This window comes from Diospyros lotus, chromosome 13 (assembly GCF_014633365.1).
Source record: "Diospyros lotus cultivar Yz01 chromosome 13, ASM1463336v1, whole genome shotgun sequence".
NCBI classification, from domain to species: domain Eukaryota; kingdom Viridiplantae; phylum Streptophyta; class Magnoliopsida; order Ericales; family Ebenaceae; genus Diospyros; species Diospyros lotus.
Window position 1 is genome coordinate 6,830,772 of NC_068350.1, and position 144,179 is coordinate 6,974,950.

At 37.3% G+C, this 144,179-nt stretch overlaps 11 protein-coding genes across 29 annotated transcripts in view; 5 read left to right on the forward strand and 6 right to left on the reverse strand.

Annotated features, from left to right (window-relative positions):
- The first annotated feature begins 1,610 nt into the window (after positions 1–1,610).
- On the forward strand, positions 1,611–4,265 carry LOC127789240 (L-type lectin-domain containing receptor kinase VIII.1-like). The gene has a single exon (XM_052318075.1). The coding sequence runs from the start codon at positions 1,781–1,783 to the stop codon at positions 3,905–3,907; it is 2,127 nt and encodes a 708-aa protein (XP_052174035.1). The 5' UTR covers positions 1,611–1,780; the 3' UTR covers positions 3,908–4,265.
- Positions 4,266–12,006: 7,741 nt separating this feature from the next.
- LOC127789355 (L10-interacting MYB domain-containing protein-like) lies at positions 12,007–23,252 on the forward strand. 4 transcript variants are annotated; one of them, XM_052318328.1, is made up of 5 exons: positions 12,007–12,285; positions 12,381–12,436; positions 13,479–13,542; positions 20,608–20,958; positions 21,052–23,252. In XM_052318328.1, the coding sequence occupies exons 4-5, from the start codon at positions 20,608–20,610 to the stop codon at positions 21,661–21,663; spliced, it is 963 nt and encodes a 320-aa protein (XP_052174288.1). In that variant the 5' UTR covers positions 12,007–12,285; positions 12,381–12,436; positions 13,479–13,542; the 3' UTR covers positions 21,664–23,252. The 4 variants fall into 4 exon arrangements, with proteins under 4 accessions (XP_052174288.1, XP_052174290.1, XP_052174291.1 ...); XM_052318330.1 differs by having other exon boundaries at positions 12,009–12,285; positions 13,479–13,537; XM_052318331.1 differs by lacking the exons at positions 12,007–12,285; positions 12,381–12,436 and adding an exon at positions 19,589–20,133 and having other exon boundaries at positions 13,477–13,542.
- Positions 19,469–44,525, forward strand: LOC127789354 (DNA-binding protein S1FA). 3 transcript variants are annotated; one of them, XM_052318327.1, is made up of 3 exons: positions 19,469–19,487; positions 23,805–23,932; positions 44,017–44,525. In XM_052318327.1, the coding sequence occupies exons 2-3, from the start codon at positions 23,879–23,881 to the stop codon at positions 44,233–44,235; spliced, it is 273 nt and encodes a 90-aa protein (XP_052174287.1). In that variant the 5' UTR covers positions 19,469–19,487; positions 23,805–23,878; the 3' UTR covers positions 44,236–44,525. The 3 variants fall into 3 exon arrangements, with proteins under 3 accessions (XP_052174287.1, XP_052174285.1, XP_052174286.1); XM_052318325.1 differs by lacking the exons at positions 19,469–19,487; positions 44,017–44,525 and adding an exon at positions 29,549–36,023 and having other exon boundaries at positions 23,799–23,932; XM_052318326.1 differs by lacking the exons at positions 19,469–19,487; positions 44,017–44,525 and adding an exon at positions 29,543–36,023 and having other exon boundaries at positions 23,802–23,932.
- LOC127788807 (uncharacterized) lies at positions 21,900–23,214 on the forward strand. The gene is made up of 2 exons (XM_052317436.1): positions 21,900–22,418; positions 22,507–23,214. The coding sequence occupies exons 1-2, from the start codon at positions 21,900–21,902 to the stop codon at positions 23,212–23,214; spliced, it is 1,227 nt and encodes a 408-aa protein (XP_052173396.1).
- Positions 44,526–45,180: 655 nt separating the features above from the next.
- LOC127789356 (cell number regulator 8) lies at positions 45,181–55,038 on the reverse strand. The gene is made up of 3 exons (XM_052318333.1): positions 54,598–55,038; positions 48,642–48,838; positions 45,181–45,642 (listed from the first exon to the last, which is right to left on the reverse strand). Exons 1-3 carry the CDS (start codon positions 54,887–54,889, stop codon positions 45,394–45,396), a joined length of 738 nt encoding a protein of 245 aa, XP_052174293.1. The 5' UTR covers positions 54,890–55,038; the 3' UTR covers positions 45,181–45,393.
- Positions 55,039–66,514: 11,476 nt separating this feature from the next.
- LOC127788898 (uncharacterized) lies at positions 66,515–67,725 on the reverse strand. The gene has a single exon (XM_052317571.1). It carries the CDS (start codon positions 67,613–67,615, stop codon positions 66,563–66,565), a length of 1,053 nt encoding a protein of 350 aa, XP_052173531.1. The 5' UTR covers positions 67,616–67,725; the 3' UTR covers positions 66,515–66,562.
- Positions 67,726–71,265: 3,540 nt separating this feature from the next.
- On the reverse strand, positions 71,266–77,546 carry LOC127788846 (protein POLAR-like 1). The gene is made up of 4 exons (XM_052317489.1): positions 76,433–77,546; positions 73,630–74,078; positions 72,246–72,501; positions 71,266–71,957 (listed from the first exon to the last, which is right to left on the reverse strand). The coding sequence occupies exons 1-4, from the start codon at positions 76,851–76,853 to the stop codon at positions 71,818–71,820; spliced, it is 1,266 nt and encodes a 421-aa protein (XP_052173449.1). The 5' UTR covers positions 76,854–77,546; the 3' UTR covers positions 71,266–71,817.
- A 1,145-nt stretch (positions 77,547–78,691) lies between these two features.
- Positions 78,692–88,606, reverse strand: LOC127789316 (lipid phosphate phosphatase gamma). The gene is made up of 2 exons (XM_052318204.1): positions 87,806–88,606; positions 78,692–79,071 (listed from the first exon to the last, which is right to left on the reverse strand). Exon 1 carries the CDS (start codon positions 88,496–88,498, stop codon positions 87,821–87,823), a length of 678 nt encoding a protein of 225 aa, XP_052174164.1. The 5' UTR covers positions 88,499–88,606; the 3' UTR covers positions 78,692–79,071; positions 87,806–87,820.
- A 19,128-nt stretch (positions 88,607–107,734) lies between these two features.
- LOC127789033 (DEAD-box ATP-dependent RNA helicase 57) lies at positions 107,735–128,494 on the forward strand. Of its 2 annotated transcripts, none has more exons than XM_052317781.1 (13): positions 107,735–107,966; positions 108,287–108,407; positions 108,504–108,622; positions 109,023–109,114; positions 109,381–109,498; positions 109,673–109,753; positions 109,831–110,063; positions 110,919–111,113; positions 111,302–111,392; positions 125,186–125,308; positions 126,747–126,897; positions 127,427–128,178; positions 128,323–128,494. In XM_052317781.1, exons 1-12 carry the CDS (start codon positions 107,886–107,888, stop codon positions 127,633–127,635), a joined length of 1,614 nt encoding a protein of 537 aa, XP_052173741.1. In that variant the 5' UTR covers positions 107,735–107,885; the 3' UTR covers positions 127,636–128,178; positions 128,323–128,494. The 2 variants fall into 2 exon arrangements, with proteins under 2 accessions (XP_052173741.1, XP_052173742.1); XM_052317782.1 differs by having other exon boundaries at positions 109,402–109,498; positions 128,323–128,482.
- Positions 128,495–134,841: 6,347 nt separating this feature from the next.
- LOC127789190 (metal tolerance protein 1-like) lies at positions 134,842–140,580 on the reverse strand. Of its 3 annotated transcripts, none has more exons than XM_052318004.1 (2): positions 140,184–140,580; positions 134,842–136,389 (listed from the first exon to the last, which is right to left on the reverse strand). In XM_052318004.1, exons 1-2 carry the CDS (start codon positions 140,205–140,207, stop codon positions 135,151–135,153), a joined length of 1,263 nt encoding a protein of 420 aa, XP_052173964.1. In that variant the 5' UTR covers positions 140,208–140,580; the 3' UTR covers positions 134,842–135,150. The 3 variants fall into 3 exon arrangements, with proteins under 3 accessions (XP_052173964.1, XP_052173966.1, XP_052173965.1); XM_052318006.1 differs by having other exon boundaries at positions 140,370–140,578; XM_052318005.1 differs by having other exon boundaries at positions 140,285–140,577.
- Positions 140,581–142,336: 1,756 nt separating this feature from the next.
- LOC127788458 (pentatricopeptide repeat-containing protein At3g53360, mitochondrial) overlaps positions 142,337–144,179 on the reverse strand; it is a 5,844-nt gene continuing 4,001 nt past the window's right edge. For 5 of the 11 annotated variants that reach the window (XM_052316731.1, XM_052316742.1, XM_052316737.1 and 2 more), the window contains 2 exons: positions 143,222–144,179; positions 142,340–143,107 (listed from right to left, as the gene is read on the reverse strand). The exon at positions 143,222–144,179 is cut by the window's right edge. In XM_052316731.1, the coding sequence (XP_052172691.1) occupies positions 143,350–144,179 (830 nt within the window). In that variant the 3' untranslated portion in view covers positions 142,340–143,107; positions 143,222–143,349. Of the gene's footprint in view, positions 143,108–143,199 lie in introns of all 11 variants that reach the window. The other 6 variants (XM_052316741.1, XM_052316740.1, XM_052316739.1 and 3 more) reach the window with 6 other exon arrangements.

Below are 144,179 nucleotides of genomic sequence, written 5' to 3' on the forward strand. Positions count from 1 at the left end.
ATTTTTAAGTTAATAAATATTTTTATTAATACAATAAAAAGAAATTATCTTTAGTTTTTTATTACTTTTGGAAAAAAATTTCACAAGATTATGTAATACAATTTCTTAGATTCAATAATAATATACTAAATTACTTTTTAAAAATGACAAAAAATCTATATTTACTCACATCCTTATAATTTACAATATATAATATACCAAACTAAATAATGAAGACTGATAAGTTATATGGCGTCTTCTTATTAGAAGAAATTAAGGAAATCATGTACTGCCTAACACATCTTTCAATGAGAATGCAATACATGATTATAATTCTTAGAATTACTCTTAAATAATATATTAAAACAAACAATGTGTTTGCTAAATTAATAAATTATTCCCTTAATGTATTTATTTATAATCATGAGTTTCAAAAAAATTAGGTTGTGTTCTCTTTGATTTTTAATTTTCAGTTTTGAGTTTTCAATTCATTTTCAATTTTTTATTTTGATAGTCTATTTTTAGAAAATTAAAAACGCGTTCTCTTTAAAATTTTGAAAATAATTTTTTAATAATATTTTATTTAATAAATTTGATTATTCAATAAATTAGAAATATTTAATGTTAATATATTATTAAATATATATATATATATTTTAAAGTTAATAAATTTTGTAATATTTTTTCTATTACAATAATAAAATATAAATAAATGTATTTTGAGTTTAGAGTTTGTTTTACATGAAAATATTCAAAGTAATTTTTTGTTGTTTTGAATTTTTTTTTTTAAATATATTTTTAAAAACAGTAAAGAGAATGTATTTTTATTATTTTAAAAATTAAAAATTAAAAATAACTTGAAAATAGTAAAAAAGAATATAACCTTATATTTTTTTTAGACCTGGCCCGTAGATGATGTTAGGTGAGAGTTTGTGAGGAAGAGGGGGGTGGAACCGCAAAATATAGAAATTGATCCAACTTGACTTAGCGAAGGCCATTAACCGCATTAATTATTAAAGTAAGTTAGAAATCTCCAGCTTCCTTTACATTTAAGTTGAACGATACAAAGTTCTCTCTTTCTCCTACCACCTTCCTCTGTGCTTGCTTTTACGCCAAAGAGGAGGAGAAGGGAAAGTGCCAAAGAAAAGCTAATTTTAAAATTTAATAAGCACTATTTAAATTTGACTCGGTCAATGTATTTTTTCTTATTTGCTGTCAACTCACTCATTACGTGTCATCGAAACACTATTCATAAACACAGTTATAAAATGAGCTGATAGAATTAAAGAAATTTGTTATAAATGAGATGAAAGATAAAAATATGGGACAGATAGTTGAGAATATTTAAAATTTAGTACATTAATAGGCGAATAGGTACTTCAATTATTTCATCGAAGTCTTGTCCATTAGAGCAAGATCAAGAGAGCCCACGAGGAGATAACGCAGCGCAGACGTAGGATGGAAGGAAAAATAAAATAAAATAAAAAACACAAAGGAAAAATGAAAGGGCTCTTTATCACCGAAATTTTACCGTTGGGGTACACGTGGCTGCTCCTCTAGCCACCTGTCTGCCTCAATGTCCTTGGATTCTCTCGCCCATTGTATTCCTTGTTTGTTTCCTCTGGTTATTGCATTTGCATTTTTAAGGCAAGGAATACAAACCACTCTTATCTCTCTCCCCCCCCCCCCTCTCTCCCTCTCTCTCTCTAAATTCCCGTGATTGATTTTGCTCTGTTGAGGCTGAGGCAAAGGATCGATCCGTCCATCGCTGCTCTGTAATGGGTCTTTGCCCGAACTAGCAATGTCGTCAATTTCAGGCGGGTTTTTCGCCCTTTTAGTTTGGTTACTTTATTTTTCCGGCGAAGTAGAAAGCACGGAATTCGACTTCGGAACGTTAACGTTGAGCAGTTTGAAGCTCCTTGGCGACGCGCACCTCAACAACGGCAGCGTGAGGCTCACAACGGAGCTCTCCGTCCCCAACTCCGGTTCCGGCAGAGCTCTCTACTCCAAGCCCGTCAGATTCCTCAGGCCGGAGAGCCGCAACCCGGCGAGTTTCTCCACATTCTTCTCGTTCTCCGTCACGAATCTGAATCCCTCCTCGATCGGCGGCGGGCTAGCCTTCGTCATCTCGCCGGACGACACCGGCGTCGGGGATTCCGGCGGGTACCTCGGCCTGATGGACCCGAAGTCCGGCCCGAACGGTGTCGTTGCGGTCGAATTCGACACTCTGATGGACGTTGAGTTCAAAGACATTAACGGAAACCACGTGGGTCTGGATCTGAACTCGATGGTGTCGACTCAGGTCGCTGATTTGGATACCGCCGGAGTGGATCTCAAAAGCGGCGACCTGGTCAACTCGTGGATCGAGTACTCCGGGTCGACTCGGAGGCTCAACATCTCGGTGTCCTACTCGAATCTCAAGCCTAAAAACCCAATCTTATCCATCACTCTCGATCTGGATCAATACGTCAGTGAGTTCATGTTCGTCGGGTTCTCCGGGTCGACTCAGGGCAGCACCGAGATTCACAGCATTGACTGGTGGAGTTTCAGCTCATCTTTCGAACCCAATTCGAAGTCCGAGTCATCAGCGCCGTTTTCTCAGCCGCCGCCGCCAACGGCTAATTTGATGAACCCAACGGATAATTCCGTCAACCCCCCGCCGCCGCCTTCGGATTCAAACACCACCATTTCCCACACCTCCGAGAAGGACAGTAAGTGCCGCAACCAGCTTTGCAAAGAAGGCCCCGGCGCCGTCGTCGGCGTCGTAACCGCCGGCGCTTTCTTTCTGGCCTTATTCGCCGTCGTTCTCATCTGGGTATACTCCAAAAAGTTCAAGCACGTGAAAAAGTCCGATTCTCTAGCGTCTGAAATCATCAAAATGCCGAAAGAATTCAGCTACAGGGATCTCAAATTGGCCACCAAATGCTTCAATTCAGCCCGAGTCATCGGCAACGGCGCCTTTGGCACAGTCTATAAAGGCATATTGCAGGAAACCGGCGACATTGTTGCCGTAAAAAGGTGCAGCCATACCGGCCAAGGCCGAGCCGAATTCCTATCGGAATTATCCATAATCGGAAATCTAAGGCACAGAAATCTCGTCCGGCTTCAAGGCTGGTGTCATGAAAAAGGTGAAATTCTATTAGTTTACGATTTCATGCCCAATGGGAGTCTCGATAAAGCCTTATTCGAGTCAAGAATGCCATTGCCCTGGTCTCATAGGAGAAAAATTTTGGCCGGCGTGGCCTCGGCATTGGCGTATTTACATCAAGAATGTGAAAATCAAGTGATCCACAGAGATGTGAAAACCAGTAACATAATGCTGGACGAAGGGTTCAACGCCAAGCTGGGCGATTTCGGGTTGGCCCGGCAAATTGAGCACGACAAGTCGCCGGACGCCACGGTGGCCGCCGGCACAATGGGGTACCTGGCACCGGAGTACCTGCTGACCGGACGGGCCACCGAGAAAACCGACGTGTTCAGCTTCGGCGCGGTGGTCCTGGAGGTGGCAAGCGGGCGGCGGCCCATCGAGAAGCAAGCCAGTGGGGTTGGGAAAGTCGGCGTGGGGACCAATTTGGTGGAGTGGGTGTGGAGCCTCCACCGTGAGGAGCGGCTGCTGGCCGCGGCGGACCCGAAGCTCGGCGGCGAGTTTGATGAGGCGGAGATGATGAAGGTTTTGCTGGTCGGCTTGGCTTGTTCCCACCCTGACCAGCTGGCTCGGCCCGCCATGAGAGCCGTGGTCCAGATGCTAGTAGGAGATTCCGAGGTCCCAATGGTGCCCCGAGCCAAGCCTTCCACGAGTTTTAGTACTTCCGATCTAATTCTCAGCTTGCAGGACAGCGTCTCTGATCTGAACGACATGGTCAACGTCTCCACCTCGTCGTCCGAAGAGGGGTTCAATGGCGGCGGCGGCGGCATAGAACTCGTCTGATCCTGACCAACAAAAAAACTAAAGAAAGAGGGGACTTGTCCACTTTGTCACTTCTAGACAATTACAATTACTGACCAAAAGAGAATCTCGTGGCCTCTTGACCTGTGACAATGCGACGTGATATAGGAGATGGGGACGAAGTTTCACATTCATCTTTATTAATTTGGCGAGAAGGGTTAAGTAGATATATATATATATAGCTCAAACTTGTTCCATGTAAAGGTTTTTCATGTTTTTGGATCGCAGTGGCCTCCAAAAGAAACAGTAATGGCCATGCTCCGGCTGGATCGTGGATCCAGAAGAGATCATAATCTTCTTTCATTATTAACTTATATATCTATATATATATATTGCATTTTTTTGTTGCTACTAATATAATAAATATTGGATTTTGGCTGATTGGAATCATCCATCATTGGTTGTGGGTTGTGGGTGTGATTGTTTTCATGGAAAATGGTGGGAAGTCATTTTCGTGGGGAGAAGGAATTGCTTTTTTAGTTATGGGCGAGTGGTGTGGTGGAGGTCGTCGAGCAAACCCCATTAGCCAAAAAGCAGCCACGTAAGAGCTTGAGTAGAGGTTTGGTAAAGTATAGGACACAAAGAGTGCTCCTTTTTTCATTCATTAAAAGTAATGGATAATCTTTCTTTTCTTTAATATAAGATTGCTGTTTTAGTCACTGCACGCATCAATGCAAAATAAACTTATCAGAATGTCGTTTATTAACAAATTTATGGGCACATCTTATCAATATACGAGGGTACTCATAATCCATCTTGAAAATCTCTCTTTAATATGGCCACATGCCCCCCCCTGCAAACATATATGCATGACATTACTCTTACGAAGTATGCACAACCCCACAAAGGCTGGCTTCATTTTTGCTGGTCCCCCAACATATTGGGACCTTCCAGTCTTATTTGTAATAATACTGGGCGTTTTGCCAACTTGCCATATCTACATCTTTCAAAAAGAGGAATCACACTCTACTTACACGATTTTCATTCACATAGCGTTTATTAAAAGGGAAATATTATTGGTGTATCATTGGGTACACCTGGGTACACCTTAGACTACACAATAATATATTAATATCTAAAATATTTTTACCCAAACCGCTAAGATGTAGTGAAGAGCAATAAAACGAGGGATATGTATGTCATTTATGTGCCTTATATAGCTTACGGTGTACATAAATGATGTACAAATAGCATGACTCTTATTAAAATGAATAAGGTAAAGTCATTTATATTAAGATAGTATTTATTAAAATGAGTAAAATGAAATTATATCAAAATAAGATTTAAATATTTTGTAAATTAAGATATGAAATAATCAAGATAAGTCTGAAAAACATTCTAAAATTTTTATCAAACTATTTGTTAAATTTTTTAAAATGCATTGAAAAACACGTGTCATTTTTTTATCTATAAGTATCGAGATAAATTTATCTAAAGGAGAAAGAGATAGATTTATCCAAAAAACCCAAATAAGAAATCACATGATTTTTTTTTTCAAGAATCGTTAAATAAATTTAACAAATACAATAGAAAATACTTTTATCTTAAATATTTTTTATATCTTATTTTTTTCGGTCTATATCTTGATTAACAAATACTATCTAAGAAAATTATGTAAGACTAAATCCAGTGGTGAAATTTTTATAGTTACGAATTATTTTAATTATTTTTATTTCGACATTTGAATTTAATAAATTGTACCGTTTAGATTGAAAAATCCTACAAAATTTGTGTGTAAATTGCTACGTTAACGTGTAGTTGTTTTCCCCCTAACCCCAAAGGAATCCTTGCGTGTTTGCTTTGCTCCAAAAGGTGTCATTTTTTCTTCCGATAAAAGGGAGGCAAGAATGGCACAACCTTAATTGTTATTGTTGGGTTGGGTATCATTTTAGTGCCTTTACGGATGAGGCTTTCCTTTGATGGCTGGCCGAACTCTCAAAGAAGTCGGCTATGAAAAGACTCAGATACTGTGCCCATCGGACTTATTAAATGAGTTCATTGACTTTAAATCGTGCGCTTATATTGAATTGTCAAAACAAATCACATGAGATGAAAGTCCCATTTAAGCTGTGACGACCCTCAATATTAACTATAATCTGCCGTAATTATCCATTAATTCCCCTAAATACTCCCAAATTGCTCTCATAAATTCTCTATCTAAGTTTTACCTAGTGATAACGCAAGCTTTATCTTTAATCCATAACAACTCTATTTAAGTTTTATCTTAGAATATTCCTATGTAAAAAAATTATGAGACCGAGTGACACGACCCAAGAGAGGGCATCCCAAGTTTTATCTTTGGATAATTTCATTATGCTAACAAAATCAAATTTTTTTCTTGTTCATAAACAAGATAAATAAGAGAAAATACATTTGGTGGGTGGGTACACTATGAAATTGAAAATTTATTCTTAAAATCCCACTTTTAAGAAACAAAAGGACATTTTTGAACATCTTTGCCGTACAAAATAAATATTTTATATTATTATAATTATTACCTAAAATTCAAATTTATCTAAAATTAAAATTTCTAATTTCACCGTGATTATGATTTTAAATTGATTATGATTTTAAATTTGATTGTTGATGAGGAAATATTTACAGGAGGCAATTTTATTATACTATCCTTGAAAAGTTACCATTAACTTGGAGCCATGTGTGTCAGTAAAGGCCAATATGCAATCGTCACATGTCAAGTTCTAAGAGCTCCACGTGTCTTTATAATCTCTATTATGATTTTGAATTGGAAAGAGACAGAGAAGAAGATTCAGTCAACTAATAATATCTCAACATTCCAAGAATTATCTCTATTAGGGAATATTATATTTTCTCCCCGTGGAAAGGGGATCGACCTCTATTTTTGAAAGATATCTTATCTCTTAAAGAAAAAGCCAAGGGACATCTATAAATAGAGGACAACCTCTACATAGGAATCTGATTCCTAAGGGACTCTTTTATTATTTTTTCTATTACTATCTCCAATTTATAACTCTATGAACTAACTTAAGCGTCGAAGGAATCACGGGGAGCAAGTCCCCACTCTTTTTGCAGGTACTTGGTCCGAGACAGAAGAACATGATCGGCTCTGCATCATCAATTGTGATTAAAACATCAAATTTGATTGTGATTGAGATTTATCTCATTTTAAGAAATATTCTCTTATCTCATATTCTGATCAGAATATAATTTTTTTATCTATATTTATAGATGAGTTTAGATCTATAAGTAGATGTTCAATACTATAAAATTAATGTAATTATATCACTATCAAAGTACTAATATCATTATAGTAATATTTTATTCTTCCTATTTGTAATTTTTTTTATTTAAAATTTTTACATTAAATTATGTGTTCATTTATTTAGTTGATAATTTAATTGTGATTTATTTTCTATTCAAAATCATAACTTATATCAAAATAAAAATGTTGCCAAGTTATTCTTAATTTCACAAACGGCCACCCAAAAAAATCAAATTTCATAATCTAAGCTGTTTTAAAAAATTTAGGAGTGGGTAAGCGGGGGGGGGGGGGGGGGGGGGGGGCCCTGGGCAGAAAAGTCAGACCTTCTATGCTTTTGCCACTTCCAACTGTCTCAAGCTCAAAATGCACACATTTTCAGCTTCTTTGCCTGTACGTTTCTGTACTAAGAAAAACAAAATTCCCAAAATTGGATTAATTACATTAATAATAAATTAACTTTAGATTATGTTATTATTTAGTCACTAAATTTTAAAATATTATATATTAATCACTGATATTTTAAATTTATTACTACTTAATCACTGAATTTTAAAATATTATATGTTACTTATTAATATTTCAAAACCGTTTCTCATCCGTCACTCGTGAACTTAAAGTTTAGTGACTATCGAGTGACGAATAAGAAACGATTTTGAAATATTAATGACTAACAAGTAATATTTTAAAGTTTAATAACTAAATAATAACAATTTTAAAATATTAATGATTAACATGTAATATTTTAAAGTTCAGTGATCAAATAGTAATATAATGTAAAGTTGAGTGATTATTGATGTAATTAACCCTCAAAAAACTACTTGTATTGACGAGTCTCACTTAATTATATTTTTAGATAATGTATATTTTTTATATTTTTATTTTTAAATAATTTATTCATTAATTAAATAGTTTAAAACAAGAGACATTTATTATTAACTAATATAATTATTTAAAATTAGAAATAATATGTAACCATTGCCTAGCGTTACCTTTTGAAATAAATAATTTATATTTAGTTATTTATAATATTTAAATTAGTAATTATATTATAACATCATAAACTCAATGTGCTTGTCATATAATTAAGTAAATGAAAATATCATTTATTACACAAAAATGGTAATTTATAATCATTTTTTTTTTCAAAATACAAGTCTGCATAAAGTCGAATTAAATAAATATAATATATATTTAAAACCAAAAGATTAAAATTGTCTGTTCCTTTATAAGTTATATATATTGAGCTTTTAATTCAATGGAGAGGCCTCTTATTTTTTATTTAAAACAATTGAACCTATTTTTTAAAGCAAAGTTATTCTTCTCATACAATATATAATAAATAATTTGATGGAACATGAACAAGCAGAGGTGATCTGTTGCACTCGGGCATGCGCGAGGAAGGGGTTCCACGTGCTCTTCTGAGTTTGTTTGTGTCGAGCAAATGTTATCTATTCGATATTTAATAATATGAGATTTTAGCATGAATAAGTAGATGATTGAACTAATAGTCCTCACGAGTATGGTATAGTGATAAAATACTTAAAATTTTATATGAAGTATCGGAATTTAAATTAGTGCGACGAGCTAGAAGACAAATCTATTGTTAAAAGATAACAGTAATGCTAAAAAGTAAATTCTACATAAATGATACCGAATGTCCAATTCTGAGTGTGTATAAATTGTGTTCGTATTTGAATTTATTTAATTGAGGTATTAGGAAAAATATCACATATTTTTTAAAATTATTCGAGTAAAATTTGGATACTTTATTATTAAAAATAAAATAAAATAAAGCACATTGGAATAATGGAAATGAACATGTGGCGCATTGGAATGCGGAAATAATGAACAACGTGAGATGGAAGACTTGCACCTGGCAGCTGCTGCATTTCCCCAGTCCAAGTCTTTCTTTCGAAGTTGGTGAAAGGTTCATCGCACCAGCCACCAGCCACCACCTCCCCATCATGTCAATCCAATCCCCTGCACCTGCACGCAAGTCCCCACAAAACAATACTGTGTAATTTGATATTATTATGACAAAACAGCGATTACTTAGGGAAGAAAACAAGTTTAATCACCTTCCTTCATGGGTCTCCCATGACCTACGTACCAGCCATTTTGGACTCTCCCAAAGCTAGTTATTAGGCTAATTATAGAAATGAATAGCTTTAGGCAATATTTGCTATATAAAAAGTTTAAATTCATGTTTTCAAATGACCATTTCGTGTAGAATAAGTTCACTCATTTTGTTAGCTATTCGATCCTAGCTAGTTTGCCCTAATTACTTACGCTGTATATATATGCATGAAAGTCAATCCCTACTATTGTAATACAGTCATTAATTTTTTTTAGTTTTAAGTCTTATTTAAGTATGATAAGTGATTACATAATAAATTCACATGAGACATCATTCTCAAGTTCACTGTTCACACTTGCAATTTTCGTTAAATTTGACTTTGGTCGAAGCAATGCTTTAAAAGCAAAAATATCATTTTATCTTTTTTCAAGTGTCATTTTCATTTCTTACATTAATGGAGGGTGGGATGGGGCACTTGCGGGCATTCCATGTTTCATTCACAACGACAATGACTTTTGTTGGGCATCCATTTGGTACACCTTCCAGCACTATATATGTGTGTGTGTGTAGATTGGGTTTTGCAAACACAAATTAAGCTTGCCTTTGGCTGGCACGCCATTTGGAGGCTTGCTATTTGTTTAATTGTGTCCATACATATCCTCGGCTTGAAGGAATATTGCATGATGATATTGGTTTGCGAGATTTCATGGGAATGGGACCATCGACCATCGTGTCCACATGCACGCTGTACTACTATTAATGTCACGTGAATGGGCATATATCCACTAAAATGGGTCCGATGAAGTTATATTGACATCCATTTTGCTACAGAGTCATGTTGTTCGGATTAAAGAATGTAGAGATAACTTATTAATAGTTGATAAATAAAGTGTTTGCAAAACAAATAGATTGAAATATCAAGGTGTATGTGGACGATATGGTGGCAAAGATGTTGGAAGGCAAAGACCACTACTCAAATCTGGAAGAGGTCTTCGAACAACTCCGATGACACAATATGAGACTCAACTAGAAGAAGTGTGCATTTGGAGTGTAGGCCGAAAAATACATTGGCTTCCTATTAACAAGCCAGGGCATCGAAACAAATCCCGACAAATGCAAGTCCATCCTTGATATGCACATCCCATGCAACATGAAAGAGATTCAGCGGTTAACCAAATGAATAATATATAGCCTTATCCCGGTTCTTATCGAAGTCAGCAAATCGAGCCCATCCCTTTTTCCAATGTTTGAATTACCCTCTTCTGCCCAAAGTTTGAATAGTAATCCTTGGGTCTTGTTTGTGGATGAAGCCTTCAATATCAAGGGAAGTGGAATAGGCATCATATTGAAGGGGCCGGATGGACTGTTGATTGAGCAATCCCTCCGTTTCAACTTCAAAGTGAGTAACAATCATGCCGAGTACGAAGCCTTTATAGCTAGCCTAAACTCGGCGTCGGAAATAGGAGCCACACGGTTGATTGCAAGAAGTGACTCCCAACTGGTGACAAATCAGGTAAGAGGCAAGTTCCAAACAAAGGATCCCCAGCTCGACTGATATCTCAGCAAAGTCAAAACCCTGGCTAAGGCATTCGAATCCTTCGATATCAAGTACATTCCAAGGGAGCAGAACTCAAAAGCATGTCTACTTTCCAAGCTCACCAGCACCAAGGGCCCAAGAAATAATCAATATGTCATACAAGAAATTAACCCTAGACTCAACCACCATCGACTTGGTCAACAAGCAAGTCATAGAGATAGGTCTTGAGTTTTAGGGAATCCCTATCATCTAGTTTATGAAAGAGGGAATATTACCCAATGACGCTAAAGAGACCAGGAGACTGAGATGGTCATTCAGCTTCTATGTCGTGATCGGGAATCAACTGTATAGAAGAAGTTTTGCGATGCCACTCCTCAAGTGTGTAGATACCGATCAGTCTACCTACATCATGTCAGAAGTGCACGAAGGAGTTTGTGAAAATCATTTAGGAGGTCAGTCCTTGGCAGTAAAAATCTTGTTGGCTAACTATTATTGGCCGACCATGAGGAATGATTGCCTAGGCTAAGTAAAGAAATGCAAAAAGTGCCAGAAATTTGCGAACGCACACAACTTTCCATCAAAAGAGTTACACAACCTCAGCACCTCATGATCTTTCTACAAATGGGGGATAGACTTGTTCAGGCCCTTTTCAATTGCCCCCGGACAGCTCAAGTTCATTAGTGTGGCCATTGACTACTTTACTAAATGGATCGAAGCCAAACCTCTGACCATTATCACAGTCGAAAAGGTAAGAAAATTTGTTTGGAAGAATGTCATTTGCAAGTATGGCCTCCCCGAAACACTTATCTCGAATAACAACTGTAACGCCCCGTAAATGCCAATTTAATTTAATTTTGGGGTAAATTAAATTAAAAGAAATATTAAAATAATTTGTTGTGATTTAATAAAATTTACTTATGTGATTTTAAGGAAATAAGAAATTAAAATAATTAATTAATTTGTGTTAGGAATTTCTGGAATTAGAGAAAAATTAAAATAAATCAAGTTGTGGGATTTTTAGAAGTTTCGGGCATTTCTGTAATTAATATAGGGGGCGAGAGTGTAATTAATGGAAGTTGTGGGGTGCTGGCGTGAATCGCGGAAGAGGGAAAAAGTCACCTTAAATATAAGTTAAAACATATATAGGTTGAATGAGGCGTGTGGCGCGGGTGGTCGCGGGCGCGCGTGCGAGGCAGGCGGTCGCGGGATCGAAACGCGGGGGCGGCAGCTGTGCGCGAGGGCTGATTTTTAATCAGCCAAGCACCCCAAAACGACGTCGTTTCGGGGTGAAGGCGGTGGCCGCCCCAGCGCTGCCACGTGGCCGCGCGCTGGCCACTCATTTTGGCCAATTTAAGGCCGAATTTTGCCCGATTTCGGGCGTGAATTTGAACAGCAAGCAGTAAGGAAAATTGCAGAAAAGTAGCAGCAGCTCGCGGGAGAAATTGAGAATTTTGAGCTTCAAAAATTGGATTAAACTCCGTTTAATCCCTGATTTAATTATCCAGGTATGTAGAGCAGCTAGTAATTAATATTCTGTACGGTCAGAATTTTGTTTTGCGTCCAATTTTATTAATTTTGGCAAATAATTGGGATATTGCAGTTTGTATAATTTTTACTGCTTTTGGACCCAACGAGCCTAAGGATATCTCTGATAAGGCAAGTTCTTCTTATCTATCTCGTCGTTTCTGTCGTTGGCGATTTATTGGGCCTCCCTTCGTTTGTTTCGGCCATTAATTAATTATGAAGTTTTTAAACGGTTAGTTTAAGATTTAATTTATTAAATGGATCTCGTGGGTTTTATTCGTTGGTTGCCTATGGGGGTTTGTGCCACCCCCCTGCCTGTTGGGAATGATGCCGTACTCACCCAGGACTAGGTTCTTAGCGGTTCGGGTATTAATTGGATTTTTTGGTTATTTTCTGGCTGGAGCGGTTGTGCAGTGGGGGCTAGGATCGATGGTTCGGTGACGGAGTGACTGTCGTACGGACTACCTTAGGCCGCCGGCGAGTCTCTCCTACCCACTAACCGTTGACCGGTGCCAAGCACTGCTAACTTGCTTAGCCGTTATGTGATTATAGCATGCCTGCTTATATTTTATTCTCGTTGCATGGCTTGATGTGCACATGGGTACGGGCTGCATGTTGGGATTAACATGATTTGGTTATGCTTGGTCACGGGCATTTTAGCTTGATTATGATGCATCCAGCACGGGCATATGCATCGTGTGTGGCTTACTATATGGGCGGAGCATGGCCTGATGCTTGGATGTATGGGCGCCTGGTATCACGTTGATGCTCACTACGCCATTGCATTTTATGTGCATTGCATGGCTACTGATAGTATTTAGTTCTCGGACGGGAGTACCGTTCCGAGGGAGCCTATGGCTCGGTTGTCGGGAGTACCGACGTGGATACGGGTGACGGGAGTACCGCCCCGGGACAGTGCGCACAGGTTTGTTGAGGATATTGTTGCCTTCCAGGGCAGCGGCAGGTTGGTATGGGACTTGGGTGCCAAGTGTCTTGTGTGGGCCCCAAGGACCGGTATGTGCTTTCACTATACTGCACTGTTGTGTTGTAGCGTCTCATGACTTGTGTGTACTTGTGGGGCTGTGTTTGGGATGGTCTCTTCTTTTATTTATAGCCTTTCATTTCTTATAAACTTGCTGAGTCTTGCGACTCACCTTGCTTTCCATCATTCCAGGTAAGGGTAAAGCAAAGGCCGAGGGCGAGGATCGTTCCATTTAGCAGCCGGCCGTGTTGGTAAGGTGTATAGTTAGCTGCCCCCGTCATCTCTGATGTTTTGCTAGAGTCGCTGTCTTTTATTTTTGACTGTGCCAGGTTGTCATTTGTACCTCCTATTGTTGGCACAGGGTCTGTATGTATTTTTATATACTTCATGACCGCGGTATCAGCGGGGTGCTTGTGGGCATGCATGTTTACCGTTTTGCTTCCGCTGTTAAATTTCTTATTTATGCATGCCAGGGCATTTCTGTCTTTTGTCTATTCCTCTTCCCTTCTGTGAGCGCACTCGTTCGGATAGACCGGGTGGTTGGGATATCCGGGCGGGGGTGCTTACAACAACACTCAATTTACTAACAAGAAACTCCAAGAATTCTGTAAAGAACTCATCATCTGTCAGGTCTTCACCTCAGTTGAACATCCCTACACAAATGGGTAAGCTGAAACCACTAACAAGATCACCTTGTCGGGCTCAAAAGGTGGCCTGACCAAGCTAAAAGAGCATGGGCAGAGGAGCTCCCAATGGTATTATGGTCATATCACACCACGACACAGTTCTCGACGATGGAAACCCCTTTTAGGCTTACCTATGGATCCGAAACTATGATTCAAATGGAGGTTGGAGAATCGAGCCCATGAATACAACATTTCCAAGAGAGCACTAACGAGGCCGACTGAAGAGCCGACTTTGACCTTATCCAAGAGGTGCGTGACATGGCACACATCCGTGAACAAGCGACTAAATAGAGAGCAGCTCGAAAATACAACACGACGGTCACACCCTGAAGCTTTCAAGAGGGAGACTTGGTCCTAAGGATGGTCGGAATAGCAAGACAACAACCCATAGAAAGGAAGCTCAATGCTAACTGGAAGGGCCCTTACCGAGTCGCCCACAACCTCAACAATGGAGCCTACCAGCTAGCCGTACTCTCAAGGCAACCCCTACCAATAGCATGGAACGCAACTAGCCTAAGGAAATACTTCAGCTAAGTGATAATTGCCTCATATTCGTTTGATGTATTGCTTTATGACTATTTCATTTATTCCATTCTAGTCTTTGTTATGTCTACATTTGCGTCGTCATGGGCTTAAGCTTGAATGCACAGTTTTCATTACTTTCGTATTTATGCTGCCATGGGATTTATTGCCCAATGTATCATTCGGTTATACGCCAATGTATTACATAGTCTGTGAATAAAATAAGAGGAAATTCAGGAAACTTGCTCGTCTTTTCTTATTCCAATATGCTAATGAATATCCTGAGTTCGTCCTAGTCTTTTTAGCCGACGCATTGAACCAGAAAAGCTCGGTCAGTCCACATTCTAAGCTCGATTCATCAATCTTGGCGTGTGGACCAAGAGTCATCCAGATCTCCTAAGCCACATGTTGGATTAGACAAGCTCAATCAATCCACACTCTAAGCCCAGTTCAATCCCGATGTATGGACCTCGGGTCATCCCAATTTCCTAAGTCGTGCCCTAAATCAGACAGGCTCAGTCAGTCCACACTCTGAACCAAGGTCAATCCCGACATATGGATCTCAAGTCATCTCGATCTCTTTAGTCGTGCCCTAGATCAGATAGACTCGGTTAGTCCACACTCTAAGCCTGGGTCAATCCTGACGTGTGAATCTCGGGTCATCCCAATCTCCTAAGCCGTGCCCTAGATCAGATAGGCTCAATCAGTCCATACTCTAAGCCCAAGTCAATCTTGACGTGTGAACCTCGAGTATACGCAATATAAAGATAAACTCAACAATATATTGCGGAAGCAAATGTGCACGCCCGACTTCGTGTTGGAAATAAAACATAGTAAAGTTGGAAACAAAACGAGCTATGCACAACAAAATCGACAAAAACCAAACACTGAACATTACAGGTAAACAAAATTCCTCATTATATTTGAAGTTGAAGTTTGTATTACAAAGGAAAAATGAAAGAAAGGGTACAATAAGACTAAGGCCCAAAAGGTCCGGGGACACACCTAGTCATAGCCTCAATAACTGTCACTGAGACGAGGTCGACAAGAACAAGGTCCATCGTCTGATTGGCAACCCCCTCAGCCTGATTCTCCATAACCTTTGCCATCTCCGCCGGAGCCTCGATTTGGCCAACTTGGTCAACAGCAGCTGGATCCACAAGATGACCATCCATTATATCCTTGAATGGGTTAAAAGCAGAGAAGTCGACCCTAGGGAAAAGCAATCAAGCATAGGATAAGGCCTTATCGTATCCTGCCACGAATTGGTTGGCAGCCTCGTCTAGTAAGCTCTCGACCTTAGACTGTGTCTTGACAGCCTCGTCCTTCATTTGGACGGCCTCGAGCTTCGCCTGATCGGACTCTAAAAGAGAATTCACCAGCTCGATTTTTAGCTTTCCCCCTCCTTATTTAGCTTCAGTTGGTCCCACTCCCGCTCCTCAATTTCCTTTTGGCCCATAAACTACTCACAAAGTCGATTCAGCTTTAAGTTCGCTGACTCTTCTTTGTCGACCTGCTTATGCAACTGTGCATTTTTCGCGGCCAGTTCCACCTATATTTAGTCAACAACCTCCTCTTTGTGGGCTCGCTCGACACTTTGTTGTTGGGCTTGGGACTCCACTTCCATTGATTGACAAGTACTCAAAAGGCGGAGGGCTTACAACTCTACTCAACGATAAAGCCCTATCTGCCCCATATCCAGCATCTTTTGGCAATCGATAAGCTCGGACATGTGTTCTTCGATAAACACCTCAGGACAGAACTGTTTGTTCCATAGACTCCCCAGGTGTTGTCCATTAGCTGAACCCGAAGCGTCGGACGACCTTGGCTCTCCCCTCCTGAGCAACTCTTTTCCTCTTTCGTACCAGTTTACCCACCTAGGCATTAGCTGACTCTTTAGCCTAAGAGGGGGTAAGAGCCTTGGGTTTGGCGACTTTGGGGGCAACTTGAGAAATCGACATAGAACCCTTGGTCAAGCCTAAGACCACCTTAGCAGGGGCCTTCTCGGTGGCCCTAGAGACGGAGGTCTCATTGGCAGTCCTATTAGCCAAGGTCGAGCTAATGTTTGCTGTCTCGGCTTTCTTTTTCTCCAGGCGTCTCCTAACCTCCTCAGCTGACATTTTTGGAGCCATAAAGCTTAAAATAGGAAGTAGCTAGTATGAATAACAGTAGACAGTAGCCAGGAAAGAAAAAGACAGAGCATGAGCCTATGCATATACTCGGCCAAGCCCTCTTAGTCATCACCAAGCTTGATGAGAGCCGATATCTTCAGCACCGGATAAGACTCTAGCAAGTCCACCATCACCTAGTTATCTGGGCTTAAGCTCTGGTACTCTAGCCCCATGATGAAAATTGACTTATTTCTCCAGTACAAGGAATCTTTTTCTTCCCCACCCTCATATAGAAAGAAGGCAAGCTCATCTTCCCAAGAAGCCATCTTAAAAGAGTTGGCCTTGAAGCCTTTATAACAATTGTCAAGGGGCTTTAGCAACCACCTCCTCAGAAGGAAGCAAGGGAAACTCAGCTACCTTTGTTGACCCCCTTCAACTGGAAAATGTAGAAGAACACCTTCGAACTTGCCTTCTGGCCTAGGAAGTTGGAGAGCACTTCAAAGGCCCGAATAAAAGCCCAACTATTTGGATGCAATTGGGTTGGAGCGATGTTTAGCATCGCCAACACCGAGCTTTAGAAGTCGATGAATGGGAGTCCCAACTGAAGACGGGTGAAAAATGTCTCGTACATATAGATCAACCTCGAATTTGCGTCTGAGGCTAGGTCCATATATACTTGCTCTTCTTCCCTACATAGGCAATATACAAACAAACTTTCATCCCCAGTAGCCGACAAGAACATTCGCATTCTCAACTTGGCGATCCCTTCGATAAAGTCATATACAGAGGTAATCTTGGCCACGTCCTCGCTCAGCTAGTCATATTTGCCACTCACCCAAAAGGAAAACTCAAAGACGAGCCCACTTGGTCAACCCTAGCCTCCTCGCCACCATTCACGTTAGCCGTAATAGCCCTTCTAGCCATGTAAGTAGTATTTGCAATGTTCTCAAAGGACCAGGGCAAATAGAACTGTCAGAAGTCGGCACCTCACGCTTATTCCGAATTACGCTCTAAGTACCTCGATCTAATACTTTGAATCACCTTCCTAAGCCCAACTAGCGAGGCCCGACGGCTAGTCCCCTACAAAGGGGTCAGATTCCTCGCCGGGAGATCTCCTATGACAATCATGGAATCGTTCCCTTCCTCAGATTTGTATCCCAATCTCGCTATAACGCTCGGTAACCAACAAATAACAACAATAAAGGAAGTACAAAAGAAGAATAAAATAGAACATATATGGGAGATTACCTAAGAAATCGAGAAAAGTCCTGAGATGGAAATCGAGGAACGATGGGAAATGAAAACAGTACAGGAGCAAAAGGTTCTTAGGGAAGTAAAAATCCATAGATGGCCTACAAATGCTATGAGTGAGATTGAGAAGTGGAAAAATAAACCTCCATACTAATATCGCTCAACGATTGTGATTTAGGCCCATCCCTAAAGATGAATAAACACCGCACGATGTATCCAACGAACAGTGATCAAGCATTGTCAATCACCCGCAGAGATCATGCCACCTGTCACACCGCTTAACATGCATTTAATATTCTAAGTAGAAGTGGTGGGACACCTCCCCACCTGCTCATGACGTCCCATCTTCCAAAGCAAACCCTTCGAATTGTGGGATCACGTGCGCTACTCATCAGGACATCGAAAATAACTCTTAGAATTGTCAAGCTCGACCTGAGCTCAAAACACGCCAAAACATAAACACCACCTCGGTCGTGCATCCTGAGCTCGAATGTTCACCCTTGTGAACATATGATCTGAAGGGTTGTGGACTGTACTAATCTCGTTAGGCTCGGCCCAAACAGTAGGCCCATAGCTCGGAACTGGATCCAATCCTTAGGCTCGATCTTGGCCCAACGCTAGCTCTGCAGCACTCGCATCTTATCAGCGCCTTCCGAGATCCTTGTGATTGTAACAAACCTCATCAACTCCGAATATCTCGACCCCTAATCCCCATCAGCACCGAAAGTCTTAGCTTTCTATCCTCCCAAGATGGGCGACGACATGCAAGGGGCTCTCATCTTTTCTCCTATATAAGCTAGTTGGCCACCGATCATGGTATGTTCTTTTTAACCTTACAAAAACTCTACCATCTTGAGCTCTTATTTACTTGAGCGTCAAAATGCTTACATGTGCCACCCTCGCCGTGTAGATCGTTGTTGCCTCACACTATTTGTCCAATCATCATTCTGAGCCAAAAAGAATAATATATATATATATATATCAAAAGTAATGGTGGAATTAACGCTCGTTCCCCCTATAAGAAAAGAATCATGGTACTTGTACAAAATTTTTGTATATCTTGGGTTACACAAAGGGATATTATGACCAAAATATCCCTTGTCTTCATGCACCTCACGCGTCTCTATGCGTCTCATGATGGACTTTTTGATCACTGATATACTTTTATATAGTTCAAAGTGTACACAAAGGTATACCAATAACATTTTACATAAAAAAATGAGGGGGTGTTGAGCCATCAGATCAGATGCCCTGCTTGCATGCCTGCACAGGCTTTTCGCAGCTGACTTGCAAATTTGCCGCAAAACCATGGGTACAGAAAACCAGTTCCTTTTTGGGCCTATGGGCTGGGTGGGTGGGCTGGCATATAAATATAAATATTAAATAATAAATAATATAAAAAATATTAACATTTTTATCGCCCATTTCGGCCAAGCTTTTGATTTATTTCTGTAAGAAGTAATTATAAATAATTAAAATATATAATTAATTTTATTATTATTGATAAAAAAAAGTATTATGATAGTGCAAAGTATGAACGGTTTGAAAAATGGACAATTTTTTTTAGGTAACAACGAAACATCGAGGACTTAAATTGAACGTTTTACGAGTGTTTCGGGCGGCGACGCCATTTGGAGCTAGTTTGGCAATGCGGTTTGACCGCTTATAAGCTTTTCATTTAGCGTATAAGCTATTTAGCTTATTTTCTTATATGTTTGGATGTTATTAACAGCTTAAACGCTATGAAGCTTAAACGCTAAATTATAGCGTTTTTGGAAAGCCATCACCCACCCGCTTTTGCAAAGAAGCTGTCTGGAGCTTTTTGAGTTGACCAGTTCAATGACCATTTCACCCTCCAACAATATCAACATTTACAACCCACAATCCTTATACCTTCCCGAGCCTCATTACTGTCAGCTTCTCCTTCACTTCACTGTGCTCATCTTCCCTAGCAGAGCGCCGCCATCGCCAGCGCCGCAAGCCTCCATCTCCGCCCAACGCTACCATCGCCGCAAGCCGCCCATCACCGCCCAACGCCGCAGCTGCAAATAGCCGCAAGCCGCCATCGCTACCCAACGCTGCCATCGCGCAAGCCGCCCAGTGCTGCCCTGCTAGCAGATCGTCGCCATCGCTGTTGCCTTCTTCGCCCAGCTTCGATCTTCGCCCAGCGCTGCAAGCCTCCAATCGCCATCGCCTGGGTCTTCGTCGCGCCTCCAGATCCTTCAGCCAGATCTGCCTTCCCCCTTGACGTTGTTGTCGCCTTCTCATTGCTGATAGGTATATGTCTCTCCATATATATTTACAATTATTTGCATGATTACTAACACTATTATTTTCTGTAATATTATTTGTAATTTTAGATTTTGTGATTAGTTGCTGATTGTGTATTTTGTGAATGTGTGATTAATTTGTGAAACTCATTTTTGTGTAATTTTACTATTTTCAGAATAATAGTATATTCTATTTTCTACATGTCTCCCACATTGTTGATTGGTTAGGGATAGAAATAATATGTTAGAATGTTTTTGTTGATTGGTTAGGGATAGAAATAATATGTTAGAATGTTTTTGTTGATTGGTTAGGGATAGAAATAATATGTTAGAATGTTTTTGTTGATTGGTTAGGGATATAGAAACTATATTGAAATATTTCTTAAAATGTTTATGTATGTTTTTTAGTTTTATGCATTTTCTGTATATGTTTTCTAATACCTTTAGATTTCTTATGTCTCCCAAATTTGTTGCGATATAGATGGATAAAGGAAAGAAACGTATGAACTATGCTTTCAATACGGGACGATCCTCTGCTAAGTGGGATGACCACACACATCTACAATTCATAGAGCTAATAGAACAAGAGATTCATAAAGGAAATAGGCCAGGATCATTTATAAATAAGGATGGATGGAAAAATTTGGTCAAGACTTTTAATGAAATAACATGGAGGTGTTATGACAACAAACAATTGAAAAACCACTGGGATTCTATGAAAAAAGAATGGACACTTTTTAAGCAAATGATTCGAGGTGAGTCAGGTTTGGGGTGGGACGAAACAAAGAAGACTGTTATGGCAGACAATGCTTGGTGGGAGCAAAAAATTAAGGTATTTTGATGTGTTATCCATATGACAAATTTTGATATCTTATAAGCTAATTGATACAATATATGACAATTTGTTGCATTTGTGGGTTTACAGGAAAATGAAAATTATCGAAAATTCAGGAACAAAAAATTATCCATCATATGGTTTCGCTACGATGCCTTGTTCTCTGATATTGCAGTAACTGGGGAAAGAGCACGAGCTCCAAGTCAATATGAACCTCCAACTCAACTATCGAGTACTGATAAAGATGATGATGAAATTGAAAACACCGAGGATATAAATAATCTCGGAGACCCATTCGCTACGGATGAAGGCCCCAATGATGCCGTAACTGGTGACGATTTGTTTGTAGAACCAACCTGGCAACAAGAGCGACCATCGACCACTAAAAAGGCTAGGAAGGAAAAGATGTCGAGTGCTGCCATGTTGAGGACAAATATTGAAGATTTAATGCAATTATACTCCAAGAGCACAAATACTTCGAACTCTGTTGTAGGACCAGATGCGGAGAGCATTCAAAAATGCTTGGAGGTATTGCAACGTCTCCCCATTCAGGTTGGGTGTAGGTTGTGGAATTATGCTTGCACCCTTTTTACCAAGCCCCCGAATCGAACTGTCTTTATAAATCAACCATCCGACGAGGCAAGATTTGCTTGGTTAGACTACCTACATCAGTTGTTTGAGGACCATCGACCTCCACCATGAACATTTTCTTTAATATGTTATAACTAATTTAATTTATGTTTGAATATTGTTGAGACTATTGTTGAGTGTGTTTTATGTTGAACGTTGTTTATTATTGAGCATGTTGGATTATTTTCTTTAACTTCTTGTTCATGGGATTTTATGTTTGAATGCAGTTTGATTTGTTAATATTTTAGATTTAACTTGTTAAGATCAGCTTGTATTGATATTAATAAAGCTCCATGCTTCACAGAGTAATGGAGTATTGGGAAAATGACAATGATGAAGCAAATGAGGAACAGGTTAATGCAGAATCAATGTTTTTATTCAGGCAAGCTGCAGGGGCAATTCTAATTTATTACAGCAAGTACATGCTTAAGGAGCCATGTCATACATCTCAACGAACAGGTCGTATACTTATTCATGAAATACTTAATGGTAATGAAAGTCGATGTTACCAAGATTTTCGCATGACGAAAACAATTTTTTTGGATTTCTGTCGTGATTTAACTGAAAGATATGGTCTCACTCCCACACGAGGAATGTCTGTTCCTGAATCAGTAGGAATATTTTTGATGATTTGTGGGTATGGGGCTGCGAATCGATTGATACAAGAAATGTTCAATCATTCTGGTGAGACAATTAGCCGACAATTTCACAGAGTTTTGGTTGCTGTTAATAGGTTAGGTAGTGACATTATTAAACCACATCCTAACTACAATGACGGGGAAGGATACCACAATCTGAATAACCCTAAGTATTTGCCATTCTTTAAGGTACTTATTAATGAATTTTATTAACTTGTGATTATTCTTAAGTTAAACGTTGGAACATAATTCAAAAAGTCTTACATTTTGATTGCAGGATTGTATTGGTGCTATTGATGGTACTCATGTAAAGGCTCGATTGCCACGAGGTGAAGAGGTACCCTATATAGGACGCAAAGGATATCCGACCCAAAATATCCTTGCAATTGTGGATTTTAACATGTGTTTTACATTTGCATGGGCTGGTTGGGAGGGATCAGCTCATGATGCCAGGATATTTAATGAAGCAATTCGTAGGCCCGACTTGAATTTTCCCCATCCAACAAGAGGGAAATATTATTTAGTAGATGCAGGGTACTCTCATAAGATTGGATACATGAGGCCATACAAGGGTGAGCATATAAGATATCACTTGCAAGATTTTCGGCGTACGAGAACAACACGATTGCGTGCACCAAGAGGGTATAAAGAGTCCTTCAATTACCTACATTCTTCGTGCAGAATGATTGTTGAGCGCACTTTTGGAGTGTGGAAGAAGAGATTTAAGGTTTTGGAAGATATGCCTGCATACAATTTTGATACCCAACGAGACATTGTTCTAGGTACAATGGCCATCCATAACTATATTAGGAAGAAAGGGGTACAAGATGTTGCATTCACTGCAGCCGAAAATGAAAATTATATTCCTAATGCACAATTAGTGACACCATCTGATAGTCAAATTAATGATGAAGTGGACCAGAGTGATAATTATTGGATGGCAGTGCGGGATGCTATAGCCCTAGATATTGGACAACCACAATAATTGTATTTAAGTTTGTATTTTTGTTCTAGTAACGCATTTGCGTGTATGTATGGGATTATTGAACTTCCATTTAAATATTGTGTCTTATCTAATTTTGAATTTTGTAATTATTAAGTTTATTTAATTATTAATTATTGTGTCATGTATAATCTTCTAATCTTATAATATATATCAAATTTCTAGCAGTTTGAAACAAATATAAATTTAAGTATTAATATTTATTTAAATAGGAAATAGTTGATAAATCTATATACATAAAGTATAAAAATTATATATTTTTTAAATTTTTTATAATTTATTAACATGTAATTATAAGTATTTTAGCAATTGGACATTTTTTTAATTTTTTTTTAAAAAAATGTATTTTTTTAAATTTTATTTATATTTTTCAGTGTTATGTCCATTTTAGTCTTTTTACCAAGTTCTAACAGCTTATCAGCTTTTACAAACCAAACACATAACTTTACACTTAAAAATATATTTATCCAAACACTTATCAGCTTAAACGCTAACTAACTTAAACGTTATTACACAACTTAAACACTACACAGCTTTTCAGCTATTTAAAAGAAGCACAGCCAAACTAAGCCTTGATCTATTCACCACTCAATTTCGAAGCTCAGCGCACTCGCAAATCGATCGGTCGATTGATCGATCGCCAGCCATGGACTACGAAGACGAGTTTGTCGGTCATGCTCCTCCATCGTTCGATCGCGCGGTACGCTCTCTCGAATTTGAGATTCTCTCTCTCAATTTTTGGTAGTAGATTTTTGTGAGATCTGTTCGTTTGTTCTGGACTCTGAAGTCTCCCTTGCCATGATCTAGGGTTTCCGAAGTATGCAATTCTACGATAGCGAGGATCTGTTGTGTTTTTACTTTTGCTGTTGTTGTTACTGCCTGATTGGAAACGAATTTATTGTTCGTTTTTAGTTTGAAGTGTAATTTGAGCTTGAATTGGTTGCTAGTTGTCACTGATGGTGGGCGACTTGGAACCTCTTTCGGTGGGCTGTAGAGGCTGTAGAATTGTGTTCAGTTCTTGAAACTGAGAAACAAGTTCGATTAACTTCTTAATTAAGTTCCTAGCAGAAAAAAAAAAAAAAAAAGGTAAGAGACCAAGGATTTGGACTAAATCCATGAGATTCTTTTACAAAATCCAGTGGTTTTAGAACTTATTTTGGAGACTGAGGTGAACTTCAGATTGTTCTCATTGCCAAGTGGGATGATATTTGAAGGCCTAGGGCCGTTTGACAACGTTGTTAGTTTTTTATATAATCGTGTTTGACTTTTAGTTTTCATTTTTTTGTACTCTTAGGCATGGCATTCTGTATGATACTATATGGTCATAGATAAGAACCATTGTGTGAGATAGAAAGCTAAGAATCCATGTAACTGACCACATCTTGTGGGATTACAGCTTTGTGTGTTGTTGCATTTAGTTTTTGTTTTTGCTAGAATAATAAAAATCGAACATGAACTTGTCATAATGCATTCTATCTTGAAAATACAAAATTATGAAAATATGTTTGATGACACCCATCATGTTTGTTATATAATATGATTCATTAAGCATACTTGTAATTTATGCAATGTTTTTTGTGAAAGAATAATCAAGTATAATAAATTATTTTAAATAAGATAGGGTTATCAATAAATTTTTGTTATTAGTTTATTTATTAATTTTTATTAGTATATTGAAAGAAAAAATAAGACAATATTAATGCAGACTCATCTTATATGTTGGTTAAATCCACATAATATATTTTCAATATTACATATGTGAAGTACCTTTATTTACAATGTTAAAGCATTTGTTCTAGATTAGGGCTTGTAATGTTAGGGATATTTTTCATGTAATATTTCTGCTGTAATGTTTTTAGAAAGAGTTTTATTTTTTCTAGGGCTAACTGAGGTTGTTGTAACTGCTCTTGCGCAGTCGGTCAGGTAGTGATCTCCCGCCTTTTGTTTGCTTATATATAGAGGCCGAGGGGAAGTCTTTTATGTATGCTTTCTTTGTGGGTTAGCAAGCTGTCTTGGGGTGAGATTGTGCAGAGAGGAAAGAGTGAATATCTTTCTTGTAACAATTCTATATAGCTTTCAAGTTTATGGGCTAGGTGAGAGTTGAGTTTGAGTGCACTTGTAATCTTGCATTAATATTCAAGATAGTGGAGAAAGTAGGGGCGAAAGCCAAGCTGGATGTAAGTCTTTCATTGAGACCGAACCAGGGTAAATTCTTGTGTGTTGTGCAATTCTTGATTGGTTCTTGATTGTTTTCTGATTGTTGTTCATTTGCGAATTAGAGAGAGATTTCGTTTGGTATCAGAGCTGGTCATCTCTGGATTGGATCAATGTTTCAAGAATCTCAAGTTGTAGAAGGCGATCTCAGGAAAATCAAGAAATGGCGTCGATTGCTTCGACCTATGGAGGATCAAGATGGAGGCACTGCTCTGCAGTCTCGGTCTGGAAGAGGCGCTGGAACAAGAAGAAACAAAAAAGGGAGAATCAATCGGGAAAGAACTTCAAGCCCTAACCGCAGAACAGAGTGAGGCGTGGGTGCAGATCAAGAAGAAGGCCTATAGCCTTCTTATTCTGAGCCTTGGAGATAAAGTGCTCAGGGAAGTATCTAGGCTGAAGTCTGCAGCAGAAGTTTGGAAGAAATTGGAGGATCTATACCTCAAGAAGACCCTCTTCAACCGATTATTTCTCAAAGCCATGTTTTTTAATTTCAAGATGCATGAAAACCAGAAACTTCAGGATCATTTAGATGATTTTAACAAGTTATGTTTAGACCTAGAGAACATAGATGTTAAGTATGAAGAAGAAGACAAAGCCTTAGTTCTCCTATATTCTTTACCCAAGTCTTACGAGAATTTTGTATATATTCTTCAGCATGGTAGGGATAAACTATCTTTAGAAGATGTTATAGGGGTTTTAAACTCTAAAGATTTGAGAATAAAGATGGATAGTAAATCATCTCCAGCAGATGCATTAACTGCAAGGACTGGAAATCCTAAGAAAGACTCTAAGAACAAAGGTAAATCAAGATCTAAATCTAAGAATGGAAAAGAGCCGATTAAGTGTTATTATTGTCAACAAGAGGGTCACATCAAGAGGCATTGTCCTAAGAGGAAAAAGGACTACGTCGAGAAGGAAAAATCTGATGGTGGGGTAAATGTATGTGACACCAGTTATGATAGTGCTGATGCACTAACTGTTAGTGACAATTATGACAGCCAAGATTGGGTCTTGGACTCGGGCTGCTCTTTCCACATGACTCCTAGGAAGCAATGGATCCAAAATTTCAAGGAAATTAATGGGGGAAATGTTCTGTTAGGAAATGATTTTGAATGTAAAGTCCAAGGGATAGGAGATGTGAAATTAAAGATGCATGATGGGACACATAGAACCCTCACTGCAGTAAGATATGTACTAGAACTTAAGAGAAACTTGGTTTCTCTTGGGGAATTGGACAGATGCAGATATAAATACAAGGGTGAGGGCGGAGTAATTAAAATACATAAAGGCTCCCTAGTATGCATGAAGGCTGCTTTAAGAAATGGAATTTATTTCCTACAAGCAACCACTTTAAGTGGTGAAACTGCCAATGTAAGTTTTAATTCCCATAATAAGGCAAAGTTGTGGCATCTAAGGATGTCACACATTAGTGAGCAAGGGCTCAAGGAACTTGCCAAACAAGGGATATTGGAGATAGGTCAGTCCCTAGACCTAGGTAAATGCGAATCCTGCATTTATGGGAAGGCAGCCAAGATTAAATTCGACAAAACAGCCATCCATTCATCAAAAGCTCCCCTAGATTACATTCATTCAGATCTATGGGGCCCAGCTCAAACCATGACTTATGGGGGCTCCCGATACTTCCTATCCATAATAAATGATTACTCAAGAATGCTTTGGGTATATGTTCTAAAGTCTAAAGATAATACCTTTGAATCCTTTAAGACTCGGAGGAAAATGGTAAAAAATCAAGTTGGCAGAAAAGTAAAGGTTATTAGGACTGATAATGGGCTGGCTAGAATTTTGCAATAGGGATTTTGATCAAATGTGCAAGGAGAGAGGCATAGTTAGACACTTAACTGCCCCCGGAAACCCTAAGCAAAACGGGTTGGCTGAGAGAATGAACCGCACCTTGCTAGAGAGAGTAAGATGCATGCTCTTTCATGCAAATTTGCCAAAATCATTTTGGGGTGAAGCTGTGTCTACAGCAGCCCATATCATTAATAGATCACCCTCTGTAGCCATTAACTTCCAAACTCCATATGAAAGGTGGACAGGACACAAACCGAGCTTATCACACCTTAAAATCTTTGGATGTTTAGCATATGCCCATGTGAAACAAGGAAAACTAGAGCCTAGAGCCAAGAAATGCCTATTTATAAGCTATCCCTCAGGTGTTAAGGGTTATAAGCTTTGGAATCTAGAATTAGATGGTCCTAGGACTATAGTCACAAGAGATGTGGCATTTGATGAGTCTTCTACCATTAAGGTTAGCAACCTTCAAACCCAGCATAGTCTAGGAGAGGAAAAAGAAGCTGTCCAAGTTGAAATTTCTGGATTTGACCCAGCAGATACCCCAGACCAATCTAAAACTACATATGAGTTTTAGGAAAGTAACCTTGAAAATGATCAGGCTATTGATTAAGCCCAAGAGTCTTCCCATCATGATGAAGATGAGGAAGACAGTGATGTAGATTCCAGCTTAGATGATAAACCAAATTTGGACAAATATAGTGTTGCTAGGGATAGGCAACCTAGGGTCCGGAAACCTTCCAAGAGATTCGGTCATTCTGATCTGGTAGCTTATGCATTTACCAGTGCAACCGAAATAGGAGGGGAAGAACCTCTCACTTATGAAGAGGCAATGTCTTCTAAGGATGCTGGAAAATGGCAAGAAGCCATGAAGTCTGAAATAAATTCTTTAAATAAGAATCAGACTTGGGAATTGGTTGAAAAACCAAAGGGGCAACGCATAGTAGGCTGCAAGTGGCTGTTTAAAATCAAGGAAGGGGTAGGAATTAACCCTAAGCCTAGGTATGAGGCTAGGCTAGTTGCAAGGGGGTTTACCCAAGTTCAAGGCATTGATTTTAATGAAGTATTCTCTCCTATTGTGAGACATACATCTATAAGGGTTCTTTTAGCCATAACAACCCACTTAAATCTAAAATTAGAGCAGATGGATGTTACCACTACTTTCCTCCATGGGCACTTAGAAGAGAAGATTCTAATGGATCAACCTAAGGGTTTTGAAGCCAAAGGAGAGGTGGAGAAGGTATGTTTGCTTAAGAAGTCCTTATATGGACTTAAGCAGTCCCCAAGGCAATGGTACCGTAAATTTGATACGGTTATGATTAGCCAAGGGTATTTGAGAAGTTCCTATGATAGTTGTGTGTACTATAAGCATATTACCCCTAACATTTCAGTGTATTTACTCCTATATGTGGATGACATGCTCATTGCAAGTCAATCCCATCAAGAAATCCAGCTTCTAAAACAAAGATTAAAAGCTGAATTTGAAATGAAAGAGTTAGGTGAAGCTAGGAAAATTCTAGGAATAGAAATTTCTAGAGACACTCAACATAGGAAGATATACCTATCTCAAAAGTCCTATTTAGCTAAGGTTTTATCCAAGTTTAAAATGTTAAATACAAAGGCAGTTGGTGTGCTTTTTGCACCTCATTTTAAGTTGTCTTCAGATCAGTCCCCTAAAAGTGTGGAAGATAAAAAGGAAATGAGTCATATCCCATACTCTAGTGCGGTAGGAACCCTAATGTATAGTATGGTATGCACTCGGCCAGATTTAGCACATCCTATGAGTGTTGTGAGCCGTTTTATGGCTAATCTAGGGAAAGTTCACTGGAATGCAGTGAAATGGATGTTTAAATATCTAGCTAGAACCCTAAGTCATATCTATCATATGGTGGTGCTAAGATAGGAGCTCAACCTAGTATTCTAGATTATTCAGATGCAGATTATGCTGCTGATATAGTTAAGAGGAGGTCCACATCTGGTTGGTTATTTCAATTATGGAACTCTACAATTAGTTGGAAATCAAGTTTCCAACATGTAGTAGCATTGTCTACAACTGAGGCAGAATATATAGCCCTTTCGGAAGCTTTTAAAGAGGCTATATGGCTTAAGGGTTTAGTTAGTGAACTCCTAGGTTTAGATGTTAAAGCAACTTTGTTATGTGATAGTCAAAGTGCCATCCATTTATCTAAAAATCAGGCACACCATGAAAGGACAAAACACGTAGATGTAAGATTTCATTTTATAAGAGAATTGATTGAAAATAAATGTGTTTTCTTATTCAAAGTGGCAGGTGAAAAGAATGCAGCAGATATGTTTACAAAATCAGTTCCAGCAACCAAGCTTCATCATTGTTTGAAGATTCTTCAGCTGGGGCTAGTAGGAAACTGAAGATTGCTGGAATTGGGAGAAGCCTTATCAAGACAAATGGGTGGAGAATTTGTTAAAGCATTTGTTCTAGATTAGGGCTTGTAATGTTAGGGATATTTTTCATGTAATATTTCTGCTGTTATGTTTTTAGAAAAGAGTTTTATTTTTTCTAGGGCTGACTGAGGTTGTTGTAACTGCTCTTGGGCAGTCGGTTAGGTAGTGATCTCCCACCTTTTGTTTGCTTATATATAGAGGCCGAGGGGAAGTCTTTTATGTATGCTTTCTTTGTGGGTTAGCAAGCTGTCTTGGGGTGAGATTGTGCAGAGAGGAAAGAGTGAATATCTTTCTTGTAACAACTCTATATAGCTTTCAGGTTTATGGGCTAGGTGAGAGTTGAGTTTGAGTGCACTTGTAATCTTACATTAATATTCAAGATAGTGGAGAAAGTAGGGGCGAAAGCCAAGCTGGATGTAGGTCTTTCATTGAGACCGAACCAAGGTAAATTCTTGTGTGTTGTGCAATTCTTGATTGGTTCTTGATTGTTTTCTGATTGCTGTTCATTTGCGAATTAGAGAGAGATTTCGTTTGAGTGTTTGAATGATCATATAAAGGGTGAGATCTAGGTTAACATACAATAAAATATTTTTTTTAGTTTTGAGTGAATTTAAAATTCCACAAGATATGACTTTTACAAACACTTGTTTTTGAAGTAATGCTACTGTTATCTTATTACAAATTGTTGGCATTCACAAACATAAACAACGACAAAATATCAAGCCTTAATCCCACTATGTGGGACCGGCTATGTTAAGATTAGGAGCTCTTAGGATCACTCAATTCATATGCCAATATGATTTACACCCTCACCCGAAATGAACAACAGAAATGAAAAACTGAATTGAAAACGTAATTAAAGATTAAGGAAAGAGACAACCAAACTACAAAAGGGACAAGGATTTTATCTTGGTTCAAGCCGCAGAAACGACGCTACATCCCGCCTTGGTCTGAGAGCAATTCCACTAGAAATCCAATCAAGAATCAGCACAAGAAACCATCTCCACTCTTCACGAGTACACCACACTTGTTGAAGTTGCACTCAGTTATGTTACTGTTTTGCCTAAAGTAATTGAATGCTGGATTTAATGAAGAAATCAGGAAGATATAAAGATGATTTGGCAGCAGTTGGTTAATAGGACATAAATGTAACTAATTGTTTTATTAAGGGTAGATTTGACTTTTATGAGTTAGTTATTTTTTCCCTTAGGTAGTTCTGCCCCTCTAGTCTATAAATAGAAGGGTGCGGAGGTCAGTCAAATTATCAAAACTTTCATATCTTTCATTCCTTGTGTTCGGATACAGTGAGAGGCGAGAGTAAGAGCTGTGCAGTTATAGTTCTTGTTGTCTTCGTTAGAGTATTGTATTCGAGAGGCAAGGTGGGGTGAAAGAGGGGTATTCTTGTACTGGTTTCTCATTTGTTTCTAGTGGATTGGTTGCTTCTTGGATTGCTAGATGTAGTGCCATGTAAATGGCATGAACCAAGGTATATCTTGTGTGCTGCAATCTGGTTTGGTTTTCTCTACCTTTAATTTTGTTTTTATTATCTACTTTCAATCTTCAATATTGTTTTGAATTCGGTGAGGTTCTTGAGTGATTCTTGAGAGATTATAATCTCGGTTTCAACAATTTGGTATCAGAGCTTTAGGTCATTTAATCAAGAAACATCAAGAAACCTATAGACGAGTTGTCTACTATGGCTTCCGCGACCCTAGCTGCCCAGTATGATATTGAAAATTTTGATGGCACAAATGATTTTGGACTTTGGAGGATTAAAATGAAAGCCTTGATGGGAAATTTAGGATTAAAAGAAGCCTTAGCACTCCAAAAACCTTTCCCAGAAACTACTACTGTCGAACAAAGATTAGAAGCCAATAATCGTAGGCAAGAAATTAGTGAAAGAGCTTTCAACACCCTAATCTTGAGTTTAGGAGATAAAGTCCTAAGAGAAGTGTCTAAAATGGAAACTGTCGAGGATTTGTGGGCCAAACTAGAAAGCCTGTATATGACTAAATCCCTTTCAAGTAGGCTATGGCCCCGTTTGTTGCAGCTTAATTAAAGAAATTATAGCTTCTAGTTTCTTATATTATAGCTTATAAAACTTAGAATAAGTTGTGAACCTGTTTGCTGTAGCTTCTTAGAAGTTGTGGTATTTGATACCATAAGTTGTAAAATAACTTATTTTTGTATAATTGTCCATAATACCCTTAGTAGTTATAGAATGATAATTTAAAAATTAATTGGTGTATATGTATAAGTTTCAAGTGTTATAAAAAAATTAATTAAAGTATAGAGAGAGAGGAAGATGGCGAGAGAGAGAAAGAGATCTGAAAATGGAGATGGCGGTAGAGAAGAAAAACCCATGATTGCGTAGACAAGAGGGTAATTCTTTGTTAAAAATAAGGGTAAAATTGTCATAAAACTGTAATCATTTAAGTAAAAGTTGTAAAAGCTGGGGTACCCCAACTTTGAAAAAGCTAGCTTCTACCCCTTCTAAAAACTAGTAAAAGCTATAAGTTAGAATTCTATAAGCTAAAACAAACACTACATCTCAACTTTTTTGAAGCTAGAAGCTAAAAGTTGCAACTTTTAAGCTGCAACAAACAGGCCCTATATCTGAAAGCAAAATTTTTTACTTTCAAAATGCAAGAAGTGCAGAAGCTTCAAAATCATATTGATGAATTTAACAAATTATGTCTTGATTTGGAAAACTTAAGTATATCATATGAAGAAAAAGATAAGGCTCTAATTCTGTTGCATTCACTGCCTAAGTCATATGAGCATTTTGTAGACATTTTAAAGCATGGAAGAGATACCATATCTTTAAAAGATGTTATAGGAGCTATTAATTCTAAAGATTTACAACAGAAAGTAGAATCAAAGAAAACTGTTGGTGATGCCCTTTCAACTAGGTATAGATCAGAAAAGAAAGACCCTAAGGCTAAAGGAAAGTCTAGATCAAAGTCCAAAAATGGCAAGAAAACATTTAGATGTTTTCATTGCCATGAGGAAGGACATATAAAGAAAAATTGTCCTAAAAGGAAGCAAGATTTTTCTGATAAAGGTAAATCAGAGTTTTCAAACTCAACTCGTGAGTTAGACTATGACAGTTTGGATGTTCTTGTGGTTTCAAGACATTTGGATGAAGTGGTATGGGTTTTAGATTCCGGATGCTCCTTCCATATGTCACCTCACATAGAATGGTTCTTGAATTATAAAGACATGAGTGGGGGGAAGGTTCTACTCGGTAATAATCAAGAGTGTGGGATAAAGGGGATTGGGGATATTAAGCTAAAAATGTTTAATGGATCAATCAGAACTTTGACATCTGTTAGGTATGTCCCAGAACTTAAAAAAAAATTGATTTCCGTAGGAGAACTAGCTAAGAATGGCTATAGTTATAGTGGCTGTGGGGATATTCTTAAAGTAGCTAAAGGATCTCTTATATGTATGAAGGCAGTCCTTAAAAATGGAATATTTTTTATGATAGCTTCCACAGTATGTGGAGATGCTTCCATAGGGGAAGAAAAGACCTATGAACTATCAAAACTATGGCATTTTAGGATGGCTCATATAAGTATCAAAGGGCTTAAAGAATTAGCTAATCAAGGGATCTTAGGTTATGGAAAAATGACAAATTTAGATACATGTGAAACTTGCATCTATGGAAAATCTGTGAAAACAAAATCCCCTAAGAAAGCATTGCATATCACTAAAGGTCCTTTAGAATATGCCCATTCGGACTTATGGGACCCTAGTCAAACTCCAACTCATGGTGGAGCTAGGTATTTTCTTTCTATTATAAATGACTATACAAGAATGGTTTGGGTTTCTGTTTTAAAAACAAAAGATAACACTTTTGATGCTTTTAAAACCTAGAAAATCATGATTGAAAATCAAAAGGGTGGGAAATTAAAAGTCATCAGGACTGATGATGGCTTAGAATTTTGTAATAAGGAATTCACCCAATTGTGTAATGAAAATGGCATCTTAAGACATCTTACTGCCCCTGGAAATCCTAAGCAAAATGGCCTGGCCGAGCGCATGAATAGGACCCTCCTTGAGAGGGTAAGATGTATGCTATTCCATGCTAGGCTTTCAAAAGCATTTTGGGGAGAGGCTGTTGTTTTAGCAGCCTATTTAATAAACAAGTTACCTTCATCAGCCTTAGAGTTTAAGACTCCTTATGAAATGTGGTATAATCATAAGCCAAACCTAGATCATCTTAGGGTATTTGGGTGTATAGCTTATGCACATATAAAATAAGGAAAATTAGAGCCTAGGGCTAAGAAGTGTGTGTTTATTGGTTATCCTTTAGGAGTTAAGGGGTATAAGTTGTGGAATTTAGAAAAAGACATGCCTAGAACCATGATAAGTAGTAGAGATGTAACCTTTAATGAAAATTCATTTATCGATCTAGAAAATAAAAATGAGGATAGGGAAGGGAAAGACAAAGCTGTAAATTTTGAACAGCAGCAACAAGATGCTGTTACTATTCAAAATTCTCCATTAGAACCTTTCCAGGACCAGCCAAGTGCTGGTGAAGAATCCTCAAGCCAAGATAGTCTTGATAGATCTATAGAAGTTAGGGATTCATCAAGTTATGATGAAGATTAACACATGGACCAACACACATCTAGTACAGCAGGAGATCCTATTGGAGATAGATATAATGTAGGCAGGGATAGACAGAGAAGAATAAATAGGCCTCCAGTGAGATATGGATTCTTAGATCTGGTAGCATATGCACTCTTAAGTGCATAAGAAATAGCAAGAGAAGAACCACAAACCTATGAAGAAGTTGTAAGTTCTAAGGAAGCCATGAAAACTGAGATGGAATCCTTAAGAAAAAATGGAACATGGGTGTTAGTGGATAGACCTTTGGGAAAAAGAATTGTAGGCTGTAGGTGGTTGTTTGAAGTAAAAGAAGGAGCTAGAGATAGCCTCAAACCTAGATATAAAGCTAGGTTAGTAGCTAGGGGTTTCACCCAAGTAGCAGGAATTGATTTTAATGAAGTGTTTTCACCAGTTGTAAGGCACACTTCTATAAGAATTCTGTTAGCTGTGATAGCCCATCTAGACCTTTACTTAGAGCAAATGGATGTTACCACAACATTTCTTCATGGCGAATTATAGGAAAAAATTCTAATGGATCAGCCTAGAGGTTTTGAAGTTAGGGGAAAAGAAGACAAGGTTTGCTTGTTGAGAAAGTCCTTATATGGACTAAAACAGTCCCCTAGGCAGTGGTACAAGAAATTCGATTCTTTTATGATAAGTCAAGGGTTTATAAGAAGTTCTTTTGATTGTTGTGTCTATCTTAGGCATATTTCCACTAAAATAGCAATTTATCTCTTGCTGTATGTAGATGACATGCTTATAGCAAGTCACTCAGCTGTTGAAATTCAAAGTTTAAAACTTAAACTCAAGTCAGTTTTTGAGATGAAAGAACTTGGTGAAGCCAAGAAGATTTTAGGAATGGAAATATATAGAGATAGGAAGAATAAAACTCTTCAGCTATCCCAGAAAGCCTACTTACAGAAAATTATGAGAAAATTTCATATGTTAGATGTAAAAGTAGTAAATATACCATTTGCTCAACATTTTAAACTTTCTCATGATCAATCTCCAACAGATGAAAAGAATTTATCAGAAATGAAGAGAATTCCCTACTCTAACGCTGTTAGCAGCATTATGTATGCAATGGTGTGTTTTAGGCCTGATTTAGCTCATGTCATGAGTGTGATAAGTAGATTTATGGCAAATCCAGGGAAAGAACATTGGACAACAGTTAAATGGGTATTTAGATATCTAAAGAGGTCAATTGACAAGGTTTTGATTTATGGTGGAGCTGATGACTTTAAAAAGCCAGACATTATAGGATATTCTGATGCTGATTATGCTTCAGACTTAGATAGGAGAAGATCTACAATTGTTATGTATTTCAATTGTGGAAGTCTACAATTAGCTAGAAATCTAACCTTCAATCAATTGTAGCTCTATCAACAACAGAATCTGAGCATATAGCTATAACAGAGGCTGTTAAAGAGTCTTTGTGGCTGAAAGGTTTGATTAGTGAACTCCTAGGATATAATGTGAGGATTATTTTAAAGTGTGATAGTCAAAGTGCCGTTCATTTGCCCAAAAATTAGAGTCATCATGAAAGAACAAAACACATTGATATTAGATATCATTTTATAAGAGAAGTCCTTGACAAGAAGGAGGTAGAACTTATAAAAGTTGCTAGAAGTGAAAATGCTGCAGATATTTTCACTAAGGCTGTCCCATTGTCCAAGTTACTTCATTGCTTAATGTTGTTACAGTTTGATGCGTTTTGATTTATGTGTTTTCAGGATATTCAAGAAGTGAGCAGAGCTAGAAGGTTGAAATCCCAGGATTACTTAAAGCAAAATGGTGGAGATTTGTTACTGTTTTGCCTAAAGTAATTGAATGCTGGATTTAATAAAGAAATCAGGAAGATATAAAGATGATTTGGCAGCAGTTAGTTAATAGGACATAAATGTAACTAATTGTTTTATTAAGGGTAGATTTGACTTTTTTGAGTTAGTTATTTTTTCCCTTAGGTAGTTCCGCCCCTCTAGTCTATAAATAAAAGGGTGCGGAGGTCAGTCAAATTATCAAAACTTTCATATCTTTCATTCCTTGTGTTCGGATACAGTGAGAGGCGAGAGTAAGAGCTGTGCAGTTGTAGTTCTTGTTGTCTTCTTCAGAGTATTGTATTCGAGAGGCAAGGTGGGGTGAAAGAGGGGTATTCTTGTACTGGTTTCTCATTCGTTTCTAGTGGATTGGTTGTTTCTTGGATTGCTGGATGTAGTGCCATGTAAGTGGCATGAACCAGGGTATATCTTGTGTGTTGCAATCTGGTTTGGTTTTCTCTACCTTTAATTCTATTTTTATTATCTACTTTCAGTCTTCAATATTGTTTTGAATTCGGTGAGGTTCTTGAGTGATTCTTGAGAGATTATAGTCTCGGTTTCAACAAGTTAAGTCATCGAATTAGAATTAAAGGCATAGAAGAAACCAAAAGACTGTATGTTTTGTTTTATGTTTTAATATTGTTTTAATATTATAACAGTAACCAACCATGTAATGGTTAGTACTGGGTTTTTTTGTTTCGATTATGTCCTTGTATTTGCCGCCTCTATCTTCTATAAATAGAGGGTCAGCCTATGTTTTTTTTAAGGTCTTCTTTTTATCGTGTACAAGTGAGAAAAAAATTTAGTGTTGTTTTAGACTTTGTAATCTCGAATAGGATAGCCTGTGAGAAAGAGGACTGTGCGATTGTATCTTTCTGTGAGATAGTGGATTGTGTTGTCTTCCTCAGTCTGGACGTAGGACCATTGATTTATTCATGATCTAAACCAAGATACGTTTTTTGGTCTCCTGTACATTCTGTTCTTATTGTTTCTTGTCTATGGTTTTTTGTTCTTAGCGTATTAGAGTGTGAGACTGTTGTAAGAAAGGCAATTCATCACTCAACAACTTGGTATCAGAGTTGGGATCGCGATCAAGAAATCAAGATTCATTCTAAATAAGTCAAGACAGAATTAATAATCAAGAAATGGCTTTCCCACATCCTCTTCAAGGTACAATATTGAAAAGTTCAATGGGAATAATGACTTTGCTCTTTGGAAACTTAAAATGTAGGCTCTCCTCGAAAATCTTGGGTTAGAGGAGGCACTGGAAGATGAGACTAAGAGTCTTACGGCAGAAAAGGCAAGACACGAGACCAAGACAGCAAAAGGCGGACATTCATAAGAAGGCATTCAACACCTTGATCTTAAGTTTGGGTGACAAGATCCTTCGGGAAGTTTCCAAAATGAAGACTACCCCAGAGATATGGAAGAAATTGGACAGCCTTTACGTGACAAAGTCATTGTCAAGCCGTCTATTCCTAAAGGCAAGGTTCTTTACTTTTAAGATGCAAGATACTCAAAAATTGCAGGATCATATACATGATTTTAACAAGCTCTGTCTAGATTTAGAAAACATAAATGTTAAAGTATGATGATGAGGACAAAGCATTGGTTTTATTTCATTCCCTGCCAAGATCATATGAAAATTTTGTTGACATCTTGAAGCATGGTAGAGATAAACTATCTCTAGATGATGTTATATGAGCCTTGAATTCAAAAGATTTGCGATTTAAATTGGAAGAAAAATCCTCCTCTGGTGATGTTCTAACTGATAGATCTAGGAGCTTTAAAATAGACCCTAAGGGATGGGGAAAATCTATATCTAAGTTAAGAACAGGGAGAAATCCAATAAAATGCTATTACTGCCATGAAGAGGGTCACATTAAAAGGAATTGTCCTAAAAAGAAAAGGGATTTACAAGAAAAGAATATCTTTGAGGCTGTGAAGGAAGCAGAGTACGTGGCAGTTACAGAGGCTGTGAAGGAAGCAATTTGGTTTTATGAGTTGTTTGATGAATTGAAAATTGGTCAAAAGTACATCAAGATACATTATGACAGTCAAAGTACTATTCACTTAGTAAAAAATCAAGTTTATCATGCAAGGACGAAACACATTGACGTAAGATATCACTTTGTATGGGAAATTTTGGAAGAATGAGAGACAAATTCAGAAGATCTTAACCACTGAAAATACTATTGATATGATGGTTAAGGTTGTGACAACGATCAATTTTAACATTGTTTGAATTTGATTAATATCCTTAGTATTTGAAGTTGGTGTTTTAAAGCGCATTTGAAGGCACTATTGATGATAGCTTTTTTGAAGAGAATTGAGGAATTTGGTTGGAATTTGGGAAATTCGCCAAGGTGGAGATTTGTTGATTTGGCTTGTTTCCAAATCCCATATCGAAAGATGTGGGTTGTGGGGGGCTTTCTTTATGCTATAAATAAGTCCTTCCCCCTCCTATGTATTTTCATCTCACACATTGTATTCCCTTCTTTCTCTTTGTATTTTTCTCTTTGGAAGTTAGTGAAATATTTTTGGTGGTATCCGAGGACGTAGGTCAAATTGGTCGAACCTCGCTATTTTTTTGTGTTCTATTTATTTTTATATTCAATAGTTATCAAAGCGGAACAATCCAAGATCTTCTTCGGGTTTCCTCTGTTCCTGCAATGCCTATTTCTTCCACCAGCAATAATTCAGTTATGGCTTCACAAATTCAGAATCATGGAGAACAGGAAGGGGGTCATGGTAGTAATTAACGCAACCTCCCCAAGTGTGACTTCTGTCACAAGTTGGGGCATACTAAGGAACGGTGTTATATGTTGCATGGTCGCCCTCCTCGTGTGAATGTTGCTTCTGTTGATAGTTCTCGATCTGAATCTTTTGCTGGACCTCCATCGAATTCCTTACTTCTCGCCGGGGACGACTATGACGAGTATCTCAAGTATAAGACATCCCAGCAATCATCATCCACAACTACCTCTCTCGCCCACTCTGGTGACTCCACTCCTTTCTCGCTCAGTCATCCTCTTTAGGACCGTGGGTCCTAGACTCAGGTGCTTCTAATCATATATCTGGTAATTCCCATTTGTTCTCTTATTTTACTAGTTATGTTTCTTTAGCTTTTGTTATCTTGACAAATGGTTCTAAAGCTATTGGCATTGCCAAACCCTTACCCTCTCTACCTTTAGATTCTATCCTTTATCTTCCCCATTGTCCTTTTAATCTTGTATCTTTCAATCAACTTACATTTGTCTTAAATTGTTCTATCACCTTCAATAACAATTATGTTACTATTCAGGATCGAGGTACGGGACAGATGTTTGGCATTGGATGTGAGTCGCAAGGTCTCTTATCACTTCAACCTTCCTAAACCTCCTATTGCGTGCTCAGTGAGTGAGTCTCTTGCTCTTCTCCACAATCGTTTGGGGCATCCTAGTTTGGCTAAGTTTTAGAAGATGGTTCCTAATCTGTCAACCTTTCATTGTGAGTCTTGTTAGCTTGGAAAACAAACTAGAACTCCTTTTTCAAAACATGTCAATAATCGAGCTATGTCCCCATTTGCTTTAGTTCATTTTGATGTTTGGGGTCCTAGTCTTGTTGTAAAGAATATCTTAGGTTTTCAATATTTTTTCACGTTCATCGACGATTATTCTCGATGCACTTGGTTATATTTAATGAAAAATCGTTCTAAATTATTTTCAATTTTTGAATCATTTTGTGCTGAAGTCAAAACATAATTTAATACATCTGTTCAAGTTTTGCGTAGTGACAATGCCCCTGAATATTTTCCTGCCCCCTTCACTACCTTTATGTCTTCTCAGGGGATCTTACATAAGTCGTCTTGTGCCTACACACAACAACAGAAAAGGGTTGCTGAGCGTAAAACTAAACATTTGATTGAAACTGCTCACACCCTCTTTTTACACTTTAATGTTCCCATTCGTTTTTGGGCTAATGCTATCATCACTGCTTGCTATCTCATTAATAGGATGCCTTCCTTTGTTCTTCAGGACAAAGCTCCTCACTCTCTCATGTTTCTGATCAATCATTATATGTTCTTCCTCCCCGTGTCTTTGGTTGCACATGCTTTGTTCATAACATGTCTCTAGGTCGGGATAAATTGTCTACTCAGTCCATCAAATGCATTTTTCTTGGTTATTTCCGACTTCAAAAAGGTTATAACTGTTACTCTCTTGCCACCCAACGCTATTTTCTATCTGTTGATGTCACATTTTTTGAGTCATCCCTTTTCTACTCTTCCCCTCCTTCTAAGAGCCATCCCTATTCCATATAGTCCTCTTGTTCCTCTTTTCCATGTTCCCTCATCTATCCCATTACAGGTCTATATCGACATTCTTCGTCGCAGTCACATGATGGTCTTGGTGATGTCCCTATGCAACCTCCCGCTTCTCCTATTGCACCAGTGACTCTTAGTGCCTCACCTCCCACTCCAGCATCTCCACCGACCGTGACTCTACCTCCTGAGGATTAGTTCCCTATTGCCCTTCGGAAAGGTACCCATTCTACACGCAATCCTCATCCAATTTATAATTTTCTTAGTTATCATCGTCTAACTTCTCCTTAAAGTGCTTTTCTCTCTTCCCTATCCTATGTTTCTGTTCCCAAAACTGTTAGCAAAGCACTTTTTGATCTGAGGTGGCGACAAGCAATGGTAGAAGAGATGGCTGCTTTACATTCCAATGGTACTTGGGATTTGGTTCCATTACCCCCAGGTAAATCTTGTGTTAGATGTCAATGGATTTATACTATCAAAGTTGGTCCTGATGGGCACATTGATCAGCTTAAGACTCGTTTGGTAGCAAAAGGGTTCACTCAAGTGTATGGTCTTGACTATGGTGATACCTTTTCCCCTGTGGCTAAAATGTCTTCTATACATTTGTTTATCTCTATAGCCTCTCTCCGCCACTAGTCGTTGTATCAACTGGACATTAAGAATGCCTTCTTACATGGTGAGCTTCAGGAAGAGATTTATATGGAGCAACCTCCTGGGTTTGTTGCTCAGAGGGAGTCTGGTTTGGTTTGTAAACTCTGACACTCACTATATGGGTTAAAACAGTCTTCGCGAGCCTGGTTTTGTCGCTTCAGTACTGTTATTCAGAAAGTTGGTATGACTCGCTGTGAGTCTGATCATTCGGTTTTCTACAAACACACATCATAGGGAAAGTGTATATACTTGATTATCTATGTGGATGATATTGTCATTACAGGTAATGATCAGGATACAATTGCTCAACTGAAGAGACATCTTTTCCATCATTTCCAAACCAAAGACTTGGGGTTGCTTAAGTACTTTCTTGGCATAGAAGTTGCCCAATCCAGCTCTGGTATAGTCATCTTTCAGCGAAAGTATGTGTTGGACATTCTGGAAGAAATTGGGATGCTTGATTATAAACCTATAGACTCTCCCATGGATCCTAATGTAAAGCTTTTACCAGGATAAGGGGAGCCTCTTGCAGATCCTAGAAAATATCGCATGCTGGTTGGAAAACTTAATTATCTCACTATCACTCGGCCTGACATTTCTTTCTTTGTCAGTGTTGTCAGTCAATATCTACAGTCTCCTTGTGATAGCCACTAGAATACAGTTGTTCGGATTCTCAGGTATGTTAAGGGAGCTCCAGGGAAAGGACTATTGTATGAGGACAGAGGTCATACTCAGGTAATCGAATATTCAGACGGTGATTGGGCTGGTTCTCCATCTGATAGACAATCTACTTTAGGATATTATGTTCTGGTTGGAGAGAACCTAGTATCTTGAAAAAGCAAAAGGCAGGATGTTGTTGTTAGGTCAAGTGTAGAAACAAAATATCATGCTATGGCCTTGGCAACATGTGAATTTATCTGGTTAAAACAATTGCTTCAGAAACTCAAGTTTAGAGAAAACATATGAGATTAATTTGTGATAATCAAGTTGCGTTACATATTGTCTCTAGTCCAGTCTTTCATGAGAGGACCAAACACATCAAGATAGATTGCCACTTCATTCGAGAAAATATTTTATCTAATTGTATTACCACAGTTTTTGTCAATTCAAATGACTAGTTAGCAGATGTTTTTACTAAATCCCTCAGAGGTCATCAAAATTGGTATATATGTAACAAACTTGGTGGATATGATATATATGCACTAGTTTGAGGGAGAGTGTTGAGTTGTATATGGAGATAACACTTGTGTGTGTATTCTAGACTTAGGGTTAGCCCTATGTCATGGCTTATGTTATGACATATGAATGATTTTGTATAAATATGTGTACATTCTATTAGTTATTATATGAAATATTTCCAATCTCTCTTAAGTTTTGCCGGAACTCTTAATTCTTTAAGACCCACATCAAAGTCTCCTTACATTCTCACAACCTAAAGATAAGTTACCCTTTAAACTTCCTTGATCACTAACAGCTAGTTCTAGGTCAATTGGATTTAAAACAATAAAAGATCAGAGTCCAGGCATCTAAACATGGGCCCACAGAAGGTACAAAAGCCTCCGCTCTTTACTAACAACTGCAGACACTGACCCTTCCCTAGAACCTCTCGGGTAGATACACCCTGAAAAGAGATCTAAAAGGATACACCCTGAGGAGATCTAAATCCCATTAGGAAAGTCCACCTAGAAATAAACTTTTCTCCAGGATTTTGAAATGAAAAACCAATAAACCATCTTTTTGAGACATTCAAGATTCCAAAGTAATCAAGGAGAAAGACAACTAGTGTTTATTAAAGAAAAGAGACCTGTCAACTATGAAATGGTAAGAGTATAAGCTACTTTATTCCACTGTTTATTTCTGAAGTTTGATCACCAAGAGAGCATGAGAGTTCAAGTGATCATGAAGAGTGTAGCACTGATTTTGAAGTTTATTTTCTCATTGCGCCAATCCCACACAACTCAAACTCCTCCCCTTGATTGCCTGAGGTAAATCCAATTAGGGCTGCTTAAGATGAACACTATTGACAACAATGTCATTATTGGGACCAGACTGTTACTCACCATCTGAGTCTCTAGGCCTCAACAAAACATGGCCTTGGGCACAGAACGATAGAAGATACTTGGGTTTGAAGGATGTCTCTAGAGAACAGAGCTTGGCCCATTCCTACTTATTGGATCGATTCTGATAATAAAGTTAGGGGCAAAGGTATTTGTCCTTGACCTAGGAAGAACACCCATTCTCAATTTGTTCAAAAGGCCCCAGAAAAATGTGCCTTGCCCATTTTCTATTGATACATCATAAAAATGATCTCTGTCAATCTGGCTTGAAAGAAAACATAAATGATAATCATATGATCACGGTAAGCCCAGTAACATTCTGCTGGAATATCCAACGGTGTATGAGGTTAAAACATCATGGAAAATAGATACTGGTCTTTTTGTAGGACAAAATTGGATCTTAAGAACTGAAATTTTGTTATCGTGGGAATATTTGTCAACTTAGAGATGGTTTTTTGTTTCTAGAGTTGGCTAAAGTAAATAACTCGTTTGTTATGGATCGTGATCAATAATGATCTGCCTGCAGTGAAAACAGCCTGTATGCATGTTGTGTGATTGTCCATGTCAAGTGTGACATGATTACTCTGTACGCTGCCATCAAATCTCTCTGTTTCAAGCTCTTAATGAAAGCTCATTTCTTGGTATTTGTGGTGCATTGTATCATTAAATGCCAGTTGGTAACTCGGTAGACATCAATGTAATGTCAGTTGATATTGGCCTTTCCAATACCAAACCAATAGAAAATCTTGAAACTGCTACTTAGTGAAATTGTATTGGATGGAGATTTAAATAGCATTTGCATGAGAGTTCTTACACCTCTGAGCTTCCCTCTGTATTTTGACTAGCAAGTTTCTCAAAATGCCATACCTCTTCATTTATCCAATTTATTGAACAGGAAAGTGTGATCAAGGATCCTGCCGAAGTCAAAGGCTTCAACCCGGGATTAATAGTGTTGCTTCTGGTTGGGGGCTTACTATTAACCTTCCTTGTCGGGAACTATTTACTCTACATGTACGCGCAAAAGACCCTTCCTCCAAAGAAAAAGAAGCCCATCTCCAAGAAGAAGATGAAGAGGGAGAAACTGAAGCAAGGGGTTTCAGCGCCCGGAGAATAGACGTACATCCTTTCAGACACGATGTAATGTCAGGCCACTTTTTACGTGTCTGGAACCAGTTTTTGAGAGATGGTGGTTGCTCTTCTTCTGTGGTTAACTATCCCCGTAACGACATGTTAGCCGGCTAGGAAGTAAAGATGCTCTGTGTTGTCTTTCATCGACTGTCATTGGTGTCTTTAAGTTGCGTTTCAGGTTTGTTGGCAAAACGTTTGGTTTATGTCCAAGCTGATATCAGAATGTGTCCAACTTAGAGTTCTATCTTCAATCTCAGGCTCCAACTTATAGTTTTATTCCCAATTGAAATAGGTCTGATTTAACGTTGATGCTAACACACTATGGCTACTGCTACTCTTTTAAGGTCTAGGTATTTGGCTTGGCGGTGGCTTCCGCCTTCAGCCATCACACACCAGTAATTCAAGTTCTTGTAAAAAATAAAAAATAAAAGAACTTCACATTTTTTACATAAGAAACCAGTTTTTTTTTTTTTTTTCAATATTAGAATCTCTGGCTTGGCTCCTTTGAAAGAACGAACCGAATTTGGTGAAAGTTAAAAGAGTAGGATTTGGAAATTAATTTAGTTTGAATAGTTTAGAATTTTTTTAAATGTTATTAGTTTTGAAAAACCAAAAAAAAAACATTAGAGAAAGCATGTGGCATCTGGTCTGGCTATAAATTTGGTCGTACACTGGGGATATTAAAAAAATAATTATTGAAACATGTAACTTTTTCAAACAAAAAATATCATAACCGAAACCAAGGTTGAATACATGCATATACTGCTTTAGCTTTGAAGCAATTCCAAAATGGGGCAAGAGACTACGCGTTCAAGTTTCCAAAGACTGGCACCGACGACAGACCATAAAAAACCACATTTTTATTTTGCATTCCCCAGCACGTACATGGCATGCCCTTCAAATATCATGTAATAAGCACCACACAAAAAAATAATAATAATAACAGTTAAAAAGACTTACAAACACAACAACATATTACGAAGGTGAGTTGTACAGGTAAATAATACCAAATCTCAAGCACATTCAGATGCTACAATCACAGTTTCAGCAGAACATCTTATATATGTATGTATGTATATATATATGTATTATATCATTTACTGACATTAGGTGCGTTCGACCTGCCCACATGCAGGCAGAATGCTCAGGCTCGACCACGGCCCATTGTCTGCTCTCCAGGAGGAATCATGACCATGACCTGCTGGGCATTAAACCCAGGATGAGGAAGCCTACGACGAACCTCGCGACCTTCCTGGCAAAGAGCGCATGGATGGCAGAAGACATGAGTTGCTAAATCACAGGCTGCCTCACATTGCTCACGTTGCACATTGTCGTCTAAAAAGCTCCCACAGCATCCGCAGGACCTGGCAAATGCTTCGCAGCTGCCCTGTTTGTTTCAAATTGCAACCTAAAGCTTGAGACCAAACACACACACACACACACACACACACACACAAAAACACAGTAGGGGAAACCAATAATCCAGAAACTGAACTTCTGCAGCGGCAGCATCTAATGAATCACTCATCTACCAACCTCCCCTCCCTCTCTTGAAGCATTTGACTAAATACCATTAGTGCTTACTAGATTGCATGGTTCAGTTGCTACTAAAAGATTACAGGCACGGAAAGATTGTTATGATCGTCTGATTGTTTTGGAAACGTATTCATTGAGAAAGTGCAGAAATAGTTTGTTTGCACTCATAGCATAACTTCACGCATGAATTAGCCAGTTAAGCTTGTCACGTTACACTTCAATGCTGAAATAGGTCTTAACAGGCAAGCATTTTAAATTTCAAGGAGAAAGGTCCATGAACTTCCAAACAAAATTCCACGTGAATTGCCAAATGCAATGATTTTCTATATATGAGTTGCTTATGTCCAATTCATTCAATATTGGTCGTAATTGGATCTTTCAAGTCAAAGTCATTGGACATATAACACAAATTGAAAAGTTTATCAATGAGTGAAGCGAGAACTTAGAAAATGATCATGCTGAGAGAATAGCTGTTCTGAATAAAATGCAATGAGACTAGAAAAGAATGGAAACTATCCTACCCCTTTAGGAATTAAATTTCTTCGTAAGGATACAGGATTTCATTTAATATCTAATGGAACATTGTTCAACTAATAAATGAATAAATTTAGACCAAGGCATTGAAGAGAAAGGAGGTTAATGGTAGCAGAGACAGAGGCGGCGGCTAGAGAGAAGGATGGAAATATAGGTCCTCCTACACTAGTGCTTAGATGGTGTACTCTTCTGATTCATCTAATTAATGGAGAGATGTTTCCCAGGAGGGGGGGGGGGGGGGGCAATATGTACTGCAACATCTTCTCTTCCTTCTTTGAGAAATCAGAAGTTTGAAATAATTGAAAAGCTCTTCATCAGACCAATTAATGTCAGAACAATAGGAAAAGAACTTTCATTTCAAAAATTTGCAAAATGAAATCAGCTTCAAGGTTGGAATCTATGAAACAGACACTTCTAAAAGATGCCATAATCATGTCAAATATCAATGTAGACTCAACACTAGTTTGATACATCATCATGATGTCCTACCCAACCATTTACTTTTAGGACTTGGACACTGATAGTACCTCTAAACAATTGATTGAATTTTTGTTCCCAAAACAGTAAGAATTCCTCACTTTCAGTAGCTTCAGCAATGAATGACAACCAATACAATGAAAGAAGACAAAAACAGGCCTATTCGAGAGGGCCTCTCTCTCTCACGACTTCTCCAACAGATTTTTCCACCCCCCCCCCCCTCTTTCTCTCCTCCCTTATATACCTACTCCTCCCACTCGTTCCAGCCACACGCTAGATTATTCTCTTCTAACGTGTGACTTTTTTAGCCTTGGGTCATTTTACTTGGTTGCCACCTGTGGTCCCCACCCCTTTCCCCTCCATCTTTCTCCTCTGATAAGTTTGTTTAATGGGGATCCTAACAGACACTTGCTACATGTGTCCACTGTTAATATATACATAAAACACATTACAAATTTGAAAAGGAAGAACCTTGATATCATATAATGAGATTAAAAGCAATATAGATTACAACGCTAATCCTTTATCTTAGGTTGGAATTAGATGAATATATATCTATCCTTGTTACAATTAGACAGAAGTTTATTGTGTTGTTGATAATTTTATATTTTCTGGCTTCATATGTGTTGTTTTGTGTTCAAGGAAAGTTGTAATGGAACACATTATCCCAGGGTAATGCTACTTCAAGTGTCAAACAAATCTCCCTCAATACTAAGTATGAGTTCCTAGCTAGTATCATATGTCATCTCTGTTTAGAGATACTTTCAACTGGGGGCTATAGAGAGGTTGCTAAAGTTGTGAATCAGATCATAAGATCGTATGATCTAGTGATACAAATTCAATGATTCATTCATATGATTATATTTAGTCCCACATTTTGGGCTAAATGTGCCCCCCCCCCCCCCCCCCCCCTCTCTCTCTCTCTCTCTCTCTCTCTCTATTATCTAGTATCATGTGTCATCCCTGTTTAGAGATACTTTCAACTGCGGGCTAGAGAGAGGTTGCTAAAGTTGTGAATCAGATCATAAGATCGTATGATCTAATGATACAAATTCAATGACTCATTCATATGATTTTATTTAGTCCCACATTTTGGGCTAAACGTGGTCTCTCTCTCTCTCTCTAGTATCATATGTCATCCCTGTTCAGAGATACTTTCAACTGGGGGCTAGAGAGAGGCTGCTAAAGTTGTGAATCTTATCATAAGATCGTATGATCTAGTGATACAAATTCAATGATTCATTCATATGATTATATTTAGTCCCACATTTTGGGCTAAATGTGGCCTCCCTCATTCCCCAAATAGAAAAAAAGTAGAACACATCTGGGATTCCTAATTCTCAATGTAGAGCAAATGAATTTGGATAATAGCATGGACTTTTTAATAACCATGCTCCCCTCCTCCAAACCCACCTAAAGCAAAACAGGAAAATGTTGTCCAGCAGTTGTCAAGTTCTTTAACATCTAACACATGCACCAACACAAATTGTAAACAAATATTGTATGAAACATAAATGCAAATAGTGTGTGCACAGTAAAGCATAGGCACAATTTCAACATCAAGAAATCCTCCAAAAGCTACAGAAGCATTTCATCAATGCAAACAAAAAATAAAATTTAAAATATAGAATAGAAAAGAGAACAAATGGGCAAGAAAGCTGAAAAGCAGGTAAAATCAATATAGTTACTCTGGAGGACAGTTATAGGTCAAAACAAGGAATAAGTCATTTGAAGAATGCAGATGACACTTTAAAGTACCACAATGACACTTTAAAGTACCACAAATAACTTCCAATTTGAGGACTAGTCCAGAAAATTAAAATGGGATGAAGAACTTGCCTCTAGGTTGAACTTCCGGCGGATGGCTGTTCGGCTAGGATATGAAAACCAAGGTGCCACACAATTCCCACCAAGAAGGGAGTTTCCAATCAAGTATAGACCAGAGTAAGGCAGGCAGTGGTTTGCAAAAGTCCCAGGACCAGAGCCAAGTCTCTCAACATTGCTTCCATAAAGCACACATGGGGCCACACTTCCAAGAAGGCCTACCAAATGACTAGTTGTTAGCATTTTCACATATAGAAATATATGTATATAGAGAGACAGAGAGAGAAGTTGTTAGGAGTTAGTTGGCTAATTCCTATAACACGAGAGTAATCTTGTAACATTTATCAAATTGTAAAATATAATTGATCTCTCTTATCTTTTTTGGATGATTGAACCAAGATATCTAAATTGATCTTTTTTTGGCATGACTTGATTTTCTAATTTACCATAACATGATCTACATTTATATTTTTATAAACTTACTTTCCATAATTCGTTTTTCAATTTACTTAACTTAAACCCTCTATATTCTAAAGTGTCTCTCCATATCTTGAGCTTAATAACCATTTCTTCTTTTGTCTTGTCTTATCTACCAACACTATGTCATCAACGAATAACATGCACCAAAGCACCTCAGTTTGTATATATTTATCACGTTCATCCATAACTAGGCCAAATAGGTAAGGGCTTAAAGCAGATACTCAATATAATCCAATTATAATTGAAAAAATCTCAATGTGTCTACATGTTTTGACCGTAGTTACACAATTCATGGCAACCCCCCCACCACCCCCCCCCCCCAAAAAAAAAAAAAAAAAAAAACTGTGTTCCCGATCGCGTGAACTGCTCGCAGTACAAGCGCGTATTGGAACAAGGAGGGACACGATTTTGATCGCCAAAAATGGCAATCCCAAAATTATGAACGGTACAAGGGCTGTTAAAATGGTTTTTATTCATTCAAATATTCATCTTCAATCACGGTTTTGTGAAAATTATGAAGTTGGACCGTATAGAAGATGGGATATTAATCCGGAAAATGTTAACCAAGAGGATTCTGTTACCAGGAAGGAGGAGTTGAGATGGAGTTCTCTAGATAGTGAATATGTTGAAATGCCAAATGAAGAGGAAGCTACACAAGATTACTCAAGAGTTTTGCTTGCTGCCACATACAAGCCATCATCTAACCTGTAAAAGGAAGTAATTCTAAAGATAGGGGAAACAAGTAAATTATAAACAAGGTGGTTAGAGATTTGGGATTTAGGTGCTCTTATAATTAAGCTTTTGAGATGGATGTTAGCTTTAAATTTGTGTTATGTTAGCATTCAGTTTTTTTTCCCTGTTTCAATTCTACTATTATGGTTTTATGTAATTGGATGCTTGCTTTTAGTTAAGTTGAAACCTTATTTTCATTGCAATATCTTATGAATATAAAAAAAAAAAATTCCATCAAATTTTAGTAAGCGTACCAATACATTATTCAAAATAAACCACAAACCAGACCTGCATACGCCGGGTACCAACTAATCCTACCCCCATGAATGCGCGTCTAGCTAAGTAGCGTACCTCGTTCCTGAATATGTACCACAAATTGTAACACACAAGGTTCAATATAACTATGGTTTTGACAAGAGTTTCTACTTCATTATACAAGCCCTTAATAATCTATATATAAGCAATTCAGACTCATTTCTTCTCAAAAACTCTCCATAAGACTTTTGTAGAAACTTTGTCATAAGATTTTTGTAATTCTATATCCACCACATGTAAATCCTTTGGTTTGTCTCTATACCTTTCCATTAGATGCCTCAGCAAGTATAGCTTCCACTGTTGATCTACTAGGCATAAAAACAACTTGGTTTTCAGTTTCTCTTCTCAATCTTTGTTCAATTACTCTCTCTCACAGTTTCATAGTATAGCTCATTAGCTTGATTCCTCTATAATTTCTACAATATTGAATGCCACTAAAGTGCTCTTCCCCCACTCATTTGGTATCTTTTTTGATTTAAGGATCACATTAAATAAATTCATGTACTAAAAAAAAAAAATTATTCTTCCATGCGTTTTCATAATTCTATTAGCATATTATCTGGTCCAATTGCATACTGTTTTTCATCTTTTCCAATACTTACTTAATTTCATTTGGATATATACTCATATAGAATATGGAATTTGGATATTTAGAGTTACTAAGATGCCCAACATAACACTTGTTTCTCCACATTCATTGAATAACTTCGAGAAATACTGTTTCTATCTCCTACTGATCATCCCATCATTTACTAATACTTTTTAGATTTCATCTTTTATACATTCCACTAGGCTCAAATCCCTTATTTTTCTCTCTCTTGCTTAGTGTTGTCAAACAAGACAAGCAGCCCATGGGCCCAGCCTGTGATGAGCCGAGCCAAGCTCACTCATTACTGTAGTGAGTCGGGCCAAGCCTGACCCAGCAAAAAAGCCCAGCTATGCTCGGGCCCAGCCTAAATGTATTTTTTAAAATAAAGAAGTTAATAATGCTTTCTACAACTTGGATTTTAAATTTTTGAAATATAATTTAATAAGTCTACTACTTAAAAAATTATAAATTATAAAGAAGATGTCACAACACAATGACAATGAATAAGAAGTATATAAACGCTATCCATATGATTAATTAGACAATATTAATGTTTCAAGTTTCAAATCAAATATTAAAATGACAAAACATTTTCTATAACAAAATAAGTTACATTATTATAAAAATTTTAAAATTTTAAATTATAACCACATGCTGAACATTGTAAAGGTACAGGTCTTGCTGCAGTAACAAATATGTGAACACTGTGAAGGTTCTAGCTCTTTTAAAAAGCTAGAATTATTGGGTAAGGCTGGTAGCTCCTACAAAAAGGTATGGGAATCAATTTTAATGAACTTCTTCAAGTGCACTTGACTTGAAGAGAGAGGTTGTAAGCATATGCTGAACCTCTATAAATCTCTGGTGTCTCTTTTCACTTCCTTTCTTGCACTTAATTTTGTAAACATTAAGTTAGCAACAATTACATGGTGGAAGCTCAAAAATTTTATCTCATAATCAATAACTTAAAAAATTTATATCTCATACACAATTATACATAGTTATACACAAAAAGCTATAATCACCTTAAACAAATGAAAAATATATATTTCTTGAATGAGGAACTCTTTATTACTTTTAAATATTTATAAAATTTAGAATAATTTTAAAAGTGTAATTGGATCATTAAAAACTTATAAACTGAAAACTATTAAAAGCTAAAGGCTTGTTCTCTTTGTTGTTTTCAGTCCATTTTCAGTTTTCAGTTTTCCAAAACAATGAAAACGTGCTTATTTTCATATTTTCAAAAACGCATTTTCGAAAATAAGGAAAAATTTTGAAAAGAAAAATCAAAACAACAAAAAGTCATTTTGGTTGTTTTCATCACAAACATGTTCAAAATTTCAAAAACGCGGAAAACACTACAAACAAAAAGAACGTATTTTCAGTAATCTCAAAACATACACTCAAAACACAAAATTGAAAATAAATTCAAAACTCAAAACTGAAAACTGAAACACGAATAGAATAGGTAAAAGTTTTAATTTTCAAACTTCTGACTACTAACTTCTAATTGGAATTTGCACTTTTAAAATTTTTTATATCATATCCATTAAATAAATAAACATAATTTTTAAATTCATTTTAAAACTATTTTAAAATCGTGTCGAGCCAGGCTCTTCTTTTTCTTGACTGGCATGCCCAAGCTCAGCCCGTCCCACAAACAAGCCAGGCTTGACCTGACTCATCTCTTGAGAGCCTAAGGTCAGGCCAAAACTGACCCGTTTCACAACACTACTCTTGCTCCATCTAGTTTATACATCTCTTGTATCAAGTCATTGGTATAGATTTTCACAAGTCTTTTATTTTACTGTTATGATTAGGAGTTCTTAGAAACCCAATTCAACACTTTATTTCGCCAATCTCTCTTCACTCCTCACCCGAAAATCAAACCCACAACAGAGTATATAAAACTGGAAATGAAAACAGCAAAGAAAATAAAGTAAAAAAGCAATCAAACCAATCAAGAAGCGTTGATTTATCCTGGTTCGGATTGCAATATGCAATCCTACATCCAGCCTTGATCCCGAGAGACAAATCCACTAGAAACCGCTTGAACAAGACTACAAGAACTCTCCTTCTCTCTCACACAAGTTCACTGCCTTCCATACAAGAGAATATCAAGACAAACTTTCTCTCTAAGCCTTTCTCTCTCTCTCTCGACAGAATCACTTGCATTCAGAGAAATCAATAGAATGATTTGTTATATGCGACTTTCAGCCTCTCGCCTCCTATGTATAAACCATAGGGGCGGAAATTACAAGGCTAACTACTTAGCTTATAGAAAAGACTAATGTATCCCTCATAATATAACAACTAAGTTAACTAATCTAACTTAGAATAAATCCAATCACACTTCATCTTCATTCTAACAGGTTCTATTCTTCATCTTCTAGATATATTCTCCATGCAAAAACCCAACATTTACTTCACTAACTACCTCTTTCACTTCTTTTTTTCCAAATACACTTCTTTAGGTTTTCTTTATTACAACATTTATGTAAAGTCTTGTAATGAATCGTTCTCTTAGTTCTAATTTTCTATTTTACCTCTTCGTTCCACCATCAAACCTCTTTTTAATTTGAGACGAATCCCTTTGACTCCCATACAAGTTAGAACCATTTTTGTCGCATTTTGAATAGAAGTAGCCATTTCAATTCACATATCATTTGCCTCTCCTTCTACAGTCTAAGATAAGTAGAAAGAAAATGATCCACCTTACTTCCCCCATCTTATGCACCATATATTTGCATATTTGTATTAACATTATTTGGATGAGTTTTGATAAAACTAAGAAAATGTGACAATCATAATTGTGAACATTAGTTGGGTGATTTGCGTTAGATCATCATTTCTTGCAATTTCCAAAAGTAAAAGGCAGAAGTAGACAGATAAATTCAGAATTGAAAACCCAAAAATATATATATGTAGGACTGCAGCAGGGTGAAGAGTTCTACCTATAAATAAAACCAAAAAAAAAAAAAATCATGAAAGTGAATGCATGACAAATCACATGGGTTGACAACTATGAGAGGGCTCCACCATCAACTAAAATGATTTGACCATTTTTCAGCATATCACAGGAACATAAACCATCAGTTTGACTGTAACAAAGCCAAACAGAAATGCATATTAAACTCATTCTCGTTCTTAATGACAGAAAAAAGGGCGAGGGCAGGAAAAAGAAGAAAATATGGCATAAAGGATATTACTGCGAAAAGCAAGAAGCTTTAGGTCTTACAGACCAAATCAGAATTACCTACTTCCTAGACAAAGCACGCTCCTCAACTAGTATTGTAATGTCTGTCTCTACGCCCTACAATATGATCATATAGAAAGCCATGGAAAGTGCTCTTCGGTGCATCAGATACTCTACTTGCCTCGCTTTTTTTTTTTTTCATTAATAATGCCTGATATAATTAATTATGATAATAATCAACAGATCTCTGTCCTAAAATTTTTAGATATATGCAGATTGATACGTCTCTAATCAAATGTCTTGAAAAAATATCAATCCAGATCTAGATAGCCAAGGTCCAATCGAATCATTAAAGAGTAAATCAAGAAAGCAAAAACTTATTTCAGCTGAAAAAGGTCGACCACAGAATTAGAAGGCAAACATGCACATTCAACCATAAATATGTATGTAATCCATGATCCATATTTGATTTCATTATACCCATTGCCAAAGCAGAAGAATAGTAACAGAACTAATAATAAAATCAAAAAACCGCATCTAATTGGGAGTCGACACTAAACTGATAAATTCCAACAACATCAACCGTCAAAAAGATGGAAGGTTAAATTGCAGGTAACACAACGAAACACTTACGGAAAAATTAACAACAAAAAAAGAAGACTCACAAACTTCAAGATCGCTGCTGCAGAACTCATCATTACGACCGACGCAAGCGAAGAGGCTGGACTCCCACTGAGCCCTGCGCAGCGGTTCCCCCACCACGCTCCCGTGCGAAAGCGGCAGCCCATCGGCCGGCCATCCGTACGTAGCGCCGGTAGCCGGCACCTCCAGAGGCGATTGCTTTTTTTCCACCTCCTTGGGCGGCGGAGCAGCTGCGGCGGATTTGGCCTCTTTGGTGTTCTCGCTTCCCTCGAATTGCCTCGGTAACAGAGGGCTGGATTCTTCGAGATTCGCCATTCACAGAACAGGAACGAAACCACAGAGCTACGAATTACAATCGACAAAATGAGATCTGGCCAGCGAGAGAGAATCAAAGCGTCTTCTCGTGTCGATTGCTTTTCTCTCACACCAAACAGACCGCGTCGAACGCGTGAGAGGTTAAGGGCATGTTTGGAACTCCAAGGAAATAAGAAAAACAGAACTATTTTAGGAATTACTAAAAATAACTTCTTTTTGTTTCTGAGCACAGATAATTTTTCTTAAATAGTCTTCAAAACTAATTTACTAAATTTATTATTTTTCTTTTGAGTTTATCTATTTTTGAAATTGTAAACTAATATTAGATCCAAACTATTTTTTCATATCAAATATTTTCTCTCCACTTGTTAACAATTTCAATTTCTCAATATTATAGATAAATATTATTATTCTATAAATAAATTATTTTTACAACTCTCAAAACTGTAATTTGCTAATCACAAGATGTGGTAGGAAGACTTTGACTGCTTGGTGGGTATAAATAAGATTGTGACTGCTTGTGGAAGGAAGACTTTTTTTTATATACCTAATTGAAAGTAGAGTCTTGCGACCTCACCTTCTTCTCCATCCTCTATACATGTTACTGGCCACCTCTCTTGTCTCATTGTTTGTTGTTTTTTATCTTGGCACATCGTCCGTCCACCTAGTAATCTCCGCCAATCCCTCATTTCTTGTAATTCCCTTTCGTCTTAATCTATTTTTCTTACATCCTCTTATCTCAATCATCTTCGATCATTGAAGAAAGAAATCACAATGAAAATGGTGATCGATAATGAAGTTCCTTGAAAAAGGATAATTTGAATATTTTGTCTAACTTAATTTTAATAAAGTATGTAATTGACTTTAAAATGTATAATTCAAGAATATAATCGAAATAATAAAAGAAATTAAATTAATAAGTAAAAGAAAAAACTAAACTACAAAAGTTAAATTATGAGTTTGAGAAAGTCCATTTTCTCGTACATTACATGGAACATGATGATCAAGAAGCTTCATCAATGGCGTGGGGAACCTGTTGTACTGGCCTCGGTTTTCTGGTTTCCCAGATGAACGACAATTGGGACAGCTTCTAGTTACATGTTCCAATCATCATTAACGATGAGGAGGGTATCCCTTTCGGATGGGAAACAATGTTCATAAATACATGCATATAAAGTTCCCATTGTCCAAGGGGTTTGCAGATCTTCATGGGTCTCTTTGTTTATGGTTTATGTCGCAGTAAACACTTATTTTACTGCTCATAGGAGTGCCATTTTATACTCGGCGACAATTTTGAGTGGTTACAAATAACAATTTAGAGATACTGAATTTGTTCGCCAATTATATATAAGATTGTAACATTTTAACCCCCATTTAATTATAATAATAAGGTTACATTTTTTATGGCTTTCCATGCAACAGTACTGAATTACCCCGTTTCAATCTAATCAGGTAGTGTTTTTTGACTAACATATAGACAAAAAAAAATAGAATATAAAAAGTATTATAGACAAAAATATTTTTTATTGTGTTTGTTAAATTTATCTGACAATTATTGAAAAAAAAAAAAGTCATGTGATTTCTTATTTTGAATTTTTAAGATAAATTTATCTTGAACTTTATAAATAAGAAAAAAATTTTAAAAATTGGGCTAATAGCATGAAAAAATCAAATATTTTTGCATTTTTATGATTTTATCCAAACATTTTAATTTTGGAAATAAACGCCCGAATCTGATTCGAAAGACGTGTGCACCCGCTGATGTGGCACGCCATCTGACATTTTAAAACATTTTGAGTGGGCCCCATGTTGACACACGTGGAAAAAAATAAAAATAAAAATTAACATATATATGTGTTATATATATATATACAGAGAAAAAAAGAAAATAGGTGGAGGACGAAGACGGCAACAACATTGGGCTGGAGGCGACGGCCAATCTAGAAACTAGAGGCGGTGCTAGAGGTCGATCTAGAATTTGAAAGTTTGATGGCCGATCGTTGATGTCAATGGGGTTGACCTAAGCGACCGACAACAAAGATGAGGTGACTAATAAAGGACGTCATCAATTAACAAGAGCAAAGGGTCGTCGATCACTTTCTATAAGGTGGTTGTGAGTAAGAGGAAGTCCAAATCAGTCGTCTGTCCAACTTCCAGATCGGTTGTTGTCGCTATGATCAAGAGGAAACAAAGATTGATCGTCGCCTCTAGCTTCCAAATCGGTCATCGCCGTCCACTGTCATAATCGTCGCCCTCTTTCATTATCGTCCTCCCCTACTCTTTCTCTCTGTATATATATATATATACATATAACATATATATTAAATATTTTATTTTTTTCCAGGGTGTCAACGTGGGCCCACTTAAATTATTTTAAAAAGCCAAGTGGCCTGCCACGTCAACAGTAGCACATGACTCTTGAATTGAATTTGAGTCGTGGCTAAAATTACAATCAATCGATCAAATCAGGTATCTATTGTCAAAATTAAAATGTTTGAATAAAATTACAAAAATGCCAAAAGATTTAATTTTTTTATATTAATAACCCTAAAAAAATTTAACGAACAGTTTAATAAAAATTTTGAAATACTTGACAATAGATCTTATTTTAAAAAATATTCTAATCTTATTTTGATGTAATTTTATTTTATTTATTTTAACAAATATTTCCTGTGCATAGATACTTTCACACATATATATATATATATATTCTTAATTTAATATAATAGAAAAATACAAGTACATGATTCATCATTTCATTAATCTCCAATTTGATCTGATCTGCGCTGCGTACATGGAGATATATAGAAAGCAACTTCAACTGTAACACATACACTTCAACCAGAGCAATGCAATCACTATACCTCTTTCCCAATTCTTCTTCATCCATGAATCTTCTCACCCTGTCAAACATAAAACATTATCATATTCAAAGAAGATTGGAATTGAACGAGATTTAAAATTAATCCTTCCGTCTCCATCAAAACAGAATTCTTCAAGTTATAATCAAACCATTCATATTCATATTGTAAGATAGATCTCTCACCCTTCCTCCATTTCCAGGTTTTAGACCTTTCGATTTGCGACGTGCCATGGTGCCTTTCCGATTATCAAAAGGCCAGCGGCCGGCTCGATGCGGTGGAGGAAGGTTCGAATGAGTCTCCGGCCCTCTATAATCGATTTCATAAATAATCCCCGGATCATCTACAACAATGGATCAGCCTTTAATTCCACTAAAAGTAATAAAATCAGACGTTTATATATATTAACTGAACAATAAACATCTCATCCTAATTACCTGCTGAGACACAGGACTTGGTGAGGAGGAGGAGGAGGAAGAAGAGAAACATGGCCACGGCGGCGGACTTGAGCTCCATGTGGAAGAGAAGGGGAGGAGGGATTGAATGGGGGTTCAGAGAAGATAAAGCGTAGCTTTTGGCAATTGAAAAGCGTCACAATCGGCACAGCGATCAGTTAGTAGGGCTTGACGTGGATGGGATGGGATGGGAGGTGGGGTGGGGTGGAAGATGCGTATTTATATATCTATATATATATATACCATATATATACTGGCCATGCCTAAAGTCGCTATGGACAGTCCCATGTGTGCATTATTGCCATTGGCTTCCATGCTGCCGGCTGCCTGGGCTGCGCTCCGCCGTGACATCTGGCTGGACTTGATTCCATTGTCCGCACCTACCCTCATTCAGCCACCGGCCGCCGCCGCCATGTTTGTTTGAAGTGGCCCCGAGAGCGAGACAGCAACGGTGGATCCGGCTGTCTTCTTCGTTGAATAGATGACAAAAAGATCTGAGAGATTAATTTTTACTGTAGAAAACCGGTGTTGGTGAATGATAGCAGACCCACACCGGCCGGCGGGAATGGGATAAAGCACAATTTGGCGATCCAATCAAAATTACAGAGATCAAAAAATTATACCAATCAAATCAAATGAATTGAAATTTGTGAGTTGGGATCAAAAATTGAGATCTTACCCAATATGAACATAATTCTCACTACAGGATCCAAATTTTATTTAAGTCTTAGAATTATTGGTGGGGCAGAAGCAACAACACGGTGGTGCTTGGATGGATGTGTTCTAATGATACGGCTATTTATTTCCAACATCTTTAGATGTCAAAATTATACTCAGAGCCTAAGTTAAGTGATTAGAGCGCAGTAAGTTGAGAGTCATACCAGTAGATCGTAGATTTGATTCTTGTCTTACGCAATGAGGTAAAATTTTCACCTGTAATTTATTTCATTTGTCGAAATCGAAGGCACGAGCGACAGAAGATCGCGCAAAAACAATAATTCCAAATATCAAAGTTAAATATTTAAATAATAATTTTAATAAATTTAAGAGGGACAGAGGTATAAATATCATGTGAGGTCACTCAAGTAATAGGGCTTTTTCTTGGTAGTTGGGATTTCATATTTGGTTTGTTGTTTTCATTTCTAATATTTTAAAAATGAGAACAAAAATATTTAATTGTTTGTTTTTATTTTTTAAAACTTAAAAAATATATATGCGCACATAACAAAGGATATTTTCATTTTCTCTAATTTCAATTTTGATAAAATTGTTTGACACACTTTATGCTGAATTGATACAAAAAAATATACATGCTAGATCCTATAATTAAGGCAAAATGAAAGGAATAATTATATCAAAATATTTTAAGTAACTATATGCTAATAAATACAACATGTCAACAAAATTGAATTCTTTTGATATTCTCAATAATATCTCCATAATTGTGGCAATTTCTTTAATTTTGTCCATACTTCCCATGGAGGTTGAAAATGTCCAACTTGAATCTTAAGTATTTGAACTATCGTTCTCCAAGAGACTTGATAAAAATATTAGCGAACTGATAATTAGTTGATATGTTGACAGTATAAAGGAGAATGGCTACTTGATTATCACAATATAAAGGAATAGGTTCCTTTAGGAAAATCGAGATCGTTCAAAAGATAGGACAATCATGCAAGCTCATATGCATTAACGGCCTAGCACAATATTTAACTTGAAAGGGATATGACAAGTTGTTCCTTTGATCTCCAAGAAATGAGATTGTGACCTAGAAAAATGCAGTATCCAATATATATTAATTAGATTTTTGTGTAGAAGTGTAACAACCCCAATCTAAATCACAAAAGGCTTGAACTAAAGGAATAGGGTATGTACGAAGTAGAATTCCTTAACTAGGTGTACCTTTAAGGTAACAAACCAACTAATGTGTGACATTGAGATGGAGCTTCCTTGGCTCATACATGAACTAAGACAATTTATAGTGTAGACAAAATCAATCTAAGGTGATGGTGAGATAAATGAGACGTCCTACTAAACAATGATACGAGGAAAGATCTAGGAGAAGATCACTTACAGTAGATGAAAGATTGAAATTTTGTTTTTGGGGAACAGAGCAAGTCGAGATCCTGCAAGACCTATGTCTTTCAAGATATCAAGAATGCATTTCCTTTGTGAAAGGTAAATCCCAAATTTTGAGTGAGCCACTTCAATACCAATGAAGTACTTCAAGGGTCCAAGATCCCTAATGTAAAACTTTTCTAGAGAAACTCTCTATCTCTAAGAATGGTGGTTATATTTGAACATATGATTACTATGTGATGAGAATCATGGAGGGCTGACTAACAATGATGCAATCGGACAAGTCAACCTCGTCAACCATGTCGGAATTGGATGATTGACAAGATTTGGGCATAAAAAGGAATGGTTATTGATTGATTGTTGATTGCAAGATTTGGGCGCATGATTGATTGATTAGTTAATTGATTGACAAGATTTGAGAGCATAAAAAAGAATGAATGATTGATTGATTACCTGATTGATTGATTGAAAAGATCTGGAAATATAAAAGGAATGATTGATTGATTGACCAGATCTAGTTATTTATTTATTTTCTATGTAATTTAGGATTTTATTACTTTCCATGTAGAATTAGATTATTTGCCTATTTAAAGGCTTTTCCATTATAAATATTAGACAGAAATTATTATGAATTTTTGAATTTGAGAGATTTATCTCTTTTATCTTGTTCTTCAATGAACAAAACTTCGAACTTATCAATGGAGTGATTCTTTTGTGGCGTTCAAAACCTGAACTTATCAAAGATCTGGGCAGTCTTTGTGGCGTTCAACAATTCTTGGTTCTTGCTTCCATATAATCAACGGATCTAGATTTTAATATAGTCTAAGTTCTTGGTTCGTGAATCAACGGGTCGAGAATTCTTTACTTCTATCCGATTTTGGCTTTTCTGGGGTTCGTTTCAATCTTTTGTGGGTTCCTTTGGCCTAGTCCCATCGCGAGTTCACATCAGTTGGTATCAGAGCTTTGGCTTTAAAATCGGGTATTTATCTATCCTTTTTTTTTTCATTCTTATATCATTTAAAAATTAAAAAAAATATTCACATTCTAAGGTTTTGTTCTTTCTTTTGATTCTACGTCACATTATCTTGAGTCTTGTTATTCGAAATTCCTAGAGTCATCCGTATTAGAAAGTTAAAATAAAGAGATTTTTTTTTTCTTTTGGTATCTTGTTCTGTTCTTTTCGTTATTCCTCAAATTTCGTTCTTGAGTCATTTTGTTTGATATTTCTTAGAGTCATACCAAAAAAAAAAAAAAATGCTTGAAAGTTTGCAGGCTTTCGGGGATGTGACTATTTGTGAGATTGCTTACAAGTTGATCCTTCCAGTTCACGATTCGAGGACGAATCGTCTTGAAGAGAGAGGGAATGATGAGAATCATAGAGGGCCGACTAACAATGATGTAATCGGACAAGTCAACCTCGTCAACCATGTCAGAATTTGATGATTGACAAAATTTGCGCATAAAAAGGAATGGCTATTGATTGATTGTTGATTGCAAGATTTGGGCGCATGATTGATTGATTGATTAATTAATTAATTGACAAGATTTGAGAGCATAAAAAAAAATGGATGATTGATTGATTGAAAAGATCTGGGAATTTAAAAGGAATGATTGATTGATTGACCAGATCTAGTTATTTATTTATTTTCTATATAATTTAGGATTTTTATTAATTTTCATGTAGAATTAGGATTTAATTATTTGCCTATTTAAAGGCTTTTCTATTGTAAATATTAGACAGAAATTATTATGAATTTTTGAATTTGAGAGATTTATCTTTTTTATCTTGTTCTTCAATGAACAAAATTTCGAACTTATCAATGGAGTGATTCCTTTGTAGCGTTCAAAACCTGAACTTATCAAAGATTTGGGCAGTCTTTGTGGCGTTCAACAATTCTTGATTCTTGCTTCCGTATAATCAACGGGTCTAGATTTTAATATAGTCTAGGTTCTTGGTTCGTGAATTAACGGGTCGGGAATTCTCTGTCTTCTATCCGATTTTGGCTTTTCTGAGGTTCATTTCAATCTTTTGTGAATTCCTTTGATCTAGTCCCATCGCGAGTTCACATCACAATGTCATCAATATAAACAAGGATGACAACATGTCCAGAGGAACTATGATAATAGCTAGAATAAGGAGTACTCAGCATAAGATTACGAGAAATCATAAGTCAAGATAACAGTAGAAAATTTGACAAATCATTACCAAGAAGTCTGCTTCAATCCATAAAGGAATTTTTGTAGTCGAAAAACAAGATTCTCCTCCTTAAGCCAATAACCAAGAGGTAATGTCATATATGCATCTTCGTCTAGGTCACTATCCAAAAGAGCATTATGAACATCTTAGTTGATGCAGTAGCCAATCATTGATGGTAGCTAAGGAAAATAAGATGCGAAGAGTAACCGTCCTAGCAACTAGTGCAAAGGTGTCATGAAAGTCAATGTCTTCCACTTGGGTCTGGCCTTTAGTAACAAGATGGGTTTCATGGCGTTCAATATATGTCCATCAGCATGGAAGATAATTTCTCCAAAAAACTTCTTAGGCGAGTGTAATACTCGCAATGGAAATAGAGTTTTGCTTGTTGGTAAAAATAGCCCTCCAAATCTCAAAAATACGACTGATATTTTGAGAAAAACGATCTTCCAAAATGGTCCATATCTCATGAGCATTTTGGATCGAGAGGAGACTTGGAGCAATAGTCGGGATGATGGAATTGATTAACCAAGACCGCACCATGCTGTTGGCATGCGACCAATATGAAAGGTTTGGAGAATTGGGCTCTGGTTTGGGTAAGGTTTCGCTGATAAAGCCTAATTTATTTTCGGCTTCAAAGTGCGTCAAGCAAATTGTGAGACAAGGGGTGTTGTGGGCTGGTCTGAAGAATGAAGGAAGAAGGGAGAAAACTGATCCATTGTTGTAATGGAGGAAGAGCCATCAATGGCTGTGGAGCCTTCTGATGCGGAAGCCGTAGCAAATGGGAAGAACAATGTCAGGAAGGTCAAGGCTCTGATACCACGACAAAGACAAAAGATGATTTTGATAAAATTGATACAAAAATATATACACCGTTGATGAGACGTGTGCGCTACGCCAATGGACTCAACAATGTTGGAGAGTCCTTTTCTGTCCACCAGCGGCTAGGCCTTGAAAGGTTGCAGTGTGATGTGTCATGTGAGTGCTGTTGGGACCAAACATCAACAGCCAATCCCAAGGGCCAAGGCTGGCTGGAATGGAATGGCCTATTTTCTATATATATGTATTTTCCCTGTATTAATTAAAATTATAAACAAATATTTCAAGTTTCTGGAGTCAGATCTCAATACATTTCCTCTTTTAACTCTAAAAATAGGCATCAAGTAAATACTTAATCAATCTACTCTTTATGTTTTTATTTAATATTCTCATCTCGAACATTTTTTCAGTATATTCCTTTAAGTAGCGTTTGTTAAGATCAATAAAATAAGATTGTATCAAGATAAAATTAGAATATTTTTCGAATCAAAATATAAAATTTTTAAAAATTTTATTAAATTATTTGTTAAATTTTTTTAAATACATTAAGAAAAATATGTATCATTTTTTCTTATCTGTAAGGTTCAATATAAATTTATTTAGAGAGGAGAGAGATAAATGTATCTAAACAATTCTAGATAAGAAGTCACGTGACTTCTTTTCTTGACTTGTTTTTTAAGGATTGACAGATAAATTTAATAAATATAATAAAAAATACTTTTATTTAAAATATTCTTTACATCTCATTTTTTTTTACTCATATCTTAGTGGAAAAGAGCTCGATAACAATTCTTATCTAGTGTGTGTCCAAAATTCAAGTTCTAATTTCGGATTTCTTAAATCTATGGTAAAGTTTTTTTTTCTCATTATTGAAAAAATATATAAAATAATTTAAGAAGAGAAAAAGAAAATTGCATAAAAATACTTTCTTTCTTTTTCTCGTCTTGCATATAAAACAAGTGTCCCATATACGGGACGTCTTTACAACCTTTTTAATCTAAATTTAAATTTAACGTGATTCAATAAATTATTTATATTTATGGACGGAGAATAAAAAAAAATCATAATGTGAGTAATGGGTTAAAAAAATAGACGATCTCCTTCTTAACTTTATAACACTAATACATTTAAACTCACAATTTCACTGATATTAACCACTTAAATTGCATCTTGGGATTAAAAACAAAATAAATTTAAAAGACAACCATTAAGGGGGAAAAAAAAACCCTTTTTAATTTATTCATTGAGACAGAACCATTACTGGCACTGCTAAAAACTTTTGGAAGGATGCCGGACTTTTTTGGCTTCAGTCCCATGAAACCATATTTGCTTCAAACTTGATTGTACTGTAAAATCACAAGCAGCATTGATTGATAGAAACTGACCTTTGCTTTTGTTTCAGGGCCAAAAGATTCTGTTGCTTCGTCATTCATGCTTGCTTGTGATCTCAATTCAATGAAGCAATTATAGTGTTCCCATTATTGATGAGTGGGGATAAAAGAGCTCCCAAGTAACGACTTAGGTGAGTAGTCAATCAGAGCCCATAATGACACCCCTCTTCCACAAGGTGCTTCCACGAGGTGCCAATGCTCTCTATCTCTCTTCTCTCTCGCTCTATCTCTCACCCACCTGCCAAACATAGATGGAGATCAAGAAAGGATGATTCCCCACTGATGAAAAGAATCCTATCTATCAAAGACCCACTTTGCAGCTCTGAGGGATCGGTGGCAGTTGCTATTTGGCTTCTCTCTAGCTGGGAATTTGAGGACACTTTATGTTTATCCAAGGCCTATGACTTTTTTAAGCCAATTGGGATCAAGATGATATGTTTGGGGGACGTTTGGAACTTGACGATAACGCCTAAGCATGCTTTTGTGTTATGGCTTAGTGTCAAATCGAAGCTGCGGACGAAGGATAAATTGCACTTTCTAGATATCAATAGAAGTTGTGGCTTGTGTGGCACCTGTGAGGAGATGCACCAACACGTCTTCTTTCACTGTCCAGTGAGCTCTCAGACCTGGGGGCAGATTAGAGCTTGGCTAGGCATGCAGAGGTCTATGTCATCAATTACTAGTGCCTTGAAATGGCTTAAAAAGAAGGCTTGTGGGACATCTTAGCTGTTTAAAGTGAAAAAAATTGAGCTTGCGTGTGTTGTGTACTATATATGAACACTTAGGAATCGTCACATTTTTTTTAGGCCAAAGACCAATGATGGATAGCATCATCAATAGGGTTAAAACACATATATATGAGATTATTTTCAATTTATATCCTATTGTTTTATCTCATTTTGAGGCTCTTGCCATGGATCTTTAATTTTGGTCCATTTTTATTGTCCATCATGAATATGCCCCACATATTTGTATATTCTATTTTAGTCGATGCACATATTTACCTTTTGGTAAAAAAATTTGTTATAAAAGGAGATCAAAAGGTATTTCTTAATTAAGACTGCAGGTAGGTATTTTGATATGCAACAGAATGTGAGGAGGGAGGGGAGGGGAGGGGAGGGGAGGGTGCAATATGATGAAGGGGGAAAGTATTTAAGAGGTTGAAGGATGGAGTTGATTTAAAAACAACCACCGTTGGGTAGAAGGCTGCACATTTAATGGTGCCGTTTGAGTTTCTCGAGAAAAATTGTCAGCATTTAAGAGGGAAAAGTGGGTGACCACATGAGGAAGAAGAGGTGGTCCACCTGGAGGGGGAAATTGTATTTTGAACTCTGATGATGATGATCAAGAAAGAAATAAAGAAAATAATGGTCAGGCTGAGCGAAAAAATTAAATGTCAGAGGATCCAATCCATATTATGTGTGATTGTTGTATTAATCAAATCACAAATTAAAACCAACTGAGTTTAGGCTCATAGTTTATTACTTAGGTGGGCTCGAATTTAGACAGACGGATGATTCAGCCGCAGCCGCAGCCGCAGCCGCAGCCAGGTTGATGATATAAACGGATTCCTATCGCAACAGTAGCCTCAGCCTCAACTGCTCTTTGACGGGGGGGAACACAAGACAACTGAGCAAATAGAAATGGCCGTGAAATTAATGCAAATGCAAGCCTTTTTCATCTTTCAGTGTACGGCTCAGAGATTCCCCCCTCGCCCCCGGCCTCGTACATCCCCAGACCCAGATGTGAAGCAAAAATTATAAATAAATAAAACCCAAACAAAAAGAATTAATAATAATAATAATAATAAATATACATACATTTCTTCTTCAAAATCAATAAGAGTTCATTTTAATTACCCAATTTTTCCTAAATCACAATGAACTATGATTGGAGAAACCCAACCTCTTCTCCCTCCAGAGACCGGCCGCCGGATCCAGCCTCTCTCCCGTGCTCGCCGGCTCCGACTTGCACCTCGTGAGAATCACCGGCCGAGTAGCGCCGCCTCCTCCCGCTGTGTCGGGTTCTTCAACCCCATTTTGAGTTCCTTGGGCTGTTCCCATGGCTTCTGAACCCTCCAATTCTCCGCGAATTCCCGAGTTTCCTTCCCTTTCTCGTTCCATGTCAGTTTCCGTGGCCGAATCCCTGCAATTGGCTTCGCCCTCTGCTCTGTTTTCTATCTCGCCTTCCTCTGTTCCTGACGCCGACAAAGGAGAGCCCCAAAATCGGCAGGCCAGCGACGAAGATCTGTACGGAGCGGATCTGCATCTCGTCAGCAGCAAAGCGTTCTTCGGCGGCGAACTGGAAGCCGCCGCCGGAGGCGGAGATGAGGGCGAGGACGGAGACGGAGACGGAAGCTCTGTTGGTTCTACTTTCGCCTCTGCTTCTGCTTCGTCTTCTTCTTCTTCTTCTTCTTCATCTTCGTCTTTCCCGTTCTGAGCTCTTCGGCAATGTCCGAAGCGGAAAAACCGGCCGCATTTGGGCCAACCCGACGGGCAGAAGGAACAGTGCCGGACCCTCTTCGAAAAATGGCGCCGAAACAGAGCCTTCCGGAGCCAGGAACACGAGCAGCGGACTCTGGCCGGAGCACGGCCGGATGATTTGGAAGATCGCCGGACTCGGACCTGGCCAATGCAGGTGACCTTGGGCGAAGAGGGTTCTTGGGTCTCGTTGACGGCGTTCTTCTTGCGGACGAACATTGGGCTGGAACGAGACCTTCCTTTGCTTCGGCTTCCGGGGTTGGTTCTGAGAAACCTCATCAACAATGGCGGCGGAAACTTGTCCGTTCGGCTGGGACTGGACATGGGTTTGGTGGGAAACTTCATGTTTCCTCTGCCGTCTCTCAGTGAAGTGAATTTGTCTGGGGTTTGTTTGTGGAGTGAGGTTGAGAAGACTTTGGCCACTACCATACTAAGAAGTAGCCACATCCCCACGGCCCATGCCTTTGCGATTTCCTTTCTTCATCTCCCCTTCTTCGTTTTCTTTTGTTTACTGATATAATAATTTTTAACTTTTATTTTTTTTTTATCGTTGCACGTACGGCTGTTGCTGATGTTGACCGCCAGATTTACCCTTTTTTATTATTTTACTTATATTTAAATAAAATAGTTATACTTGGGTCTAAAAACCATAAAATTAGATAATGCTATAACTATGCCCGCATAGGCAGCTTAGCTGGTCACAGCTAGGGGCACAAAGTGCCTCCAAGATAAAGTTTGAGATAAGGATCAAGGATCGAGTCTCGCCAGTGACAATGTAGGAGCAATATCTCAAAATGAGAAGGGCTCCTTTGCGCAGTGAGCACTGATCTCGTCACTGTGCCCAACTGAATCACCATGATTAACCCCATTACATTCTGTCGGGTCGGGTGTAGGGGCGTTTGGGGTGAGCAATTCACCTTTTGGGACAAAATAATGCTATAACTATTCCATGGACTACATAATATATCATAAATGATAAAAATACATTTTGCCTCTTAACACCTCGTGCCATCTCAATGTCTTAAGTAAAAGATATTTTAGTCATATGTCTCATTTCACTATGTCGCCTCATCGCTTCATTTTATCACATTAGATAAGAAATATTTTATTTATATTATATAACTCATTGTATAATCCATGACATACTAAAAATATTTTTTCATAAAATTTATCTAACACAAATAAAATTAAATAAGACATCGTGACGACCCCTCTCCACACCTCATGTATGTCGCATCTAGCGACATGAGCAACAAATTATTGTCTTTTAAATATTTTTTTATTATAATTAAAACTTAATAACTTCTTCATTTTTTTAAAATAATTTTTTTACTATCATAAAAACTTAATAATTTCTTAATTTCTAGATAGGAGTAAGTAATTAGTTAATAACAATAATAATTTATAATTACAAGTTAGTATTAGAACAGAGAGAGAATGTGGAAGCAGAAAATGAATGGTTTTGGCTTTGGATGGGATTGGGCACTTCTACTTCTGCAGTGATGATGTGATCGGTCTCTTCATCATGATATGATGGACGGCTGACACATCAACACCTAAACCAACTGATTCTCATTATTTTATTCTATTCTATGCAGCCATTTTAAAATTAATCATTTTCCTTTCAATTTAATTTTTCTAGAAGCTTTTTTTTTAATTTATAATTTTTATTTTCATGAACTACAACAAATTTAAATTATATTTTTATTCTGAAATTAAGAATTAACATTTAAAATAAATAAACTAACTTTTAATATTCCCTCTGTCTGTGCATTGCTTGCTGCTATATATATTGGATAAATCAATTGTCAAGACCTATGACTAATAAGAAGCCCTATGAGTGTTGAGACACCATGGGAGCAAAGGCAACAAGTACCCAAGAAATCACTACCAACCAACTATAATACCTAAAGTAGATGAAGGGGCATAGTTCAGTAATGAGGTTACATTTGTAATATGACAATGTTTCAACTTTCATTGTTGTGATTCTCTAATTTAGGTTCTCTATTGAAATGTTGAAGTTGAGTAGGAGGAGTCTATGTTGTCGTTTTCCCGTTTTCAAAACGTTTTCGAAACGTTTCTTATTTCTGTTTCAAACCTTATTTATGTCTATTTTTTTAAAAAAACGTTCGTTTCCACGTTTCCGTTTCCTATCGAAAACGTTTCTTATTTTCGTTTTCGTGCAACATAGATAAGAGCGTGCTAGCGTCACCCAAAAAAATAAAATAAAAAATAAAAATATTTTAGAAATGCATAAAAACTTTGCTTTTATTTTTAAGAATAATTCCCACCCCCCCCCCCCCCCAAAAAAAAAAAAAAAGCAAATAAGTGTGTATTTTCAAAATAATAATAAATGAAAACAAACTCAACCAAATGGAACCTTAACAATTGATTGGGTTTGACTAGCCTAAAATTGTGAATTTAAACTCCATTAATTTATATCCTATTATTATTTCATTGCTTAAATGTAGTCAATGCCATATAATCTATAAATTTAAATAAAAGAATTAACAATACTAGCAAATAGCCTTTAACAAAAGATTAAGGGTAAAATACACCTTGCATCTTTAATATAAAGTATCTTTAATACGTTTGAAAATTTATATTGTCGTTATATTTTAAAAATTTATATGAAATTATCTCAATAGTGTTAATTTACAAGATCTCTTTAATGTTTCATAAACTTATTTTCAACACTCATTTAACAAGAATATCAAAATTATTTTTAAAATACAACTATTACACGCTATAATTTAATACACAAGTTCAGACTGTACCTATGTATGATTTATCAATATTAAAAATGTCAAAACATATCAAAGCTCATCATTTTTAAGTCTTGATCCAAATGGCCATCAGTCCATACTTTTTTATTAATAAAACAAAAAAGGATAAAGCCTCAATTTAATCGTTAATTTTTTACAATTTATCACTTTATTTCCTGAACATTCATTTATTTTTATTTTTAATTTTTTACTTTTGAACACAATTTTACACTTTATAAATTGATTCACTTTAACTTATGACTAATAATAATCCATTAATCATAAGATTAAAACGGATCGATTCATACTTCTGAGATATAAGTCAAGTGATGAGCAAATGATATACTAAGTTAACATCAATAGATCATGAGTTCAATACTTAATCTAAACAAAAGTCAAAGGTCTACCTGCAATTTATCTCATCTATCAAAATTAAGAACACAAACAATGAAAGACCACACAAGAACGATAATCCCAAAACAAACCGATTCGTAACTAACATTCAAGAATGTATTCGTACACCTTTTTTTTCCCCTCAAATACACCCACATAACTTTGCGAAATTGCTATAGTACATTTGAGTCAAAATAAATTTTTCAAAAGCTAAAGTGACAAAACACGAAAAATTCATAGGTGAAATTGCAGTTTTATCCAAATATATATATATATATCTTGTGAAGTATAAACTTTATTTTAATAAAAGTTGAAATTACAAAAATATCATTATCATGTCATACTCAGTGGCGGAGCCAGAGAAGAATTTTAGTCCGAGCCAAGAGTTAATTTTAGCCCCGACCAAATTATAAAAATTATAATTATTCATACTAATATATATAAAAAAATTAAAAAAATAAAAAAACCAACTGGGGCCAAGGCCCCAGCCGGCCAACATGTGGCTTCGCCACTGGTCATACTAATAATATCTAAAATAAAGAATATATTTTTGTATTCTACTTCAATTTTTTTTTTAAAAAAAAGCTATTTATAAGTTTAAGAAAATGTATTTTTAGTGCTCAAGACTCCTTGTTTTATAAAGATCATAAAAGAGTTATATTTATACACAACTTTATAGAGATTATTTCCAACAATTCAATTTCATTTCTTTATAAAAAAAAGGTAATCATAATTTGAAGTATAGAATTAAAAATGAAAGAAGGGGCAAAGGCTATCCCCAGCCACACAAAAAGACGAAAAGGAAAGAAGCTCAAGCTCGCATGTTAAAAGATTTATTTCTAGTGGAGACATTGATAGGAGTCTTAACATATATCATAGGACACAAGAGGAAACTTCCAGTGACCCACCATGGCTGATGGCTCCACCTTACCTTTCATCTGCCCCTGCAAAGGCAACCACTGCCAGGGCTGCCCGTTTTTCTACTTTAAACTACTATTTTCCAAAATCACCCCTAGAGACTCCAAAAGAACCGGTGGGTGGCCCTAGCAATTTGGTGATTTTACCCTCCATCGTCCAGTTGATATTTTATTCTCTCCCAACAAGAACGACAAAAAAGTCAACTAAGGTTTCAGGAACAAACCCCTTTCAGCACTCAAAAACAGAGGTGACAGAGAAGGCATGCAACCCCATTGTGAGGAAAGTCAAGAATGGTGGAAGAGAAAAGTGGCTAGAAAAAATGTTATAAAAGTGGAGCCGTTTCATGAAGAAAAAGCCGAGTCGAGAAATGTGGAAGACAGAAAGTGACCAGAAAAAATCTTCAAAAACTGGAGCTTTCATGAAGTAATGAGGTCACAACAGGCAATATGCATGAGATTATACAAATTATTTAATGGATTGTGGCCCACACATTTGGAGTATCTAGAATTTAAGGGATCCTATGTAGGAGAGACTGCCAATTGACTAACCTTCCCACTTGCTTGCAGAAAGGTTTCAGTTTCTGCAACGGTATGATTCAAAAGTCATTGCTCTTTTCATCCCAACCACTGCTTTCTTTGAATCAGTTTCCATGTTGTTACTATAATCCCCATCATTAGCATTCTCTTCTTCAATTTGGGTTTCAGTTTCTTCATCTGAAAAATAAAATTAGAAGCGTTAGGGGCACAGTAATGTTAGGCAGAAGAAAGCTAAAACAATTTAGTAAAGAGCACAAGCAAGTTTGCATTTTGCAAAGAATAAGCACTGCAGTAATGATAGGCTCTCAAACTCAACAAAGCATTAGTTGAACTAGTTTGGGCAGCAATTCAAACGAAAAACAAAAAAGAAAGGAAAAGAAAAGAAACATTGTAACGGGATGCCTTAAAAAGAGCAGGCAAAAAAAGAAAGACAAACTTAAAATTAATTGACAAAAGAATCCTTGCCTGAGGCAGTTGCTAGAGACAAGTCAGTAAGGCGCCTAACGCAGTCCTTCAATGCTTGAAGTTCAGCTTCTTTCACATGGAGTTTGGATAGCGCATGATGCAGTTCAGACTCTAGCTCCACAATGTGGCTCCCTTGTTGTTCAATGAGCAAATGGCTCAGTTTTTTATCCAGTTCAGATGGCAATACACCGTTGAACTGATAAGAATTGCAATTCTGGCCATCTGATTTGTATAACGCTCCAGCTGATGCTTGATTCTGCATAACAAAAAGCATACGTCTGTATTATATAATTTACATTGAAGCCATAGTAATTCCATGGGATAATTACAAAAAAATACCTGAGGTTTGCTATAATATGAACTATCTGTTAAATTTCTTGTAACCTAACAGAAACATACCTAACATCTAAATTTTCATAGAGAAAAATTTTGCAAAAACAGTTAATACACTTTTCAAAGGTAGATAAAAGTGTTCATGAAGTTGCAAGTCTAAAAAATTTCATTTGAGTGGTATTAGGTATCTTTGATACCTATTTTAATTGACTCTTTGATACTTAAAACCCTTTAAATGATTTTTTTTTGGACTTAAAACTTTATCAGCAATTTTATTAACTTTTGGAAAGTGTATCCACTATTTCTGCAGAATATTTTTCATGAAAACGTAGACCTTAGGTGAGTTTCTGTTAGGTTAAAAAAAGTTCAGGTATGTTTATGTAAGATTAACAATAGGGGTGCTCAAATACCGGTCCAGACCGGCCAATTCAGTACAAGACCAGCTGCTAAGTGGTCCAGTCCTCGGTCTGCCCAAAGGCACCAGCTGGGCTTCAGTCCAGTCCGGTTCGAGACCGATCCAAGACTGAAAACCAGCTGAACCGGTTGTATATTACTAAATTGAATATTATATCTTGAAAATGTTGAAAAAATATTGAAAAAAATGTTAAATTTTGTTTTGTGAAGTTTGATATTAAATTAAATGTTAAATTTGGTGATTGTTTAATTTGTTTTATGGAGTTAGATGTTAATTAACTTAATTTAGGATGTTGCATTACGTTGATTGTTGAATGTTGATCCTTATTTAGATGTTCTTTTTAAGAAAATTCTTATTTAAATGTCTCTATCTTCATTTCCACCTTCATCACATGACCACATCTGACTACATATGTTTTACAAAAACTGCAAACAATCTTCACTCCCCAAATTGTCTCAAGATTTACCAGTTAAAATGAATTTAACTACGTCAAGGACGTAACTTGCGGTCTAGCATCACACAGAAGTTCAGGTCTTGGGAAGGATAAGCAACACCTCTTGATATAACAAAATGAATATGTTGGTGGAAAGCAAATGCTAGTAAGGAAGAGTCAGGCATACGGAATAAAAAGTTCACCTCAAATATATCTGATGTGTTTCCTTCAAGACCAGAGGCTTCTTTGGAGGTCCAAGAAAGCTTTTGCAGTTCAGATTCAAGCTCTGCTTCCAGATGATCCATTTGCTGCACCTCTTGCTGTGGCTCTTCAGTAAGAACACTAGCACATTCACCTTCTTCATTCATAAGGAAACCAGAATCTTGGACATGATACCTGTCCTCAGTGCTCCATTCAGGCACTGATTCAATACGTTTGCCTCTGATTTTGTCTGAGTCTGTACTAAGTACATTCCAAGAACTTGAAAATTTTAGATGACGGGATGATTTTCGTTTAGAAAGTTCAGCTTTCAATTCTTGAATAACTTTTGCAGTATCATCCATTGCCATGTTCAGCTTATTGATTTCAGCCTTCCCAGCAGACATCATGTACATCATTCCAACGCCGAGTCCCCAATTGAAACTTGAGTTGTCTAGAAGGAATGACATCAAATTAAACATGAAGAATTGAAAGGCATTAAAAATCTCTCTCTGTTGTAGCAGAAACCAGAGGATAAAGACTAACTAACCCAAATAGTTGCATGTATCACGAAAAGAAACTAGAAGTTATATGCTACAAAACCATCTGCACATATATGTTTGCCTCAATAACATCAGAAGATATTCAACTTAGTGATTTCAACAGACTTGCAGGCTATTACTACTCTATTCTATTGTCGCATTCCATTAAATACAAATGTGAACTTATATGGCAAGAGATGAAAGAGGCTATTAGCTAAAGGATGCGCTTTCAGATGAAAATAATGGCTATGCCATGCAATTGTTAGAGACAATTATTTATGCATCTATCACTTAATTAAAAAGAAAGTCCAGTATGCTATCCTATAGAGATGTCAAAAGGACCTGGCCACCAGTGGGTAGACCACTACTATAGCAAGCAGGTCATGCCTGGCACAGCCCAATATGTAGGGCCGTGCCATGCCTAGGATATATAGCCCAGGGCCCACTTGGCCATCTAGCCCATTCCAAATTTAAAAAAAAAAAAAGAAAATCTAGAAATTAATAAATCCAAATAAATTTATCCAAGTGATGTACTTCAAATTTGAGATTGATGACATAACCACTTATGTGACTCTCTTGTGAAATAAGAGTACATCCAATCCTGATCACTGTCTTTTTTGTTGCTTAGAATTTTGTTTTTCTTGGAAATTAGAAATATCTAATATGAAATACGATTTAAGTTTCGATTTAAGATGTTGCTAATTCAAAGTTAGTGAACAACTTTCATGTAATTATGGATAAAAGTTTAATTGTTTTTCAATAGTTATTACAATTCAGCTTAGGGTTTAATGAATAAGTTTCATGTAATTTGAAGCCTTCAAACATAAATAAGATTTTTTCATTAACAATTAACAATGAAAATTTTATTTAATTTAGATTGAATTATTTAATTCAGTTTCAAATTTAAAATCCCAAACTTAACTTTCAAGATGGTCCTATAACATTTAAAATTTTATAAATAAAGATAAATATGTATGGAGTTTCAAGTTTAGCTTTTAAGATATTTACATTTGTAATTTTGCATTATAAAACAATTAAAAAAAATGGCCCACTGCCCAAGCACCAGCCCAGTCCTGTTCTGGCCAGGCCACCCCATTGGGGTCAGGCCCAACATGCAGTGTTGGATCTCACGGGTAATAGGCCCCGCCTGGCCTATTTGACATCTCTAGTATCCGTGCATAACACATTCAGCATCATAGAACTGACAAAATCAAAATTGCAATTGTGATTTCTGTAGAGGCCATGAAAAGCATACGACAAGGCTGTTTTCCTGATTTGAACCCTTATCACTACTCCAAGGCCACTTCTAATTGATGAACCTTTTTGTCTAATAAAAGGATGCTAAGCATACCTATGTTTCTTATAGCATCAAGAATGATCTTGGAAATCTCATGATAACACCATGAATCATGATCAGCACTTAGAGAAGAGACATGATGGCATGAAGTTACCAGCCTCCCAGAAGAAGTAGGATTTGACTAAATCACAGTGCTCCAGCTCAATTGAAACACATTTTGAAACTGAGCTGGGTGTAACTCGACTTGATAAGTCTTGAACTAATATTATATAAGCAAGCAGCAAACTACCAGAACTGCTTTCATGATCAGCTAAGAAAGATAAACGAAGCAAACTTGAAAGGTCCACTGCTCATTTCGTTTGTCCGGTTCTACTAGTCCCTAAATTGCATTAATCAAAATAATCAAACAACACAAAAATATGATGGAAATATAGCAAATTCTACCCGAGGCCAATTTCATAAGCTATTGATATGCACATTCATAACTCAAAGAGAGTTTGACTAATGCTGCAAAGTGACTGAGACTGAATAATTTATTTCAGAATCAAGGAGTAGAAATCTGCGTACTTTAAAGGCGATTCGCAAGAACCGCCCCACCCCCCGACCAAAAAAAAAAAAATCCAAATTAAGTGTCTTCCAGGCAACATCAGAAACTTCCAACGAGAAAGGAAGAAACAGCGCTATATATACGAAGAAAGTATTAAAGATTAAAATATTCTGAGTTCAATTCTTGATTATATGATAGGTTTAACTTTATCCCATAAGTTTAACTTTTTCTCTTGCATGGCTTTATCACTGGTATAAATCTCTCTCTAAACAGCTTTGTCAGACAATCGTAGAATTCATTTAAAGCAATACGAAATTGATTGTTTTGAGTCTTTAGTTTCTTTTAGATTACAAAATTGATTGTCTTTAGTTTCTTCTTCAAACAGAAAGGGAAGAAAATAAAGTAACATCCGATTTTCTAACCTTTGGAAGAACAGGAGTCGCATTTTCCAGGGGCGCTCTTGCTAGTTCGCCTCTTCTTCACGCAAACCACGAATTTCTTCCCGTATTTTCTTTCCGCTTTCCCAAACCCACCGCCATTCTTAAGCCCCTTCCGGTTTTCCCCTTTTCCTCCGCTTCCAATCCCCGCAGAACTCGAGAACCTGAAAATCGACCCATCGCCACCGCCAAGCGGACTCAAACTCTGGGATTCAGGCTCGGATTTGCGGTTTCCGTCGAATGAGTAAACAGTGGGAGGGGTTGAAGGTTGGGGTTCAGAAGAAATAGCAAAATGTGGCGGTTGTTTCTTGGGCTGATCGAGGTCCGGATCGGCAACGGAGGTGACGAGGCGTTTGGCCAAGAAGCCAGATCCTGCTACTGCGGCTGCTAATAGAGCCTGCCACATTGATTCTGAAACAACAACAACAGATTCAAACTCAAATTGCTGGATTTTGAGAGGGAGGGAGAGAGAGAGAGAGAGAGATCACTGATGCATGTTCTGTAAAAGTTTCCCAGAGGGAGAGAGAGAGCGCGCAAAGGGGCTGCGCTGCTTAGGTACCGCTTTCGCCATGTGATTTCGTGCGCTCCATCACGTGCTTCCCGCTTCTTCCACTTGTTTCAATTTTCATTAGTCCTCTTTGATTGGTCTTTTTTTTGTATGAAAAATTATCATTTTGTATCTAAATTTTAATTTTTGGGATGTTTTATTAGCCAAATTTTTTATGAAAAATATTTTTGTACTTGTGATCACGTGACTCTTTTTTTCATTTTTACTATAATTGATTTTCTCATTAAGGGGATTAGATTTAATTTTTTATAGAAATGAAAAACTCATTCACCACACAACTACTTGATCTTTTACCATCGCCCACCATTGAAGAGTAATGAAGATCGGTCATTGACAGTTGCAGCAACCACTGAGGATGGCAACAGCAATGGGTAGTGATGGCCAGCAAGGATGGCAACGGCGATGGGGAAGGTAGGAAAGAAAAGTGAATTTGGAAATGTGGGAGAAGAGAAGAGAAATAGATGGAAGAATAGACGAGAATGGGTTTGAGAATTGAGTTTCATAAAAAAATAAAATTATAATTAAACGTTAAAACTTAAAAAGTATGATAATTTCTATATTAAAAATTAAATCAATCAAACATGCTTAATTAATAACTTTCATACAAATAATTTTTAAGCAATTGAATTATCTAGAACTTATCTTAATTTCATGCAAGTTCAATACTTACAATCAAACACACCCTTAGTGTTAATAAACTCAAAAATCGATTCAACGTTTCCAATCCAAATAATTAAATGACTTTTATTTAGATATTTTTATGGTTGTTATAATATATAGTTTTTTTTATTAATTTTACAAAAATATATTTAAATAGAGATGACAAAATGACCGAAGTCACAAGGCCCATCACACCCCACCTCAATTGGGATAGAGTCAAAGACTAGTTGACCAAAGAATGATTTAGAAAATTACATGTATAACACGAGATATATCCTTAATTCTAAATAATTTCAAAAAATATTTACACATGTATTACATGATATTTTAAATTTTTTAACCGAAAAGACATCGGGTTTAAGCTGCCCTGACCCTACTTTGCACCCTACTATACTTAAATATCTTTTTTCCTTAATTTAACAAAAATCTACCTATACTCTAAATTTTATTAACAAAAGTTTTACTAAAATAATCAATATACTTTCAAAAAGTTTATAAAAGTGTTGATAAATTTGTAAGTTAAAAAAAAATCAATTAAAGGGTTTTAAGGATCAAAAGATCAATTATGAATGATATTTTAATTACTTAAAACCCTTCAATTTTTTTTTTTTAAATATGCAACTTTAATAACAATTTTATCTATTTTTGAAGAGATTATTGACTATTTTAGCAAAAAATAAAAAATATATATATGAAAATTTAAACCCTAAATATATTTCTATCAGGTTAAAAATGATTCACATATAAAACTATCAAGTTGATAAAAAAACTAATAAAAAGTGCATATGAAAGTAAATTTCATATATGTTTTTTCAATTATCCCAAAAAAATTTAACTTAAATTTAATTTCAATCCTTTTTTGCATTAAACTCTTCTGTTTATTAATATGCCCTGTTGTTATTTTTTTTTAACTTTACTTGCATATTTTTTTTAAATTTATATGAAAACAATTTTATAAAACTTAATAGTCTTTATAGGTTTTGGATTACACAGAAGAAGAAGAAGAAGAAGAAGAAGAAGAAGAAGAAGAGAATGGTGTGTACATGGTGATCTATAGCATTCTCCCAATCAAGAACTCATTGTCAAATAGTGCACCTTCATGACATACCATAGATAAAAACAGAACCCAAACCAAAAGAAAAAGAAATGCATCCAGTGACTTAGCTATGCTGAAACTGCTTTCCAGTAATGCAGAACAGCAGCCACACTACATATACTTCAGTAAGTAATAAATTAAGAATTTACTTCTAACTATATATAATATAGGCCGCCAATTGGCTTCCCAAATAATGTCTTCTCACATAAATATACCTAATTGGAGTAAGCATTTGTTGGATTGAAAACCTGGTACAGGCAGAAATACAGACCTTCACCCCCAAGATGTCAACCAATTCACCTGGCAAAGAAACAATGCAAACACTTTAATTCAAGAACAAAGATGGAAGAGCAAGGAAATTATCCAAACAGGGACAATATATAACTGAACCGGTGCCTCTGCATGCAAACACACATCAGCAAGAGAGAATTTATGGATGCCTCTTAAAACAAAGACCTTCCACAACAATGTGAGCTTTATTTATGGAGTTCCTGTTAAAACATTCTTGCCCGGCGTGCTAGAATTTATGGTTTTATATTTTCTACTAGTTCATCCCCCGTGTGATGCACGAAAATTCATATGTATTGAATTTATTTAAAATTGACAATCTCACAACCATAAATTGGATCTACAAATTTCAAGACCTATACATTTTTCACAAACTAATAATTAATTTAACATATGATAAATATAAATAGCTTATACAAAATAATAAATAATATGACAACATATAATAAATTAGTAACATAAATAATAAAAATATAAAACATAATATTTTATTGGTCTTAAGAATAAAATCACTAGCCTTAATCCCACTATTTGAGATCAGCTATATGTATTCTAAACCCTTAGTCATCTTTATCAATGGTCATATATTCTATAAAGTCTTATATTTCATGTTGCATTTAGGGGTTTTCCACTAAATTCTCTTCAACTCTTCCTCTTTACTACAAACTTCCACCATTTCATTCAAGTTCCTCCCAAATGCATCTATTGGTCTTCTTCTCACATCTTCATATCATATTAATCATCACTCCCAAATTTTATTTTCAGAAAGTGCCACTCCACCCTTATTACATGGTCTTGCTCTTTATTGCCTGTTCTAATACGACGGCATGACAATCATAACAAAATTAAAATCGCTAACATATAAAGTTTTCTAGTGACACGAGTTGACACATAGCAAGACCATATCCCCTTAGTGCACCAGATCAGACTTCATAGTAAACCCGGGGGCCATCACAATCTCCTTATAAGGGATCATTAGAATTTGTGCCTTATTGGTTAAATTTGGAGGTTAGTCAGTACATTTGTTTCATTCCCCTACAAGGGGAAGAACCCTACCATTCTCAGAGAGAGATTTCCAGTACAAGACAAACTGCATAGGATGTGCATGCATCTACAACCATGCCTTGTTCTCACTACAACTTCAGATAATTGTATGCTGCCATCATGGCTGTCGCTGCTACTTGTGTCATTAGCCCACACAGAACCGACCACCTATCCATGGTCCTTCGCCACATATAAATGTTGGATTCCATGAGCTGGCTAGCTCTATAAATAGTAGCCTTCTTGAACTAAAGAATATAACATTCATCTCTTTGGCCAAGAGTCCAAGACCCTACCTACCCTTCCACTCTCTATCTTTTTGGAGGTTGTTCCAACTCTTTCCCACTGCTCCCAATGATCTTGGTCCATAATATTTGAGGACCATACTTCATTGAAGGCAAAAGTAAAGAATACTGATATATTTCCAAGGTTGGATAACTACTTTTTTCTCTTAAAAAAATTAAAGAGTACCTCAAGATTTATAATCTATCCTACCACTAGATAAGACCCTATTTTCCACAGATATTTTGTCATATACCATAAAGAAGACAAAAAAGGAAAAAATGGGGTTACCTAAAACCAAAACCTCGGTCCAAGGGGCTTTGAGTGCCACCTACATTTGTCATATGTCAAGGAAACCAGAAATCCGGTTTAGCTTTCCAGTGAAAACAAACAAAGGAAGAAATAGCCCTTCTTTATTATTGCTCAAATTGAGAATAGAAGTCTCCAGACCACAAACATCAACAATCACTATTCAAATTCGATGTCCTCCATTTTTGGCATTCAAAACATGGAACAACATCGCCAAAGATTACAGATTGGCCATTCTTAGTGTCACTGATAAATGTTACAACTGCTTGGCTACAAAGGCAATTGGAAGTGGTGATCAGCAATAAAGAAAGGGAGGTGTAAATAACCATGTCACTGTGTGTATGTAACCTATGCATGTACATGCAAAAATTAATATATCTCTTCCAAACAAGAATTGGTACACAACACCAAATTACATATATACACACACACACATATACACGGCCACGACGACTACTACTACTTCTAGGGTTGGAGGCAAACATTCACATTGTAGGTAGAGAGGAAGAAGAATAGTGAACATTGATGCTAACAAGATAAGAAGTATGAAGACAATGAGCACTTATATAAGGTAAAAATTTTGCCTTAAGTCAATGACATCAAACACTCTGGACACCTGTCAACCATGCATCTGAACATTTATGTAGATTACACAGACACAATGGTTATTGTTGAACCACACGTGAAAGACATTTGAAGTTTGAGTAAAATAACTTATTACTAATCCATCTTCTAGACTTAGTTTTAAGAACTCTATAACTTAAACCAAATATTCATATAAAATATATTTTTTTTAAATAGATACTAGGGCATTTTGTTCACATATTAAGGGAAGAACTATCCTTTACAAATTGGAACGCATTGTTCAAATGATACTCCCTTTATTGCCTGCACCGACCAGAAGGAGCAGTTATCCTTCACTATGACTGCTTGCTAACGTCAACCTTTGATCACTTACTTTTGGCATCCAAGTGAGATCAGACTCTACAAGAGTTTCTAGATAAGCTAAAATGGGCTGGAGGACATATGAGTGGAGGGGAGGACATATTTTTCTCTTGTATGTGTAAAATTTTGAAAGTGATTTCTTATTCTTTCAATGGTAAACAAGAATATTAGCAGTGTCAAAATATAAAGAAATGCTAATTACTTTCATTGTATATATCAAAAAATAAATTATTTTTCTCCACATCCCAACCATGTCTTGAATTTTTTTTTTCTTTAAAGATTGGCATGCCAATTTGTAGTAGGATGTCACATCCATGTCTCGTGTTTGTATTTATGCTTCTTGGAGGAGTGCAACTCTGGTCCATAGCCATGGACTAGCCTGAGTTCAGCTGTGGCTTGAGCCACCAAAGGGTGTAGCTGCCATTAGCTTTCAGCCCTATCGTAAATCTAGCTCAAGCATGTAGCAGGATCCTGGCCATGCTTGCCAATTGACACCCGAACTTCTCAAATAGTAGACGGTAGTCATTAATTCTCAATAATAAATGGTTATAATGTTATGGAAGCTAATATGGCAAAGAAAGTTGCCAAAACGGTAGTCAAAATGATAATCCTTTTTGTCAACTTCAAAAAGTTCTCACTGAATTATAATGCCTGGCATCTCTTTTGTCTTCATATGCAATAGACATATATATAATATAATATAGGTCAATGTGTTCTACACAAGTATATTTATAACTACTTTTGTCGTGAACCTAGGGTTTAGCTAGGATTAGATTGGAATTTGGAAGGATTCAAGAGGCTTAGGATTAAGAACATAATATTTAGCGGGGAATTTGGACAGAAATGGGGGAAGATAACATATAGAATTGAGGGAGAGATATTGAGAGGAAGGGGGAGGGGGGGGGGGAACAAGAGAGAGATTAGAGGGAATTTGGAGGGAGATTGAGAGGATTCAAGAGAGGGAAATGAAAATATTCAATTATCAAAACATACATGATTACCCTCCTACAGCAATGGCTTATTTATAGCCTTAGCCCATGCACCCATGTGCTGTACAATTGTAATCTTAACAACTATTATATCTCTATTATAATATTGCCCCTCTATTGCTCCTAAGGGCATGACAATTCCCCCCGCCTTGAAACATTTCTCGTCCCCGAGAAATGCCAAACCTTCACAGCTTCCAATATGTTTTTTTTTTTTCCTTCTCTTCCACAGCTTGGATGGAGAAGTTTTGAAAAAACAATGTATGCATAACAAATTTGTAGTGGTTCTCGTGTCCATCTTGACTAGAACACGGCTAAAATTGATCACTCTTCGTTGGTCGAAGAGAGCAAACAAAATTTGATGGTTGTTGTCCTTACCAACCTTCCCCACCATAGTTTCTTCAATGTGGGCTGGTGCACATCCAAAAGATGGGCTAACTGTGACCCCAACTTCCCTTAATATTATTTCATCACCCTTTGCAACAATATTTGCAAACGCCTTTAAATGCAGCAATGTAGAAATGTTAAGTCTAGGAGTTGCTGCAACATCAATTCTCGTTATCGCTTCTTCCCTCATTGTAGTAGGCAAAAATCCTAATCAACCAGCTGTAGCACTAACGCACAAAGCAGCAACAGCTTTGTTCTCCACAGCCAAACGTTTAACAACAACACAGTGACACCATTTAGGATCAGCAAGACTTCCTCTTGCTAGTGTTGTCTGCACCTTATCATTAGCTAAGGAATCCTCAGAATTGTCCGAAACCATAGGCAATGGAACAATATCCTTAGGAACTCCACCACCAATTCCATTTCTTATAGAATTATGATCCAAGACACCATCCCATCCTTTAATCCCTGCACTAGTCACTGGAGGTAATGAATTGGCCTTGGCTTCCTCGGTCACTTCATCAAATGTTGTCCCAGTTTCCTCTTTTAGCCTTTCAGTAGTTGCATCTTGAGGTAGTACTTCTACTTTTAACTTCTCAATTACTACAACAGAATTCCTCTTTCCTTCCAGAAATTCCTTGTTGCCTCTTGTTATTCCTGCCAACTGATTTACTGCATCAATCATCCCTTGTTTTAGACTACTGCAACATCCTCATCAAGAACTTCTTTTCCAAATGAATCAGAGTGTTCCTTCGTACCTATTGTCCCAACCACCGGATGGTTACAACTTCCCTATAGGTAATGCTGTCCACCACTAAAACTACTCTCGATTTTACAGTCCTCCTTCTTGTCATTGCTGCCTAAATCCGAATACTTTTTCTTAGCCAAAAATCTAAAGTAGGCAATGACTCAGCCTTCCACAAGCTTGACTTCTCCTTAGGCAACTTCATTTTCAGAAACTCATGAGGAGAATAAGGATTACTCATAGGATCTAGCAACTTCTCTATAATAATTGGATAAGAGTATTCTCTGGAAAGCAAACAAGCAGATAGTCTAACCTGATTCCGTCTGGCAAACATTATCATGCACTGGTCCCTCATCCAATTCTTGAATTCATCAATAATTTCACGCCTGTGATTGATCTCCTCTTGTAGCAAACCAGCAACACTATCTAGTTTCCTATCCACTATTGATTCTACAGATCTATGTTGGATCTGCCTTTCCGTCATCGTTGTTGTTACTTGCTGCAATTGAGATCCTCTCGATTTCACCCTAATGTTATCCGCCATTAGAATTCAAATCACTAATGGGTTCGCCGGTCGAGGAACAACTCTTGATGATTCTACTAAGGATCGAATGGCTGCTATTAACCACTGGGATTGAGAAGCGATCGTTGCATACGCCTATAAACTCTCTTCCAAAAATTCCTCCGTCAGAATCAGTGAAACTGGATTTGCTAAATTCAGTTCACTCCACCTGCAGCTCGTTGCTTCCTGAAACTCCTATTGCAACTCAATCAGCCTCCTCTCATCTGCAACTGATGTTTTCTCTTATCTGCAATTAATCACTGATCAGGACTAAAAGCAGCCACAACTCACAATTTCCTAACCCAAGCTAATCTCTGGAGATCACTGCAACCGGTTACTACGGATCAATTGTCGCTCAAGATCCGCCTCACTATGGATCAGCGATTTTTTATTTTCAATTTTCCTAGCAAAATGAACTGCTAGGCAATAGGTCCGACTCCACCTCCTAGATCTTCAATTCTGTTTCTCTGAATAGAAGTCGCCTACAGCTTCGAGCTGACAACTTTGCAGCTATGGAATGGAGAATCAACAGCCTGAGAATAGTTGCAATAATTCCCTATGCTTGTTGGAATCTTCGTCACACTCGTCTGGCTTGCTCAACTTCAAAGTCAACTAGAATTTCTGGCCAAATTCTCTATTATCGTCACTGCAAGTCACCTCTCTACAGGTCATCCTATGGAATTGCTTCACCATTCAATCAAAAATCTTCATTGAAAATTAACAATAGATAAGTATCATTCCACCATCGAAATTCCACCAAATCGCCAGAATTCACCAATTGGAATCGCCTAGGTTGCTCACCTCTTTTAATCAATTGTGATGCAACCAACGGAATTCTCTGGAATTGAGAATCGATGGCTGCAATAATCTATGAATTGGCTACCAAATCTATCGAAATTGCTTCCCCCTTCCACTTCGAGCACAAATTACTGCAATTTGCGACCAACATCACCTCTTGCTTCGCCTTCCAAGTTCGCCTAGCTTGTCGAAATTCATAAACAAAATCATTGGCTTGTTCCTCCAGTCTCTACGAGTCGCCTCTTTATCAGCTTCACTAATTCGCCTTTTATCACCCTCTAGGATCAGGTAGGATTCACTGATCGCACTCGCCTAACAACACCGAGGCCTACGGAAATTGTCAGGGCTCTTGAATTCGTTTGAATCTCCTGAAAGCATCGCTTAATCAATTCTACACCTAGTCGTCTTACTCCTAACATACTACTGAGATCGCCAGAAATTGCTTTTGGAACCGCTCGTCTTCAATTCCAAACAGAGTTACCAACACTATTAGCCGAGAGTCACTCCTCCATGCATCAAAATCAAATTCCGAGAATCAACTGCATCAGACAGCATATGTCGACATCCGTCGAAAATTAATCAACAAAGAAAACCGCCGAGGAACGATGCTCTAATACCAATTGTCATGAGCCTAGGGTTTAGCTAGGATTAGATTGGAATTCGGAAGGATCCGAGAGACTTAGGATTAAGAACATAATGTTTAGAGGGGAATTTGGACAGAAATGGGGGAAGATAACATATAGAATTGAGGGAGAGATATTGAGAGAAAGGAGGGGAGAAACAAGAGAGAGATTAGAGGGAATTTCAAGGGAGATTGAGAGGATTCAAGAGAGGGAAATGAAAGTATTCAATTATCAAAAAATACATGATTACTCACCTACAGTAGTGGCTTATTTATAGCCTCAGCCCATGCACCCATGTGCCGTACAACTATAATCCTAACAACTATTATATCATTATTACAATATTGCCCATCTATTGCTCCTAGGGACATGACACTTTTATGTAGTGCTGTTGAATAGGGTGGAAGGTGGAAGTTTTTGATGAGGGACAACAGACAAGACCATAGCAGTGACAATTCCAATAGGTATCCTCCTCCCCAAATGATTCAATTTTTAACCTCAAGCCCATTAGGGCTAGAACATAGGGCAAAGGAGAAACAAAATTCAGATGTAACATTGATAGTGTGGCCATATACTCTAAACAATGTACTAGAGGTCAAAACACATCAAACTTCAGATACACACTAGTTCGAGTATGTACTATAGAGAGAGAGAGAGAGAGAGAGTGAGTGAGTTTGGTTTTGAGCTTCTACAAGATGATTAACCAATATTATTACTAGCTTTTCATGTGGGATACAACCATTAAAAGGTAAAAGTCATTTGTGACAACAATGTAGGTCTTCAACGTTTTCTAGAATACTGGGGCATTTTTCAGCTTAAAGAAAACCTGTGTGACTTTGAAACATAAAATGCCCACTTCAACCATTAGAAAAGATAAAATAAGGGTTCCCATGAGAGCAGAAAAATAAATCCTAAGGTACACTTAGATAAACCTACCTAGTAGGATTAATGCTCATGATTGTTATTACTGTATTGTAGTTGTTGTATTCGATCAGCTAAAATCTGGAAGTTGGATTTTTTAAGGCGAAACGAAAGAGAAGGGAAATGATAAGAAAATAATTTGGAAAGGAAGGGAAATGATAAGAAAATAATTTGGGATAATTATGGCGCCAATTTGGGATATTTGGAACTAGTTTTCCACATGGAAAATGCAGTTTTTCAGCCGATCCTTATTTCTCATGGACAACCTGCTTCTTATGCACAGTCAGGTCAGTCCCTCGCCATTGCAACTCTCATTTTCCACTGGCTTCTTTAGACAAACTCCCTCACCATTGCTCCTCTCCTCCTCTGCTGGCCTCTACCCTCACATTGCACAGTCCCTCATTGCTACTCCTCTCCTTCTCTGACTGTTATTCCCTCATGCACAGACTTCAATCTCCTGATGATTTCCCCTCTGTTCTTCCATTTGTTTATTGGTCATTCCTCCCTTTGTTCTTCCATCCCCACCCACTTGGGCATGGATAATTCCTTGATGTTAGAGGAAGGTATCCCCTTTTGTCAATGTTGAAGTGGACCCTAGAAAAGATTCCCTATTATATTCAGAAAATTGATAGAATATTCATGTGGGAAGCTATTTTATCAAGTAAAATCAGTTTGGGATGCAACACAAGAATTTTTGGATTACCAAAAAGATAATGATTTTCCTCTAAAAGGGTGGGCTTTGGATTCTGCTGAGGGATGAGCTTTGAATTGCTGTACTGATGGGTTGTATATGTTGTTTCCCGGTTGAGGTCTGGTAAACAAATTTCTGAATTGTTCTGTCAAAAAATGACCATTTTGAACATATTTTCTAGTTTTTCAAAGTACAAAAACGAAAATCTATATTTGACATTTGAACACGTTTTCTAAATTTTATGTGGAAAAGGGAAACTGCAGATGGAGTAGAAAATTGGAAAATAATGTTCCTCAAGTCTACTTAATTGAACACGCTAAAAAATAAAAACAATAACTTCCGTAAAATATGAACTCAAAGAAACGGTAAACAGAATCTTTAACACAAATTATAGCGTAATATACTGTGGGAAAGGTAGAAACAGTCCAGAGACAGAAAATACTTGAATCCACTTACCCACTTGATCTTCGATCAATCAGATCTCTTGTAAGATACATGTCTTCTTGCAGCTCTAGCATTTTCATATTCAAATTTCAACACATTGGGGATGTGAGACGTGTCCTTCACATAAAGGAACCTCCCAAGGGAACTCTCTTCAATCGCCGGGAAATGAAAACGGAGAAAAAAATTCACCACCCAGAACCACGCCGCCCCAAGAACAAGCCCGAGAGCTGACCCGGCAAACACCTGGGCAACGGTGTGGTACCCTAAATAAACCCGGGAGTACGTGGTCAGGAACGCCAGCGGCCAAACTAGAAGAATCGAAACCAACATTTGGTTCCGACCCAGAACCCCAAACTTGAAATGGGTAAGCAGCGTGAAGTAGGTGGAGAAGAAGAACATATACTGGGAGTGGCTGGAAGGCCAACCATGGGAGTCGCACATCTCGAGCAGCGCGCAGGTGGCGGGGCGGGCTTGCTGGACGTATGTCTTGATGACCTCGTTGATGCACTGGGAGATCAGCAAGCCGAGAGCGAAGAACATGCCCTGCAGCTCTCGTCGGAAGATGAAATGGCAGACGAAGCCGCCGAGGCTGAAGAAGACTGGGACCAGAGAGACCCAGGCCAGGAAGTGGCCCAATTGGTCGCCCTTCTGGTATCGGACATGGGTCAGCGTCACTGCCTTGAGCGTAGGGTTTGAATTCGACATTGATGTAGTATTAGGGTTTGGGGATTTTGCAGGGATTGAAGAAACGAGAAGTCGAATGACTCTGGAATGGAGGGGAGGGGGGAGTTTGCAAAAATAGGACTTTCGGTACTGAACTTCTGAAAATAAGACACTTCAAAAATCTTTCCAAAATTAAGACTTTTGAATATTTATTTGATAAAAAAATTCTCACTTTTTATTTAGCTCTCTTATTGTTCTTCCTTTTCAATTACTTTTCTTCTTCCTCGTTGATTAATTTGCTAATAATATTTTCAAAATTCACTACACATAACAATTGTTCATCTTGTTTTCTCCACCTAAGTTGTTATTTTATTCTATTTTTTTATTCTTTTTCAATGGCATTTCTTTTTTCTCCCTGATTAATTTACTAGAAAAGTTTCAAAATCCGCTACACACAGCGACTGTGCATCTTGTTTTCTCTACCTAAGCTGTTATTCTATTCTTTTTTTTTTTATTTCTTCACCTTCTACAAGTTCTCCATCAGACAAGCACAAGGATTGTCCAAATATATTAGTTTTAGATATCAGTTCAACAATATCGATTGTTAATAGATATTTGATGTAGATATCGGTTCAACGATATCAATTGTAGATTTTTGTCGTAAAATACAGTTGTCATGGATATATGATGTATGTATCAGTTCAACGATATTAGTTATTGATAGATATCCGATGTAGATATCGGTTCAACGATATCGGTCATTGATAGATATTGGTTATAGATTTATGTCGTAAAATACGATTGTCCAAATATTTTGATTGTAAATATTTGTTATAGATATCGATTGTAGTAAATATCATTTGATTAAATATATATCAATAATAACAAAAATTGCATAGAAAATTGATACTGTTTCTTTTTAAAAAGTTAAAGTGTCCAATAAAAGTGAATAACAAGTTATAGGAAATTAATATCTACATTAGATATCTATTAATAACTAATATCCTTGAACTAATATCTATTAATAACTGATATTATTGAATTAATATCTACATCAGATATATACGACAATTGTATTTTATAACAAAAATCTACAATTGATATCTTTGAATTGATATCTATCAATAATCGATATTATTGAACCGATATTTATATCAGATATTTATCAATAATCGATATTGTTGAATAGATATCTATATCAGATATCTATCAATAACTGATATTGTTGAACCGATATTTATCAATAACTGATATTATTGAACCAATATTTATCAGTAACCAATATCGTTAAACCGATATCATTGAATCGATATCTATTAATAACCGATATTGTTGAACCAATATCTACATTAGATATCTACGACAACCGTATTCTACGACAGAAATCTACAATCGACATCTATCAATAACCAATATTGTTGAACCAATATCTATCAATATCTGATATCGTTAAATCGATATCTACATCAGATATCTATGATAACCGCATTTTACGACATAAATCTACAATCGATGTATTTAAACCAATATCTTTGAACCGATATTTATCAATAACCAATATTGTTGAACTGATATCTACAATCGATATCTAAAACAGATATATTTGGACAATCTGTGTGTTTGTTTGATGGAGAACTTGCAGAATGTGAATAAATAAATAAATAATAGAATATAATAACAGCTTAGGCGAATAAAGCAAAGACACACAACCACTATGTGTGGCAGACTTGAAATTTTTTTAGTAAATTAATCAGCAAGGAAGGAGAAGTGCCATTGAAAAGGAATAAAAAAATAAAAATAAAATAGTACCTTAGGTGGAGAAAGCAAGACGCACAGTTGTTGTGTGTGGCAAACTTTAGAAATATTTTATGTAAATTAATCAATGAGGAAGAAGAAGCACCATTGAAAATTAATAAAAAAAATAGAATATAATAGAATAGCAACTTAGGCGAAGAAAGTAAGATGCACAGTGGGGGTATTTTTTGTCAGCGAGTAAGAATAAGCACCATTGAAAATGAATAACAGGGACAGAGCTAACTGAAAAGTGGGGGTGTTTTTGTCAAATACATATTCAAGTGTCGTGTCTTTCAAAAGTTTAGTATCGAAAGTCCTATTTTTGCAAATTTGTCGGGAGAGGAGAATTCATATTCCAGGATCCACTCATTTTTTTAATTGAAAATATGATAAAAAAAATATCTATCTTTTTTTAATAATTCACTTTTATCATTACACAACCTCAGCATATGCCTAGCCAACTATGTACTTTTTGTCATTCGTCATATTTTATTTTATTTTTTTATTACCTTAGATATAAAAATGATAATACCTAACTTGGCATTATCTTTAACACATCACCAAACCACTCGTTGAGCTAAATAAATAGCGACCCAATTAAATTTGTAAGGCTCTCATCGCTAATTTTTTTGCAAAGCCCAATTAGTTTGCTAGATTTAATAAGCGATTATGGCCGAGCCACCATCTCCATCTCTTCCCCACAACTATCTCAATATTGGAAGAGGCTAGACTAGACTTAACGGGAGATGAACTCAACTGAATTTGGAGTTGCAGATGCGAGGACGAGCAAATTTGAATAAGACAAGTTGCATGCAGCAAAAATGGGTGACAATTACAAACAAATTCAGGTGACAACTATCAAATTCAACGACAACAACTAGCGAAAGTGGTGGCGACAACGAGCAACAGTGATGACAACAACAAGCAACAAAACGAGCAGCAATGGTGACAAGTAGAACATCGGTAGTGTTTTATTCAACAATAAACAGATCGAGCACAAATGCGGGTTTGTGATTTTGGAAATTTTTGTATTGAATTAGCGATATTGTGTATTTAGTTATTGATTTGGGTATTTGATTGTTGATTTTTGTGTGTATATTTGATTGTTGATTTTGTGTATGTGTGTATCTGATTATTTTGTGTATATGATTATTGATTTTGTGTATGCGTGTATCTAATTATTTTGTTTATTTTATTATTAATTTTGTATATGCGTGTATTTTATTATTTTGTGTATTTGATTGTTGAAGTTTATTAATAAAGAAATTAAATAAATAGTGAACAAATAATTAATTGTTTATAATATAAGACCATCTCCAACTCACCTATTTATTTCACTTCTTATTATATTATAAATAATCTACTATTTATTTTTTACTTGTCTCAAAAATTGTACGTGCTCAAACCATACTCCACATTTCCCTTTCTATTTTACTCATTATTCATTTATTTATTTTAATAAACTTCAATTCTATTTATTTTACCTTATCTATAATTTTCACACATTCAAAAAATTAATAATTAAATAATAAATTAATAACTAAATATACAAAATAATCAAATACAAATATAAATAAAATAGTTAAATATGCACATATACAAAATCAATAATTAAAAATGCAAATCAATAATTAGATACACAATATAAATAATCCAATACATTAATAAATAAATAAAATATCAACACCCCACAAACCCAAATTTATGGAAAATTGGTCCCAATTTTCTAGAAATTCCATTCCAAAATTTGAAAGAAACCCACGAAACAATCATCGGCCATGAAGAAACCTACGTCGCCGCTGCTACTACTGGCTTATGCTTGTCTTCGTTGTCTCCATTAGTCACCGCCATCGCTACTGGTTCTGCTTGTCCCTACTACTACTACTAGTTATTCTTTGACCGATTCAGCTTGCCCTATGTTTAGCCGCCATTAGATATAGTTGTAACACCCCGCTTTTCTAGACGTATTATAACTTAGAAAATTCCAAACTAAACAAATAATTAATATGATTATTTATTTAATTATCAAGTTGGATTGGACTTTTTGCTAGTACCCAGGGTCTGCCCAAGGCATAGGCCACTAAGGCCTATACCTAGGGCCCCCAAAAGTTTGGGGCCCCTAGAAAACACACATCCCGCATTCCAAAGTAAAATACAGCCCTCAGAAAATATACTCCCCCAAAGTAAAATACAACAGCCAAATTTGGGGCCCCCAAAAAAATATAGCCCCCAGAAAATACACCCCCCCAAGTAAAATACAACAACCAAATTTGAGGCCCTCAAAAAAATACAGCCCCCCTTCCCCAAAAGTAAAATACAACAGTCAAAATTTGGGCCCCCAAAAAATACAGCCCCCAAAGTAAAATATAGCAACCAAAATTTGAGCCCCAAAAAAACACAACCCCCCACGCAAAAGTAAAATACAGCAGCTAAAATTTGGGGCCCCCCAAAAAATACAGCCCCCAAAGTAAAATACAGCAGCCAAAATTTGAGCCCCAAAAAATACAGCCCCCCTACACACAAAGTAGAATATGGCAATAACTTGAGATAACAAATCACCTCCCCCTCAAAAAAAAAATAAATAAATTAGGGGCCTCCAAAAAATACAGTGTCCCACCCTAAAAAAAAAAAATTATTTTCACCAAAAGCCCTACTGGGCCTTGGGCCAGCCCTGCTAGTACCTAAAGCCTGGTCCAACAACACTTAGGGTTTTTGACTATAAATAGGCCATTAAACCTAAAATCCAATAGATCTATTAGTTGAATCCAAACGGAAATTTTAGAGAAAAATTTCTACGTCATTTCTTTCTTCAAGTCTCTTTGGAGTCTTGGCGATTTTGGGTGGACCGACTCAGAATCTCACGCGTGAGAGATATACGACGGGCTAATCGGCAATGAAATCATATTTTGTCATAGTTAATCTTTCATTTATGTCTTCAATTTAACCGTAAGATTTGAAAAACGTGATACCAATAAATCAAATTTTATTTTTTCGTTGCGTATGATCAGATCATAATTTAAAATAGTTACATCTTATCCACTTCCTTGTCTTTGTTGCAAACTCCAACTGGAACGTTTGAATGTTCCAGGGCATAGCTTAAGTTAAATGCTGAATCATCTAAATGAAGTTTTATTTAATAAACTCTCATGCATGACATGGCAAATGCCAAATGTTTCATATTTCATTTCATGCTAATTATCATTTTACGACCATACTTGCAATGGCGGGATGTGCTTACAACATCCATAATAGATTAGCGTTTTCATCATTCCACATGTGATACATACCAAATAAATATTATGAATGTACATATGCATCATAACATATCATATGAATGCATTTCTAAATGTATTATGCATCTCATCACATGACAATATGACAAATAAAATATTTTCGTGTTATTTTGAAAATAACTCTTTAGGTAGGAACACTTATCTCGAACGTATTTCAGAATATCTTGATTCTCATGTTAGGCTTGTAATGTACTTAATTCGAAATCTCAACGTACCCTGACCATCATATTTATTCAATGATATAAATATTATATTTTCTTTTATAATTTTCTCACAATTTTCCTCTATTTCTTCTTATTTGTCTTCAATAAGTCCACACTAAATATTTTCTTAACATTTTCCCAATTTTCTTACTACCACGATTCATAAAATAATTTATGAGAAAAATCACTCACCTTGACTTAGCCTCTTAGACTTCCTTGATATGTGTGCATTGGCCTTGAAACGCGTGCCCAAACAACTTCTTAACTTCGAGCATGCTCTTCTAGGCCCAAATTGATTTATAGATTTTTTAAAAATTTCTCTACATTTTTTCCCTAATTTTCTATATTTTTCTCATTTTTCCCCTATTTTACTTTTTCGTTCTTTTTCATTTTTTCTTTCTTCTCATTTTTCTTCTTATTCCAATGCACTACCATACTGCACACACAGTGCGTCCAACTATCTTCGCGCGCCACCGTCAGCCACTTTTGCCCGAGCCATTATCGGCCACATTCGTCGCTGCCTCTTGCCGCAATTACACCGCCAACCACAGTCGCTGCCTGCTTCGCCAGCCATCTTTTATCGTTGCTTGCCTACTTCCACACTGCCTTGGCCACCTCTAGCTTGCTATTCTGCAGCCATGGATGCTGCCTATTTGTTGCAACCAATTTTGACCACCAACCACCGACTAATCGCCCATATCCCCCCACTACTTTCTCTTATTCCCCAATTTATAAGCGTTTCCACCGCCATATATGAGTGGGTGCCAAGTTGCATATATATATATATATATTATATAATATATTACTAGTGGATCACCCATGCGATGCATGGATATTGTAAAAAAAAAAAAAAAAAATCGTTAAAGCGAAAGTTCTATAATTTAGTAGTTACAATAAATGAAAATCACAATAAAGAAATAAAAAATAAACAAAATAATCGTGTTACAATAATGAGAATACAACAAAAGGATTATAAATTTTGAAAGATTTTCTTATATACATTCAAGAGTAGACGAACAATAAAAAACACATAACTCTATCTCGAAATCATGTAAAAAATAAATCTAAATTAATATATAATATAATAAGCAATGCGTAAAAAAATACAAAAATTACATGATAACAGGAAAAAAGAATAAACGATAACCAACATCTTTATTCTAAAATATGTATTCAAGGGTAGACGTTTTTTTTTTTTAATTTTCACGTGTAATTGTCTCATATGTGCGTACCACATGAATCCTCAAGACCTAATTTTTCCTAGTTGCATTCATATCACTCACTTAACAGAATAGTGGTGCTATGTTACACCAGAAGACCAAATTGGATAAAAAAATATGGTTAAAATTTACTAAATAAAAGTAAAGAAGAATTGAGAAAGGAGAAGAGAGGAAATAGAAATGTTGAACGGGAATGAAGAAGAAGAAGAGAGAGAGATATTTGTTTTCTTTTATTATTTTTTCTTCCTTCAAATTATCTTATTTATCTCAATTTATCAAATCACATGTCACCATTAAGTTTTCCTTTTTTTCCCACGCTTTGCCACATAATCCAAATCTTACTTAACATAATTTTCAAAACACAAATTTAATTTATATTTAATTTCCCCAAGTCCAATATATAGCACATCTTCGAAGTAGACCAATGGGAAAAAAGAGAATTAAATAAATGATAATAATCAATTAAGTTGAAAAATAAAATTATAACATTTAAAATTATAAAAAATAAATTTAAATTAATTAAATTGTATGTAAAATAAATATAATTTAAATAATCAATTAATTATAGAAATAATAATAATCAAATTTTCAAAATTGATTATCCATACATGACTTTATATATTTCTCCTAATAATTAATTACCACATTTAAGATAGGTCAAATTATTAAAAAAGTAAGAAAAAAAATTAAAAAATAAAATTATAACATTTAAGTTATATTTAAAATATAAGAAAATAAATTTAAATTAATTAAACTATATATAAAATAAAGATAATTTAAATAATCAATTAATTATAAATGTTAATAATCAAATTTTCAAAATTGATTATCCATGATTTTACATGTTTCTCCTGACAATCAATTACCACATTTAAGACAAGTCAAATATTAAGAAAGTAATAAAAAAAATAAAGTTAAAAAGTAAAATTATAATATTTAAATTATATATATAATTATAATATTTAAAAATATAAAAAAAATTAAATTAATTAAACTATATATAAAATAAGAATAATTTAAATAATTAATTAATTATATAAATGATAATAATCAAATTTTTAAAATTAATTATCCATATATGACTTTATATATTTCTCGTGACAATCAATTACCACATTTAAGATAGATCAAATTTTTAAGAAAGTAACAAAAATAAATAAAGTTAAAAAATAAAATTATAATATTTAAGTTATATATAAAATTATAACATTTAAAATTATAAGAAAATAAATTTAAATTAATTAAACTACATAAAATAAAGATAATTTAAATAATTAATTAATTATATAAATGATAATAATCAAATTTTCAAAATTAATTATACATACATGGCTTTACATATTTATCCTAACAATTAATTATCACATTTAAGACATGTCACATTTTTAAGAAAACAATAAATAAAAATAAAGTTAAAAAATAAAATTATAACATTTAAACTATATATAAAATTATAACATTTAAGAATATAAAAAAATAAATTTAAAATAATTAAACTATATATAAAATAAGAATAATTTAAATAATCAATTAATTATATAAATGATAATAATCAAACTTTAAAAACTGATTATCCATGTATGACTTTACATATTTCTCCTGACAATCAATTACTACATTTAAGACAGATCAAATTTTTAAAAAAACAACAAAAAGAATAAAGTTAAAAAATAAAATTATAATATTTAAGTTATATATAAAATTATAATATTTAAAATTATAAGAAAATAAATTTAAATTAATTAAACTACATAAAATAAAGATAATTTAAATAATTAATTAATTATATAAATGATAATAATCAAATTTTCAAAATTAATTATACATACATGATTTTACATATTTCTCCTAGCAATCAATTACCACATTTAAGACATGTCACATTTTTAAGAAAACAACAAATAAAAATAAAGTTAAAAATAAAATTATAACATTTAAGTTACATATAAAATTATAACATTTAAAATTATAAAAAAATAAATTTAAAATAATTAGACTATATATAAAATAAAGATAATTTAAATAATCAATTGATTATATAAATAATAATAATCAAAATTTTAAAATTGATTATTCATACATGATTTTGCATATTCCCTTTAGTGATCAATTATCACATTTAAGACATGTCACATTTTTAAGAAAGCAATAAAAAAATAAAGTTAAAAAATAAAATTATAACATTTAAGTTATATATAAAATTATAACATTTAAAATTATAAAAAAATAAATTTAAATTAATTAAACTATATATAAAATAAAAAAATTACTTGATAGTCTGTATTCGGCAATATTACCTGATATCTCAAGATTTCTCCCGATTTAAAAAAGGCTTATTTTTCTGTAATTTATTTCAATTAAAATTTTATGTTAATATTTAAAAATTAATAATATAGATTAGATCTTGTCTGTAATATCCCAAAAAAATAATAAAAATAATAAAAGTGTAAACTAAATTTACTGAAATTAAATTTAATTAATTAATTAAAATTAATTAATTTGTTAAAATTTTGTGGCTGTGCGCGTGTGCGTAGGGGTTAAGCAAAGTGGCCACTTTTCTGTCAAATGAAAACAGAGAAGAACAGAGGAGCAGAGAGTGAGAGATAGAGATTAGGGGGAGCAGAGAGTGAGCAGGAAGTGAGAGGGCTCGGCTGAGGGAGAGATTGAGGGGGAGAGATCAAGACCGAGAGAGTGAGAAAGAGAGCTCAGCCGAGAGGGAGAGAGGGAGCGGCGGCCATGGAAGCTGGCCAAGCTTCGCTCGGTCATGGCAGCCGAGCAACCAGCAGCGACGGCTATGGCGGTTGCAGCAGGCGCGGTGGAGGAAGCCAGGCGCGGTGGCAGCCGGTGTCCGGCCAGAGGCGAGCGGCGAGGGCGGAGCTAGCCGAGGCAGCGGCTGGGGCAGCGTCGGCCATGGCTGCAACGCGCGCAGGTGCAGGGGAGGCAGCGCGGAAGAAGAAGAAGGAAGGGAGAAGAAGAAAGGAAGAAGAGAAAGAAGAAGAAGAAGAAAGGAAAAAGAAGAAGAAAAGAAGAAGAAGAAGAAGGAAAGGAAAGGAGAAGAAGAAGTTGCAGGAGCAGTGGGCGTGGAGAAGAAGAAGAAGAAGAAGAGGAGGAGGAGAAGAAGAAGAGAAAAGAAAAGAAAAAGGAAAGAAAAGAAAATAATATAAATGGGGCGATTTTGGGATTTTGTCGGCATGGAAAGTGACCAGGTACGTGGGTAAAAATTAATAGGAGCATGTTATGTTTTAATTATAAATTTTACGCGATTAAAATTAATTAATTTGAGTCCCGGTTGTGTTATTTGCTAGGAAATGATTTAATTTGCATCGGGAGCTCGAGTGAGGTCGAAATCAGCTGATTTCAGGCAAGTTCCTAATGCTTTCCTCGTATTCTTTAATTCCCGTGAGAAACCCTGTGATTTCTCGTATTTTATACCCTCCCTTCGTCTGTTTCGACTCGTTTATTAATTATGGAATTTGGAGTCGTTTGATTTAAATTTAATTTATTAAGCTGGCTTTATTAGCGTGATTTAATTTAAAATAAATATGAGACTCGTTGAGATATTAATTGTGGTGCGCTTACGAGGGATTTTAGACGGTTAAATTATTTATATTACACGGTAGATTTATTTAATTAAGCTGCGATTTTATTTATTGCCAGCGAACGTTTTACTTCGCAGCGGGAGTGCAAGAAAGAGAAGAAACGGCCGTGTAAAGGCAAGCTCTTAACCCTCTCTTCCTGATCTTTAATTCCCGTGGAAGACCCCGTGATTTCCTGTATTTTATCACTTCCCTTACTTTAATTTGGCACATTGCCTTATTGGTTGAACTATTATTCATTTGTTTTAATTTAAATTAAATCTGAGGTTTCTATAATTTTATTCGTTGTGAGCCTAAGGGGGTTTGTACCGCCCCCATTCCTTTCGGAATGATGCTGAACCCAGTTGGGGAACTAGGTTCCTAGTCGTGCGGGTTTACTTATAGTTTTTCTCAGATTTATTTATGGTTCGGTTAGAGCTATTGAGCAGTGGGGCAGGGGTCGGTTGTTGGTGACGTTGGGGTAGACTATGGTACGACCCTGATGTGGACCGTCGGGTGGACACCCCTAGTCACTGGCCGTTGACCGGTGCCGGGCACTACTGACTAGCTCTACCGGTATGTGATTTACTGCATGATTAGATATCTTGTATTACTGTTCATGATTTGATATGCACATGGGTACGGGATGCATGCTGGGATATTCATTTATTGAGTATGCTTGGACACGAACATTCTAGTTTGGTTAGGTTGCATCCACCGCGAGCATATGCATGGTGTGTGGTTTACTATGTGGGCGGAGCATGGCCTGATGCCTGGATGTATGGGCGCCTTGTATCACGTTGATGCTCATTACGCCATTGCATTTCTATGTGCATTGCATGGATACTAGTAGTATTTAGTTCTCGGACGGGAGTACCGTTCCGAGGCAGCCTATGGCTCGGTTGTCGGGAGTACCGACGGATACAGGTGACGGGAGTACCGGCCTGGGACAGCGCGCGCAGGTTTGTGGAGACATTTGTTGCCTTTCAGGGCAGCGGCAGGTTGGTATGGGACTTGGGTGCCAAGTGTCTTATGTGGGCCCCAAGGACCGGTATGTGCTTTTATTTTGTTATGCTGTTGAGCTGTTGTGTTGTAGCGTCTCATGGCTTGTGTGTACCTGGGGGTTTATTCTGGGGTGAGATTTCTGGTTTTGTGTAGCCTTCAGCCTTTTCTTCTTTATGCTTGCTGAGTCTCTCGACTCACTTTGCTTTCCATCATTCCAGGTAGTGCCAGCGTAGGTCCGAGCAAGGGAGTCAGCTTTTGCGGCAGAGTCGGTGTGGTGTACAGGCAGTCTCGTCAATCCCTATCCACTCTGATGTCTAAGTAGAATTTACTCTATTATTTCGTACTGTGCCGGGTGTTTTCTCGAGTCTTGTGTATGTCGGCACAGGAGTTTGTATTCTTTTACTTATGTTGTGACCGCTGTGTTAGCGGGGTACCCATAGTGCATGCATGTCTTGACCTTTGCTTCCGCTGTTCTTATTTTTTGTGTATGCATGCCGGGGTGGTCTTTGTCTGGTGTCTCATTCTTTTCTCCTTCCGTAGGCGCTCCCGTTCGGGTAGTCCGGGCGACTGGGATATCCGGGTGGGGGTGCTTACAATGTTGGTATCAGAGCGTAATTTGAGTCAATTTTCTGATACAAGTTCCTGTACACCAAGGTTGTCGGGTAGAGTTAGGGATGTCTAGGTGAATCGAATAGGGTCAAGCTGCGTTGAGTTTTGTTAATTCGTGTAGGAGATTGTGTCCCAATTTGTATTCGTGCAGGAGTGATAAGTGCAAGGATGGGACACTGAGGAGGTATGAATGGAATTTATTTAGGACTTGCGCCTGCTCTAGGTGTTTAGGGTAAGAGGTTGGCATAGCTTTAATAAAATTTCCGATATTTGATGTTATGTGCAGATTTTGAGTATTCCCAATAGGACCCGGAGGCCCAGATCTCGATGTACCCCTACCCAATTTGGATGCCTTCCCAGAATTGCATTGTTTATGGTGTCAGTGGCAACAGGAGTTTGCTTCTGGATGGGGAGGCGGGCAAGACGAAGAGGAGTACCTAGTGGGTTATGTGTATCGGCTTGACGAGTTGTCTCAAGAGATGATCCACGAGATCTTTTTGGGGACTGTCAGAGAGACAAGTCCTGTTTTCCCGTGAGCACATGAAGGACATGTGGAGGCGACTGACTAAAGTAGTGATGAATGATGGGAGCCTTACTAGGGATTGATACAGAGTGTGCCCAGGATTGGAACACTACCTGACACTCAGTCAGTCTGAGCCACTGTGAGGGTGTCGTCATAACCACCGGAGGGACTTGTTGGACTTAGCTTACTTGGCAGATGATTTGCCGGGCTAACTCTGAGGTGTTTTCTAAAGAGGTCTGGAGTTCCTTGGTCTCGCTAGGTGTTGTCGACGTCCTATTAAGGCTAGCGTCAATGTCATGAGAGATGAGGTCATGGTAAAATGTGAGATGGAGGTCCATGATTGGATTTTGCTAGGGGTGGTACGGGAAGGTCCCACATGGTGGAAAATGTGCTATAGGAGTCTGATGGTAAATGGTAGATCCGTAGGTACCGAGATGTGTATAGGGTGTACTGAGATGAGAAACTGAAGGTTGGATAATGCGGTAGCTCGTGTGTAACAGTTAAATTGTCTGTACATATTTGGTCGAGAGACGTGTTATTTGATGAGGTATGGAGGTAAATTGAGGTTCTGAGGGGTTTGCATTTTCTTGGAGGTTTAGGGCATCAACCCTAAGTTTTAATCGAATCTGGATGGATAACTCGGAACACTATACAAAGTCCCAAGAGAGATCTGCGATGGGAATTTATTGAGGGATTATTATGGACTTGTGAACTTGGAGTTTACAGCAGTTATGCTGCTTGGAGATTTGGCATCACTACTTGGCTAGGGTGTAGGTGTTTAGTTCTCACAGGTGGAGCGGAGTTCAGGTGACGCCGCGATTGGCGTGGCAAATGACTAAGGTTGTGAGGTTCTATAATAAATATGATTAAGCAAATGTGGTAATAGACGTTTTGCACTGCCGTAGAACATTGGTGATAAAGTGAATTAGGAATAAGAAAATTCCCTCTAAGATTATTGTTGTGGGAGATACCCAGGTGTATGGCCAAGGCCGAAATTGGATACAGGTCTAAGTAACTGTTGGGTTCTGCTGCAAGGATAGTAGTTGCTATGAGTACGTGCGGTGCTAATCACGGACCACATGCCCTAGGGTCGGATTATTGACCGAGAGAGGAGATGAGACTCCTTTGGGTGCTGGTCAAGTGGTACATCGGCAGAAACATGAGATGACTTGTTATGCCAGTCAGATGAACGCTTAACCACATCTTTAAGTTGCTTTTCGTTTTTGAGGCGACTTATGAGATGCCTTAGGAATTAGAACAGTTGTTGACACGGTGATGTGCTATCAGTCGAGTAGGCTACGGAGTTGATAACACCAGTTCTAGAGCTCGTGTTCTAGCTAGCCTATTGAGTCTTCGAGGAGCTCAGGATTCGTAATTAACGGTCAAGAAGAGGTACGGTCCAATTAGCTATTGGGAGTTAAGATCAGTAGCAAGGACAAGACTTAGGATTGGTGGTCATTGAATAAACCGCAATTAGGTATCTTGATTCCTATAAGGAGGGGAGATCTGGTGACGTTTTAGATTCCGAGATGTATTGAGTGGAGAGTGTTTATTCCTTGATAGTCCTGACTAAACGGCTACCCGTATTTATGAACGAGACCCCGAGCATTCGCGGCAAATTATGAGAGAAAGTACTGCCGAGAAAATGATGTGTATCTGGTTAAGAATCAGTTGGCAAAAGTCAGACTAAAGGATATTGTTGCTGAATCCTTGATTGAGTATGTCGTATCGTTTCCATGTTCCCATGGATTGTAAGTATGTGGCAGGTTCCGGTCACGTTATCAAGTATTAGCTTCTTGACATACAAAGAGGTGGCTCTACTCCTGTCACTACCGGTTGTATCCGGAATTAGTTGCGTCTGCATTGAGCCTGGTGCTGCGAGTCAGTTTATCATTAGGATTGAATATCGCTGAATTTTGAGTTGCCTTTAGGTTGATATGTGGTCGAGATAGCTTTGGGGAACGGTTGAGTTATGGTGTGGTAATAGGAGAACCTTGTGGTTATGAGTAATATGATCAATGATGTTCTTTAAGCTGGTTAAGATATTAGTGATCATATCGTGGCCCGATTGAGGTGATGGATTGTGAAGATGTGCTAGCGTGTTAAGTCCCGTAGGACACGTCGTAGACCTTGACTTGTGAGAATTGAAAAATGATGATATGAAATGTCCTGGAAATGATGTTAGGTAATATCACGAGAGATGTGAGCGTATCTTGAGGATATGGATTGAGCACAAATTTCGAGGACGAAATTCTATTAAGGAGGGGAGAATTGTAATATCCCAAAAAAATAATAAAAATAATAAAAGTGTAAACTAAATTTACTGAAATTAAATTTAATTAATTAATTAAAATTAATTAATTTGTTAAAATTTTGTGGCTGTGCGCGTGTGCGTAGGGGTTAAGCAAAGTGGCCACTTTTCTGTCAAATGAAAACAGAGAAGAACAGAGGAGCAGAGAGTGAGAGATAGAGATTAGGGGGAGCAGAGAGTGAGCAGGAAGTGAGAGGGCTCGGCTGAGGGAGAGATTGAGGGGGAGAGATCAAGACCGAGAGAGTGAGAAAGAGAGCTCAGCCGAGAGGGAGAGAGGGAGCGGCGGCCATGGAAGCTGGCCAAGCTTCGCTCGGTCATGGCAGCCGAGCAACCAGCAGCGACGGCTATGGCGGTTGCAGCAGGCGCGGTGGAGGAAGCCAGGCGCGGTGGCAGCCGGTGTCCGGCCAGAGGCGAGCGGCGAGGGCGGAGCTAGCCGAGGCAGCGGCTGGGGCAGCGTCGGCCATGGCTGCAACGCGCGCAGGTGCAGGGGAGGCAGCGCGGAAGAAGAAGAAGGAAGGGAGAAGAAGAAAGGAAGAAGAGAAAGAAGAAGAAGAAGAAAGGAAAAAGAAGAAGAAAAGAAGAAGAAGAAGAAGGAAAGGAAAGGAGAAGAAGAAGTTGCAGGAGCAGTGGGCGTGGAGAAGAAGAAGAAGAAGAAGAAGAGGAGGAGAAGAAGAAGAGAAAAGAAAAGAAAAAGGAAAGAAAAGAAAATAATATAAATGGGGCGATTTTGGGATTTTGTCGGCATGGAAAGTGACCAGGTACGTGGGTAAAAATTAATAGGAGCATGTTATGTTTTAATTATAAATTTTACGCGATTAAAATTAATTAATTTGAGTCCCGGTTGTGTTATTTGCTAGGAAATGATTTAATTTGCATCGGGAGCTCGAGTGAGGTCGAAATCAGCTGATTTCAGGCAAGTTCCTAATGCTTTCCTCGTATTCTTTAATTCCCGTGAGAAACCCTGTGATTTCTCGTATTTTATACCCTCCCTTCGTCTGTTTCGACTCGTTTATTAATTATGGAATTTGGAGTCGTTTGATTTAAATTTAATTTATTAAGCTGGCTTTATTAGCGTGATTTAATTTAAAATAAATATGAGACTCGTTGAGATATTAATTGTGGTGCGCTTACGAGGGATTTTAGACGGTTAAATTATTTATATTACACGGTAGATTTATTTAATTAAGCTGCGATTTTATTTATTGCCAGCGAACGTTTTACTTCGCAGCGGGAGTGCAAGAAAGAGAAGAAACGGCCGTGTAAAGGCAAGCTCTTAACCCTCTCTTCCTGATCTTTAATTCCCGTGGAAGACCCCGTGATTTCCTGTATTTTATCACTTCCCTTACTTTAATTTGGCACATTGCCTTATTGGTTGAACTATTATTCATTTGTTTTAATTTAAATTAAATCTGAGGTTTCTATAATTTTATTCGTTGTGAGCCTAAGGGGGTTTGTACCGCCCCCATTCCTTTCGGAATGATGCTGAACCCAGTTGGGGAACTAGGTTCCTAGTCGTGCGGGTTTACTTATAGTTTTTCTCAGATTTATTTATGGTTCGGTTAGAGCTATTGAGCAGTGGGGCAGGGGTCGGTTGTTGGTGACGTTGGGGTAGACTATGGTACGACCCTGATGTGGACCGTCGGGTGGACACCCCTAGTCACTGGCCGTTGACCGGTGCCGGGCACTACTGACTAGCTCTACCGGTATGTGATTTACTGCATGATTAGATATCTTGTATTACTGTTCATGATTTGATATGCACATGGGTACGGGATGCATGCTGGGATATTCATTTATTGAGTATGCTTGGACACGAACATTCTAGTTTGGTTAGGTTGCATCCACCGCGAGCATATGCATGGTGTGTGGTTTACTATGTGGGCGGAGCATGGCCTGATGCCTGGATGTATGGGCGCCTTGTATCACGTTGATGCTCATTACGCCATTGCATTTCTATGTGCATTGCATGGATACTAGTAGTATTTAGTTCTCGGACGGGAGTACCGTTCCGAGGCAGCCTATGGCTCGGTTGTCGGGAGTACCGACGGATACAGGTGACGGGAGTACCGGCCTGGGACAGCGCGCGCAGGTTTGTGGAGACATTTGTTGCCTTTCAGGGCAGCGGCAGGTTGGTATGGGACTTGGGTGCCAAGTGTCTTATGTGGGCCCCAAGGACCGGTATGTGCTTTTATTTTGTTATGCTGTTGAGCTGTTGTGTTGTAGCGTCTCATGGTTTGTGTGTACCTGGGGGTTTATTCTGGGGTGAGATTTCTGGTTTTGTGTAGCCTTCAGCCTTTTCTTCTTTATGCTTGCTGAGTCTCTCGACTCACTTTGCTTTCCATCATTCCAGGTAGTGCCAGCGTAGGTCCGAGCAAGGGAGTCAGCTTTTGCGGCAGAGTCGGTGTGGTGTACAGGCAGTCTCGTCAATCCCTATCCACTCTGATGTCTAAGTAGAATTTACTCTATTATTTCGTACTGTGCCGGGTGTTTTCTCGAGTCTTGTGTATGTCGGCACAGGAGTTTGTATTCTTTTACTTATGTTGTGACCGCTGTGTTAGCGGGGTACCCATAGTGCATGCATGTCTTGACCTTTGCTTCCGCTGTTCTTATTTTTTGTGTATGCATGCCGGGGTGGTCTTTGTCTGGTGTCTCATTCTTTTCTCCTTCCGTAGGCGCTCCCGTTCGGGTAGTCCGGGCGACTGGGATATCCGGGTGGGGGTGCTTACATTGTCTCTTCATATACCAGTATATTTACACATTCTCCAAATACTATTCAACCATAAAAAAACCATTTACGTGTTTCAAGAATTACACGTTTTTCACAAATCTAGACTTAATTAATGACCTATAAAAATTATATTTTGGATAATCAAAAAAAATTTAAAAATATAATAAAATATCAAAATAGTAATTAGAAATGGGCGGGAAAAAGTTTGATGGCTGTTTTGTTATAATATATATAGATGTTATATTATGTGTTATGATATAAGAAAAATTACAAATTCACCCCAAATTTATTTTTCATTTCATTTGGGTAATTCTTTAATTACAATTACTCCTTTAGATATTGAATTAATATTCATTAAGATTCAAAATTAATAACTCTAAGTTACTTGATAAGTACGTTTTTACCCAGCATCGTCACAAGATCTTTGTTTCATCCCGAAATTACTTCAAGGTTGTTCATTACATAAAACCAAAGACCCCTTAGGGTTATGTTGACTTTTCAGAAGTCCTTTTACGATTATTCGATTTTTCAAGCTGAATTTTTAGTTGTACTGAAAACTGTCTCAATTTTAATTTATTTCAGTGTCATAAATCTCGTCTTAAAAAGCTTGTCAATATCTTACCGTTTTCCTTAGATATTTACGTTGCGGGATACTCTCTTCCATTGACTCAGTTCTTTAAAATTATTAAACTGTCTTCTAGATAGTTGAACTTGACTTTTTTAACATCACTAAATATGTGATATTTTGATATATTATTTATTTTGACTTGGGTTGGGGTATTACAATAGTAGTCATTGATAGTTGTTGGGTGGGGGAGACATAAAGTGTTGAGTAATTTTTACCTTCCAACTTTGTTGAGCAATTTAAAACTCAACAAATATTTGACTAGTGATAAGACATATAAAGAACAACGTTAGAGTAGATTTTATGGAGATATCTCTCTAATTTTGGACTTGGTGAGCAATTTGTACTCGCATTTGAGATGGCTTAATGGACAATATAATGAGATAGCCTAAGGGCTAAAGATCAACCATATCATACTTAAGTTTTATTTTTATTAAGTTAGATTGACTTTGATCTACCTTATAGTTAGGTTAATTATGACTTTAAAATTATAGATTTAAGCATCATTCCATCAAGTATAAGTTCATATTAAGTTAAAATCAATCAAATTTGTGAGCACTCCATAATTAATAATTAAAATTTTTGTGACTAAATCAATTAAGATTAAGATCAATGCCCCACTTGTTACCATTGCATTAGGTTTTGTTTTGATTCATATGTTATGTTTATTGCTTCGTGTTGTAAAAATAATATTGATAAAATAATATTTAATAATTAAGTGTTATACTGTGTTTATTAATGATGGAATTTACCAAAGAGTTATTATTAAATATGGACTTTAAAATTTGATTTAAGTGTCCACAACATATATGTTTTTCAAGATTAAATTCAGAATTTGTTTTAATTAATTTTAATTAATATTTGAATCTCAATTATGGCTAATATAAATGTCCTTAAGACTAAGATTAATGGAATTAAAATGTCATTGAAGATATTAAGATGATATTTATCATAATAATTAACATAACTTTAAATCTAAAAATAAAATAATTGATTTAACCATTTTTATAGTAATATGGTCAATTTAAGTGCTGCTCGATGTATATGGATTTATTTGACACTTTCCCAATAATATAATGTCAAATTTTAGGATCAAATTATTCAGAATTATTAAAATTATTGTTATTGCATGATCTCTCGTCATTCGTATTATCGATTTCTGCAGATGAAGTAAATCGTAGATAGAGACTTTGCCTCACAACATAGAGTAAGGGATCAAATCTATGAGCTATTAGTGCGAATCCCAAGTTATCGTGGTCCAACCTGGAAGACAAATTATCCAGAATTTCTTGTTAAGGCAGTTAAAGTGATATTGATCCATATTTGTAGGGGCACTACTGCAATTAAAAGAGAGTTTGATTTTTACGATAAACCCTAGCCACGACGATTTGGCCTTCTAAGCTCTAAACCCTGGATTCTCGTATTGGCTCTGTAATAGTTGCATATCAAGCTACGACGAGAACGAAGGAATTTGACAGGGAAGCGACTAGAATGTGGAACTAAGGGGCAGCAATTGGGACATCTGCGAAGCTGCATCCTGATTATGGATAAAGGAACCTCTTTTCTGTTTTCAGGCATCACTTTCGACAGGAAGAAGTTCGCAAGCGACTTCGCCAGGTTTAAGGTAAACCATTTGTTCTTAAATCATCCGGTTGGTTGTCGAGGAAGCCGAGAACAAAGTAATTAGTGTACCGGGGATGCTGAATTCATTTAAGGCGTTCTTTTGTTAGAGTTGATCAGTCAAAGGCTATACGCCAACTCTGGAACTAGGATTTATGGAGGAAAATGGTTGGATTGAAGCTAAAGTTGTGTATTGTATTTATTCAGTTTTAATTTAATTTTTATTTCCCCTGGCAATCATGGTTCCAAACATGGCAATAATGTTCCAATACTGTCAGATAAAGCACTATTCTGAAAATTTTGTCTTGCATCTTTTCGTTGCAGGAGAAAAGAGAAAACGACGAACTACAAAATGATAAGGTGAGCATGGTTGATAGTAAAGGAACTGAAATGGAGGAGACAATGATGCATAGCAAGAAGAGAAAGAGGAAGGTAGAGGCTTCAGGTAAAATTGGTTACGATTTTTTATATGAGAGGTTCAGTGTTCAACTTGGTACAGGAAATCACTTTTGGTTTGTGCCATTTGTGTTCTGTGGCTTAGAACCAATTGATGGATTCAGTGTGTTCAAAACTGCAAAATCTGAAGTTATAACTGAAGAGAATGACCAGATGAAGAATGAGGCCTCTCGAGGAAAGAAGGAACTTTACAGGCAAATGGAGGTTCTCTCTTTCACTCCTTCTAGATATTACTGCCTCTAGATGTGGGTAATGCACGTGCATTTGTAATATCCACCCATGTGATTGTTACTACAGTGGGTTATGCTGTTTGCATATATCACACAAGAGGTGGTTTCTTGAATTAATTTCTAGTTGAGAGTTTTTATCAGAACACTGATACTCAATAGCTAGTTAACATAAAATAGAGTTTTTGCTATCTGATAATAGTTGATACATACATGTTGTAAAAATCAATTTCTTTAACTAGGAGTGATAGGGATTTTTTGCTTTTATGCTAAAAATGATGACCAAGTACTGATTTTAATGATTGTTGTTATTACTAATGTTTGCTATTTGACTTCAATCTTTTGTTTGGACTTCTTTTTTGTTTTAATGAGTTCAGCGGGATGCACTTTTCCGCAAGAAGTATAACATCCATGTTTCTGGGAATAATATCCCATCTCCTCTTCAGAACTTTGCAGAGTTAAATTCAAGGTACTTAATTTTTTCCTGTAACTCTTAAGTATGTAAACATTGTGGTTTGATATTAAATAACTGATTTCCTTGGTCCTTTCTTTGTCAGCTTGTAATATTCTTATTCTTTGGCCTGAGGCCAGCTATTTTTTCTAAGGAAGACAGCTTCTTTTTCCTCTCATTTTTTGCTTGTTATCAATTTTAGTATTTTGCTGTTTCATTGTTGTGCTTACATTTAGTATCTCTCTCTCTCTCTCAGTCTGAAGCTATACTTTTTTGATGCAAAGAAAGACTTTGGTCTTAAACAGGTTTGGATGCAAGCGATATTTATTACGCAATTTTGGAGAACTTGGATTTAAAGAGCCAACACCAATTCAAAGGCAGGCTATTCCAGTCCTTCTATCTGTATGGCCTTCCAAGCAATCTAACTTTATATATTTTCGTTGAGTTATATTATAGAACTGTGTGAAATGTGTAAGCATTGTCTTTGCAAGGATGTCTGTGAAAGTTACACATTTGATCTTTCTGCCTATTTGATTGCCACTTCTTTCTCAAATAACTGTTTTGTAATTTTGCAAGGGACGGGAATGCTTTGCATGTGCTCCAACTGGGTCTGGAAAAACCTTGGCTTTTGTTTGTCCAATCCTTATGAAACTTAAGGTATTACTAAAACTTTCGTGCAATGCTTGATGGGTTGATTGTTGAATGTCTCTAATGAAAATTCTTCTTCTAATCAGCATGCTTCAAAAGATGGTGTCCGAGCTGTGATCCTTTGTCCTACACGAGAGTTAGCTGCCCAGACAGCAAGAGAGTGCAAGAAGATGGCTGCAGGAAAGAAATTTTATATCAAGTTAATGACTAAGCAGCTTGTTAAGAGTGCTGATTTTTCAAAACTACCTTGTGATATACTCATATCAACACCATTTCGTGTACAGTTCGCTATCCAAAAAAGAAAGCTTGATCTAAGCAGGTACTTGCTTGTGGAGTTCTCTAATCTTGGTAGTTGACTTTACTATCTTAAGATGCAGGGACTATAGTATATTCATTTTCAACAAAAGGCCCAAAAGCAGAACGTCGTTAGCGTCCATCAAAACAAAAGTTTATCCTTTGGTTATTTCAGCTGTTTACTGAGAATTGACTGATTGTAACTTGTATTTCATTATTCATATCATTTGCATTTCACTAAGTGGCCACTGCCTGGAATGCTGAGTTGTATACAGAATGATGCAAGCAACTTATGGATTTTGTTTAATGATTGTTTCTATAAGAATGAATTGAAGGTAAATGCTAATTTTTTTGAGTTATTCAGGTTAAAAAAAAAAAAGAGTCCATGTTTTTTTTGGAAAAAAATGAGTTTTGGAATGACTTCATCATAAAATTTTGAAAGGAGGATGTTACAGGAAGTCAAACACAGACCTTGAGCAGTCATGGACTTCTTAACCTAAGAACTGACAGTTATTACTCATTTCCCATCTACTTGGACAGTTGGACTTATAAACTTAGCTTATAGCAGTTTATGCCTTAACTCACCGGTTTTCACTTCAAAGAAATGGAAACAAATTTATATTTTAGCAATTGAGATGAAATTTTTGTACCATTGAGGTCCTCATGGAACAAAATTCGTACCGTGTACCATTTATCCCAAGAGTGGTTAGAAGAGGTAGCAGAATGTTGTTCCTAGTCATATGAAATCTGGATGGGGCTAAAAAGGGAAATAGAGGGATGAATTTTTCTTGCTTCCAGTAAAGTGTGCCCCTACCATTTCTATTTCTGGTTGATGAGTTAGGGTTACCAAGATTGTGCACTTTTGTTCTGTTTTCTGCAGGGTTGAATACCTTGTCCTAGATGAATCCGATAAACTGTTTGAGCTAGGCTTGGTGGAGCAGGTTGATTCAGTGGTCAAAGCATGCTCTAATCCTTCGATATTACGATCACTGTTTAGTGCTACTTTGCCTGATACAGTTGAAGAGCTTGCACGCACGATAATGCATGATGCAGTTCGCATCATTATTGGCAGGAAGTATGTGCTAAAAATAGCTTAATACAAAAGTTGATGCAGTTGATTTTTTTATATATTTTTTTAATGGCTTTGGGGTTGGAAACCTATGCCCTGCACTGGTGACTAGAAAAGTCCCGAGAATCTGGTCTAGGTTTTTGTTATTGTTTGATTTTTAAAGTTGATAGTTGGTCACTTGAAACAATTAACAGGAATTCTGCTTCTGAATCAATAAAGCAAAAGTTAGTTTTTGTTGGAAGTGAAGAGGGGAAGCTCCTTGGTCTTCGCCAAAGCTTTGCTGAGGTATGCCGCTGGTATTTTTCCATTTTTTAGTTGTATAATCTTGTGAATATAAATATCTGCAAATTACACATTTATTAGGCAGTTAAACATAATAAAAGGGCTTATGGCTCTCTGTATGTGATGCCAGTTTTGTAGCTCCAATGCAATCATATGACGTGCCTCATGGTCTGTGGTCATGTGTTAGCTCCAATTCATGAAACATGAAAAGTAGAACAATGATCCATCACATAATCATAGTCATTTCACTATTTCTTTAAGAGATTTCTATTATTTTGGTTTGCCTATGATATTTGGAAGACTTTCTGTTTGTCCATTGAGAGCCTGCTGGGTAATGGCATTGTTACATTTGGCTGTGCGCTTTTTTGATAAATAAATAAGTATATAGAAAGAATGGCCTTAAAGGGCAAACACTGTGTGCAAGAATTAGCTGGAAACTGAGTGTTTCTACTAGATTTAACAAATAGATAGTCAATTGGATTATTGGACAAGCAAAAAGGTTTTTCCATTTTCAACAACAGAAACAAAGTGAAAATAATGGAGCCATTAGACAAACTGAAATATCGTCATCTTTGAAAGCTCTTTTACTTTTTTCCCCTCACCAAATGCACTGCCAAACAAATACAGAAATAGTAATCCAAATGGATCTCTTGTTGCCTGGCAGGTAACTCCTTCCAGAGCATGATAGACTAGTCATTGAGGTTGATACAATCTGCTTGACTAACTAACAGCTAACTAACTCTCTAACTAAACAACTAACTATTGTTATTTAGTAAATTTTCTGTTACCCAAAATGGAGAACATAAGACCTGGCACATCATACACTTATGTCTTGTGGTTAGTTTAGAGTAATGTTCTGATGAGCTCTAGTGCATAAAGTGTGAATCCAACTTGCTTATACTTTCTTAGGTTATGGCTCCAAGGGTCTCTGGCATGGAAAGAAGGGACCTTAAAAGGAGCACTCATTTTCCACATTGATTTCTATGGAAATAGATGAACCTGTATCATTAGAATGCACCATAGAAAAGGAAAATTATGTTAACCTCTTTTTCATCTAACATGTATCGTTTTACACTATATATAATGACAACATAAAACTTCCTTACTATATATGAAAGGTCTAATTTATCCTTATGTTAGGAATCTGTTGACTTACATAGTTGAAAAAAGGGCAAATTGTTTTTTCTTTTTATGAAGTGGTCTTGTTTTGCAATTTATACATGAGAGAAAATGTGATAGATGCTGTAACATCCCGTTCGAGCGATAGGAAGGACCGGAACAACTTATCCTGATAGGCCTACACGAACTTCCCAGGGGGTCACCCATCCCTGGATTACCCCAGGTTAAGCACGCTTAACTTGGGAGTTCTTTGTCAACATTCAACCCAAAAGGTATCCAGCTGGTGTTGTTTCCTTTCTTACACTATCCTCGATATATTCTAACTTCTCTGGGCCATCGGGGTATTACAGATGCTGTTAAATGTTTGCTATCATGTTGGGCTCCACACCCATTTGTCCACTTCTTAACCTTGGAGCAAGTTGAATAAAACTGATGTAATTTCCTAGTTCTGAAAGTTTCTTCTCAAACCCAAAGGCCACACTATACAAGGTTTTAAAGAGAAGCATTCAGCCAAAACTACAACTTTATTACCTTTGGTTGTATCCTATTATTACATGGGTTAAGACTTAAGAACTGACTTTTGTGCAGTCACTACCAGCTTTGCACAAGAGGGTTGGAGGGAGATGTATTTAGCTATGGTATGAAAAACTATTGTTTGGTTTCAAAACAAAAAAAAAAACTCAGGAGGATGTGCTTGGGTGACTCTGTTCCAAAATCTACTTTAGGAAATTTGTTGTAAAATAGCCAAATTTTAAGAAATGAGAAAATGGTTGGTTTTTCTAGATTCAAAAATCATCATCATAAATAAAGGCATTTCAAAGTTTCTATAATTTATAGTTTAAAAAGTAGGAAAAGCTATAAAATGTTAGAATGCGATTTTGACAAGGAGAAATTCTCTCGCAATTCAATGAGAATTGTGCTGGAATTGATGAATTGAGAGGGAAGAAAGAATAGAAAGACAAAGAGAGAGAGAGAGAAATTGAGAGGGAGAGAGAGATCGAGAGACTTGAGAGGGAATAAAATCAACTGTATTTCCATTGAATGCCTCTAAGGGTCGCGAAGGTTGGTTTATATACCAAGCCTTGGTGCCACCATTTGGATTTTAATCAACAATATTCTATAACTACCTTCCATTCCCATTAGAGGCATTCCTTCTGCTAGAAACATTACTTGTCCTCAAGTAGGTCAAGGTAGCCTTGTTGCCTTGGGAAATTGCTTTAAGAGATCTAGAAGGTACTCCCAAGTGTTGTTTTCTAGGTGGAGATTGGACCAACGCACTAACACCTCTGTGATGGGCATCCTCTGCTTGTAGACGACCCTTTTGCCTACTATGGTCATAGGTTCTGCCTCCTGTTGAGTAAACTGAACGGTTGGGGGTAGAGTAGAGTGTCAAGTCCCTAGAGTTGGGTCTAGACAATTATGGAATTCTGGACATAATAGAATAGAAAGAGAGAGAGAAAGACAAGATAGAGAGAGAGAGATAAAAAAATTATTCTGTTATTCAATCCCTCTTCTCCTATCACCTTTGGTTACATATATAGTCATCTCCTTAACTAACTGTTATAATAACTGACTATTACAACAATACATAACTGAATATTACAACAACTACCATCTAACTAACTGTTACAAATATAATTGACTAATAAATATAATTATTACAACTGTAATTTATTAATATTTCCTTCCTATCCCTGAGATTGTGACAATTTCCCCCTTCTCCAAACAATTTTAGAGGAGACCCACAACCCTAGGGAATTTCTTTAACAGGTATGGCATATTTTCCCAAGTGGTGTGCTCCAGTTGGAGGTGGGACCATTGTACCAAGACTAGAGTTATGGACAATGAACCTTGGTAGATGACCCTCTTCTCCACAATTGCTTGAGGTTCAATCAACTTTTCGTTTCTTCTGCTACAGGTGGCAGATTCTGGCTTGCATTAACCAGGGGTTCCTTAGCTTGCTTGAGCAATGAAACATGAAACATAGGGTGAGAATTCACTCCCTCTGGAAGTTGTAACCTGTAAGCAACTTTACTCACCTTGACCACTATAGAGTAAGGCCCAAAATACTTAGGACTCAGTTTAGAAGCTGGAATAGATGTATAAGGTTGCTATAAAAATCATCTAACCTTAAGATGAACTTTGTCCCCTGCATTGAACGACCTGTCACTTCTTTTCCTGTCAGCTACTTGCTTCATACGATTTTGGGCAATGGCTAATTCCTTCTTGAGAATGGTCAACATTTGCTGTCTCTACTCTTTACTGCAAGCACTGTCCTATTGCAACCATAGTTGGATTTGGACCCAAGATAGTATGCAAAAGGGGGGGTTTGTAACCAGACGTAGCCTCAAATGGACTCCTCTTAAGAACATTGTGGTAACTAGAATTATACCACCATTGTGCTAGGGCCAACTACTTGTTCCAGCTTCTAGGTTTAGTGAAACACATGCAATGCAAGTATGCCTCCACACACTAATTAATCCTCTCCGTTTGGCCGTCTGTCTGTGGGTGATATGTAGTAGACATATGCAAGCCACCCCCAATTTCTTGAATAATTCTTGCCAAAAAAACACTTGAATTTTTTTTATCTTGGTTAGACACAATAGACTTAGGTATTCCATGGATTTTAGCCACATAATCTAATAATACTCGTGCCACCTCCTAAGCTATAAATGGGTGTGTCAAGTTGATAAAATGGCCAAATTTGGTCAGATGGTCCACTATCACCAAGATAACATCCTTACCTTCTGATCTTGGTAATCCCTCCATGAAATCCATAGAAATACCATCCCATGCCTGCTCACGGCCAAGGGCTGCAGCAACCCCGAGGTAAGACACTTGCTTCTGTTTGCACCGCTGACATATGGCACATGACAACACCAATTGCACCACATCCTTCTTTTGCCCAGGCCCAAAAAACAGCTGTTTCACCTTTTGATAAGTCACCCGCACTCTAGAATGACCTCCCAAAGGTGAGTAGTGGTGTGCTTTCAAGATCTTTTCTTTCAAGGACTGGTCATCCCCTACCACTAATCTTCCTTTATATCAAACCAAACCATTAGCAAGTGTATAACCCAAAGGATTCCCAGGTTGGACCGACAATTGTGTCACCTTCTCCTTTATCCAAGTTGTGTGCTCATAACTTGCCACTAACTCCTTGATCCATTATGGAATTGCAACTGAAATAGATTGGCAATTTCCCCTTTCTTCCCTTCTTGATAAGGCATCAACAACCACATTTTCCTTTCCCCTCTGGTAATGGATTGTGTAATCTAACCCCTTTAGTTTAGACATGCCCTTCCTTTACAACTACGTGTGCAGTCTTTGCTGTGACAAAAATTGGAGACTTTCACAGTCCATTTTGATTACAAGCAAACCTCTCTCCAAATAGTGGCGCCACTTATCCACTACTCTCAAAACAACCAATAATTCTTTGTCATACACGCTTAATCCCAAGTGTTTTTGGGGTAAAGCTTGGCTGATAAATGCTAATGGCTTTCCCTCCTGCATAAGGACAACCCCTATCCTACTGTCACATGCATCAGTCTCTATTACAAAAGGCTTGGTGAAGTCTGGTAGAGCTAACACCGAAGCCTAAGTCATAGATTTCTTCAATGCCAAGAAGGCTGCCTCGGCCCTAGGGTTCCACTGAAAAGCATCCTTCTTTAGCAATTCAGTTAGGGGCCTGCTAATTAGTCCATAATGCTGAATGAATTTCTGGTAATACCCAGTTAGCCCCAAAAATTCCCTTAGCTCTTTCACCATCATGGGTCTTGGCCATTCTACCATTGTTGCCACCTTCCTCGGATTAGTCCTCACCCCATTCCCTGAAATTATGTGTCCCAAATACTCAACTTCTTTCTTAGCAAAAGTACATTTAGAAAACTTGACATACATTTGATGAGATTTAAGGACCTCAAAAGTGGTACAAAGGTGAGATAGGTGATGTTCAAAATTAGGGCTATAAATGAGAATGCCATTAAAAAAAAAAAAGAGGATGAACTTCCTCAAGTAGGGCTAGAAAATTTGGATCATTAATGCTTGGAAAGTAGTCGGAGCATTGGTTAATCCAAAAGGCATGACAACAAACTCATATAGCCCTTGGTGGGTTCTAAAGGCCGTCTTAGGGATATCAGATGGCTTCATACGAATTTGATGGTAACCGGACCTAAGATCCAGCTTAGAGAAAATTTTAGCATCAAACAGTTCATCAAGTAGGTCTTTGTCATGACCCAAGAATCTATAGAGGGCAATATAGTAATAGGTTAATAATAGTTATTAGAAGATATTTTAGATATTTTAGCAAGTGGTTAGAAGCACATGGGAGCATGTGCTAGGCTGTTAGAAGGCAAATAGGCCTATAAAAGGTTACTGTAATGGTTTGTTTCCTTATCCAGAATTAATGAATTGAATACTATTTTCTCTCTAATATTCCACTCTTTCTCTCTCGTTCTTCTTCCTCTTTCTTCTATTATTCTATTTCTCCCTCTCTCTCTTAATATCTCTCTCTCCTTCTATTGATTTCCCCCCTCCTTCAATTTGATTCTCTTCCCCATTTCCCCTTTTAACCTATCACGAACCCTAGGTTCGTGACAATTGGTATCAGAGCAGTCAATCCTTGGTTGTAGGTTTGATTTCAGTGGACGAGACCGATGAAATAAATTTCAGTGATTGAGCTCCAGATCGAGGAGGCCTCAAGGCGACTACTGTGAGGTGAGCGATTGTTGGTGATTGAGGCAGCGGGGCTTGAGACGATCCAAGTGGTCCAGTGAATCCAACGGAATCGGAAGTCCTAAAGTTGGTTGATCGCGATTGGTGAAGGAGTCCGTCAAATGCGTTCTCGGAAACTCGGGCCTGTCGTTTGCGCATCGTCTGGCGAATTCAAGTAACAATGTCGGTGGGGAGTCAAGTTGCTTAAGGCAAGGACGAGACTCACTTCAGAGGCGACTTTGAAGGATGGTAGTGGAGCCAACATCGGCCATCCAGGCAAGCTTAGGGAGTGACAACAGCGGTGCAGGTTGGTCGGATGACTGGAGTGGGTGACTAGAGGGTGACGTGAACGGCCAGGAGGTCGCGATTTGGACTTGGGAGTGTTGCGATGCAATGGGTTGGACTCGGGGGTGTCTCGATATAGCGAGTGTTGCGATTTGGACTCGGGAGTGGGTGTAGCTATTGAACTAACAGTGAGTTCTGGTGATTTTGGAATTAGAGGCGGTTGCAAGTGGGCTGGGAGCCTTGGACGGTGATTGGGTTGAGAAGAACCGCCATTAATTTCTAGGGCGACTAGGCTAATTTGATTCGACAGTGCCTTCGGTGAGCAAGGAAGGCTGTCGATTAAGAATTAGCTGCAAGTGGAGAAGCCGAGCAAAGTAGTTTTGGCTGGGAATTGAAGACGACACAAGCCAGGAGAGTGCCGACGGTGATACTGGTTCTTGGTGGCTCTGAAGGTGGCAGAATAGGTCTTGGATCTCGGCTAAGAATCCCAGCAATTTCAGTAACTGATTCCAGCAAGCTCGTAGCAGCTGGAAGTGTAGTTTTGAAGGCATTCCTAAGCCGATGAACCTCATCCATTGAGTGACGGAAGCGTGACAGAGCAGCGGAAATGTGGTGAACCTTGTTGAAGAACCGAGCAGTGGATTTTTCGTGTTTGAGATTTAAGTCGGAAGGAAACAAGGTTGATCGGAAATTGACAGCAAGCAGTTCAGGCTGTCTAGGGTGCATTCACATCGATTATTGGCTGTGATCTCTATTCAGAATTCGAAGGAGACTCCTAGAGCAGTTCGGTGATTCTCAATTGCTGTGATTTCGATTGTAATTCTCGGCTAACAGTTAAGATGGTGTAGAGGACTCTTGAAGGCCAATCAAGTCACTGTAAGTGTGCAAATTTTTCTGCTGTTACAATAAACTTGGTCTTGAAGCATAACAGTGGCTGCAATTGCCACTCATTGGATCAATTTTAGAGGTGATTGGGTGAGGCAATTACAGAAGGAAATCAGGATGGAAAGAGCTGTTGTTTCTTGGCCTATTGCTTTTCCAGCCAGTGAGATTTCGACCAGGAGGAGTAGTGCACGAAGGAGTCCAATGGAATCTCAGTTGCAGCAGAAGAATTCTCCCTTTTCAGTTGGAATGGAGCATCAATGGCAGCCAAAGAAGGCTGCATTTTCAGTGGAGTGTCCTACTCATGAAGCTAGGGAAGGCAGTGCATACATGAAGCAGAATGCTTCATTTTCAGTAGGAATGGAGCATCAATGGCAGCAAAGAAGGCTGCATTTTCAGTTGGCAGCAACAAGGAACAGAAGAAAGGGATCAGCCAATTGGACAAAGGAACCAGCAGTGGGTTTGATGAAAAGTGCAAGGAATTTGGCCTTATGTTCCGCGAGAAGTTGCAGGAGTTTGCGATGATACTAATTAAGAAGTATCATTACAACTTTCCAATAGAATATTTTGATGATTATCATGGAAGTTTTAACAAGGAGGACTTCCTTGGAGTAGAGCAGCCGAAGGAGGAGACAAGAGTATGAACGACCGATTCATTGCCTACTCTAGACTTTGGGTATTAAAAGAAGCATTGTGACGGCGGCAACAGTGACCAGAAAGATGGCTGCAATATTGAGAGTAAATTTGGTGGTGAAAAGCATAATCTCAAGGAAAATTATAATGAACAGATTGATAGGGCAGCCAATGCAGAGGGATCATCTGATATTGCTGAAAAAGAAGTCCAAATAGAGGGGAATTGCAGACAACAAAAGGGAAAAGAAGTTGTTGAATTACTTGCAGGGAATCAAGAGATCATAACTGAAACTTCAGTCATCATTAAGGATGTTCCAGGTGATAATCGAGGAGATCCAAACCAAGAAATGATTGGGGTAGTCAATCAGAAAACAGTACTGATGGGAGCCAACAAGAAATTGGGAGACTTGGACATGAATTTGGCCACAGCTGCTTTGCAACCAGCCCTGCAACAACAATTGAAGGCTGAAGGACTGCAAGTTTCAGTTGTTGCCTGTGATCAGAAGTAGCTAAATTCAATGAAGGCCCCAGATGATGATATATTGACTGGATTTGGCATCATATTGGATCCTCAATCTATGGGTACAAGCTATCTTAATTTGGTAGCTATCACCAACCCATGGAAAATGGTATGTCGCTCCTTGGAGGAAGATGCAGCTTTGATTGCACTGATTATCATTTTTGTTTCAGCTGAGGAGTATCCAAGAACACACAAGAAGCGGCCTAGAAAGGGAATGATAAAAGAAAGAACAACCAAGCTAGAAAGAGTTGGTATTGGTTGAGGAGCAATGGCTAAATTGTTGTAAGTTCTTGGGGACAAGAACTCTCTCAAGGAGGGAGGAATTGTCATGACCTAAGAATCTATAGAGGGCAATATAGTAATAGGTTAATAATAGTTGTTAGAAGATATTTTAGCAAATGGTTAGAAGCACATGGGAGCATGTGCTAGGCTGTTAGAAGGCAAATAGGCCTATAAAAGGTTACTGTAATGGTTTGTTTCCTTATCCAGAATTAATGAATTGAATACTATTTTCTCTTCTAATATTCCACTCTTTCTCTCTCGTTCTTCTTCCTCTATCTTCTATTTCTCCCTCTCTCTCTTAATATCTCTCTCTCCTTCTATTGATTTCCCCCCTCCTTTAATCTGATTCTCTTCCCCATTTCCCCTTTTAACCTATCACGAACCCTAGGTTCGTGACAGTCCTCTATTAAGGGTATTGGAAATTTGTTTTTGATAGTGTTAGAATTGAGTTGCCTGTAATTTATGCAAAATCTCCATGTTCCATCTTTCTTTTTGACAAGGAGGACTGGAGATGCATAGGGGCTTTGGCTAGGTTGAATTATGGAGGTGCTTAGCATGGATTTAACTTGCTTTTTGAAACAAGACTTTGAAAATAATCCAATAGCTTGCTTGAATTAAATCTCAGAGTAGCAGAAAATATATATACAAACTGCTGCTATATCACTTTCCTAGAAAGTAGGAAAGGATTTGGTACTCTACTCCTAAAAAATAGAGATGACTATCTCCTAAAACTTAGGAGATAAAGAAGATGTAAAATACAAAAGATTATAACAATTATCTACTACTAACAAACATAAATTTAAATAATCTAAATATAATCTTGGTTTCCAGCAGATATTATCAGCTTCTAGAGTCCTTCTCCACTTATACTTCTAACATAAATTGATCTCATCCAACACTTTTCAATCTCTGATTTCTGAATAGGAGAATATCTATAGGCTCTAATGTTAACATGGGTTGAATTTGGCTTAAGATGAATGGAATGTTTTAGGGGTTGTTGGGGTGGCAAAAAGTTTGGTTCATCAAACAAGTCATTAAATTCTATCAAAAGTAAGTGCAAGTCTTCTGAAAATTGTGCCTTATTTGAGAGCTAGGACTCAATAGATGTAGCTGTAGGTTGCTACTGCTCCTTCAAACAGTCATCCTCTTCTATTCCCACAGCTTGTATGGAATACAATTGTGCTAATCCAATCTACTCCGAGGACAATGTCACGTCCCCCCAATTCAAGAACTCTGAGATCTGCCATGCACTCTTGCTCCTGCATCACTCACTTGAATCCCATACATTTGTAATGACTATACATTCTGCTCCCATTCGCTATTGTCACTGATAGGGGAGTGGTTGCTATTAATGGACACTTAAGGCTGGTAGCAGTTACTTCACTGAGGAAGTTGTGGGTGCTCCCACTATCAATCAACACCATCAACCTCTTTTTCCCCACATGACCCTTCACCTTAATGATCTGCCCCATAGGACTCCCTTTTAAAGTGTGGAAGGATATTTCCCCTCCTTATAGAAAGAAAAAGAAGATATTTCCTCTCCTTCCTCCCCTTGCAACTTCTCTTGGATGACATCTTCTTCTACCACCACTTCTTCTTCTTCCTTCTCCTCATTTGACCCTTCCATATTCATCAATTGTCTCTTACATTGGTGCCTGGGGTTGTACTTGTCCCCACACTTGTAGCAAAACCCTAATTGTCTCCTTTGTTTCATAAGAGGGTTCTTAGTGCCATTGTTACTGTATGGTACCTTGGTTGCTACTTGATTAGACCCCATAAGCATGGGCCGATGATTCCCTCCTGCTGATTGTCCAGCCATCACACTTGACCAACATGGGACCTCATGTCTATGACAATTCTTGTAACCGTGCTTTTTCAGCCACCTGCCTCACAAATGTGGGCATCATCATCTTCATCATTGAACGCAACTCCTCCCTCAAACCACTTATAAAAGTAGACACCAAGTACTGCTCTATTAAACCCAGCTGCATAGTACATACAATTGTCCTCAATTCCTTAAATTTCGCTTGGTATTCCACCACTGATGGGTGGCCATTCAGGGGTACAAAATATATATACAAAAGAAAAGGAATATACAATTGAATATTAACAAAGCAATCAAGCAAATAAGGAAAGAGCACCTAAGGAAATCAATCACATTGATTGTGCATAATATTAGTGTGTACTAAATTAGGAAAGAAGAACAAATAGGAAAGAAATAGCCGTCTGCCAACAGGTCCCTCAAACAAGTCCCCAAATTCATCTAAGAGTAAATCAAGAGAGTCCAATTGAGTTACCTCCCAAGGAGTTTGTGTGGAGTCCATCAAATTTAGCACAAGCTTCCCATCACCTTCTATGTTTTCCTCTAATTCAATAGCATGTATGGAGAAAAGTTGGGCCACTTGTGTTCATTTGCTCTTGAACAATTTGTGTAGCCTTTTGCCTGTGATCATCTTACACGTTCTTGCCTCATCACTGCCAGCTGGGGTCATCCTCCTCCCTCCCTTCTCAAATGTCACTTCCATCTTATTAAAGTCAAAGCAAATGGGGCTGACTACCCCTAGAACCATATCACATCCCCCCAACTTTAGTAAACGTAGATCAGCCTCGAAATCTTTCCCTTGCATCTACCAACAAAACCCTACACAAGTCGATTTGCATAATACCTTATGACCGTTAGCTTCTGTGACTGATAGGGGCCGAGTCCCAGTGAGGCTGCATTTCAACTTCTTAGCTATCCCTTTATCTAGGAAGCTGTGAGTGCTTTTGCTGTTAATGAGGATCATAAAACTACTCTCTCTTGCTTTCCCTTCCACCTTGACAATCTTATTAGTGGCCACTCCCTTTAAAGCATGTAGGGAGATCTCCACCTTCTCCTCCTTCTCCTTGACTGCATTCCTTCTCTTCTTCCCCAACATCTTTTTCAGTTCCATCCAACAGCAACAATTGTCGTTTGCATTGATGGCTCGGAGTGTACTATCTCCACATCTAAAGTAGAGATTTGCCAACCTCTTCAGCTTCACCAAATTTCCCGAGAATGGTTGAGGGGGTGTTGGGAGGTCCAACCCCTTGTTGCCTTATCCCATGGTTCCTCCACTTCTACCCCACCCTAGACTACCTTGTTGTAATGGCATCACCTTGGCACCCTTTATTCACTCCCTTTTGCTTCTTAACCAATGCTTCTACAGTCAGCTCCTGTAATTTGGCACATTCAAAAGCTTGTTGAACTATCTTCGGTTGGAACATCTTGACAATGGGGCGAATTTCTTTGTCCAATCCGCTAATGAAGCTTGACATGAAGTATCCCTTCGTAAGGGTGGGATTTGAAAGCAACATAAGAGCCTTCAACTCCTCAAACCTCTGTTAATAGACTTGCACCGATCCCCCCCGCCTCAGCTTATTGAACTCCTCTACCACGTCTAGCATTCCCTTTTCACCAAACTGCTCACATAAACCATCTACAAATTCTCCCCAAGAGCACTCCTCCTTCACTCCACTCCAGCCTTGGTACCACGCCTCTCTCGCGGAATTTAGATAAGCAACTGCTAGTCTCACCTTCTGTTGCTCAGCCACATTGTATAGTTTGAACATCCTCTTGCATCGCCTCACCCACTACCTTGGGTTATGGCCATCAAATAGGGGAATCTCCATCTTAGGCATAGGCAGACCGATCTAATGCGATCCGGTTCCATTGCCTTGCCTCCTTACTCCTACATTCTCCTCCATCACCTGATGTTCCATCTCCAACTTCGTAGATCCCTCAGATCTGAAGTTTCCTCCCTGGCCATTTAAGATTTGCCCTGACCTCACCATTGGAGGAAATTCAAGTGAAATTCTTACCTGAGTTTGGCGCGAGAGCATCAATACAAATTGTTGCATCTGATCTTTGAGGGCCTGACCTTTCTCTCTCATCTAATCCTCTAGCCTCGTGGTCTGCAATTTGCTTTCCTCGCGCCGCACATTCACAACTCCTTCGATCCTCCTCTCCATTGAATTCTCCAACACCTCCATACGGTTTTGCATTTCCACCACCATCATCGTCACCTGTTGGAGCTGCGACTCCATCTGCTTTATCCTAGTTTCGTCCGCTATAGCCCCACTCCGATTGCTCAGAACCTTGCTCTGATACTAAATTGTCATAATGCAATTCTGACAAGGAGAAATTCTCTCGTAATTCAATGAGAATTGCATTGGAATTGGTGAATCGAGAGGGAAGAAAGAATAGAAAGAGAGAGGGAGAGAGAGGGAATAGAATCAACTGTGTTTCCAATGAATGCCTCTAAGGGCCGCGAATGTCGGTTTATATACCAGGCCTTGGGCCAACATTTGAATTTTAATCCACAATATTCTATAACTACCTTCCATCCCCTTATTACAATAATACCCCATATCCTTCTGCCTTAATAATCTCTTATTTACAGGCCTGTGACATAAAACAAAAGCACTGAAACCATAATCAAGCAGGTCCTTTTTCTTCTTTTTTTTTTGGGGGGGGGGGGGGGGAGGATAGTTTCAGTGTCCTTGGCCCTTGGGAACCTAATTTGCTTGTAACTTCACTTCATGTGATCCATTGCTGAATTTGTTATCATGATCTCAATCATGATTATACATGTAATTTAGAAGAATCTATGAAACAGTGGTATTGTAAAGTGAAGGGATTTTACTTGGTGAAAGAAACATTTAAATAGAATTTGCTACAAGATACTTATCAAGCAAAGAAGAAGCAAAAACTAACTCTCTTACAAGTGCGTAACAGAAAAAGTAGGTGCTCGTGGGTAAAATTTGTCTGTGGGCGCGCTTGTGTAATAATTGTCCTTATGACTTGATTTAGTTCTTCCTAGTAATTGAATTGGTTAGAAAAATTCATCTTTCTTTTATCCTGTCTTAATTTCCACATCTGAAAGATAATCACATCTTAGGTCATGGATGAACTAGCTGAAAGAATAACTCTGGAATTGTATAACATTAATGCAAAATTGCAAAGAAAAGGTATACATATTAAATGCTTGTGTCAACTGTTATTTGTTGGGTGATCACCATGACATTCTGTGCTAAGATCAATTTATCCGGTTTATGCACATCTTTTGGGTGTCCCCTGAATTTGCTTTAGGAATAAAATGTTACTTTTCCAACAAATACAAATTATGCTGTGTCTGGCTCAAGTAAAGAAGATATTCTAGAAAATGTGTGCTGAAAAGCTCCTAGAAGCTGTTTTTGGCTGCATTTTTTCAACTTGTTTGCCCTGGGATGTGCAACCTTACTTTTGGTGGCCAAGTTCATCCTTGCTGGTAATTCTGAATTTTAGAGAAAAATATATTCTTTACTGATTCTTCTTTATTTCTTTGTAAACCCATAATTTAAGCAGAGTTTGAATCCACCAGTACTTATATTTGTTCAAAAGAAGGAACGTGCAAAGGAGCTTTACAGGGAGCTAGCTTTTGATGACATCAGAGCTGATGTTATACATGCTGATCTGACCCCAGTACAGGTAATTTCACTGTAATTCTATTAAAACAAACCCCTATGGACACTTACCATATCTTTCAGGATACAGCATAATTCATTCCTCATGTACCGTAAATTACTATTTCTATGATAGTTCTCAAGAAAGTATATAGTTTTAGCAAACCACTCTGCAATTGGTGCACAGTTATAAGTTATTTGATGAGGAGGCTGCTATACAAGAAATATTAGGATGACTTTGTAACATTTAAGTCAATTTAGACTGTCTAGAGATGCATGGGCAAGTTTAGCAGTTTTTTGGTCTTATCTGGTTTTCTCGGGTTGGATTCAGGATAGCTAACATGTAGGTTGTCACACATGGGTGTTCAAAGCAACGTGGCTTGTTTATGATATGTTTTAAGAAATAATTGCCGTCAATGTTTGTAATTTTGGATTGATGCTGGCTTTTTTAACAGGCTCTGTTGATTTCTTTCAAACTGGAATTTGGATGTTACTAGAAATATATATGCTGTATATGCTTAGTTGTTGCCAAATTAATAAATCAATTCATATTATATATCTTGTAAAATATGAAATGTGGTGAACAAAGAGGACAACATGCTCAATCAAGATTTGAGTTGCCCGTAAAGGAATAGGCATTGGCTGCCTGCACCTATTATACAATAGAAGTTGCTAATAAGTACTTGTCCAAGCGGACCCAGCCTATTCCAGGCCTAAGTTTGCTTTTGCGCATGTCCACTTAAAAGAATAAATTAAAAGGCTGCATGTCCACAGAAACCAAAAGCTTTTGTATAAAATAATTTTATCACCTTGTAGAATTAAAGAAAGAAAAGAGAGATTATTTTAGTGTTTTTGGTGCCGTTCTCTTTTCAAAGTTAAAGAGTTCAAATCATGTGATGATTTATTTAACCTTATAAATTTTATATTATAAAACAATAAATTCAAATACTAAAACTTGTAGATAAAAATATTTACACAATTAAGGCCTGCGGAATTATTCTCTGTTTCAATAAATCATTGGTGGGCTAGAGCCTCCTACCCTGTCTATATTACGTGGAGAGTGTGCTTGCTACATAAAGGAGCTGTTGAAATGCACTAGACTATCGTCTTTAACCTGACTCAAGCTACTTATAAATGAGGTATAATTCCCTAAACATCTCGTCAAAGCCAGCCAAATAAAAACTGTGTTTCCTCAAAAGATAATTTCTTTAATTGTTGTGAACAAAGTAAACCATGCTTATAGTTTTACCTCTTGGTAGTGTTTCTCTTGTGCTTCCAAAAGCATGAAATACAGTGATTTGACTATGTGGTTTCCTTCTTTGTGTTTCTTGCCCATTTACTCTTTAAGTTTTGGTTTTCAGAGGTTTTGCAGAATTTCAAAATCTTCAAGTTCTTAATTTATTTCTACTTTTTTTTGGACAACTGTAAGCTGGAATCTGCTAACATGTCTTGCTTAACTACAGCGTGAAAATGCTGTTGATAACTTCAGAGCTGGCAAAACATGGGTTTTGATTGCCACTGATGTTATTGCTCGGGGTATGGATTTCAAAGGTGTCAATTGTGTGATTAACTATGATTTCCCAGATTCTGCAGCAGCATACATTCACAGGATTGGTACGTTTGATCTATAACTACTTATGACGTGGATAACTGTGGCTATGTGGTTATTACATTCTTGTTCTCCTTGACAGAGCCATGAGGATGAATAAGTATTTTTATGCTGTAGGAGTTTAATAAATGACTGGAATTTCTTGATACTGTTTATCTACAGGGTGCAAATTGTGCTCACCTAACAAAAAAAGGACAAAAAAAGAAAAGAAAAGAAAAGAAATTGCACCCTTCAAATCTTGTGGCCTGACTGTAGCCCCAGCATCTTTAAGATTTAATTCAAAGTTTTGTTCGACTTATCATGCATCCATAATGTTATTCTAAATAGTTCATGATTTTTCACTTGTGCCACACACACAACCTTGAGCATCAAAACAGTGAAAATACCTAATGCACATCCCTTTTTGGATGCTCTATAATTACTGCTACCTTCATCATTCTCTTTTTTTTTTTTTTTTTGTGGGTGTTTTTGGGCCCAGTGTTTGGGGTGTCTTTTTGGCATGCTAAAATGAAATTGGTTGATCTTTGTAAATAGGCCGATGTGGCAGGGCTGGGAGGCGTGGAGAAGCTATTACTTTGTATACAGAGGCTGATGTTCCATTCTTGAGAAATATAGCAAATGTGATGGCCGCTTCGGGCTGTGAGGTTCCAGATTGGATCATGTCCTTACCGAAACATAAGTGGAAGAAACACAGACCTCAAAGAGAATCTATTTCAACCAAACCAGAAGATGAGAAACAATAGCTACTTGTTGAAGCCAGCTTTGGGTACAAAGACAAAATTTTCATTTGGATTCGCTTGTTTCCTACTGTTCTCCATTTTGGGCACCACCTTGTAAGTTTAAGATGATAGATTGCTAGTTTTTACCTCAAACAGGGGTGGGCTGTATTCAAATTTTAGCTACAAATGTACAATAGAAATGAGTCATTTTGTTTCTGGCAACTGTATTTGGCCTGTCCTGGTACTTCCAGAAGATGCATACTGTTGGTATGGTTTCATCTGTTCTAGTTGCCTCATCTTCCTTACGAGGCATTTTCCAAACCCCATCCACACGCCTAATCTTCATCCTTGTGAGAGTTTGTTTGGAGTAAGTATCAAAAGGAGACTGTGGAACAGATCTTTCATTTTGGGAAATCCTTCAGTTCTACTCAAAATGAAGGAGACAATAATGCCACAAGGCACTTTGCAATTTGATTTTGTAATAACAGCTTGGTACATCCTATTGAAGATGAAAGCATGAAGATTGAAATGGATGTTCTTTATTGCACTCAAACTCTATTTGAATAGGTAACATCTATCCCTCGATCCCTATTTGTTCTTTGACCTCTACATGATCGTTCAATTACTATCTTGTCTTTGTCATGCCTATAATGACTAATAAAAATAAAGGGAGAAAAGGATGAGTACAAGTTACTAAGGCATGTACAACAGGTGCACAGGTGTAGAGGACGTGCAACACGAGCATGATTGTAAACAACATTGCAAAATAACATTTTCCTGTCTGCCTACCTCGAGAATGCTTGCCTGAAGCGAACACTTCGGGTTCACGTCTTGTCCCATCCCCAGATGTCGAACTTAAAACTTGATGGCATTTCATCGATATGGGTCAATCTGCCCAGCCTCGAGTCAAGGGCTTACGGATCCTAGCCTCGCTCCTAAACTAAGGTAACAAATGTGCACCCCCAATCAAGTTCCGGAAATAGTCCATGGATATCATTTTCTGAAGACTTTATGCAAATCATGTAATTTAATACATGTCAAAGTAATGCAAATGCCCATGTAATGCACCATACCCAACTAGTACCATCTCTAGATAGTTCTTACCTATTTCTTCCAATCATCCCTTGTTTGCGGGTTCCTTACAAATTCAACGTCTCCATCAGATAAAACAGGAAATACCATGTTACTCACCAACTTAGATTTTATTTACACTAAAACCCTTAAATTCTTAGGAATTACACATTAACCCTTAAATTCTTTAAAATCTCAGTTCAACTCTTAAACATTTAGAAATTACACCCTTGACTCGTTTTCTTCTAGAATTTTCAGTCATACCCAACTGTTATTAAATCAACTCTAACGTCCCAAAGTCATGCAATATTTATATGAAGACCCTTTTACTTTCACCAATTGGTGAAGGGTGATCTTTGAACTACAAGTGTCAGAAGTAGATTCCAAAATTAGTAATTAGTAGGTAGTTACCCATTTTGCTTTGTTTTGGTTAATATCTTCTCCTTAGCTTATGTGTTAGTGTTGTTACTCAGTCTCTTGAGTTTGTATTGATGTTGTTCATATTAAAAAAAAATTATTAAGATATGAACATTTTTTCATCTTATTTTTATACTAATAGTCACTGTCCAAACCTTTGTATAAATGCATTATTTTCATCTTAAAACTAGAACATTAGGGTTTCATTTTAAGTCATTTTAAACTCTCAAAATGAAGGCCAAACTCATTATATACAAAATGTCATGCCCTCTCTTCAAAACATTCAAGTTAAAGCATGTATTTTAGAAAACTAAAAGTGGACAAACTTCATCCTTTTATCATGATTTTTATTCTTCCAACTTCTATTTCTTTTTCAAGATACCAATTCAACTAGCACGTTTGAACATGTGAGGTAATTGTTATTACATAATAAGAACTATAAAATATTTTTATATCCATGAGATGAGATAAAATGAGCATAAACTTGTGAAGAAACCTTTCAAGTTCAAAGGCTTGCCTTTCTTTTTTAAACCTTTCATTTCACAAAGATATGGTACCCTACCTCTCTGAGAAGACTCCTAGCTCCATGTCAACCTCTCTCAAGCATGATGAAGGGTCTCTTTTCCCAAGACAACGCAAAATTATCAATGGTCATAGTTCTCTTGATGCAAGGGAATCCACATAATGCTATAGCAACAATCTTTAAAGCATGTTTTACATGCTTGAATGCAACAACTTGTATTTTTTTTGAATAATCAACCCTCACTTTGAAGCCTTGAACCTTGGTGGTGCGCTAACCTCTTTCTCATTTTCTCTTTCTTCTTTCCTTTCTGCTCTTGCTTCTTTCCACTCACTACTCTCTGGCCAAGACCCTCGAACGCTCCGTTTCTCTTCTTCCTTAGTTGCGAAACTCACAAAAAGAGAGTTAAGTCTCTCTTATTACATAGACTGTCCAAATGAGGGAGCATTTTAGTCCTTTAATAATTCTAATTCTCATTTATTTCCTCCACACACACACACACTGACACACACCCCATATACATAGTTTCATGTTTTCCTTGCTTAATCAAGAGAGTAAAGAAAAAAAAAAAATGGTAATCGCCCTTAAAATATGTAGCTGGTGGGCCCTTATTTTCTACCTTGTTTGGGGGCTCCTGCCCTTTCAAATTTTGGGGTGGTTCCTCCCCTGGTTTTGTTCAATTTCTTCTGGAAGTACGGTTTCCAAACTAATCCCCAATTTGATCAAACAAACTCCAAATGCCCCATTTTGAAACCTTCCCAGCAAACCTCAATTTTTTTTTAATGCCTTTTCTTATATTTCTCTTCCAATTAAATTTCTAAAATCCATGTGGATGGAAGTTTGACATACATGTCATATGCTTCTAAATACAAAATTAACTTGTCAAAGTTAATTAGGAATGTTACATGGGATGGACTAGTAGTGTTCCAACCTAGTTGGATATATAATAGAGAATGCGAACAAGAAGCATTGAAACCAATAAATGAAGCTAAGGGGCCCAGCCCATCAAAACTAAATAATATCTGATGAGAGAAACACCCCCACTCAATTTGGGCCCTGCCCCTTTTTCTGGGTGGGATGTCATATCACTTGAGAAACATCTTCGGATTAACCTCCAAACCCATTTTTAGTACCCAAAGCAAGTGCAATTAGCATAATTTTTTTTTTTTTACTATTTTATCCAAAAAAAATTAATTTTAATAATAAAATCTTGATTTAATTGATTAGGTGCAATTTTATCCCGTGATCAAATTTGATTGGAGAGATGTGTGCCTTTACTCAGGTGGGCCACCTAACAATTTAGGTGTGTCTCAAATTGACAATATGTAAAAGAAATAAAAAATAAAAATCAACTTAAATCATTTAACTAGGTTAATCCATTTGAGTCAAGATGCATGTTCTTCCCCTCTTATCCTTAGGATTTGCCTTGCCTTTATGCTGCCACTTTCTTCCTCCATTATTGGCCGCCTCCTTCTTCTACATCTTTCATCTTCATGGCTACGATCTTGCATCTTTCTCATGGCCAATGGTCAGTCGATCGGTTTTGCTATGGCCGCGACCTTGCGTCTTCCCCATGGTTGACTTTACATCGATCTTCTTTCCTACGGCTGACGATAGATCGATCCAAGCGCACAGTAACCATCGACGAGGGAGGCTAACTCCTCGTGGGTCATGACTTACCGTTATGAATGTGTCATGGTTGTAACCATGGTGATGGGTTGCTGTAATCGCATTCACCTCAGTAATTCACTGTGGCTATGGCCATAGCTAATGTTTACCATGGCTGATGGTCAATATCTCGCCTTGGGCGATGGCTCGTTGTGGTTGTCTTCTTGTTGCCGATGGTGTTTCTTGTCACCATGGTTTCTAATCTTCTCCCAAATCCATAGCCTTTTGTTTTCTCAATCGGTTAGTCTCTTTTTTTCGCTATGGCAGATGTCTATTGGGTTCGATGTTTATTTGGCTTTGCTATCAGCATCATCAAACCATCATTGTCAACTTCATGTGGGCATCGACAATGAAGTATGTAGGAGAAAGAAGACGGTGGCGTCAGTGCAAAGGCAAGACAAGCCCTAAGTAAAGGGGGAAAAAGATAAGTCTTGACCCAAATGGGTTAACCCTAATTAAATATTTTAATTTATTATTTATTTTTTCATGAATTATCAATATGAGCCCACTCAAATTGTTAGGTGACGTACCACTTGGATAAAGGCACGCACATTTCCAATCAAATTCGATTGTGGGATAAAATTGTACCTAATCGATTAAATTGAGATCTTATTGGCAAAATTAAAACTTTTATATAAAATTACAAAAAATGCAAAAAAAAATTAAATTTTTCATGCTAATAACCCCTAAAATAGTGATAAACAAGTTGATAACATCATCTAAAATTGCCAATTGCCACCATTGTTCTTTTTGTATTTCAGTTTACAATTTTGTATTTTGAGTTTTTTAAAAACGCATTCTTTTTGTCACCTTAAAAAATTATTTCTCAAAACAGAAAAAATAAAAATGCGTTTACTTCGAAGTTTTGTAAAATATCATCTTATGATATTTTGTTTAAGAAATTTGATTCAAAGTAAATTATAAATATTTATTCATAAATTATAAATTTAATTTAAAGAATTTAAAATATAATACTAGAGATAATTGATAATTTAATCATATATAATGTATTAAAATTACAAAGTACATTCTGAAATTATTTTTAATTTGACTCAACTATTAATTCTATAATAAATTTATTTTTACCTATAAATTAAAATCTAACATTAATTTTGAGATTTAAATTATCCACAATATAAATATTAAAAAATTATAAATCATAAAATAACAAAATATTAATTTATCTAAAATTTTAAAAATATCATTGAAAAGAAAAATTAATAAAAAAATTATATTAGATATTCAATGGGCGTGGAGGGCGGTGACGAAATAAAGAAATGGCAGAGAGTGGTAGGCGTGGATGGTGGACCCGAGTGATGGCGGTGATGAATCTGGGTGTGAAGGGTAGTGGCAGGCGATGGTAGGCGTGGATGGTAGCGATGGCGATGGCGATGGCGATGGCGATGGCGATGGCAGGCATGGATGGCAGTGGCATGAATGGTGGTGGCAATCGAGCTTGAAGAGAAAGAGAAGAGAGAAGACAAGTGGAAGAGAAGGAGGTGAAAATAGTAGCTGTTTTCTGTGTTTTGGATTCAATGGCTGGTTTTGGTTGAAAACAACCAAAACGTGATTTCAATGTTTTGAGTTTTTTGTGTAAATTTTTTGTGTTTTGCAAAATGCATTTTTAAAAATAAATAAGGAAACATGTTTTGAAAAACTAAAAATAAAAAACAGGCTGAAAACACCAAAGAGAACCGGCCAACTTTTTCAACTTTCATATTGGATTTGTCTCTTTTAGGAAAAAAGATGATAGTTTGGATATGCGTTTTCTTGTTGTTTTCAGTTCGTTTTTAATTTTTAATTTTTTAAAACACTTAAAAATGCATTTACATATTTATTTTTAAAAATATATTTTTCAAAATACAAAAAAAAATTTGTATACAAAACTCAAAACATGTAAAACTCTCGGAGTCAAAAACATGGAAAATGACTTCTATCCTCACATCTAGGGGTGGCAATTCGTGTTGGCAGGTCGTAATCGTATCGTGTTGAGACACACGTATAACACGGATCAGGTTAATCCGAACATGACCCGTTTAATAATTGTGTCAAATTCTTAAACCCGAACACGACACATGTCGTTTGTTAGCCTGTTTAACCTATTTAATTTAAACGGGTCGTGTTATGTCACATGTTAAACGTGTTATTTCGTGTATGAGTATTAACGTGTTCAGATCAACTCACTAATCCTTTTAATGAAACGTGTTATTTCGTATATAATCGTGTTAACGTGTTCGAATCAACCTATTAACATATTTAATTAAACGTGTCATTTTGTGTCTAAATGAGTTAGACGGGTTGACTCGTTTATAATCTGAACCCGATTAATCCCAACTCGCTTAATTCCGTGTTGTGTAATTGGATTGTGTCCAAAATTGCCAGCCCTACTCACGTCTGTTCGCTGTTCCTTTTCCTCAAGGCCATCACTGCCTCGACCATCGTCGAAAGCCATTTCTCTTTTTTCTTTCTTCTCTTTGTTTTGGCCATTCCCTTCGACCAGCAACTAGCAACCCAGATTCGTCGTCCCCTTGTTTCGCGACTAGCAACCTAGATCTTTCGTCTGTGTCTTTTAAGCTGGCGAGAGATGCGAGATGACGACGACATAGGGGATAGATGCGAGGTGACAGGTTCAATAGCGGGTCTCTTCTTCTTTTAAGCCGGCGGAGAAAGGTTTCAGCGGCAAGAGGCGGCGACGACGAATTTCAATGATGAGGTGCATCGAGACATATGGCGGCAAGAGAAAAGTGGTTAAAGGAAGATGGCTAGAGAAGAAGAGATCTGATGGCAAGAAAGAAAGAAGAAAGCAAGAAAAAGAAGGTTTCAAAGAGAAGAGAGTGGGTTTCTCGGGTTTGGGGGAGAGTGGGTCTTGGGCAGAGAGAGAAACAGACACGAAGAGAAGAAGAGGGTGGAAAATACATGTGTAAAGTTGATATGTATGTGTATATATATATATATATGTTAAATAATATATTTATAAAATATATATTTTTGTGTGTTGATTTTTAAGTTTGTTTAGTTTTATTTATTTATTATACAAAATAAAGTTGTGGGACTGATACATGAATATGTAATTTTATTTTATTATTTTAAATTATATTATTTTTGATACTTGTAGTGAAACTTGTAATTATATTCCACTTGTTATTGAATTTTTTGATACAATCTTATTATTTATAATCAAATTATGTAATTATCAATTAATGTTTTTTATTTTTATTTTTATATTTTTTTGTCAAGTTAATTTATTTATTTATAAAAAAAATGTTATAAGATTTATGAAATTTAAAATGTATAATTTTTTAATAATATATTAATATTAAATAATTTTAATTTATAAATAATTAAATTTATTAAATTAAATATCATTAAAAAAATTATTCTTAAAATTTCAAACAAAACGTGTTTTTTAACTTTTTATTTTAAAAAATAATTTTTTAAAATGATAAATAAAATGTATTTTAAATTTTTTGAAAATAAATTATTAAAATAAAAAATTAAAAATAAATTCAAAACTCAAAATTGAAAATTAAAACGTAAAGAGAAACAAATAAGAATTTGAAAACAGATTGTTTTCTTCTCCCTTGCCAAATGCACTACCCAGAGTAAGGCTACTGAATACTACAAATGACAAGTTGAAGCCATTTACATGCTTGGAACGAAAACGCAAAGCACACTTGGGTGCACAAGTTGCTTGCAAGTGTTCGTTAAAGACTCGGAATAAAGAAGCAAATAATAATAGCATAAAACTACCATCCAACAATTAGTTTGTACTGCAAATCTCACAGATAGAGCATGTACAAACAATTTATTGCAGACTGGTAGAACCTGAAAGCATAGTTGTTGGGGTTGCCCGGTTCAGAATTCTACTCTCTTTCGATCTGAATTGTTACATGACTAATATTGTACTCCCTTCTTATATAGTCTACGACCTTGTCTAACACCATGTCAGCATCCGCATCCAGCTTGATTTTCACGTGGCAAGCCAACAATACCTTCCCTACAGTAATTGCCCATATATGCAGTTCATGGATGGCCACTACCTCTTCCATCTCACACAGTCCCTTCTCAAGCTGTCTTGCATCGATCTCTCTAGGCGTGCTCTCCATCAGGACCTCCAAAATGTTCCGCAGCATCCTAATTGTCGTGTACAGCACTATTACGGAGAATATTAGTGTGCATATCAGATCTATAAATTTCCACTGGGGTTTATACCAGATAATTGCCCCGCCAATCATGACACCAACACTCTGGATCGAGTCTCCTATAACATGAAGATAAGCTCCCTGCACATTTATATTTCTTTCCGTGTTCTCTCTAACACTACTGTCTATCAGAGGCTGTGAGAGATCTGCTTCGCGAAGGATGTGATGGTGTTCCATATGCTGCTTGGAATGACCCTCATCATGGTGATGTATATCGATGTTCACTGTCTGGCTGTGTATGTTATGACCAGTTTCCTCATGGTCATGATCACGATGAGCACCCTTCCCATGGTCCTGCCCAGAGTGTCCATGATCGTGACCATGACCATGGCCGCGGCCATGACTATGATCAGGACCCAGTACAAAAGCCATAATGACATTAACCACTAAGCCAAACGCAGAGACAACAAACATAAGGAGGCCCTTAACTTCCCCTGTTCCACTGATGAGTCTAGCAATGGCTTCATAACCAAGGATCCCTGTAAGAAGCCATATTATCTGAATAGAAACCAATGTCCCAAGTATTTCAATTCTGAAAAAACCATATGACTGCCGTGGAGTTGCTTCCCATCCTGATGCCCACAATGAGAACAAGGAGATTGCAAAAGCTGCAACGTCTGATAATAAGTGAGCTGCATCTGTCAAAATTGCAAGACTGTTAGCCTTAATACCTCCAGCAACTTCTACACTCATAAAAATGATACACATCACAACTGCAATCCAGAGTTTCCTCATCGATGCTGAACGCTCTTTTGCATCTTGGGAACTGGCTTTTGCATCTGAGAATCCACACGCTACTTCCCTGCAGACCTTATTCCCACCATAACCCTTCTCCACGGCAGGCATATCTGCTGAAACTTCAATTCTATGCCCATGATATTTAGAATTCTGTGGCTCCATCTGAAGAGTAACAGTACCATAACAACTAAATCAAAGCTTATAATTTTCATTGAATAAAACAGTGTTGATTATTTGCCATGAGTCATTTCTGAGACTGTAGTGTGTAATTGAAAGGCAAATTATAATGTATATCACCATCTAAAATGTGGCACCAATTATACAAGAGATAAAGAAGAAGAGGTTAACCATGACATCATGTCCAATCCTCAAAATTGGTCATATGAACATTGCACATCATCATTCTCCAACTACTAAACTTTGAACATATATATATAGTTTATTTTCTCATCATTCTCTCCAGTTTATGTAGTTTCACTAGTAATATGCAATCCACAGCAGGGACATGAAAAGGAAAACATTGTAATCACAAAACAAAAACAAACCAAAGTAGTGGATTTGAAGTTACATGAAGATGAAAGTGCTGGGTATTGAGTCTGTATATTCAAAAACTTACAGGGTGTTAATTAACTGAAAAGAAACTTACATGACAGTGTGCTCATCTTCACGTAATCTCATTACTCAAGACTCAATACAGAGCTTATCCTCATCTTCAAAAACTAGCTTCAGGAAACTTAATTCAATAGTCATATGCAATCCGGCTTATGTTCAAAAACTAGCTTCAGGAAACTTAATTCTGCACCATAACAATGTAGTTCTACTCCTATTTGCTACTTTTTCATCCAGAGAAGGGTGTTAACTTGGTGCTTATCAGTAAAATATAGCAATTGATATCAGCATAACAAAGTAACGAACTAAGAGTTCAATATCCACATAAGCTGCACACACTTGTAAAAATTTTAACTCATATGCTTGGCATCATAAATAAAGGTGCATAATGATATTTCAGAAACAAGTATACTCAAAGCATAGGCCACTTATGCATGTCAATAACTCTGTCAACACGCAACTCATGTAGCACTTGGTACTTAGAAATGAGAATAGATACTTGCAAGCATAAACCTTCAACAAAAGGGAACTTTTAAAAGAGTGACAGGGGGAAGACCATCATCAACTTCCAGTAAGTGAGAGTTTGCAACAACTGGTAGATTTCAGAATAGCACAGAACCTAGGAAATATGTTTTGGAAATATCTTTTGCAATATGCACATACTGCAGCATGTTCAATTTTACACTCGATCTATTTCCTGGATTTTTTTTCCATAGATGGTGGTCCATCAGACATATCATCTTTAAAGAGATATGAATGACTCCTAAAGAGAGTAAGGTAAAAGGAAAGAAAGAAAAAAAGAAAATGGAAGGAAGGAACAAAAAATAAAGAATAAAACAAGAATGAGATAAACTAGGCTAAAAGAAAAAAGACACATCCTCAACCAAATGAAGCCACTGCAACAACATTGTCATAGCAACCTTTGTGAATAGAAAACATAATGCTTACCAAAATGATCCAATAATAAGAACATAGAAATGACAAAGAGATAAATAAGTCCACTAAGCTCCAGACACATACAGATATGCAAAGTTCTGTGCAGTCTCAGTGCTACTGCAAAACCTATTTTATTTCCCAGCCTTTGTCAATTAATGTTATATATATTTTCTTTTCTTCTTCTTGATGACAAGAAACCTCTCCAAGGCAAGCCCATGTTGCACCCAACCCAGCAATCTGTCTTCACATGTAACCACTCGTAGTAAATGAACCTTAAGTGCACCAAGTGGATTCAGATCTAAGACCCTGTGAGCTAAGGATTGATCCTAGAGTTCAGCAACTTCTCCATAGGGCTACCTATATAGGTAAAATTATAATGTTTTGTGGTGCTGAGAAGCGGTTAGAATACTTTACGCAATGAACACGTTCTGTTATGAGGTAATCTACAATTTCAAGGTGAACTTGGCATTTAAGTTACATATTTTGTATTGTTACTGTTTCCTTCTGTTATGCGTGAAAATACTGAAGAGCGATGCAAGCCTGGCAGCTTGAAAAAGTGCCATGTGGCGACCTGAGGAAGCGCCACGCGGCGGAAGGAGGCCACCCAGGGGCGCGGGCGCGGGCGCGCCTAGCGCGACCCTCCGCGCTCGCCCGGCCAAGCAGCGTGCGGCGCAGGCGCAGCTGGGCGTGCGCACGGCTGCGGGCGCGCAGCCGCGCGCGCCCCCCTGCACAAAGGCGACCGCGCGCATTTGCGCGCGGTCCTCCCCCGAGAGAGGGTCACTCGGGGGTGAGGTACCCCCGAGTGCCCCCACCCGGGGGCGCCCAGCCGCGCGGGCGCAGCTGGGCGTGCGCACGGCCGCGCGCGCGCAGCCGCGCGCATTTGCGCGCGGCCCTCCCCCCGAGAGAGGGTCACTCGGGGGTGAGGTACCCCCGAGTGCCCCCACCCGGGGGCGCCCAGCTGCGCGGGCGCAGCTGGGCGTGCGCACGACCGGGCGCGCGCAGCCGCGCGCGCCCCTGCACAAGGGCGGCCGCGCGCATTTGCGCGCGGTCCTCCCCCCCGAGAGAGGGTCACTCGGGGGTGAGGTACCCCCGAGTGCACCCCCCCCCCCTGCGCACAGGCGGCCCCGCGCGCCCTTGCCGGCAGGCGGCCGGGCACATCTTGCTCGCGGCCGCCCGCGCACGCAGCCGCCCGCGGGCGCAGCCGCTCACACGGACAGCCTCCCGCGCGCGCCCTCGCGCACGCCCCCCTTTCGCACCCGGTTCCGTGCACTTGCGCGCGCGACCCCTCGTGCTCTCCTTGCCTGCACTCATGCAAACCCCCGGGTGAGGGTCACCCAAGGCGCCGCACTGACAGCCACGTGCCACGTGCCCCCTATCCTTGCACCACCGCCTCCAAGAAAGTCGGCCTAAGACTATTCTCGCGAGACTTGGTCAAAGCCTCTCCGAGATTCTTGCCACAAAACTCGGAGCACGCGACACATGGATGCCCCTCTTGTTGCTATAAATAGAAGGTCAGTTTCCCTCATTCGGTAGGCAATCTCTGGTTCTCGCATTTACTCTCTTACTTTCGAATACTCAATTTCTACGGTGATCTAACTTAAGCATCGGAGGGTCCGCGCGGGGACTTTCGCCCGCGCTCCTAACCGACTCTTTCTCTGATAGGTCATCTATTGCTCAGAAACACCTCCGGAAACTCATCCATCGCTCAGAAACGCCCTACGAGACTCACCCATCGCTGCCACATTACCCCGGGAGACTCACTCATCGCTCAGATACGCCATACGAGGGTCATCCATCGGTGGTTTCCCATTTTATAAATTTTATTGTTGTAATCGTGCAACAACACCTTCTTTTCTTGGGGTTGAGGGTGGGCGGGTGGGCAAGGCGGTCACAAAATCGAACCTGAGGCCAGGTCCTGGTCCCATACGTGGGGCCTAATCCTAAGTTCAAGGTCTTCCAAAATGACCAACAAGGTTAGTGATCTCCATCCTTAAAGAGATATGGAGGACCAATTAAATCATTAAGGAGAGAATCAAACAAAAAAAATTGTAATTTCACTACGAAAAACAAAACAAAGTAGAAATAGAAACAAAAACGCCTTGATTCCAACCATTAAGGAAACAATCAAAAACTAGACAAAGATCCGAACTCTCTCCTTCCCAACAAAAACAAAATAAAACAAAGATACAAATACGTAAGACAGGACAAGGCATGCACACCTTCAATAGCAAACCAATGGGAACCAATGTTCATAAACACAACAACAAAAGTATTATTAATCAGATTGAAATAGAAAATAAAACACGGAGATGACCCAGAAAACATTATCAAAACTGTAGAAGAACACGAAATATGGGGAACTCATACTCTCAAAAAGGAAGAACAAGAGAAATAAGGGGATAAGAACCAACATTTGAGGAGACAATTACAGCCATATCCTATACGTAACACGAAACATTATATATCTATATGTTGCGTCTCTGAAAGAAGGCACAAAAAGAGTCGGCCAGACCTAAGAAAACAAGTAGTAGATCTTCTGAAATTGAACTCGGAAACAAATATCCTTCATGAAATAGAAGCCAGAGGATGCAGCTAACCGAACAGGAGATGGGAATGGTAACTTGAATTCCAGTGATGGCAGTTCGACCAATCAGAGGGTTCTATGAGATTGCGATTCGCAACAAGGGGCTGCCGCCGGCCTCTCTGTGATCGAGTTTTTCAAGTCGCCGTTGATTTAGGAGCCGTGTATATGAAGGGGACTTTCAGCGTCAAGCAAACTGGGAAGGAGGATATTCTGGTACTTCCATGATTTTGCTTTGTTTGGTAGTTCATGACTGCTAATGAAACGAGAATCTTTCCTATTTTGTTAGTTTCTTATATTGTCGTTGTTGCGTGCCTTATTATTTTTATTATTATTTTTAGACACATAGCACCATACCAAATCTACCTTATATTTTAGGATAAATTGGACTCTTTACCTTTGAAGTTTAACAAAAACTTTTTAACTTTTATAATCACAAATCCATTACCTCTCTGTTGTAAAAAATGGTAATTAATTTTTTCAAATCTCAAAAATATTTTCATTCAAAAAATTAAAAAAAAAAAATCTATATTTTCATTCAAAAAATTAAAAAAAAATCTTAAAAGAAATAAGACAATCATTGTCAATAGCTATCACTACCATGGCCACTAATTAAGATAGAAGAACCCATCAACTTTTTTTTTAAGGAGGCTTTATTCAAATCACAACTAAACTAAATTCTTCTAAATCAAATCCAAAAGTTGACTTATACTTAGATAAATAGAGAAATAATAGATTAATAGTTAGTTGTTATAGTATTAGTCGTGCATTATTGTTATTGTCATTATCATTATTATTATTTTAAAATATTGATCACAAACACCTGTATACACTCACTTTCATTGTTAGAAAAACCCAAACAACAATGGTCTATAGAGAAATCCCTTTCTAAAATCCCAATTGGACCCTATTCTCTTGACCCTTGCAAAATGGAGAACTTTTGTGTATTTTGGAGTCACTGCACACTGTTGGGAAAAACCTCGCACACAGAGCACTGGTTAGTCCACCTAACAAGCGAAAGCAAGCACAAAGCTATATATATAAACAGCAAAATCAAAAGGATTAGAACAATACTTCCCTTGGTTGAAGGATAAGGATTCCAAGGCTCAGTCGTCCAATACCACACAAGGTAACACCAAGGATCGGATTCCAAACTGAAGCTAAACACCCAGCCCAAAACCCCTTTCGGTGAGATACCCGGAAAACCTAACTGATGAACCCACAAAAGGCAAAGCTCACAAAGAACGAAGGCAACACTCGGCTCCTCTCTTCCTGTCTCTCTTGCTCTCTGTTTTTCCCACACTTAAACCCTAGATAACAACGAGTATATATAGCCATCAAACCAGCAAAAAATCCGCCTGAAAGAGGGATAACAAAACCTGGATTATAGGATGGATAATACTCAAAGGATGACGACGAAAACACGGAGCAATCTGAAATCGCCATAACAGATGGATAGGGTTTCGAATCGCAACAGGAAAGGGGATAAGAGAGAATCGGCCGAACGAGCAAAGGGGAGAGAGAGCAGATTAGGTCAACCAACAGCTTATATATGGGCGTCTCACTGAGGCTTTGGGCTGGGCCAAAATATGGCCTGAGCTGCTTGGGCCAGGCTTGGCCCAAACCCCCTCAAATAAGGCCACATAGCTTCTTTTGGGCCATCTCCTTTTTGGGCTGCCATTTGTGTGGATTGGACATTTGGTTTGCTATCAATCCTGGGCCCTAAGGCCTATGATAGATTAGCCCACATCATAGCCTTGGGCTTAGTTAGGGAGAAAAAACCAACATTCAATTATTTTTCCTTCACAAATCATGTGTAGTAAGTATGCATAAAACCCTTGTATGGGCTCCCCTATGGAAATTTAAACCCTTGTCGAAGTCAAGGCTAACTTTAGTTCTTTGACTCATAAAAATTGCTATTTTCTTATATTAGAACTGCCCTAATAATTTGTATAACAATTCATTCCTATAAATCAATCAGTGGCAAACAAAATTAGCGTGAGATTTTAGTTATTCTTGGCAGTTATTTGTTCATATCCTCGGCGAAAATGATACATATGTGTTTTTTGTCTGTTTCTAAATTATTCATTCATCTAATTTACATTACATGAATTTGGCATTAATCAAATAGTGTCTTCCCCAGAAGATATATCATCAAGACTGGAAGCAGACCTGACATGAATGTCAGGTGGCTTGCTCTTTAGCCCAATTTTCTAGACCTGCAATACTGGCCAACTTGCTGAGAGTCATTTGGAACGTCTCCAAGTGCTGAAGGGGGTGGCTGGGGCTCTCTCCAATGGCATATACAGAGGCTTACAGAGGATGCTGATTTACTCCAGCTACCTATCCATCAATCATCAGTACTACTAGACTGCTTTTCAAGAGTTGGAGGAGGATCGTATTTGTATATAACATTCTCCTTGATTTTCTATAAAGAGGCTGAGGCTGTTTCCACAACTTGAAGATATGACCTTCGGATTACAAACGAGAAACCTTATCATTGTGACCAAAATGCACCCCGACGTTAGTGATTTTACAATGAGAAAAATTATAATGACAATTTTCATGTTCTGTTGGTATTTGTTTAACTTACTATTCAGAGACCCTGCATTTAAATGGTGATGGTATTATTGACAGCACCTTGTTGATTGCCTCATTCCTTTATCTGCCAAAGTCTCATGTGTGATGCCAAAAGCCATAGTCGGGTGTAATGAGAGAAGTGTTAAAGCCACCGGCATAATTGGCAAGGAGTACCTGGTCAGGCTCCAAACTGAGTATCAGGGGCTCAAACTTCTCTTCTTATCTAGAATTAAAAAAAAAAAAAAAAAAAAAAACTAAAAGCATACCATTGAAACTATAGAATTATACCTCCAATCTTCTTTCAACAGGATGACCAAAAAAAATCTATGATGAAACCAGAACTTCCTGAAAACCTGGCTGAATGTGTAACCTGAAGATCATATCATCATTTAACCAACTGTTGTTCAACCATGAAGCTAATATTTTGAAGGAATATAACCAGCATCCAGCATCTGCAACCAGAGTTCCTCTAGGATTGAGTATATCTTGTTTGTTTCGGGATGTAAACTATCTTCTGCCAAGAAAACATGGATACAGTCTTTAACTTCAATCCAACTTTGACCAGGAACTTTCTTGACATTCCTTTGCTTCATCAAGGTCCGGATTTTAGCAACATCTTTCCAATTGTTCTCAGAAGCATGTATATTGCAAAGTAGCACATGAGCAGCAGAATTAGAGGGATCAATTTTGAGAATATTTTCAGCAGCTCGTTTTCCAACCTCAACATTATTATGCTTCTTACAAGCAGCTAGCAGTATCTTCCACATTACCACATCAGGATCAAATGGTACTTGATTGACAAAAGCTTCTGCTTCATTTAAATGTCCAGCACGAGCAAGCAAGTCAACAACACAAGAACAGTGCTCTCTTGTAGGTAAAACTCCATGATCCTTTTCCATAGCACTATAAAGCTGCAGACCTTCTTCTACCAATCCAACATAACTGCAAGCAGTTAGAGCCCCAACAAATGTAACTTGATTTGGCTTGAGACCTGAACTTATCATTTTCTTAAAGAGTTTAAGAGCTTCCTCTCCATATCCAAACTGAGCATAACCCACAATCAAACTACTCCAGGAGGCAACATCGAGGCTTCCATTGGAATCAAAGAGCTTCTGAGAACTCCCTAGAGAGCCACACTTCATGTACATGTCAATTAATCCATTTGCAACTGAGATATTGAGGCAGAGCCCAGTTTTTCTGGCAAGGCAGTGAACTTGATCCCCCATTTCTAGAGAGGCTATTTCAC

Excerpts from the sequence above, each read along its gene's own strand:
- LOC127789354 (XM_052318325.1), top strand. The coding sequence starts at position 32,323 with ATGCAAGAAGTGCAGAAGCTTCAAAATCATATTGATGAATTTAACAAA.
- LOC127788846 (XM_052317489.1), bottom strand. The coding sequence starts at position 76,853 with ATGTGGCAGGCTCTATTAGCAGCCGCAGTAGCAGGATCTGGCTTCTTG. Across the intron at positions 74,079-76,432 it reads CGACTCCTGTTCTTCCAAAG|ACAACTCAAGTTTCAATTGG; the intron begins GTTAGAAAATCG and ends CATTCCTTCTAG. Across the intron at positions 72,502-73,629 it reads ACACATCAGATATATTTGAG|AATCAAGCATCAGCTGGAGC; the intron begins GTGAACTTTTTA and ends TTTGTTATGCAG.
- LOC127789190 (XM_052318004.1), bottom strand. The coding sequence starts at position 140,207 with ATGGCTGTAATTGTCTCCTCAAAT. Across the intron at positions 136,390-140,183 it reads CTGTAATTGTCTCCTCAAAT|ATGGAGCCACAGAATTCTAA; the intron begins GTTGGTTCTTAT and ends GTTACTCTTCAG.
- LOC127788807 (XM_052317436.1), top strand. The coding sequence starts at position 21,900 with ATGGAGTATTGGGAAAATGACAATGATGAAGCAAATGAGGAACAGGTT. Across the intron at positions 22,419-22,506 it reads AGTATTTGCCATTCTTTAAG|GATTGTATTGGTGCTATTGA; the intron begins GTACTTATTAAT and ends TTTTGATTGCAG.
- LOC127788898 (XM_052317571.1), bottom strand. The coding sequence starts at position 67,615 with ATGTGGCTACTTCTTAGTATGGTAGTGGCCAAAGTCTTCTCAACCTCA.
- LOC127789240 (XM_052318075.1), top strand. The coding sequence starts at position 1,781 with ATGTCGTCAATTTCAGGCGGGTTTTTCGCCCTTTTAGTTTGGTTACTT.
- LOC127789355 (XM_052318328.1), top strand. The coding sequence starts at position 20,608 with ATGGATAAAGGAAAGAAACGTATGAACTATGCTTTCAATACGGGACGA. Across the intron at positions 20,959-21,051 it reads GGTGGGAGCAAAAAATTAAG|GAAAATGAAAATTATCGAAA; the intron begins GTATTTTGATGT and ends GTGGGTTTACAG.
- LOC127789316 (XM_052318204.1), bottom strand. The coding sequence starts at position 88,498 with ATGTCGAATTCAAACCCTACGCTCAAGGCAGTGACGCTGACCCATGTC.
- LOC127789356 (XM_052318333.1), bottom strand. The coding sequence starts at position 54,889 with ATGGCGAATCTCGAAGAATCCAGCCCTCTGTTACCGAGGCAATTCGAG. Across the intron at positions 48,839-54,597 it reads CAGCAGCGATCTTGAAGTTT|GCCTTCTTGGAAGTGTGGCC; the intron begins GTGAGTCTTCTT and ends GTCATTTGGTAG. Across the intron at positions 45,643-48,641 it reads CCATCCGCCGGAAGTTCAAC|AAACAGGGCAGCTGCGAAGC; the intron begins CTAGAGGCAAGT and ends GCAATTTGAAAC.
- LOC127789033 (XM_052317781.1), top strand. The coding sequence starts at position 107,886 with ATGGATAAAGGAACCTCTTTTCTGTTTTCAGGCATCACTTTCGACAGG. Across the intron at positions 109,754-109,830 it reads CAATCCTTATGAAACTTAAG|CATGCTTCAAAAGATGGTGT; the intron begins GTATTACTAAAA and ends TCTTCTAATCAG. Across the intron at positions 125,309-126,746 it reads CTGATCTGACCCCAGTACAG|CGTGAAAATGCTGTTGATAA; the intron begins GTAATTTCACTG and ends GCTTAACTACAG.